This window comes from Notechis scutatus, chromosome 3 (genome assembly GCF_049901735.1).
Source record: "Notechis scutatus isolate UNSWTSFEM ecotype Mainland chromosome 3, rNotScu1.2, whole genome shotgun sequence".
Lineage (NCBI taxonomy): Eukaryota > Metazoa > Chordata > Lepidosauria > Squamata > Elapidae > Notechis > Notechis scutatus.
Genome location: NC_142011.1, coordinates 112,984,297 through 113,118,386, shown reverse-complemented (window position 1 = coordinate 113,118,386; position 134,090 = coordinate 112,984,297). Strand labels below are relative to the sequence as shown.

The following is a 134,090-nucleotide window of genomic DNA, read 5'->3' as shown; positions in this document are numbered from 1 at the left end:
GCCTGCCACTTTGAGATAGGCCTTGGGATAACTCCACAGGAAAAGCTCGCCACGAAAACCATGTCGTTTTTTGAATGTATTCCACCCGAGAACATGAAAATGAGCTTAATTTTGAAATCCGAGGTCAGATTCAAAAGTTATGTATACCTGTAAATTGAGTTCTTTCCTATACATTCAGTTCTTTCGCTACTTTGAGATAGCCTTGGGATAACTCCACAGGAAAAGCTTCGCCGACGAAAACCATGTCGTTTTTTGAATGTATTCCACCCAAGAACATGAAAATGAGCTTAATTTTGAAATCCGAGGTCAGATTCAAAAGTTATGTATTCCTATAAATTGAGTTCTTTCCTATACATTCAGTTCTTTCGCCACTTTGAGATAGGCCTTGGGATAACTCCACAGGAAAAGCTCGCCCACGAAAAAGCCATGTCGCTTTTTGAATGTATTCCACCCCGAGAACATGAAAATGAGCTTAATTTTGAAATCCGAGGTCAGATTCAAAAGTTATGTATTCCTATAAATTGAGTTCTTTCCTATACATTCAGTTCTTTCACCACTTTGAGATAGGCCTTGGGATAACTCCACAGGAAAAGCTCATACGAAAACCATGTCGTTTTTTGAATGTATTCCACCCAAGAACATGAAAATGAGCTTAATTTTGAAATCCGAGGTCAGATTCAAAAGTTATGTATTCCTATAAATTGAGTTCTTTCCTATACATTCAGTTCTTTCGCCACGTTGAGATAGGCCTTGGGATAACTCCAAAGGAAAAGCTCGCCCACCGAAAACCATGTCGTTTTTTGAATGTATTCCACCCCGAGGAACATGAAAATGAGCTTAATTTTGAAATCCGAGGTCAGATTCAAAAGTTATGTATACCTATAAATTGAGTTCTTTCCTATACATTCAGTTCTTTCTCCACTTTGAGATAGGCCTTGGGATAACTCCACAGGAAAAGCTCGCCCACGAAAACTATGTCTTTTTTTAATGTATTCCTCCCGAGGAACATGAAAATGAGCTTAATTTTGAAATCCGAGGTCAGATTCAAAAGTTATGTATATATGTATATAAATTGAGTTCTTTCCTATACATTCAGTTCTTTCGCCACTTTGAGATATGCCTTGGGATAACTCCACAGGAAAAGCTCGCCCACGAAAACCATATCGTTTTTTGAATGTATTCCACCCCGAGGAACATGAAAATGAGCTTAATTTTGAAATCCGAGGTCAGATTCAAACGTTATGTATACCTATAAATTGAGTTCTTTCCTATACATTCAGTTCTTTCGCCACTTTGAGATAGGCCTTGGGATAACTCCACAGGAAAAGCTCGCCCACGAAAACCATGTCGTTTTTTGAATGTATTCCACCCCGAAGAACATGAAAATGAGCTTAATTTTGAAATCCGAGGTCAGATTCAAAAGTTATGTATTCCTATAAATTCAGTTCTTTCCTATACATTCAGTTCTTTCGCCATTTTGAGATTTGCCTTTAACTCCACAGGAAAAGCTCGCCCACGAAAACCATGTTGTTTTTTGAATGTATTCCACCTCGAAGAACATGAAAATGAGCTTAATTTTGAAATCCGAGGTCAGATTCAAAAGTTATGTATTCCTATAAATTGAGTTCTTTCCTATACATTCAGTTCTTTCGCCATTTTGAGATATGCCTTTAACTCCACAGGAAAAGCTCGCCCACGAAAACCATGTTGTTTTTTTAATGTATTCCACCTCGAAGAACATGAAAATGAGCTTTATTTTGAAATCCGAGGTCAGATTCAAAAGTTATGTATTCCTATAAATTGAGTTCTTTCCTATACATTCAGTTCTTTCGCTATTTTGAGATATGCCTTTAACTCCACAGGAAAAGTTCGCCCACGAAAACCATGTTGTTTTTTGAATGTATTCCACCCCGAAGAACATGAAAATGAGCTTAATTTTGAAATCCAAGGTCAGATTCAAAAGTTATGTATTCCTATAAATTGAGTTCTTTCCTATGCATTCAGTTCTTTCGTCATTTTGAGATATGCCTTTAACTCCACAGGAAAAGCTCGCCCACGAAAACCATGTCGTTTTTTGAATGTATTCCACCCCGAACAACATGAAAATGAGCTTAATTTTGAAATCCGAGGTCAGATTCAAAAGTTATGTATTCCTATAAATTGAGTTCTTTCCTATACATTCAGTTCTTTCGCCATTTTGAGATATGCCTTGGGATAACTCCACAGGAAAAGCTCGCACGAAAAACCATGTCGCTTTTTGAATGTATTCCACCCCGAAGAACATGAAAATGAGCTTAATTTTGAAATCCGAGGTCAGATTCAAAAGTTATGTATTCGTATAAATTCAGTTCTTTCCTATACATTCAGTTCTTTCGCCATTTTGAGATTTGCCTTTAACTCCACAGGAAAAGCTCGCCCACGAAAACCATGTCGTTTTTTGAATGTATTCCACCCGAAGAACATGAAAATGAGCTTAATTTTGAAATCCGAGGTCAGATTCAAAAGTTATGTATTCCTATAAATTGAGTTCTTTCCTATACATTCAGTTCTTTCGCCATTTGAGATATGCCTTTAACTCCACAGGAAAAGCTCGCCACGAAAACCATGTCGTTTTTTGAATGTATTCCACCCCAAGAACATGAAAATGAGCTTAATTTTGAAATCCGAGGTCAGATTCAAAAGTTATGTATTCCTATAAATTGAGTTCTTTCCTATACATTCAGTTCTTTCGCCATTTTGAGATATGCCTTGGGATAACTCCACAGGAAAAGCTCGCTCCGAAAACCATGTCGTTTTTGAATGTATTCCACCCCGAAGAACATGAAAATGAGCTTAATTTTGAAATCCGAGGTCAGATTCAAAAGTTATGTATTCCTATAAATTGTGTTCTTTCCTATACATTGTTCTTTCGCCATTTTGAGATATGCCTTTAACTCCACAGGAAAAGCTCGCCCATGAAAACCATGTTGTTTTTTGAATGTATTCCACCTCGAAGAACATGAAAATGAGCTTAATTTTGAAATCCGAGGTCAGATTCAAATGTTATGTATTCATATAAATTGAGTTCTTTCCTATACATTCAGTTCTTTCGCCATTTTGAGATATGCCTTGGGATAACTCCACAGGAAAAGCTCGCCCACGAAAACCATGTCGTTTTTTGAATGTATTCCACCCGAAGAACATGAAAATGAGCTTAATTTTGAAATCCGAGGTCAGATTCAAAAGTTATGTATTCCTATAAATTGAGTTCTTTCCTATACATTCAGTTCTTTCGCCATTTTGAGATATGCCTTTAACTCCACAGGAAAAGCTCGCCCACGAAAACCATGTTGTTTTTTTAATGTATTCCACCTCGAAGAACATGAAAATGAGCTTAATTTTGAAATCCAAGGTCAGATTCAAAAGTTATGTATTCCTATAAATTGAGTTCTTTCCTATACATTCAGTTCTTTCGCTATTTTGAGATATGCCTTTAACTCCACAGGAAAAGCTCGCCCACGAAAACCATGTTGTTTTTTGAATGTATTCCACCCCGAAGAACATGAAAATGAGCTTAATTTTGAAATCCAAGGTCAGATTCAAAAGTTATGTATTCCCTATAAATTGAGTTCTTTCCTATACATTCAGTTCCTTCGTCATTTTGAGATATGCCTTTAACTCCACAGGAAAAGCTCGCCCACGAAAAGCATGTCGTTTTTTGAATGTATTCCACCCCGAAGAACATGAAAATGAGCTTAATTTTGAAATCCGAGGTCAGATTCAAAAGTTATGTATTCCTACAAATTGAGTTCTTTCCTATACATTCAGTTCTTTCACCATTTTGAGATATGCCTTGGGATAACTCCACAGGAAAAGCTCGCCCATGAAAACCATGTCGTTTTTTGAATGTATTCCACCCCAAGAACATGAAAATGAGCTTAATTTTGAAATCCGAGGTCAGATTCAAAAGTTATGTATTCCTATAAATTGAGTTCTTTCCTATACATTCAGTTCTTTCGCCATTTTGAGATATGCCTTGGGATAACTCCACAAGAAAAGCTCGCCCACGAAAAGCATGTCATTTTTTGAATGTATTCCACCCCGAAGAACATGAAAATGAGCTTAATTTTGAAATCCGAGGTCAGATTCAAAAGTTATGTATTCCTATAAATTGAGTTCTTTCCTATACATTCAGTTCTTTCGCCATTTTGAGATATGCCTTTAACTCCACAGGAAAAGCTCGCCCACGAAAAGCCTGTCGTTTTTTGAATGTGAGTATCAGCTCACTCTCTGACCCTCCCACGCCTCCTACATTGCTGCTCACGTTTCTCCCTACGATGCTGCTTAGGATCGAGCCAACACTCTTCCTCTTTACTCCCTGTCACGGGCTGCTCCGAAATGCCTTCCTCCTGATTAATCTCAGGCTGTTCCTCTCAGTTGTCTGATGGAACCTGAGGCATTATCAGGGAGGAAGGTCCTGGAGAGGAAGGCACTGCCAGAGAGGAAGGTCCTGGGGAGGAAGGCATTCCAAGTTCCTCCTCCTCATCTTCCAGGTCCTCTTCCTCTGACAGGATAGGCTTGGGAATCGGGGCCACAACAATATTACATTTGTCTAATATCGAATAATAGCTTTGACTATGATTACTATTCTTATAACTTTATATAACTTACAAAAATTTTGTTTTACTTTCTTAAGGATTATTTCCGTTAGGCTTTTTGTCTGACTTCTTAATTCTGTTTGTTAACCATTTATACCAATTGTTCCAAATTAATAATAATTCAGAGTCATCTTTTTCTTTCAGTTTCAGTGTTAACATGTTCATCTCAGCACTTTCCGTTATTTTATGTATTATTACCGTGTTCCACACAAAATAAGGCCAGGCCTTATTTTTTTTTTTGACCCCTGAAAAAATGGCTAGGCTGTCTTTTTGGGGGTGACTTAATTCCCCCCTCTTGCATCCTCGGTTGGGCGGGCAGTGACGGCTTGGATGTTGACCTCGGCGTTGGTGGGGCACTTCGTATCGGGAGGCCTTCTGCCACCATTGCTTTCCCTTCTCCCGTGCTACCACGACATTTAGAGCAATGCCATGGTGTTTGGTGCAGCCACGTTGCGGCCAGCCAGGGCTCCTCCCTGCAACCAGAGCCCGGCAGAGACACTCAGCTTCAGGCGCTCCTGTTGCCGCCTTCCCTTTGCCTTCGAAGGTAAAGCCAATCAACGCCCTATGACAAAGCCTCCCCTGCCCGAGAGGGCAGCCCAACCTCATGTGGGGAGGCGAATCTCCCGGGGCCACAGCGCAGGATTGGCCCACCCCAGGAGAAGCGCCCAGCCGCCATCCCTGCCTGGCGCCAGGCAGAGTGTGAAGAGCTTCGCCTGGGGTGCTCAGCGCAGCTGACAGGGGGGCCCTCCTACCCGGCAGCAGAGCTCTCGCCAAGGCAGCGAGTGCCTCCCTGCTGGACCCTCTGCTCATCCCGCCAGGGCCGCGCCAGAGCCGTGCGGGCTGGGCAGAGCCAGGAACGTGAGCCGCGGGTGCATGCCCGCCTGCCAAGCAAAAGAGCCGGGCCGACCTGAGCTTGGCTTCCTTCCCAAGTTCCTCCAGCGCGAACCCGAAGGGGCCACTGGGAGAAGCTGCCTGAGGCAGTGATAGCGCCCACCTGTCCACAGACAGGGAGGCGAGGTGATAGCAGCGCTGCTTCCCTGGCCAGCGGGTCTGGCGGAGAGCCCAAAGCTGCCCGTCCTTTCCACTCCTCGCCCAGCCCATCCCCATCCCCATGCATCTCCAAATGCGCCGGCAGCTCCAAACATTGCAGCGGCACGGGCATCGGGCAGAGGCACTGACTCGGTGGGGCTCAGCTCGGAGGACGCGGTGCAGGTCATTGCCTTGCCTCCCTGTTCACGGATGGGTGGGCACTATCCACCTGCCTCAGGTGGACTCTCCCGATGGCCCCTTCAGGTTCGGGCTGGAGGGACTTGGGAAGGAAGCCAAGCTCGGGGCGGTCCGGCTCTTTCGCTTGGCAGGTGGGCGCGTACCCGTGGCTCACTTTCCCGGCTCTGCCCAGCCCGCACGGCTCTGGTGTGGCCCTGGCAGGATGAGTGGAGGGCCTGGCGGGGAGGTGCTTGCTGCCTTGGCGAGAGCTCCGCTGCTGGGCAGGTGGGCCCTCCTGTCAGCTGTGCTGGGCACCCCAGGCGAAGCTCTTCGCGTTCTGCCCGGCGCCAGGCAGGGATGGCGGCTGAGTGCTTCTCCCAGGGTGGGCCAATCCTGCACTGCGGCCCCGGGAGATTCGCCTCCCCACGTGGGGTTGGGCTGCCCTCTCGGGCAGAGGAGGCTTTGTTGTACAAGTAGTAGGGCGTCGTTTTTTAAAGAATTGGCTTTGCCTTTGAAGGCGAAGGGAAGGCAGTGACAGAAGCGCCTGAAGCCGAGTGTCTCCGACAGGCTCTGGTTGCAGGGAGGAGCCCTGGCTGGCTGCGCTTGGCTGTGCCAAATGCCGTGGCATTGCTCTAAATGCCATGGCAGCATGGGGAGAAGGGGAAGCAATGGTGGAGGAAGGTCTCCTGATACGAAGTGCCCCACCAACGCCAAAGTCAACGCAGGCAGCACCATATCGGGGTATGCAACAAAAGTACTTCCTAACGGCAAGCCCCCCCCGCCATTCCCCCCCATTTCGCATGTTTAATATAGGCGTTAATTTGGGGGGAGGGGCTTAATTTGATTTTATGCTGATAAAACATGATGAGCCTTCCTATTGGTGGAGGCCATATTGTTGGAGAAACACGGTAGTTCTTCATTAGTATTTGGGGTTTTCCATACCTGCACAAAAGCTATTCTGACGGCTGTAGTAATGTGTAGCAATAAATATTTTACTTCTTTCGGTAATCTATTTTTGATGATTCCTAAGAGGAAGGTTTCCGGTCTGAGCTCAATCTGATACCCAGTAATCTCTTGTAACTAAGTTTTTATTTGGATCCAGTATGTCCTGGTCTCGGGGCATAACCACCACATGTGGTAAAATGTACCATCAACTTTTTTACACTTCCAACATTTGGGACTCATGTTGGGATAAATTTTTCCCAATCTCATTGGAGCTAAATACCATCTATAAAACATTTTGTACATATTTTCTTTGTATGCTGCGGATACCGTTAACTTATAATTTACGTTCCATATTTTCTCCCATTCCTGTAATTCTATAGTGTATCCAAAATTCTGTGCCCAAGCAATCATTGAACCTTTAATTATTTCCTCTTCCATTTTGAAATCTATAAAATATTTATATATTTTAGTTATAAATTTTTGTTCCGGTCCCATTAAAATTTTATCTAATTGATTCTGCCCTTTGTCAAAGCCAAAATCTTTTAAATCTTTTTTATATTTATTTTGGATTTGCAAATATGGCCACCAATCAATTATGATTCCATTTTCCTTTAGTTCTTGATTTGATTTTAATTTTCCTTGACTATCTAATAATTCCTCATAATTTAACATTTTCCTTAAGTCTAATCTATCTGGATGGATGATGGCTTCCATGGTTGACAGCATTGTGGGATTTCCATTACCTTTGATTTTTTTTTCCACGTTGTGATCAATTATTAGATCCCTTATTAGATGTTGATTGAAATAGGTATGTACGTTACTTTTGTTTTCTCACAGAAATGCATGTCAACCTATTAGGAGGTCATGTCCTTCTAATGTTAAGGTTCTCTGGTCCCTTAATTTGACCCAGTCCTTGATCCAATTCAACACTGCTGCCTGATAGAGCTCCCATTCTGGTAGCCGAAGACCGCCTCTGCTCCTGTTATCTTGTAATAGTTTCATTTTAATGCGTGGCCTCTTGCCCAACCAGACAAACTTAAAAGTCATTTTATTTAGTTCTATAAAGAAAGGTTTCCCTAATTTAATTCGAATCATTTGGAACAAATATATTAGTTTTGGTAAAGTATTCATTTTCAACGTTGCTATTCTTCCTAATAAAGACAGTTTCAATTTGGCCCATAATTCCAATTCTTTCCTAATTTGCTTAATCAATTTAATGTAATTGCCCTCTTTTAGTGATGAACATCTGGGTGATAGCCAAATTCCCAGGTATTTCACCTTTTTTACTATTTGCAGTCCCATTATGTTTTCTAATTCTACTTTGTTTTGTTGTACTTTGTTTTGTTGTACTAATTCTACTTAGTTTTGTTTTTATTTATTTTGAATCCTACCACTTCCCCAAATTTTTCTATTTGATGCAACAATATTGGTCCCGAATTCATTGGATCTTCTACTATAAATATCAAATCATTGGCAAATGCCTGAACTTCATATTCCTCACTTCTAATTTTAATTCCATGAATCTCTGGGTTTTGTCTGGTTGCAGCTAGCAACACTTCTAAAGACAAGATAAATAGCAGAGGTGATAGTGGATATCCTTGTCTTACTCCTTTTGCAAGTTCAAAATCTTCCGTGCGATCTTCATTTAATAATATACTCGCTTTTTGATTTGAATATATTTCTTGTAATGTTTTTTCTATATTGGTGCCAAAATTCAACTTTTTAATTTGATATAACATACATTTCCAATTGAGATTATCAAATGCTTTTTGCGCATCTAGGAAGATTAAGGCTGCCTGTTTTGCTGGGTGGGCTTCATAGTATTCAATCGAATTTAGTATTGTTCTAATATTATTTTTGATTTGTCTATTTGGCAGGAAACCATTCTGGTTTGTATGTATAAGTTCATTCAGAATTGGTTTCATTCTTTCTGCCAATATTGTCATAAATATCTTATAATCCGTATTTAGCAACGAGATTGGCCTATAGTTCGCAATTAGTTGTTGATCAGTGCCGTCTTTTGCAATTAAGGAGATGCATGGCTCAGACCAGGACCTTGGGAGTCTAACTTGCATAATGCCTCATTATATAGTTCCAGTAATATTGGTTCAAATATTTCAGATAAATTTTTATATAATTCGCCTGGTAAACCATCTGGACCTGGTGTTTTATTAATTTTTTGTTTTTGTATTGCTTTTTGTAGCTCTGTTAGTGTTATTTCTTTGTTGAGAATTTCTGTTTTCTTCAGAGATTGGGCTCACACCTTTTCCCTCCAAGTAATGTCTAATGTTTTCTTCTGTAACTTCTTCTTGCTTATAAAGCTCGCCAAAATATCTTTGCGCAATTCTCTTTTTCTCCTCCATCTGATAATACACTGTCCCTTCTTCATCCTTAAGTTGCTGGATTAATCTTTTCTCTTTCTCTATTTTTAATTTATGGGACAACCACTTTCCTGGCTTATTTGCTGATTCAAAAAAATAGCGTTTGAGAGTTTTTCAGTTGCATGCATTTTCCTCAATATCTATCAAATTTAATTCATGTCTAATCCTCCCTATTTCTTTTCTTAGCTTCCATATTTTTTGAATCTTTTTGGAGCTCATATTCAATTTTTTTAACCTTTTCTTGTAATTCGTTCTGTTTCTTCCATTTTCTTTGTTTTTCTTAGCCATATAGGCTATTGATATGCCTCTCATGAAGGCCTTTGTGGTGTCCCATAAATTTTGTAGACTAGTATGTTGTTTTAAATTAACTTTAAAAAATGTTTCTAATTCATCTTTAATTCTTTTAATATATTCCTTTTCTTTTGTTATTTGTGTATTTAGTATCTACTTTTCCTTTTATTCTGTCCTTTCCATGTGGTTTTTACGGGGCTATGGTTGGCCCATATATTTGGCATTATTTCTACTTCACTAATGTCTTTCTCAATTTCCCCATTCACCCACACCATATTGCTTCTGGACCAAGATTTTTGTGGACTAGAATAAAATGTAAATTTCTTCTCATTTGGATGCCTCTTCCTCCATATGTCTTCCAAATTGTTCTCTTGCGTAAAATCGAAAAAGGGTTTTGGTAGAATTCTCTTTTTCGTCTTCCTGGTCTCTTCCATACTAATGTAATCTTTTTTAACATCAACAATGGCATTGAAGTCACCTATCAAGCAAATATTTTCTTCACCTACACTAATTATTTTATCATATAGTCTCTTATAAAACTTCTTCTGGTTATCGTTAGGGGCATATATCCCCGCCAATAGTAATTGTTTTTGATGCAAATTAATTTGTATCATTAAAATTCTGCCTTGTTCATCTGCATATTTTTTTTTTGCATTTATCCCTTTTTTTTACATAAATTGCTACCCCCCTTTTCTTTTGATCTGCCAATGCTGTAAATAATACATCCAACTTGGGATATTCTAAATATTTTTTGTGTTGTTTTTGGATATGTACCTCCTGCAGGCATATAATGTTGACGTTTTGTTTAGTTAGTTTAGTTAATATTTGTTTCCTCTTGATCTGGGAGGTTAATCTGTTGATGTTGAGAGTAATTTAATCTCTTCTTCCATTGTTGATTCTGAGTCTACCTAAATCTTCTGTTGGTTCTTGCTTCTCTTTGGGGTCTTACTCTTAGTCCTTCTCTCCTTGGGTATTCTTTTCTTTGCCTCTCTCTTCTTGATCCGTTTCCTGTATTCCTTGTTGTTGGTCTTCTTGTTGGTCCTCCTTACTCTTGCTTTCTGACTCTTTGCTGCTCTCCTCTTCCTCTATTTCTATCAACATCATAAAATTCTTGTGCCTTTTCAATGCTGTCAATTTTTACTCTTCTTTCTTGCCATGTCACCAGCATTCCTTCGGGGACCAGCCATCGGAATCAGATGTTTCGTTTATTCAGGAATATCAACCAGAGATCTTTAGTCCTTTCTCAGCTCTCTTACCCGCCTCGGGATATGTTTCAAGGTCGTGATCGCTTTTTCTTTGTACACCATCGGCTCGTCCTTTGTGATTCTATATACAATATCTCTTACATTTTTTCTGGCAAACCTGATATGCACCTCTCTAGGCAGCTAGTTTCGTCTGGCGCAGTTTGTATGAATTTGAAAAACCTCATCTGATTCTTTCACTATTTCCTGTTCGTCCCTTTGCAATGCCTCTGCTATTAAGTGGGACATTATGGCTCCCAGATCTTCATCTTTGGATTCCAATACATTTTGGAACCTCAAATAGAATGCTGCATGTTCCATTTCGAGATGGATAATCGAATCCTCTAAATCACTGTTCATCTGTTACTTTTCTATCCATCCCTTCCAATCTCTTGCCTCTTTGCTCGTCTTTGATTTCTATATTCCTTATTTTTTGTTCATTCTTCTCCATTGTCTGTTGAATCGTTCCTTTCTTGTCATCCAGATTTTGGATCTTACCCTTCATTTCTCCCATTTCCATCTTCATCTCTGTGTGGTTGTTTACCATTGTCTCCTGCATTTTAAGCATCGTTTCCTGAATAGCTGTTAATGTTGCTTGCATCATCTGCATGTTAGCCGCATTGTTTGTTTTCTCTGTGTTCAGCATTCCTTCTATTGTTTTTTGGCCTGCTGGAGACACAATAGACGCTGATGAACCAGAAATCAGTTTTTTCCCTTTCAAGGTCATTGTTGTAGTACTGGTTATGTTCCTAACTTTGTTGTAGATATCTTCCCACTTTACCATTCACTATTTAACTTTCCTTTCATTATCAATTCTATTCAATAATTTCCCTTAAAATATATCTTTTCACCTCTCCAACTTATGATACTCTAAATTATTCAAAATTGATTCAATCTTCTATAAAGTCTAAAACTAACTGAATCACCAATATTAAAGAAGAGAAAGAAGAGAGAGAGCAAAAGGGATGGCAGAAAAGATAGTATCAAAATAAGAAAGAAAAGAAACTACTTAGAAAGTTAACAAGGGGTTCTAGAGAACTGGATAGAACCAGTAGAATCCCACCCCTGATGCCAGTGAAGCGAAGTATGCTAAAGATGACAGGGCTGACAATAAGCTTGAAATGTGTTGGAGCTGTCAAAAAAGCAAATGCAATCCTAGGCTGCCACAACAGGTGGATAGAATCAAGATCATGTGAAGAGTTAGTACCCCTTTATAATACCACACTTTGAATATTGCATTCAGTTTTGATTGCCGCAATATAAAAAAGATGTTGGTCTCATCTGGAAACATCTGGAAAGAGTGCAGAGAAGAGCAACAAAGATGATTAGAAGACTGTAGGCCAAAACATTTCAAGAATGATTGCAGGAATTGGGTATGCCTAGCCTATTGAAGAGAAGGGTTAGGGTGACATGATAGTAGTCTTCAAATATCTAAAGGACTGCCACAAAGAAGACAGGATCAACTTATTCTCCAAATCACCTAAAGTTAGGACAAGAAGCAATGGATGGAAACTAATCAAGAAGAGAACCAACATAGAAGTAAAAAGAAATTTTGTGACAATTGGAATAATTAATCACTGGAACAGCATGCCTTCAGAAGTTGTGGGTTATTGGATGCTTTTAAGGAGAGATTGGACAGCCCTTTGTCCGGAATGATATGTCTCCTGCTTGAGCAGGGGGGTGCACTAGGAGACCTCTAAGGTCCTTCCAAATCTGTTATTCTGCTCTGTAAATATTTCTTTACACCCAGCCATACAAAGCATAACCGCTAATGATTGATTGATAAGTATTATTTATTTTCCACATATATCTCACATTTCATAACAGGTACCAAATAATATCAGTAACAATTGTGTCAAACCATTGAAAAAATGAAGTATTGAAGTATGTCAACAAAATTGCTAAAAACAGTAAGCAAGAAAAATGCCTTTGCTCCTAGCACAATAATTAGCCATGATAACCACTCATTAAATGCCTAATTCCTTTTTATGGCTGCTTTGGAGTAGCAATGGAGTCAATATGCAATAACTAAAGCTGCTGATGCCAGAGAAATCCAGAACTGTAGCTGCCAACACACGAAGAATTACAATCCATCTAATCTTCCAGAGGACTACATCTTACTTCATAAAATAGAAGCTTTCCTTTTTTAACAATATGTAATTACTATGGCCATACTTATTTTCACAGGAGCAGTCAGTAGCTGAAGAAATCCAGAATTGTGTGCAGAGTACTAACCATATTAAAGGAAGTATGGAAAACTTCAGTCTCACTCACTTAAGTGTCATTCTCTTTTATGAAATGGATTGAATAGGACTGACTTCCTGTATTTGGTTGCCAAGCACCCCACACAACAAACTCTAGATCAGTAATATGGCTTTCCTTGTGTGTCATATAAATTAATAAATTTAGGGTTGGCATTTTCTTTGCTACAGTGAGAAGGACGCATGATGTGCTGAAGAAATCAAGACTTAACCTAGAGTTATGTTCAATCTAACCACTCCTTCATAAAATGCTGGTATTCCAGAGCTGAGGAGAGAGAGATTGAAAAGCTGTTAGTCTCCTAGTCCTGGAGAGGAAGCCTCCAGGTTGTGGAACATATTCTCATTACTGGAATCCATTAATTGGCCCACAAAGGCGTTAAAGCTCATCTGAGAAGATTTATGCTTCTCATTCTTGCTTTTTACATAATTTTGTTTTTATCTAAAAAGATAGTATTATCTAATCCTAAAGCTCAGTCTTTAATATATTGACTTCACGATGAGTGTCTTTAGCTGTTTACCTCTTTATACAAATAGCCTGATTATTGACAGCATAAACAGGTATCCTGCTCTTCTGTTCATATCATCTACTTTTGGTCTACATTGCTGTAATCAAACCATTAAACTCTAACCAAGGGCATTAGAATATGTTAAAACAGTACTGTGAATGCTTGAGGGTAGGAGACAACGTCTAATAGAAATGTTAACATCTCTTTTTTACATCATTCATTTCTAGGAGATGTCCCACCAGCCTAAATTAATTTATTCCATTAGCCGTGGAAGAAATGAATCCATTCATATCTCCAGAAAAAAAAGATGGAGAAAGAAAAATAGACACAACATTTAGTCCAAATCCTAAGCAGCAAAAGCAAAGACTACCAAATCATCATTGCCCAGATCATGGATTCCAGAATTCATCCCAAACCTCACTATTACTTTGGCAACCAACTCTGGCAAGTGCAGTGTACTTATGTACTCAAGTGGCATAGCACACAGGTTTTTCAATCATTTCTTCATATGCTCTGTTGCGGGACTCATTGGGAAATTTATTTGGAAATACTCGACAGTAACAAATAGAATTACTATCAAAAATGTCCTAAGTTCTTCATTTAAATGACTGTGGCAAGAAAAAGCTATTTTTACTCCATATAAATGGAGTATATATATTTGTATACTCCATATAAATAGCTTTAATCTTGTTATTGTGCAATAACAAGACTAAAGCTATTTATATGGAGTATATATGCATAGATACTAGACCTTAGCCACAAATGCTATTCTCAAAGAAAAGGGTACTCCAAGAACGGCATCCTCAGAGACTGAGTTCCAAAGGTACCTTAGTCTTACTGTTGGATTCTTTGGAGGATGGTGCAAAAGTTCATTTATAATGTTAGGATTAGGGAATGGATACATCATCCATTACTATTATGATGATGGTTGGTTGTACAGTCAGACATTTTTACTGGATTTGGTAATTTTCTCCACCTATCAAGTTCTTTCCAAGGACATGGAATAGGCAGATATGATTGTTTCATGGTGGTTAAAGGTATTGCAGCATGTAAGCTGTTCCAAGTACAGATATATTTTGCTATAATTGTGACTAATGGTGATTCTGTCAAAGTCAACGGTGTTCAAATGGTGCTTCAGATGTATTGAGAATGTGCCCATGGTACCTATTACTATGGGTAGTAACTTTGCTTTCTCTTGCCAGTTGTTCTACTTCTGTTTGCAGGTCTTTGTATATTGTGATTTTCTCCAATTTTTTGTCTTCTATTCTGCTGTCTTCAGGTATTGCAATTTTCACTATCCAGACATTTTTGAGTTTCTTATCAATAACTGTTAAGCCTAGTATGTTATCTGGCAGGTGCTTGTCTGTTTGAATTCTAAAGTCCCAGAACACTTTAGCTTCTTAATTTTCTATTATTTTGTCTATTTTGTGGCCCCAGCAATACTTGCTTGCAGGTAAATGGTATTTCTTGTAGATATTCCAATATACCATTATTACATTGTTTTTATTAGTGTAGCTACCATTGCCATTCTCTTGAGAACCAAGTCACCCACATGAGAAAAAAGCTTTACAACAGTAGAAACTGAAAACATAATAGCAATTCTACTTTACTAGGCCAAAATTTGTCTAATTACCATCTCATTTTCTACTAGAAGAAACTTTCAATACTTGAGAACAAGAGCTGTTCCATATTTAAAGATACATGGTCTTTGTATTTGGAGGCTTCATACAGCCTCCACCATGCCACCATGACTTGTATACAATGGCCATATGATTTGAAAAGAGGGTGGCACTGGACTTTCTTTTTGAATATGGAAGGGAAGATTGCAAGGCAAGTTTTCTTGTTTCAGGAAGAAGCCAACCTCACAATTTGTAATATATAAAATATAATAATAATGCACCCAAAACTTGATCTCAGTAGCCTGAAACAGTATCAAGTTGTTTGTCCTGAATAGCCATATAGGAATGAAGAGCTTCATTGTGCTGAAAAAACAGAATAGGGGCTGAGTCATCCAAACCTTTGTGTCTGATAAAATAATCTGGAAGCTGACTACCCATCCTCATGCCCACTGGTATTCTGGCATATGCAGAAAAAGCAAGAGTCCTTGAGTCTCTATGGAAATATGTAGGAATCAGACTCCAATAGGCTTATAAAGAAGAGTGGTGACATACTTCTTCTTGTAGCGATGAGTGGCACTAAGCACCATGACACCATCCTATGGGAGAAAACACAAGAGAGCAGTTAAATAAGTATAACACTTGACAGTAATTATTATAGAGGAAACAGATTAATCCACACAATTTTATTATCTGGGAAATATTTCATATGTGTGATTTCATTTTCTATCTTCCTCCAAAATTTTTAAAATAAAGTGAGTGGAGAATAATATATACAAGATGCCTCCTTCTAGGAAACCTGAGAGGAAACAATCATGCACCAATGATATGGCACCAATGCAAAACAACCCACAAGAGGGAGAGAAGCTAAAAGCCTCAGGCATTACTGGATTTTCACATTTTGGTTTCTTTACAAACATTTCCATCCTACTTGGAAATCTGAAATGTTGAACTGGACAAGAAGTCAATTTCTTCCATTCTTATGTAGAGCGAGTAGTGTACAGCAAGATGTACAGCAAGATGTGGTAGAGTACGATAAGAACAGACATTAGATTACCTTAATGGAGAGTGCATAGAGGTGGTTTAGCATCACATGGTTTGGCTCTGGTAAGAGGGCAGGGTCACACTGAAAGAAATACAGGACTCTCATCATGCAACTATTTCCTGTTCATTAATTATCTGTCAAAACACCATTTCAATCTGGACATTTATGCAAAATTATTTTACACACATATCACCACAGGTAGGCATAGACTATCTTGTTCCAAGATTCTGATTTGAGAATTTTGTGATCATGAAGTATCAGGGGGAAAGACAGGGGTGGAATTCTACCGGTTTGCACCAGTTCTACAGAACCAGTTGTTAACATCACCGGTAGTTCTAAGAACTGGTAAAATGGACCCCTGGCTGGCCCCGACCCTCTCAGCCGCTCCTACGCTCCAAAAACCAGGGTTTTTTTATGTATGGATTTTGTTTTTAAGAATGATAAAAACAGCAGACCTACTGAAAACCTGCATGCATACATAAATGGAAACAAAATGTTACATTGTTGTTATATATTGATACTTGCTTCTGCTTTGCTTTTTCCTAATAGGAAAAAGCACAGGAGAAAGAAACATCAAGATGAATAGTAAAATAATTTTATTTATGTATTTATTTATTTATTTAATATCTGTTTTGTTTTTATGATTAATAAAAACAAAAACAGATACTAAATAAATAAATAAATACATAAATAAAAAAGCAACTTACCAAAAATGAGGCAGGCAACTTCTCATTACGTTGTTGTTGTTATACATTATCTGTTTCTGCTTAAATCAATATATAGCAACATCAATGTAACAAAAACCTGCATGCATACATAAATGGATTTTTTTAAAAAAATAAAAAGTTTTTTTTAAAAAAACACAAACATAAACAAAACAAACATAAAACATAAACCATCTTCAGTTACATACAGTGTGTCGGTTGCTACAAATCACTTGTGCACAATCTCTGCAGTCTTTCCCTTCCAATTTGCATTAATCCTTATATCATAAATCCACTATATATATTTATATTATTACTATTATTATTTACTTAGTAGACTTTACTAATATTACATCATTTTATGCGAGTAAATCATCATTTTTACTTAATCTACTTTATAATGTTCATTTCATCATCACTAATCTATTCTATAACAATATATCCTTACTTTACCTTACCTCTGTAATTCTATTATACTTATATTATAAAGTATTATAAAATATTTAATAAATGAAAATTGTTTTGTTATACTGTTGTTACATATTGATACTTATGTTTCTGCTTTGCTTTTTCCTAATAGGAAACAAATATCAATAAGTACAGCAGTGTAACAGAAAAATTATTCAAATTCCTTTGTATTGGCTTATTTTTAATTTTGTTAATTATATCAACGTGCTTATAATTATCAAACTTCTGTATTTAATTCATATATAGCAATGATCATTTTCCACCTAATTTCTACATCTTATCTCTATCCATTTCTGCACATTGTAATTTTTTAATTTCATTTCATCTATGGGGATCTCTTCTTTTTTCCACTGTTGTGCAAACATAATTCTAGCCGCTGTTAACACGTGTAACATTAAATATGTATTTAATGTTTATTTATGTGGGTACCAACATATATGTTTCTGGTTTTAAAATTTAAATCTATATGTTGCTTTACCATTTTTGTTAACCTTGACACTACATCCTCTTGAATAGCTACACTAGCAGAGCCCAATACTGAATTCATATATTCCAGTTTTTTAAACTGAGGAATAAATTTCAGAAAAAGAATTCAGTATTGCTCTGTGAATATGCCTATCAATTCCATTCTTAATCTAACTTCTTAGATGATTTTGTACTATTATCTTTTTTTTTTTTGGTACTATATATATCTGCATATATATCTGAAGCTGTAAAAAGCTTCAGTACATTTTTAAGCTGCATTCTAAAAAGGTTAGGTGACCAAACATGGCTTCCCCTGGCTTCTCTCTCTCTGCTATAGAGAGAGCATTCCATTAGGGACTGTTGGTAAGTAGTCTTGGCTAGGAAAGATTTTTGTGCCACTACTGGCACAAAATAACAAACTCCCTTGGTTTGTTAATAGTATTTCCATTTTAAGTGTTTCTTTTTCAATTAATGAATTGTAATTATGAAAATATCAGCCATTCTTTTATATACACAGTGCAACATCTTTTTTATAGACTGTCATTTTCAAATCCACTTTCAGTTCCGTCTCAGTCTTGTCTGGTGAAACTTGTTCCTCTTCCATAACATCTTTTAAACACTAACACTAGATATAGTGTCAGGGACTCTTAAAAGTAATTGAATATTACTGATCTCCATTCCTCACCTGCTTTCTTCACTTGCCACTGCCTTCACCACTCAACTTACAACAATCGAGTCCAAACCTACATTGTTGAATTTTTTTTGCAGCATATTACCAAAATCAAAAGGCAAATGAGTTTGTCTGCTTTCTTCGGCAAGAAAACAAAAGGAGATCCCAAAAAGTCACAACTGCAACCATTGGAGTCTGAGGATAGTGGTGCCAGCACATCATCCACACCATAACCAGAGGAAAGAGCCAGCATATCATCCACATCTCAACCAGGGGAAAGAGCCAGCACATCATCCACACCGCAACCAGAGGAAAGAGCCAGCACATCATCCACATCGTGACCAAAGGAAAGAGCCAGCACATCATCAGGTACTGGAAGAACTGAATCAGACATTGAAAGGAACCTTCCTGACTGCTGGACACTGCAACAGTACAATAATTTTAGGGGAAAAATTTTTCCCAGAAAAAAATAGGTTGCAAGCATTGCAGAATATTTGAAATTTCGACCAAAGAAAAAGTGTCCATGGAGCTAAGGAGTGGAAGAATTACCAAATTGAACCATCAAGGAAAGAGTAAAGAAATACAACAAGCTTCCTTCAGAAAGAAATTGAAGGAACATTTCTCATCTAAGGCTCACAACATTTGTACAGAGAAGTTGAAGCAACGTGAGCAGGATGTCATAAGCAAAGGACTGGAGAAGATGACTGAGAAATATCTGGGTAGTACACGTAGAGTGTTTACTACAGTGTACAGTGTCAGCCTTCAAAATTTCTTTCCTTTGCTTTGCATCTTTTGGCTGTCATAAGTAACGGTGGGGGGGAGGGGTGAAATAGTTATGGGAAGCGAGCTGGAGGTTTGAGAGAATAAACTGTATAAGTTTTGGGGGGGGGGAAAGTTTCTTGTTTATGCTTCTTTCCTATGCTATGTGCAAGTGCACCTCTTTATCAAAATAGGCCCAGGTCAACGGATAGAAGCCTCATCACCACCTGAAGATGGCCACATGACATCACATATAAATTTTAATTGGATGGACAGTTTGAACTATTGTAGGTGGGACCGTTGCATCACTTTGTATATGTGATTTTCGCGCTCATTTCCTCAGATTCAGAATTCCTTTGATGCTACCACTTGATTTCCAGTAAAAGATATATTTTCTCTAATTAATGGAGTCTGTTTCTTTCTTGGATTTTGAATGGAGCACCAGCTGACATATAGTCTGGCACAAACGTGCAGAACATTTTCATATATAGAAGATTTGATTGAATTACAAATGAAAAATGGTTTCGATTTGGGAACAGGGTTGCATTCATGTAAAACTGCAGTTGCAATAGTAGATTTCATTGTAAAAGACATCAGGAAACATTTATTTAGCAAAATTATTGAGAAAACTCACAAAATCTGTTTGATAATTGACGAAGCCTCAACAATATCTTCCAAATTCTTATACTGTAATTAAAAGTTAAGGATCCAGCTTTCTCACCAACAATTTTCCTTGAACTAGTAGAATTACAGATACAGAGACGATATGTTGTTCGGTTATAGAAAGTTTGAATAAAGTTGGGTTTAATGAAAACTATCTGGAGAAACATTTAATTGGATTTTGCTCTGATGGAGCCAGTGTTATGCTTGGGAGAAAATCTGGGGTAAGCACTAAGATAGCCAAATAGTTTCCAAATATTATAATATGGCACTGTTTAAACCATCGCCTGCAACTTGTTTTAGATGATTCTATTAGGGAAATAAAGCAAATCAATCATTTTCAAATTTTTATTGATAAAATATATTCTATTTACCATCAATCGAATAAGAACCTAATTGAACTTAACAAAATTTCCAAACAACTTGAGATTGAAATTATAAAAATTGGTAGAGTTTTTGGACCAAGATGGGCTGCCTGTAGTTTAAGATCAACCCTAGTTGTGTGGCGGGCTTATCCAGAGCTACATCAGTTTTTCTGTTCAAATAAAAAATACTCCGGTATGGCTGCCTGTCTTGAAAACACATATTTTCTCACTGATTTGGCCTTGATGATTGATGTGCTAACTGAAATATCTCTTCTTTCTAATGCATTGCAAGTGAGAAATATAGATATTATAAAGGCTGAAAAACCTGTGATAAGATCAATTAGATCATTTGAAATGCTTATAGAGGAAAAGGGTGCATATGAAAAAAAGGTTGATGAATTAATTACTTCAGAAACCTTTAAAAATATAAATTTTATACAAAATAATCGATTTGTGGGACTTCCTCATGAAAAACTTATAGAAAGCATTGTAACTAATTTGAGGAAAAGATTGATGGATTGCGAACATTTAAAAACAGGCTGCCAATTCAAAGACACTGATCAATTAAAATTTCTAAATTATTTGGAGCCAGATTATTGGAACATTGAAGAAGTGGTGGTTCCATGGAGTGCAGCTGAAGAACAATTGGTTGCATTTGGTGAAATTTTCAATTATGAAATCAATATTAATGATTATCATGATTTCATAGAAAATGTACTAAAAGATACAATTCCATGCAGCATTAAAAAGGCTAGAGATATTATTAAAACTATTGCAGTCAGTTCAGCAGAGGCAGAAAGGGGCTTCTCGCAGATGAACATAATATGTTCAGAGGGCAGAAGTTGCCTTACAGTTTCCAATATTACAAACCTCCTGACCATCACTCTAATTACCTCTGCAAGAATGGGACCCTGTTCCTATAATAAAGAAGTGGTTACAGGCACATCACACAGCTGATGATGCTCGTGTTAAACACAAGAAAACTGTAACTCGGGACGATAATAGAAAAACAATTTGGCAGTACTTTAAATAAGTTTTATTGCTTTTTGTAAAGTTTTGTTATGTAATAGTTTTTGATTAATATTTTAAAATGTAACAATATAGTTTTGTGTACCTTTTTATTATTTAAGCATTAAAGGCATGACATAATAAACTACCTTTTGTTTTGGTATATCTTTTTTTAATACTGAGTCATTAGGGCAAAGAAGTGATGTTGACTTTGCCTCGCCCAGCCCTCTGCAGCCCTCCCCGTAGCTCCCCAGACCTCGCCCAGCCCTCCTCGTAGCTGCCCGGGCATTGCCTTGCCCTCCCCGTAGCTCCTTGTAGCTGCCTGGGCCTCGCCCTGCCCTCTCCAGGACTCCCCAAGCCTTGGAAACTGGCAAAAAACACTTTCTAAGCAACTGGCCATTAAGCGAGGACCTGTTCATTAAGCGAGGACCACTTACATTTGGTTTGCCAGTCACATGGCCACCTGGCCATGCCCACCCCAGTTACATGACCACCAAGCCACACCCACAAATTAGGCCACGCCCACAGATCCGGTTGTTAAGAAATTTGAATCCCACCCTGGGGAAACATGATTATTATAATTTTATTCTTATGATTAAATTTGTATTTCTCTTGATTCCCAATGACACCTGCCTACTCACAAGTAAAAATATTTTTTTAAAAAAATTACAATTAAAAACAAAAGTAGGAAATAAAAGATAGTAAGATGACAGAGCCAGACTTGAATGGAAAAAAAAAAGAATTCAAGGTGGCTTAACTCACCCTTGTCATAGGCCTGGGAGATAAACTACATCTTCTGGCCCTTTGAAAGACCAGTAGGATGGAGGCCATCCAGGTCACAAGGGGAAGATTCCAGAGGGCAGGCACTGTGACAGCGAAGGTGCGTTTCCAGGGTCTTGATAGATGGCAATGTTTAATTGAAGTAACCCGGAGCACCCACATTGAATTGGTAGAGCTGGTGGAGATAGGCATTTAGGAACTGGTACTCACGGAAATATTAGTATCCTTGTTAAGGATGACTTGAAGAAGATGTGGAGGAAGAATTGGTGGAGATTTAAATCGCTCTTCAGGCCGATATACATACATATCTTGGCCATAAATTCCAGGAGGGGAACCAGAAAGTTCTAAAGAAAATTAAACAGTATTGAGTTAAAGTAACCAGCTCATCATTTTTAATATTCATGCTAGAAATGGAAGAAAAGTCACCTCGATAGGAAGTCTCTGAACTTTCAAGGGAGTCAACTTTTAAAGCATCAAACACTTCAAAATCCGATTTTTTGACATGAAGCAAATTGTTTATTGTTCCCATCTGACTGGTCACTACAGGCTAAAAAAATAGAAGACAGAATTAAGAATTTATATAAACTCAAATATCTTCAACACAGAGATTTTGCTCACAAAACAAGAACTGTATAAAGGCTGTTCTGATCATGTTCACATTCTAGATCCAACTCCATAATGCTCAATCATTTACATTTCAGACTAGAGTAAAAGGGGGCATACCACCAGTTTTAATTCAGTTCAAATTCTGCTTTACCTGTGAACTCACTTTGGGAACTTTTGTCATTTTCTTCATACCCATGTTTCCCCGAAAATAAGACTGTCTTATTTTATTTTGGGCTCCAAAATAAGCACAAAATTATTTGGGGGGGGGGTCTTAATTTTTTTCCATATACAGGAGGCCCACCTCTTCTGCTTGCTTGCAGCAGGGCAGGAGGTTGCATGGTGGTGCCAGTGTCACCACGAGGGGCCCTTGCAGCCAGGCCATTCCTGCCTTGCCTCATGGCAGTGGTACTAGCAGCCCCGTCCAGCAGGATCCTGTGTGACTGCCAATCCAATTCTTCTGCTTGCTTGCGGCTGCAATAGAGCAGGAGGGCAAGTGACATGCTGGTGCTGTGGTCATGAGGCGAGGCAGGGAGAGCTGCCCAATGTGCCCTGCACAGGCTTACCTCAGGGCCCCTGCAGCCAGGCCATTCACACCCCAACACCTGCCTCACCATGCGGCTGCAGCACCAACACACCATTCAGCCTCCTGCTCTGTTGCAGCTGTGAGGAAGCAGAAGTGGGCTGGTGGCCACATTGACTACTAGTGCTGCTGCTGTGAAGTGTGGTGTCAGGGCATGGATGGCCTGGCTGCAGGGGCTTTGAGATAAGCCAGTGTGGGGTGCATGAGAGCTCCACCACCACCTTGCGTCACCTCATGGCCATGGCATCACAAGCAACCAGATGGAATGGGTAACTGATCGGCTGTGCAAGCTCTTAAATAGGGTTTATTTTGGGTGTAGAGCCTATATTAGGCATACACATAAAAACTTGCTAGGGCTTATTTTTGGGATAAGTCTTATTATGAACTGCTTTGCTTCTTTGCTTTTCAACCTGCCAATGAACTAGGGGAGGGAGATGGCATGTGGAGAATGTATGCAGAGATCATGAGAACTTGGACCCAGCAGAAAGAGATGGACCATTCTCATAACAAAAGACCAACTCATAATTGGACAATGTGATCAACCAGGGATGGGGAGAAGGAGAAGTGTTGTTTAACTGGGCAAGCATTTTCGCAGGAAACCAGAACTGGTTTTGTTTCTTCAGTACCAGCATGGTGTATTCAAAAAAGTTTTACTTTTGGGAATTCAATTCTCTCAAGAGTGTTTCCTTGGTTCCCGAAGGCCATTTGCAGCCTGGAATGCTGGCTTATTTAGATCTGCAAACAGCAGCAACAAATCAACCTTTGTTACTGTCAGACCTGCCCCAATCTGATCCCTTAGAAAAGAAAGACCGTCTCTAAATTTGTTAAAGCAGAGGGTTCTTTTTGGTGTTGGCTGCAGTAAACTCAGGCTAGCTCTGAATTTTCTTGCACTCACTAGATACAGAAAGGTTTGGCTGCAACCCATCCCTCCCCCCATGACCACTATGTTTCCAGCTAATCGGAACTTACCAAAATGCTTTGAGAATGCTAATGCAGGTAATCCACAAATTTTCTCAGGATGCCAGACCTCGTGATGCTAGTACAAACTGGATCCAGGCTGCTCTGTCTTTATCACCTACCATTCCCCCCTCTCTATTTCCCATCATGTACATACACAGTTTTATTGCCCTTCCATTCTCCCCCTTCCAGCCTTTAATGACAGAATGCCTGAGAGAATGCCTATACTGCATAGGCTTCCTTGTCCCAAACTGCCCATCTCCGCTACATCTCAATTAGGTTTTAAGAAGTGTAGGTTCATGGCTGTAGGACCCCTTGCTCATTTTCCTGCAGAAGCACTGCACCCACTGTGACATCATGGGCATCAGCCTGAATGACAAAGCTCTGGGTGTTTCAGCACTAGCTCCACTGCAAATAGGTGCTTAAGCTTTTCAAATGCAGCCAGGCACTCCATAGTCCATTTTTGTGGTTGGCTGGGCTTGGATTTTCCCTCCCCTTTTGTCTTTAGAAGATTATCTGGGCAAACAAGGGAATGAACTGGCAGTAAAAGTTTGCAAATCCCAGGAAGCTTTGTAGTTGCTTCTGGGTGTGGGAAGGAGCCCACTTTAGCACTGCCTGCACCTTTTGCTTTTCTATCTTCTGCCATGGCCCTCACAGGTGAATGTCACTCCCATCGGTTACTCTTCCCACTCTTTCTTTTTTCCGACCCACCAAGGAAAGGATCTGGGTGAGTTGTCCTCTCCCAGCCACTTGGATAAATCCAGCCCTCCAGGAGGGGTTTTTGAGAGGCTTCCTGGTCACTTCCTTGAGCTGACTTCATTTGCACGATCCTCATGGTTGAAGTGTTTTCCACTCTGGGTTGACCACAACTGCAGAGCTAGGTTAATGTTAGATTGCCCCAATCTGATCCCTTAGGAAAGAAAGACACTTGACTCCATTTGGTTAAAACAAAGTGCTCTTTTACTTTAAGGTGTTAGCTGCAGTAAAATGAGACTAGCTCTGAATTTTCCCATGCTCACAAAATACAGAAAGGTTTGCCCGCAGCCCATACCATTCCTCACAACCAGTCTGTTTCCAGCCAATATGTTTTGAGAATGCTAACATGTTTGGAGTAATCTCTAGATTTTCTCAGGGTGCCTGGCCTTGGGATGCTGATACAAAACTGGATCTGGGCTGCTCTCGTATTTATCATCTGTCATTCCTCCTCTCTATTTCCCATCATGTACACACACAGCTTTATTGCCTTTCCATCCTCTCCCTGCTTCAGCCTTTGATGGCAGGATGCCTGTGAGGTTCCAAGCCTTACTTCATCCATACTCATGCTCTGCAGGGCATCTCAATCATCAGGGTGAAGACAAATAGAAGAAAACAGAATTACCTCAGAGGGATCATGAACCCACTGGCCATCCACAAAAAACTTGTACTGGTGTTCACCTTCAGGAAGATCCAGAATAGCAACAAAGTCATTATTGCTGAAAGAAGATAGCGATCCACAATGAGAAACACAGCATATATATATATATATATATGTATATATATGTGAACTGTGAGGACAATTATGCAGCGAAGCACCCGCCTCTTTAAGTTATAGGTGCTTTCAAGAAAGGTTTGGGTGGCATTTTTTCCAAGATGGAATGAGGATTACTGCAATGGGCAGGCAGTTCAATTAGATGACCTCCAAGATTTCTTCTAATCCTATGGAGCTGATTTAACAGGACTGCTCAAGAAATAATCGTTAAAGAGAAAAAGTAATCAATCTCTTTAGAATGAGACATGAACAGGTCAAAGTCAGTCTGGCCATTCTGGATAAAGGAGGTGTAGATGAGACTGAAAGGTGTCCCTCACTTGGGGATGCTCTAATCTGTTTAGCCAATGGCCTATCAGCATTGACCTAGAAATCTCCCAGATGGCCGAGGAGTGCATCTTAACCATCTGAACATCTTCAACCAGAAGGAAGTATGTCCAGACAGTCTTAATCTAAATGGGAGGACTAACATATCCATCACAAAACTTTTTGCCTCATTTTAAGCCGCTTCCCATACTTGTACCTCTTTCTCAAATAGTATCAAATAGAGAGTTTGATGGATTTGGGAGCAGGAGAGAGCAGATTTTCAGAAAACCAGCATTCATCCTTAATTGCTAAACCTTTACACTTCAGACTTGACTTTTAAAACTAGACTGTCACTCTGTCAACATTTCAAAAATGGGATTCTTCTGGACAATAGATGATGTTCATCAGTTTCTCCTTCTATAAGTCATGCCGTATTTTTTATTTCTTCATAAAGCAGCATCTTTTTAAAAAGAAAAGGAGTCACATAAGAAAGTTTCAAATGTTACTGCTTAGTAAAAATGATAACACTGTAGAAAATAATTTGAAACTTGGTGTCCATGTTTTTCTTGATTGGGTACTCCACTGTGTCAACTTCAAACTGAAGCACACAATGGCACAAGTGCAATAAGGTAAAAAGTACTGATTTGGATGTTGAAATATTCAGAGAGACATTTCATTTGCTAAATTTCAAATTGTTTCTGGATTTGAAGATAATTTCCCCCTCATTTAGTGAAGTTTGAAAGAGCAGACTAAATCACTGCAACATCTATCACTGTTATACTGCATTCTCTATTTAATTCTGAATCTAGAATGCTGTCAAAGTGCCAATCTATAGAGGCATTTCATTTTTTAGAAAGAATCTGGTGAATATTCTTTTGCTTGTGGAATGGCAATAGCAATAGCACTTAGACTTATATAGCACTTCAGTGCTTTACAGCCCTCTCTAAGCGGTTTACAGACTCAGCATATTGCCCCCAACAATCTGAATCCCCATTTTACCAATCTTGGAAGGATGGAAGGCTGAGTCAACCTTCAGCCAGTGAGAATCTGGGAAGACACCTGTTTTCTGGCTGTAAGGATTTGCTATCAGGGACACTAAGATGTTTGAAAGGGGGAGAGAATGAAAAAAACTACAGTTGGTCTATTGAGACAAAATCAGACAAAACGTTCCACACTTTTCACATATCATTAGTTTTAGAGCCAGAAAATTAAGCTGGAGCTTACAAGTACTGCTATGTACTGGTCTATTTATGTACTGCTGTATTGTAAGCAGCAGTCATGCCTTATAGGGAAATGGGCAGCATAAAAGTATAATAAATGAAATGAAATAAAATGAAATCGACAAGTCAGAGTGAAAGACACTGAGTTCCTTTGTGGTGGATAATATAAGTTGTATTTGACTTCATGGAACCTAGTACTATCCTGTAAACAGTGGTAGGATTCAAATTTTTTTACTACCAGTTCTGTGGGTGTGGCTTGGTGGGTGTGGTGTGACTTGGTGGGCATGGCAGGGGAAGGATACTGTAAAATCTCCATTCCGATCCCACTCCAGGGGAAGGATACTGTAAAATCTCCATTCCCACCCCACTCTAGGGGAAGGATACTGCAAAAGCTCCATTCTCACCCCACTCCAGGGGAAGGATACTGTAAAATCTCCATTCCCTCCCCACTCCTTGGGGAAGGTTACTGCAAAATCCCCATACCCTCCCCACTCCTGGGAAGTTTACTGCAAAATCTTATACCCTCCCTATCCCACTAACCTGCTTTCCAGCTCCTTTCTCCTGTGCAGGGCAACAAAAGAAGACTCAGCCGATCAGCTGGGACTTGGGAGGCAGTTAATAGATGGGGGCGGGCCCAGTCAGAGGTGGTATTTGTCGATTCTCTGAACTACTCAAAATTTCCGCTACTGGTTCTCCAGAACTGGTCAGAACCTGCTGAATACCACATCTGCCTGTAAGCCAACAGAAAACTATCTATTTTCCACTTATTCTCAACAAAAATACTCTTATCCTGACCTGATCTGAAGTTAAGATGAAATAGATTAAAACCAGGGGTGGGATTCAAAAACCAAGGGTGGGATTCAAAAACCAGCAACTGGTTCACTACCCGGTTGCTGGGCCATGGTGGGTGTGGCCTACTGGAACTTCCTGTTTCCAGCTTCCAATGGGCCTCCAGAGCCCAGGGGAGGCCATTTTCACTCTCCCAGGTTTTTCCAGAAGCCTCTCCTGGGCCTCTGGGAGAGCGAAAATGGCCTTCCCCAGGCTCTGGAGGCCCAATTGAAGCTGGAAATAGGCCCGTTTCACGACTTCCAGTTTTTCTGAGACGGACGTCTTTTGCCCTCCCAAGGGTCTGGAGGCCTCTCCTGGGCCTCTGAGAGGGCAAAAACGGCCTCCCCTGGGTTCAGGAGGCCCTCCTGAAGACAGAAACAGGGCCGTCCAGACTTCCAGAAAGCCCATTTTTCCTCCTCCCAGAGCCTCCGCGCAGACCCTGCACTTATTTCCTTCAAAAATGGGCCATGTGGAGACTCCTGGGAGGGGTGGGTGGGGCCAGCTGGTTGGTTGAAATACCAGTTCGGCGAACTATCCAAACATCTGGTTCTCCTGAATCGGTCCAAACCAGTAGAATCCCATCCCTGGGTACTACTGGTTCTTACCTATTTGCTAGAACATTGTTAATTTTCTAAGCAGTTTGGAGAACTGGTTGTTGGAAGAAATCTCCTTTTGTTTTTCCCCACTTTACAAGGCTAATCCTGTAAGGAAGGCAGGAAGGAAACATTCTGGTGTTGTTTCTAGCCTAATCTTTATTTCCCTGCTTACAGAAACTGCCTCTCCATTAACTCTTATTACATTCTTGGCGGTACGCCTAGACTTCCTATTGCCTAAGCTCTGGAGGTTTTTTTTTCCTTTGGTGATACGTTGCTGGGGCTTGACTTTCTTAAAGGGGAAAGCTTTTTACACTGCTGTTGGGAGGAAATATTCCCCTTGAAATACTTCCAGCCAGGATGCAATGATCATCACTTTGAAGAAATAATTGAATAACGAAGCAGAGCTGCCGGAAAGGAGCTTTTAATGACAAGGAACCAAGATGAGTGACATTCAGTAAGGTTTCTTGGCTAGCTAGAAAGATTGACATTCAAATGTGAGTTTTGGTCTAAAACTGATTTTTGGTGACGTTTAATTCTGTGCTTGGTGACGTTTAATCTTGTGTTTATTGATGGGATAATTTTCCCTATTCAGCTTTGTTTGGAAGGAAAAAGGTTAATCTCTGTTCTTGAAAAGAAACTGGATTGAGAAATCTGGCTAGTTCCTGTGTCTATTTGTTTTGTTAATTGGTTTAACAAGCGACAGCTACTGTTGTGATTTAATTATTTGTATTGTGTTTGAATTTTTTTCCTGCCTCATGGTTTCTTTTTCTATCTGGGGAGGGGGGTCTTCCTTCACTGCTTTAGTGGTTCCTGGCACTGTCCTTTTGAGGTGTACTTCCAAGGGGCAGGATGCAAGCTTGGCACTGATTTTTTACTGCCTTTCTGGGTGGCATGTGATCTTTCCTTAAACCTGGATGATTTCCTTAGGATAACTTGTGAGGTGAGTGAGACCAGCTGGCATCTTTAAGTGGTACAAATGAATCTAAGGATTGCTTCTCCTGGGTGTGTTCTTTCTGGAGAGCTTAAATGACTTCTCTGCTAAAGGGTTTTACTTTATGAGCAAGAGTTGGCTGCTGATAGTTATCATTGCATTTTACCTATTTTAATTCCTCAGGGTGCTTTGGCACCCTGCCTGATTTGTTACTCCAGCTTGCAGGTATTTTTAATCTAATGATTGTTATTTAGGGCAGCTTTTTGCAAGCAAAGAACCTTTTTGTATTTTTGTACAAGTAATCCTTGATTTACAACAGTTCATTTAATGACCATTTAAAGTTACAATGGCACTGAAAAAAGTGACTTAAGACCGTTTTTTGCACACAACTGTTGCAGCATCTCCACGATCACGAGAGGCCAGGCGAGGAGAAGAGCCCCTTGATGTGACAGATGTCGAGCTGGCGATGCCCACCCAGTCACATGACCACCCAGTCATGCCTACCCAGCTGGTCATTAGGGCAGAGAACCAGTTGTTAAATTATTTGAATCCCACCACTGATTAAAACTTTATTTCAGTATTTTTTTTAGAAAAGAGATTGATATATAATTAATGTTCATTATTTGCTGCTTTATAAACTAGCCCAGTCTGGTTCCTGTAAGATTCTTGGAACTGACAATGAGTTAACAGTATACAAAGTGATTTAAGCATTTTTTTTATATAGACATGTTTTCATTCAGATCCAGAAGGCTTGGATCTGCTATCATTAAAATAAATGTTATTTTACAGATGTTAAGGAATCCTCTACTTCTGATATCTGATTCATTTCAGAATTTCTACATGAAAACAGCATATTTTAGCCTTAGTTGGGCTTAAAATATTTAACCAATGCTTCTTCCCCTGTGTAGAATAAGAGTCAATGCTCCCCCTCCATAAATAATATTGAGCAAAGTTTTTTTTAAAGAATCACACATCACCCTGTTTCACCTCTTAATGAGAGGAATCTTAGTGCTCCAATTGTTGAAAGAGCCTGAGATGAAAACTTCTTTGCCTCCATCTGTCCAGCGGATGACTGTGGGACGAGCCTGCTGGGATGGTTTAACTGACTCATCCAAGTCATGGTGCCACGATACAAACTCTTTTTCTCCAAGAAGCTGCAGAAAGAAGGAAAGTTATATCTTGTCCAAGTCTTCCTGAAAATTGAAATCTTATTTCCTAGATTTAGGAATAATCAAATGATGAATGAGCACCTTTCCAATTTATTTTAAGCATTATAAAGGAGAGAAATCGATAGAATTACTTAAGGGCCATAAAATGGCCAATTATGTCATAAATTAATGTTTAAAAAATCGTAAAAAAGCATCATCCAAATACTGTACCTTAGATTCATGGGTGCTGAAGATGTTGGGGTCATCAGTGCTGCCAACCATGATCTTGTGTGAATGATCTTTGGCATGGTGGACGGCTCCCTCTGAGCGGTGAATCTTGGAACTGTGGCGCTCACCTGACATCCTTTCACTTGTAGTGTTCCCCATGGCTCCACTGCAAGAAGGTAGCAAAAGAAAAGAATTAGGGCCAATAACAATTTCACAGACATAATGTAGTCCTCTATTTCCAAAGAAGCTAGAGAGGAGTGCTGCATTTTCTTACAGGTGGTGGGTAGACAATAAGCTACTTCAGCCATGAGAAAGAATGCGAAAGAAATGCAGCAATCAACAGACTTCCAAAATCAATAGCAGAATTGAAACATTCATAACAATATTAAAGTCACTGAACAGGAAGCTGACTATTAAGTATCCCTGTTTGCTCCAAGTATCCAAATTAAAATATTCCAGAAAGATGTCTAGATTCTCCTTTAAGACACTATATGAAGAGAAGTCCACTATCTCCCAGGATAACTGGTTCTACTGACAAACTGGTCTTACCATTGAGAAATTTTTCTAACATAGGTTGGAAGTCCATTCTTCCAATTCATTCAAGATATTTGAAGAACCCTATCATACCCATCATCACTCATCTCATCTCTAGTTTCTTCCTTCTCTCTTCATAAGACATAGTTTCTTGATTATATTGGTTGTCCTGCTGTTCAACCTATTGTAAAGGTTCCAACTAACGAACCCAAATAAATAAGAACTCTGAGGTCAAGCACTTCCTCAAAGAACTTCTTTATTGGGTAAATCATATCGGCATACTTCAAAGGAAAGCCAACTCTAACTTTCCCTGTGGTTGCAGTATAGTTAAAACCAGTAATGACCCCTTTTCCCAGTATCATTAATCACGTTGGCCAATTAGGTTAATTGGTGGGCTTCTTGTATATTCAACTCATCCTTCCTCCATCGCCCAGGAGATGACCTTTATTTTCCCAAGAAAGATCTATGTTGAATCTAGAAACACATTTCAGTCTCCTTCCCCACTTCCATGCTGTGTGGCAACGTTGAATCAGGAAAATGGCTTCTGTCAGGTTCAGTTCGGAGTTAACAGTTGGCTCCCCTTTGTGTGTGAGGAAACCTGGAAGGTATTGACACAGTTTAATCTTGCTCTATTCACCTCTCCCCTCCCCAAGCAGTTCATTTGGCTTCTGGGGATTCTTTTCATGGAATTTCCTAACCAATCTCTCTGCCTTCATGTCCTTACTTTTCACCCAGGTAGCTTCTGACAAAGGATAACCTTTCCATTGTGCTAGGTATTGGAGTCTTCCCTTATGGATTATAGAGTCTAAAATTCTTTTCACCTCATAATGGGTTTCCCCTTCCACTACAATCAGGCAAGCAGCTCGACTGGCTGGATGCTGATTTTGTTACTGGCTTCAATAAACTACTGTGGAAAACCAAATGCACTTTACCTAACAGGCAGGGAAGCTGTGACCAGGTTATTTGTATGATGAGGAAAGATCCTATAAATTTAGGACCCAGTTTCTTTCTTGGCAGCTTTAAATTTTAAATATTTGGTAGAGAGATAAACTTTCTCTCTGATGTGGAACAGCCTCTGGGGGGAACCTTCTTTTAAGCCTGTTGCTTTTGTGTTTCACTGGCTTTAGCTAGGACTCACTTCACATTTCCCCAAGTGTTCTGTAGTGAGTCCACCCATTCTGTTAAGCTCACTGAGGAGGGGAATTCCTGGGGAAGTTCTGGCATGAGAACAAACTCTACTCCCATAGCTACCTTAAAGGGAGTAAGAACTGTACTGCTATGTACGGCATTATTATAGGCCACTTCGCAAAAGGCAATAGGTCTGCCCAATTTGTTTGTTGATAATTAAATGTAGCACTTCAATACTGCTCTATCATTGCATTAGCTCGTTCTGCTGCCCCATTTGTACTCAGATGAAAAGTTGAGCTAAGCCCCTGGGAGGACCTAATTAGCCTCACAAACTCCCTCCAAAATTTGGCCATAAATTGGAGTCCCTCCCCCCCCGGGTTGGATATGATTCTCCTTAGAATTCCATGTAGTCAGCAGGTATGATTCAGGAACAGTTTGGCTAGTTTCTGCACTGATGGAAGTTCGGAGCAGGATACAAAATGAGCCTGTTTGGAAAAAAGGTCAATTACTGTCCTCGCTGTTTCCCCCATCTCCAGTAATACTATGAAGTCCATTGTGATCTCCTCCCAGGGTTTGGATGGCTCAGCCACTTGTTGCAACAGTCCAGGAGGCTTCCCAGGCCATTTCTTCATGGCTGCACAAGTGGCACAGCTTTTCATTAGCTTTCAATGTCCTTTTTCATCCCCAGCCATCAGAACTGTCTCCTGGTGAAATGCCATGACTTTAGGAACCCAAAGTGGCTGGCTTGTTTAGCATTGTGATTCTTTTGAAGCACTTGAATCTAGAGGGTACTGGGGATGTATAATTTGGACCCCTTTCCTGCCATTTAATCTCTGAGGGTTAGGAGCTGACTGTTGTCCCTCAGCCTAAGGATCAGACCTTTAAGTTTCTGTGTAAACTCCCCCCCGCCCCGGCTTCCCTGACCTTCTCTGAAACTGTCATCTCGTCATCTTGTGCTGCCTTTTGTGTGAGGGGAATGATGGTGTTGATCACTTTCTCTCTCGGTTGCTCTTGTATTGATGCTGTCAGGACAAAGTGTTGGCTAGGAAAATCCCCGCTCCAAATGTACTTTAGGGAGAAGTCAAAGTGGTTAAAATACTGCACCCATCTGACTTGTTTGGGAGAAAGTTTCTGAGGGGTCCTAAGTGCCTCCAAATTCCTATGACCAGTCAAGACTTCAAATGGCACTTTACTCCCCTCAACAAAGTGACATGTTATCAGGGCCCATCAGACAGTGAACTCTTTTTCCCAAACTGCTCATCGTCTCTCAGGGTAGGTCAGCTTCCTGGAGGTGTATGCACCGGATTGTAGCTTCCCCTCCTGGCTTTTCTGGAGGAGCACTGCCTCCACGGCTACATCACTGCCATCCACCTGGATGACGAACGGTTCTTTGGGGTTCGGATGCTTAAGGACTGGTTCCTTTGCGAACAGCCACCTGAGCATCTCAAATGCCCTCTGGCATTCCATAGTCCATTCCAGTGGCTGACTGGGTCACAGCTTTGGTCCCCTTTTTCCAGTTTTCAGTAGCTCAGTGATCGGCAGGGCTATTTTGTTGAATGAGGGGATGAATTTCAAGTAGAAGTTTGCAAACTTGAAAGCTCTGCAGCTGTTGGTGGGTCTAAGGGGGTTGCCATTTCTATCCTCTCACTTGATACTCAATACCCTAGGTAATCTAGGTGGATGTTGTGAAACTCACACTTTGACAGCTTTGCATAGAGGTTTGCTGCAAGGAATATTTTGAGTACCTGGTGGACTAACTGGACATTTTCTTCTCCATAGAGCCGCTCGGAGCATCCAGAGTGGGAGGTGCTTCAGACTCCTCTCTCACAGGCTGAGCTTGAATTGAGGAATGCTCCTCCTCCTCCACGTGACTCCACGTAGCATTCCCCAGTTTTTACTCAGCCTCGTGAGAGACAGGCTGTTGTTAGAGCAAGCTCCTTGGCCGACTCAGGATTTCCTATTTCTTTCTCAAGATAAGGTTTGAATTATCTTTCTTTTAGCCCCTGCGCATTTGGTGGTAACCCAGGGGAGCGTTTTCTCTTGCCCCTAGGGGGAAAAAAGCGGGCGGGCTTGCAGCGCCTTTGCGCTAACCCCCCCATCCTTGATCTAATTGTTCTCCTGCCGCTTTCCACGCCGCCTTCGTTAGCGGCTCGATCTCTTGCGCTTTAAAGTGCCGCTGGTTTCCCCCCCCCCACGAACGCCGATCGCTCAGGAAGAGCCAAATCTCTCCTGCGCGGCCCCCCTCGGCACGCTGAGCTCACCGGAGGAGCATAATTCCGTCCCGACACTTGCTCAGCTCACGGCCACCATTTTGGGCGCTGCCTCGTGGTCGGGCGCCATCTTGTTTCTCGCTGTTTCTGCTGCGGTCGATCTAGCCCTCAACAGGCCCCATCAGCAGGTCAAGAGCACTGTTTATAATATCGAATAACTGTTAATACCTGGCTTTGGTCTTTTATATTGTTGGCCCTTCCCGCAGCCTCACTCGGGGCGAAGTACAGCAGCACCCCCCTCCAGTTTTCGCCTGGAGGCCTTATCCCTTCTGGCCTCAGGCGTTCATTCGGCTAATTGGATAATTGGATAATCATTAATCATTAATCAGCTTTTCTCCTTCTAATTCTTGCTATCCACCTTCCACTGTTGCCCTCTTCCTTTGGGCCAAGATCCAAGTTATACCAGTTCAACTTATATAGTTCTGTTATAAAAAAATAAAAATAAAAAATAAAATAAAATAAAAATATATATATTCCAAAAAAAAAACAAAAAAACCCCAAAACAAATATATATATATATATATATATCTATCTATATATCTATATCTATATCTATATCTATATCTATATATATATATATATATATATATATATGGTGTTCGGTTGGTTCGGTGTATTTTCCCACGTCATTGTAGTTCTTTTAAAGCGTTGTTGTAGCAACGTTTCAGCAGAATCTCATCTGCCATCATCAGGCTTCTGTATTGTGTCCGTCTGTGGGTCAGACTTTTACAGTGGTTTCAGATTTAAATTTGGGGCAGCCTATTGCTGTGCCAGAATGGTTTTTTCTTCATCCTGATTGGTTGGGAGTCTTGGTCTGTGTTTATTGGTCTCGGAGTTTGCTGTGTTCTGCTTGATGGGTGTTTCTGATATCTTCTGTCTGTTTTTGGCTCTTTTTGTATCTTGATTGGCTGGCAGGCATTGTGTTACTTTAATGGAGGTCTTTAGTGCAGCTTGGCTTCGGGTAAATGGACGGCTATCATTAGTTAGGAAGCTGGGTTTCATCTGGGTGCCTGGTTGGGGTGTGTTTGAGCTGGAGGTATCAGGGGGATCTGTTTGTGCCCAGGTGTTTGCCTGGCTTGTGGTGTGGAGATTTTTTTGTTTGTGAGTGCAGGCTTCCAAATGATTGACAGCCTGGTGGAATCATCTCTTCTGTTCATGCTTTCTGGTCTTTTTTCAATCTCTATGGCTTCTCTGATGACTCTGTGGCTAGGGTTTTCCATAGTGGCCAGGGTTTTGGTGCCATTGAAGTTGATGCTATGACCTGTAGCTTCCATGTGTTGGACTAGTGAGGAAGTGTGTTCCAGCTTTTTGACTGCATTTTTGTGTTCATCCAGGCGGGTACTTATTCTTCTATTGGTCTGTCCAATGTATGTGGCCGGGCATGATGCACAGGGGACTTCGTATATCGCCTTGGTTTTCCAGGTCAATTTTATCTTTGGGGTTGCTAAGGATGGCTGCTATTTTTCTGTCTGTTTTCTGTCTGTTAGAAGAATGTTCAAGGAGGCGTCCAGAATCTTCGGCCAACTGGTAGTGGACCTTTTCGCATCCCCGCTCAACGCACAACTTCCAAGATTCTTCTCGAGGTACCCTTCCCGCGGGTCAGAGAGCCACAACGCGCTACGTTGCCCTGGCCACCAGGGCTCCTATCGCATTCCCCCACTAGCCCTAGTTCCCAGAGTGATCCAGAAACTAATCCACGAGAAGGCGGAACTGCTTCTGGTGGCCCCCTACTGGCCCAGGCGCCCGTGGTTTGCGGACCTCTGCAATCTATCAGTAGCGCCCCCCTGGAGAATTCCCCCGGACAGGATCTCCCTCTCCCAGGGGCCCCTTCTGCATCCGGATCCCCAATGGCTCCAGTTAGCCGTCTGGAGGTTGAGCAGAACCGCCTAAGGAAAGAGAATTTCTCTAGTCAAGTGATTGACACCATTCTAGCCACTAGGCAGCCCTCAACCACCCGGATCTACGATGCCACTTGGAATAGCTTCTGCAAGTGGTGTCATAAATCCCAAGTTAACCCATTCAAATCTTGCTCAAATCTTGGAATTCCTCCAAGAGGGACTGCATAAAGGACTTTCCCCTAACACCCTGAGGCGACAGGTTGCAGCCCTGACAACTGTTATCTCTTGTGACAATTTTGGCTCCCTCTCCCACCACCCTTGCATTAGGGCATTCCTCAGAGGAGCCACTAACTTATGCCCCCCAACTGTTCACCGATACCCTACCTGGGACCTCAATAAGGTCCTTACTTCATTCACTAAGCACCCCTTTGAACCTTTGAGGGAGTCCTCCCTCCAGTTTTTAACATTCAAGGTTGTGTTCCTGGTGGCCATTACATCGGCCCGGCGAATATCGGAAATCGCAGCCTTATCAGTTAGAAAGGACCTCTGCGTTTTTCACGCCGACCGGGTGGTTCTTCGACCCGACCCCACCTTCCTGCCCAAGGTCAACTCAGCCTTCCACAGGGCACAGGAACTAATTCTCCCAAACTTTTTCCCCAGACCCTCGCGGGACAGGGAAATACTTTGGCACACCCTGGACGTGAGATGGGCCCTGCGCATCTACATTAAGCGCACTCAACCCTTTAGGAGGTCTGAATCCCTATTCCTCTCCTTTCAGCCCAAGACATTGGGTCACAAAGTATCCCCTTCAACCATCGGTCGCTGGATCAGAGCAACTATCTCCAGATCTTACCTGTCACAAGCTCTGCCAGTACCCAGTGGAATAACAGCACATTCCACCAGGAGCACGGCTACTTCGGCAGCTTGGGCCACCCAGGCTCCAATCACTGATATATGCCGGGCCACCACCTGGGCTTCCCCGTCTCCCTTCATTAGGCATTACAAGATCGACATATTTGCCTCAGCGGAGGCCTCGTTTGGCAGACGAGTCCTACAGAGGGTCCTCAATGACCCGGAGGGGCTTCCGACCCAGACAGAGTCCCTCCCGTAGGACTGCCAAGCTTTGGTATGTCCCACTCTGGATGCTCCGAGCGGCTCTATGGAGAATGGGTGTTGGTTCTTACTTGACACGCCCCTTCTCGGCGAGCCGCGAGGAGCATCCAACCCCACCCTAATTTCTCCGTCTGGTGGGGAATCTTGTTTCGGCCAATGATCCATTAGTTGGTTAGGATGAGAACACGGCTTTTTCTTCTCGTCCTCACAAAACTGGGGAACGCTACGTGGAGTCACGTGGAGGAGGAGCAGCATTCCTCAATTCAAGCTCAGTCTGTGAGAGAGGAGTCTGAAGCACCTCCCACTCTGGATGCTCCTCCCGGCTCGCTGAGAAGGGGCATGTCAGGTAAGAACCAACGCCCATTCCATTGTTTTGGTGAAAATGAAAATGTCATCTAAGTATACTACTTGTACTTGATCATGTAGTCCTCCATTAATCAACTGCACGAACACAGCCAGAGCCCCTTGGAGGCCAAATGGCATTGCTTTGAACTGCCTAGGGGCAGTTGAAGGTGGTGTTCCATTCATCCCCTTCTTTGATTCATACTCTGTATTATGTCTCCCTTAGGTCTAATTTGGTGAAGATCTTTCCTTTCATAAGTGAGCTAGCATGTCCTTTATTAGGATACACATTTTCCACGCATATGGTGTTAATCCCCCTAAAATACACTCATAATCTCATAGTTCCATCTTTCTTCTCCTTAAACAGTACTGGGGCTGTTATGTGGGACTTGGTGGGCTGGATGAACCCACTAGCTAGATTTTTGCCGATATACTCCCTCAATTCCTTCATCTCTTTTGGGGTCATGGAGTACATTTTGGGTTTGGGGAGCTTTACTCCTGGCAGAATCTCGATAGCACAGTCAGTAGGGCGGTAGGAGGCACATTGCACTCCTTTTTGTTGAATACTTCTGCCAGGTCATGGTACTCCCTAGGGATAAGTTGGACCTTCAGCCACTTGCTCTTTGAAGATGGGGGCTTGCTGGGTGGTCCCTCCCCAGGGACTATGTTGGAGGGGGGAAGGTCCCCCTCCTAATTTCATCTTCCTCCATCCCCCTTCCCACCAGATCATTGGGCCCCACTTATCATGCCAGGAAAGCCCTAGGTTCACTATCTTTGTCATCATCGTTGGGACTATTATAAAGTGGATAATCTCCCAATGCTGACCCATGTATAGTCGGACTGGTTCAGTCAGGTGCATTGCAGGGGATCCTATTAGTGATCCATCAACCTGTTCAAACCTTATGGCTTGGGGTAACTTGCATGCTCAAACCCCCAGTCTTAGCACTGTCAGTAGGCTGATTAGGCATTGGATGTAGCCTGAGTCTATTAAAGCATGACTGGCTGGTACAGTCACAGACGCGACTGGGTTGGGAGTAGCCACTGTCTCTCCCTGCATCCATCTTTGGCACCATGATTTTCATGGGCATTGCAAAGGGGCGGATGGCTTAATTTACCATCAGATTGTGCTCGCCTTCTTCCTCACTATCATAGGGCGCAGATTATTGGCCTCTTTCAGTTGGAGTTCTCTTCCTTGCTTGAGGGAGAAGAGACCTCTACGGCTTAGTTTAACTTCTCCCTAGCCTTCCTCTGTGGCTTCCTTGGCTTGGCTGCACCCGATGACTTGCTCCTTTGCTGAGGTGTAGGTGCTAGGCACTCAGCTGCTTGGTGGCCCTGCTGGCCTCACCTGAAGCATTTAATGGGCATTTGGCCTGAGGCAGGAGGGATCTCCACACTGTGGGTGCGACCAGCTGCCGCCCAAACTGGCATCTCTCCTGGCTTTTCTTCAGTTTCACCTCAGAAGTTCCCTTCTTGCAATGTGTTAGCTCAAGGTCCAGCACAACTGCCATTCAGTAGCATTCCTGGGTTCAATCAAGGGCTCCTCGATAGACACCAGCCTGGAGCAGCTCACAATCAAGCCCCTCTTTAAACTTGTAAACCAGTTTTTTTTTAGCTTTCTGGCCACTCTGCAGAATTCTCAGATACATTCCTTTGTCAGTCTATCCCTTTGCTTCACATCTTGGATCTTCATCTCAGCCTATAGGGCCTGGGATTCATCCCCAAATCTGGCTCTCAGCTCTCCCAGGAAAGCATCAATGCTCCCCAGTTTTGGTGTGTCATCATTGTGGAGTTTGGTCACCCACTCTATGGTTTCCCCCTCCAGGTTTGCCTCAGGTCCACACTCTGGATCTCCATATGGTCGAATCTCATTCTTAGCTACTCGACTGATGGGCTGTAGAAATAGGTACCTTCATTCCCTCTGGTCATCCCACTCTGCTGTCCTCTTCACTCTCCATCCTGAGAGCAGGTCGGTCAGCAACCAGGAGGACCTCATGGGGAATTCTGCTTCAGTGGCCTTTGGAATCCTTCTGTGAACTGGCCCACCTTCTGCCTGGTAGGAGACAGTGGTAAGGTCATCCTCTCAGACCACCATCCGCTCCATCCAGAGCTTTGGTCTGGTGCCCTGAGCAGAGGATCTGTTCCCCACCTGACTGGTTGGTGCTACAGTCACAGACGTGACTGGGTTGGAACTAGCCGCTGTCTCTCCTTTCTTCTCCATCTATAAATCTTCCTTGAGTCTTCTGTTTTCCCAGAGCAGCTGGGCCGGTGGCCGGGACTCAGGATCCTGGAGGCTGGCCCTTATCCAGGGCATGTTAAAAGAAGAGTTGGCTTAATGTAAAGGTTCCAACTAATGAACCCAAGCAAATCAGAACACTGAGGTTAAGCACTTTCTCAGAGAAATTCTTTATTGGGTAAATCATATTGTCACACTTCGAAGGAATGCCAACTCTGATTTTTACCTGTCTCTCATGCTCCTACACAGACAACAATCACATATGATGTGAACCAGGTCTTCTACCTCTGCCGCTCCACAAATGCAGAGACGTCCATTGTAGGGTAAAATGGAATCTCCCATATCTGACCATTGTGTCAAGCTGTTCGAAACTTGCTTGCATAAATATCTTCCTAAGATCTTTTAGCAGTTGTAACTTCAAATAGCTGTCTATTCGAAAAGTAAGTTTGTATTAGCTCAGCCATTTCAAGTTATCCACCTTATTAAGGATAGCTATATCATTTTGTGTTTCTGTACCCTTAATTTTTTGGGCAGCTCTTTTTTTAAATTGTTCTCATGTTATGCAAGAGACAGGAAGGCCACAGCTTCTTACAAAATTTGTTAGTTTGGTGATCCAGGAGATTTGTGATTATGATTTTATTTGTCCTAGTAGTCATAACTTGGGGAGTCTATCATGTCTCCATTTCATTGACTTTGTGCCAGTAGTTATACGCTCTACTTTTGCATAATGCATGAATAGCATGAATTCCCAATTCAGCTCTAACTGTGGCAGCAGATGTTCTTAGATCTACACCCAAAATACATCTCAAATGCTGGGACTGTTTTTGTTCAAGTACTATAGTTGAGTAACCTTAGCTTTATATACTTTAATTAATAGGCTAGGGACCCTGGGTAACTCTTTAATTTAAGCAGTAAATTCAAATGAGCTTTTGCTTCGTACTCTGTTGATGATGGCAAGCCCAAGATCTGGTCCTGGAAAAAATTACGCCTAAATATACAAAGGTGTTAACCTATTCAATTGGTTCACCATCTAATTACCATTTATGTCTCTAATGATGTTTTCCAAACACCATGGTTTTTGATTTAGATTTACTAATGGTTAGGGAGTTATCCTGGCAATAGGAGCTGAATCTTCTTAATAGCCTACATAATCCTACTTGTGAATATGATAATAAAATCATATCATCAGCACAGAGCAAACTGTTACAATATGTATTTAGGATCATCAGCATATACCTAGCACATATTTTTGCTACAAAGTCAATCAGTCTGATGGGCCTATAATTACTAGGATCCTTTTTATATCTTTTTTTATCATTGGGGACAACTATTGCCATCTTCTACCCATCTGGTATATGGCAGGTTTTGTTTATATGTGTAAACAAAATATACCTACCAATACTGGACCCCACCAATCAGGAAATTTCTTAAATAATTCTGCTGGTAAAAAATCCTCTATTGCTCTAATCTTTTAATGATGGATTGTATCAGGAAGCGAAGCCAAGAAATCTCTGTTGGCTCATTGGAATATACCCTACAGTGTAAGAGTTGGGATTGAGAAATCAAAATCACCCTCCTGTTATGCCACCTGCCCCTGTTCAGAGGGGTGTTAACAACTTGGAGTAAGATGCTGTGTCTCTACAAGACCAACTTCTCCACCGCATCCTCTCTGCCCTGAGGCCCCCAGTCCACACAGGCTGGCTAAACATCATGGGTAAGCTTTGGAATGTGAGCTTTGCTGTTTACTTATTGATATGTTTTCCCATTTAGAGACATTAGTTCTTTAGTCCCTCCATTTGCTTTTAGGAGCTGGTCAAATATGGCAGAGACTGTTTGTGCTATTAGTGATAATTTTTGGTGACCAAATCCAAGTTTCCTTTAAAATTTTCCTAATATTATTCTTGTCCCCCCCTGCCATACTACTATAGCTGGCATTCCCTCCTCCACAAAGAAGCAATCATCCTCTTCCCAATCCAGTAAGGGGCTAGGTTTGTTTTCTTGAAAACCTCCAGCGATGGGGCGCCTACAACTCTGGGAGTAATCTCTTCCACTAATTGTTCTTATTGTCAGTTCCAGGTTGGATTTCTTTTCAATGAACTTCCACCCATTGCTTCTTGTCCTACCCTCAGGTCATGTAACCTCTAATGATCCTCTTCATTAGGCTAGGCATAGATTATCTCCTTAACTATTCATTTAGCCTCCAGACTCATCTTTGTTGGTCTTTTCTGCACTTTCTAGGATCTCAACATTTTTTTATTGACCAGAATTGGATATAGTATTCGAGATGTGGCCTCACTAGTGCAGTATTAAGAGGTATTATCACTTCTCATGATCTTAATGCTATCCCTCTATTGATCAACATTTTGCATCAACAATTTGGCAGTTGTAGCACACTGTTGGCTTATCCCACTAGGACATCCAGATCCCTCTCATAGTTATTACTGTTGACCTAGGTACTGACTATTCTATAACTTTACATTTGGTTTTTCCTGCCAAAGTGCAGGATATTTTCTCACCACCAAGCTGCATCTTGTTAGCTAGGGGCCAATGCTCAAGTCTGTCAAGATTTTTCTGATTCTTGAGTCTATCTTGCAAAGTGGTAGCAATTCCCCCCAGCTTTCTGTCATCTGCTAATTTGATGAGCACTTCTTCTACCCCCTCATCTAACTCATTTATGAAGATGTTGAAGAACATTGGTCTCAAGACAGAACTTTGAGATGCACTGCATGTTCCCTCCATGTAGATAGTTCCATTGAACACCACACACTGAGTGCAGTTGGTCAGCCAACTGTGAATCCATCTGTCTATCCTATACGGTTCGATCTTATCTAGAAGTAGGCTATGATCTACTTTGTCAAATACCTTAATGAAGTTTAAGTAAACTACTGTATGTCAGCAACATACAGTATTGTACAAATCATTTGTTAATTTAGTCACTTTTATCAAACAAGGCAATAAGGTTTGTTTGGCACAGGGTTTTTTTTAACAAATTTTTGTTGACTTCTATTAATCACCTTATTCATTTCTAGCTACTTGCAAATCTGCCTATGTTTTTTTCCTAGGATTTTCCCACATATTGATGTCAAGCAGATTAGTTTGTAGCTTCCTGCACCCTTTTCCCCTTTTTTGAAAACTGGAACATACAGGTGAAACTCGAAAAATTAGAATATCGTGCAAAAGTTCATTTATTTCAGAAATGCAACTTAAAAGGTGAAACTAATATATGAGATAGACTCATTACATGCAAAGCAAGATAGTTCAAGCCGTGATGTGTCATAATTGTGATGATTATGGCTTACAGCTCATGAAAACCCCAAATCCACAATCTCAGAAAATTAGAATATTACATGCAATCAATAAAACAAGGATTGTACATAGAACAATATCGGACATCTGTAAAGTATAAGCATGCATATGTACTCAGTACTTGGTTTGGGACCCTTTTGCAGCAATTACTGCCTCAATGTGGCGTGGCATGGAAGCTATCAGCCTGTGGCACTGCTGAGGTGTTATAGAAGACTAAGATGCTTCAATAGCGGCCTTCAGCTCTTCTGCATTGTTCGGTCTCATGTCTCTCATCTTTCTCTTGGCAATGCCCCATAGATTCTCTATGGGGTTCAGGTCAGGCGAGTTTGCTGGCCAATCAAGCACAGTAATCCCACAGTCATTGAACCAGGTTTTGGTGCTTTTGGCAGTGTGGGCAGGTGCCAAGTCCTGCTGGAAAATGAAGTCAGCATCCCCATAAAGCTCATCTGCGGAAGGAAGCATGAAGTGCTCCAAAATCTCCTAGTAGATGGCTGTGTTGACCCTGGACTTAATGAAGCACAGTGGACCAACACCAGCAGATGACATGACTCTCCAAATCAACACAGACTGTGGAAACTTCACACTGGACTTCAAGCATCTTGCAGTGTGTGCCTCTCCATTCTTCCTTCCAGACTCTGGGTCCTTGATTTCCAAATGAGATGCAAAAATTGCTCTCATCAGAAAAGAGGAGTTTGGACCACTGAGCAACAGACCAGTTCTGTTTTTCTTTAGCCCAGGTAAGACGCTTCTGATGTTGTTTGTTGTTGAGGAGTGGCTTGACAAGAGGAATACGATATTTGAAGCCCATGTGTGTGGTGGCTCTTGATGCACTGACTCCAGCCTCTGTCCGCTCCTTGTGAAAGTTCCCAACACTTTTGAATGGCCGTTTCCTGACAATCCTCTCCAGGCTGCAGTCATCCCTGCTGCTTGTGCACCTTTTTCTTCCACACTTTTCCCTTCCACGTAACTTTCTGTTAATGTGCCTTGATACTTTGGGAACATTCAACTTCTTTTGCAATTACCTTTTGAGGCTTTTCCTCCTTGTGGAGGGTGTCAATGATGGTTTTCTGCACAACTGTCAGGTCAGCAGTCTTTCCCATGATTGTGATTCCTACTGAACCAGACTGAGAGACCATTTAAAGGCCCAGGAACCCTTTGCAGGTGTTATGGCTTAATTAACTGATTAGAGTGGGACACTTTGAGCCTAGAATATTGAACCTGTTCACAATATTCTAATTTTCTGAGATTGTGGATTTGGGGTTTTCATGAGCTGTAAGCCATAATCATCTCAATTATGACACATCACGGCTTGAACTATCTTGCTTTGCATGTAATGAGTCTATCTCATATATTAGGTTCACTTTTTAAGTTGCACTACTGAAATAAATGAACTTTTGCACGATATTCTAATTTTTCAAGTTTCACCTGTAATTTCTTTCCCAATCTTCTGGCAGCTTACTCGTACTCCAGGAGCTCTGAAATATTTTGTTCAGTGATTCCAAGATCACTGTCAACTTTGAATTGAACCTGGCAGAAGCTATTTTTCTATTCCTTAGTTGCCACCCAGAGGGGGGACGGGACAGGGCGATGAAATATGTTGTCAGACAAAACATAGAACTTTCTCATGAGACTCAAGGTCATCTCTACAGGTGGTGGATAGAGACTGGGAAGAGTGCCTGGAGAGCCCACCAATTAACTAATTGGCCAACATGACCTGTGACTTTTGGGCTGTTATTTCCTCTATTAATTATTCTGAAACCACAGGAAACATTTAGAGTTGGTTTTCCATTTGATCATGCCGATATGATGTACCCAATAAAGACGTTCTTAGAGAAAGACCTCAGCCTCAGAATTCTGATTTGCTTGGGTTTGTTAGTTGGATCATGACATTAAACCAACTCTCCTAAACTTTGCTCTGCAAAAGGAGCAACCTTCCAGGGTCCTGAACCCCAGCCACCTACCGGGCGACTCTGGAAGGAAAGAGAACAGTCAGGGAAGATTAAAGATGGAGAAGGGGGAGACTGCTGCCAATCCTGGCACAGCTCCAGTTGGTGGAGTGCAACTGGCAAGTCAGGCTGGAGAGAGAATCCCCCTCCCAGCAACCAAATTGAAGGTCTGCACAGAGAAGACTCAGAGGCCACTGGTAAAGGAGAAGCCCTGGCTGCTGAGGACCTCTATCAAGCAGAGGAGAACTCTTGACACAGGAGGACCCTGAAATCCAGTGAAACTCAGGTGCTAGCCACTCCTCTTCTGAGATGAAAAATGAAGAGAATGGCTGAATGGGATGAGCAGAGGGAATGGAGATACCCCCAGCCCATCAGTTGAGCAACTGAGAGAGAGATTCAACCATATGGAAATCCAGGGAGTGGAGCTGATGCACAGAGCTGCTGATGGAGACCAGGTGGCCCGGGTGGCTCAGCCACCTCGTTTGCCAGAGCCCAAATCCAGCTGCAGAAACCCAAGCAGCTAGCTTGTCCTCCCAATCAGCAGTGGCAGCAAGTCTGGACACAAGGAGGAGCCTCCAGTGGCAGCAGCGAGCCCAGCTGGCCAGCCTTGGGTTCCCCCTGGATGGCCCAGCTACCAACCATTGCCTTATTACCCGGGTTGGTTGCCCAGCCTGCAAACACCTCCCTCTCCACCTCCGATAGACCCTCTGCCAATGAAAGCCATGTTTGATAAGGACCCAGAAAACTGGCATTTTTCCTCAACCAGGTATGGGCTCACCTAGACCACTATGCTCTAGCCTACCTGTCAAAGGCTGTGATAGTGAACATCATGACCGCTAATCTCAAGGGGGAAGTCACAGATTAGGTGATAAAACTCCAGGATCAGTGGAGGGCGGAGCTGGCATCGCAGCGGTACAGCGTGCGATCTTGAAGCTCCAAGATCGCCACTGATATCTCCCTTGCAGGACGGTCCCACTGGACCTAAACCGTCCTGTAGAGATGGTGACTGAGGAGGGCACATTCTGTTGATCCCAGGGACATCGCAAAATCCCTGGTAGATCCAGGAGAAGCCCTTTTTTCCCATGGCGGAGAGGCAGCCATTAAAGCTGCTGAAGCTGGGACACCTCCAGAATGGAAGGTGGAAAGAAACGTGTGTCAGTTTGGTGAGATAAATTTCTACTTACTATTTTCTGGAGAGAACACCCTAAAAGACTAAAAGTAAAATTTAAAAGTGAAGATAAAAGTGGTCAAGTGGCGAAATTAAGCACAAATTAAACCTGAAGGTTTTTCTTCTTTTTATTGGAACTTGGATTTTTGTAAAAGATTTTTCAATTTTTAAACTGGACTGGTCTTTCCTTTTTAACTTTTATTTTTTTCAAATAACTCCTTGGACAAGATTTTTTTCCCCTCTTCTTTTTTATTTATTCCTGGCTTAAATATTAGAGGGGAAGGGAAAGGGAAGGGAAATAAGTAACACTGCCACTGGGAGGCTTGGATACATTGTTTTTCTTTCTTTCTTGTTGATACATTTGGTGTTATATTCAAGGATTCTGCGTTTTTCACTGAAAAGATAGTGGGAAGAGCATGTAGATTGTTTATGCAGGTGCTCTTCTGTGGAACTACTGATAGCTGGAGTCTGGAGTTGAAATTGAAAGAAAGAAGTTTGAAGTGACCTTGAAAAGAGAACTGGAAATTTTGTTTTTTGATTTAGTAAAGAATCTCGAATACTTAGTGGCAGTGCTTTGCTTACTGACAGAACTGCATTTTATCCCTCCCTTTTTTTTTTACTTCCCCTCCAGTTGGATTTTTATATTTGGACTTTAGACTTTTAATGCAGGAATAAGATTACATTCTTTCTCCCTCCCTCCTCTTTTTGCTCTACCTTTTTAGCAAGGGAAATACAGATTTCTGTCTTTTTTTTAAAAAAAAATATTTTTCATCCTTTCTCCATTTTATATTTTTTTCTTTTTCTCTTTTTCTTTTACATAATTGGAACCTATTGGATTAAGGTACTCAAGTGCCTGAAGATTTTTTCCCTTCCCTTTTTTATTTTTTTATTTTTTGCTTTTACTTTTTATTGGAGTGGCAGTTGTCTGCTCTTGCTTTTTCTTCTCATTTTTCCTATTAAGTATTGTAAGATGAGCAGATACCAGCCTCAGCTTCTTCAATCCCGACTTCTTCCTCCTCACCATTCGGAGGACAACGATCAATACAGGTGATGTTGCAACAGGAGAAGGAGAAGGAAGTGACACTGCAGATGCAAGGAATTCAAAAGATACAAACAAAAACAGATAATATTGAAAAGAGAACAGAAAATATTGAAAAGAGAATGGAGAATATCGAGCAAAGAACAGAAAAGACAGATGAGAAAATTGAAAATATCCAACAGATGATGATGCAATATGAGGACAGAATTAAGAAAATTGAAGAACAAGACGTACAAAAAGATAAGAAGATTGGATATATGGATACCCGACTGAGTGAAGTTGAAACAGACAAGAGCAGATCACTGGGATCACTGGGATGGGAAATTTATAGGACAGAATTCTATCTTAGATTCCAAAATATAGAAGAACAGGGTGAAAACCTTGCTGAAATGATGACAGAAATCTCGGCAGAAGCATTAGAGATAACTAAAGAGAAGATGATGGATGTAATGGACGTGGTTTTTCGTGTCTACACAAGATATGCAATGAGAAATAAACTACCAAGAGAAGTTCATATCAGATTTACTAAGAAAATAATAAAATCACAAATACTGCAGGTGGCAAGTGAGAAAACACTAAAGTACAAAGATAAAGAAACAGTGGTACTGAAACAGGTTCCGAGAAGAATGAGAGAGAAAAGAAGAGAATATTTATTTTTGACTAAAGAGTTACTCAAGAGAGGAATAAATTACAGATGGCTGATACCAGAAGGTCTCATGTTTACCTGTCAGGAACAAAGACACAGAATTGATACAGTTGAAAAAGCTGAGTTATTCTATCTGGAATATTTCACAGGAAAGGAGGAAGATACAAGAAAAGAAGAGTCGTTAATTGAATTTCAAGAGGAATGTACAGCAGTAATTGAAAAAGAAGAAGGAGCCATAGGTGGTGTACCCAGAGAGCAACGTGAACCAAGATCTACTAGAGCAGTGATCCCCAACCTTTTTGACGCCATGGCCCGGTACCGGCATCAGCTGGGCGCCGCGGCCCGGTACTGGCATCAACTGGGCGCCGCCATCTTTTTGACGAAAAAGTGCTTCCGGTGACCTCACCGGAAGCACTTTTTCGTCAAAAGATGCGGCCAAGCGCTCGGTGAGCTTTTCGGGTAGAAATGGCTTTCTACCCGGAAAAGCTCACCGAAGCGCTACGCCATCTTTTTGACGAAAAAGTGCTTCCGGTGAGCTTTCTACCCAGAAAAGCTCACCGGAAGCACTTTTTTACCAAAAAAAGATGGCGGCGTCCAGCAACCAGCGGCCCGGTAAGACTTGTTCCGCGGACCGGTACCGGTCCGTGGACCGGCGGTTGGGGACCCCTGTACTAGAGCAACAAATCCTTCTTATAAAATCTAAAATGGATGAGAGAAAACTGATTACAATTAATATAAATGGACTGAATTCACTTACTAAAAGAAGAAAAATATTTCATAAATTAGAGAAATTAAAATTTGATATAATCTGCTGATAAGAAGTACATATTAAAAAACAATACAAACACTTATTGAAACAACAAAAATTAGGGAAATTATTTACAGCGTTGACACTGTAAAAAGAGAGGAGTGGTATTATACATTAGAGACACAATCCCTGCGGAACAAATATATACAGATGATGATGGAAGGATTTTGATGGTGGAGATAATGGACAATAATCTAAAGACACTTTTAATAGCAATCTATGCTCCAAATGATAATCAAGAAGATTTTTACAGGAAATTACATATGAAAATAATTGAACTGGACTATGCTAATAAGTGTCTGATGGGAGATCTTAATGGAATAATAAATGACAAATTGGATTATAAAACACAGAAAGCAGCAAAGAAAACTAGAAAGACATTGCCAAAATCCTTCTTTCGAATGGTAGATGAGATAAACCTAAAAGATGCATGGAGAGAGAGATGCAGAAAATAAACAATATACTTTATACAATATACTTCAAATAGACATGCATCATGGTCCAGAATAGATATGATATGGATGTCAACAGAATTGCTCTCTAACATACAAGACATTGAAATAGAAACAAGTACCTGGGCAGATCATAATCCAATAACAGTTGTATGGAAAGGACAAAAAAGAAGATCTAGATGGACTCTAAATAATACAATATTAAAGGAAAAAGATTTTAAACAGAAAATTGAGAGAGAATTGACTTTCTTTTTTAAAGAAAACACAAAAGACGATACATCATTACAGAACCTCTGGGACACGACGAAGGCTTATACAAGAGGCTTGATAATGGACTACACAAAACATAAAATAGAGAAAAACTTTTAAAACATTGGAAATGACTACAAGAGGCTAGAAAAAGAGCTACAGAAATTTCCACAAAGAAAGACATTAAAATTAAAATGGACATAACTAAACATAAAATGGGGCTAATGGAAAAAGAGGAAATAGCACAAAAAATTAAAAATGCAAAGAACTATTTTGTAGATGCAAATAAACCAGGCAGATGGCTAGCATATAAATTGAGAAAGGAAAGAGACTCAAGAGGGATAAATCAATTGATAAACGAACAAGGACACGTATGCTATGGAAATGCAGAGAAGAAAAAAATTATTCAAGATTATTATGGAAAATTGTACCATCAAGAGAATGTTCAGGAAGAAAGAATTCAATAGTACCTACAGGAAGCAAATCTGCCCCAGATACCCAAAGATATTGAAATAATGTTAGAAAGTAAAATAACAATGATGGAATTAACAGAAACTTTAAAAAAGCAAAATATTGGGAAAGGTCCGGATGGTTTGCCAGCGGAATTTTACAAGACATTTCAGGAAACATTGAATCTCCACTTATTAGAAGTTATGAATGAAGTTATGACAAGGAAGAGAATACCCAAAACATGGTCAGAAGCACATATTACACTTGTACTGAAGGAGGACACAGACCCACAGCAAGTTAAAAATTACAGACCTATATCCCTATTAAACTCAGATTATAAAATTTTTGCTTCAATTCTGGCAGAAAGACTGAAAAGATACTTAAACAATTTTATTCATTCTGATCAAAATGGATTTCTGCCGAAGAGACAAATTAAAGACAATATGAGAATAATTTTAGACACACTGGAATACTATGAGACACATCCCGAAAAACAAATGGCTTTGATGTTTTTAGATGCACAAAAAGCCTTTGATAATGTGAATTGGCATTTTATGCTGCTACAATTGGAACAAATGGGCTTTGGCAAAAAATTTACCCAAGCCATAGAAACAATATATTGTAAACAAACTGCAAAGGTTATGATAAATGGAGAGCTAACAGACTTTATAGATATAAGAAAAGGGACTAGACAAGGCTGTCCACTGTCGCCTCTGTTGTTTGTGTTAACACTGGAAGTGCTGAATAGGAACATCAGAGAAGAAAAAGAAATAAAAGGAATGAAAATTAAAAAAAGAAAAGTATAAATTGCAAGCTTTTGCAGATGACCTGGTATTCATATTAGAGGATCCATTGGAGTCAGCACCTAAACTGATAGAAAAGATAGAAGAATATGGGAAAGTAGCAGGTCTGAAAATAAAGATAAAACAAAGATTTTAACAAAGAACATATTAGCAAGATGAAAGAAAGAATTGGAAGAAGTTTTGGGGATCCAGGTCACAAATAAGATTAAGTATTCAGGGATACACATAATACCAAGATGTAGCACACTTAAGGAGGACAATTATTTTAAACTCAAACAACAGATTGCGACAGATTTGACAAAATGGGAAAATTTACAATTATCATTGATTGGGAGAATATCTACAATTAAGATTAATGTATTGCCTAGAATCTTATATTTATTCCAGACAATTCCAATTAGACCAGGAAAAAGAATTTTTTGAAGATCTAAATAAAATAGTGCTAAAATACATTTGGCAGGGGAAGAAAGCGAGAATAAAACTTAAACTGTTACAAGATGCAAGAATAAGAGGAGGATTTGTTTTGCCCAATTGGGAATTATATTACCAGTTTGATGTGGGTAAAGGAATGGATAACACTAAGGAATACTAGACTTTTGAATTTAGAAGGACATGACTTGCTGTTAGGGTGGCATGCCTTCCTGTGGTATAAGGGAACTAAAACACAGGGGTATTTTAGAAGACATTATATTAGAGAAGCATTGTTTTTAAACTGGGAGAAGAGAAAAAAAGCAATATTATCTAAAAATTCCACTATGGTTATCTACTATTGAAGCTTTTTTTTATCCAATAATATATAAAAAGGAACAAACAGTTAAATATGGTGAGATATTGAATGAAAAGGGTGAACTTAAATCTATGCAAGCGTTGGAAGAACAAGGTATAAAAATGATTTGGTTTTCATATTTGCAAATACAATCTAGATTTGATAAAGATATTAAAACAGAAGGTATCTATGATAAGTTGACTGACTTAGATAAAATTTTGACAGTTACTAATGAAATAGTAATTAAAAAACTTTATGGACATTTGCTGGAGTTTAAATTAGAGGAAGAACAAGTTAAAGAAACGATTGCTTGGGGGAAAAATTTTGGATATGGGATTGACCTAGATAAATGGCAAAAACTGTGGTCTCAAATTATAAAATAACAATGTCAACTGCATATAAAGAAAATTTGTATAAGATGTTTTACAGGTGGCACTTACCCCTGACGAGAATTGCGAGAATGTTCAAGAATAAATCAGATAAATGTTGGAAATGTCATCAGATACCTGGTTCATATTACTATATGTGGTGGACATGCTCGGATGCAAAAAGATACTGGACTATAATCCACACATTTTTGGAAAAAATGATAAAACAACACATAAGCTTTAACCCTGAGATGTTTTTATTGGGAATTATACCGGAAATATACAGCAAAGAATTAAAATATTTGATTGTAAATGTTTTAACAGCAGCTAAAATTGTATTGCTAAGAATTGGAAAAATGAAAAAATACCTATGCAGGAGGAAATTATTAAGAAAATCATGGACTGTGCTGAAATGAGTAAATTGACATTTGAAATCAGAGAACAAGAAGACAAACAATTTCATATGATATGGGATTTATTTTATCAATGGTTAGATAAAAAGACATGGTAAAGAAATAGATTAGGAAGCTTTACAATAAAAAGTTAATAGATTGATATAGAATACAATATAAAATATGTAACCATTGGATGAATGTATAAGATTAAATTATAATGAAATTTAGAACATCTCGCATAGAATGATGGAAAAATAGTTTAGTCGAATGATTAATGATTGATAATACATAAGCACATGTTAGATTGATAAGGTGAGAATTTATGCAACTTGTGAGTAATGGCAAAAAAAAAAGGATAGCACAAAAGATTGTAACCAACTGACACACTTTATGTATATAATTGAAAGATGGTTTTATGTTTTTATGTCTTGTTTGTATGTTTGCTGTAAAAAATAAAAACTTTATATATATATATAAAGATCAGAATGCAGGATCAGAATGCACCCGAGTTCCTGGGTTTGCTGAGTCCCAAGCCCTGCAGGCTGAGGCAGAGATTCAGGACCTGAAGCAGAAAGACTGACTGATGAAAGAATTCATTCAGGAGTTCCACAGAGTTGCTTGCAAGCTGAGGCAGTGGCTGGAGTAGCTACTGGTCTACTGTCAACTCATAAAACATTTTCTATACATGTTTTATAGTTGCCAACAGAAAGAGGGGAGGTAGTTTCAAAGAGCAGGCAGCAGTGTGGAATTGAAAGTACATTCCATTCATATTTTCTTCAGAGACTGAAGCTTCTGCCGTGCAAAAATCTAATTGGAGAGCATGATTGATGACTCTTGGCTATGGACGTGTTTTGTTGGAGAATATGAATTATGATACACCCAGAGGGGTGGGGGGAAAAGCAGGGTCAAGGGTGACAGTGAATGGGCATTGGTTCTTACCTGACACGCCATTTCTCTTCGAGCTGCGAGGAGCATCCAAATAGTGGGTGGTGCTTCAGTCTTCTGCTCTTGTAGGCTGAGCTAATTCTTGAGGAACGCTCCTCCCTCCGTCACGTGCCTCCATTGGAGCGTTCCCCCAGTTTATGCGAGAACGAGAGGAAACAGGAATCCGTGTTCTCATCTGACTAGACTTAAAGGTTCATTGGCCGAAACAAGACCCCACCAGACGGTGAAAGAAAAAGGGAGGGGCTGGATGCTCCTCGCAGCTCGAAGAGAAATGGCGTGTCAGGTAAGAACCAACGCCCATTCTCCTTAGAGCTGCTCGGAGCATCCAGATAGTGGGACATACCAAAGCTGGGCCTGTCCTACGGGAGGGGCGCCGTCTGGTCTGCAGTCCCCTCGGGTTCCCTGAGAACCCTCTGGAGAACCCTCCTACCGAAGGAAGCCTCAGCTGAGGTGTATCTGTCAATTCTGTAATGCCTAATAAAGGGTGACGGGGAGGCCCATGTCGCTGCCCGGCAAATGTCGATTATTGGGGCCTGGGTAGCCCAGGCAGCTGACGTAGTCACGCTCCTGGTGGAGTGAGCCGTGATACCCCTGGGCACCTGGAGGGCCTGAGCCTGATATGCCTTGGCGATGGCCGCCCTTATCCAACGACCTATGGTGGTTGGAGGAGCTTTGAGCCCCTGTGATTTTGGTTGGAACGATACAAACAGGGCCTCAGACTTGCGGAAGGTCTCAGTACGTTTAATGTAAATCCGCAAGGCACGTCTGACGTCCAGAGTGTGCCAGAGTCTCTCCCTTTCATGAGTTGGCCTGGGGCAAAAGTTGGGGAGTATAAATTCTTGAGCCCTATGGAAGACCGAATTAATCTTGGAGGGGTCAAGCCAGAGGACCACTCGGTCGGGGTGGAAGACGCAAAGGTCTTTCCTAACAGACAGAGCAGTGATCTCTGAAATCCTACGGGCTGACGTGATCGCTACTAGGAAAACTACTTTGTAGGATAGAAACTGAAGCGAAACCTCTCTTAAGGGTTCGAAAGGTGGCTTTGTGGAGGGAGGTAAGGACCCTGTTGAGGTCCCAGGTCGGGTATCCGTGAAGGGCCGGGGGACGCAAATTTGTGGCCCCCTTCAGAAAGGCTCGAATACAGGGATGGTGAGAGAGGGAACTGCCTTCTCCACCGGAGATGACTGTAGACAAGGCGGCTACCTGCCGTCTTAACGTGTTGGGGGACAGCCCTTTACTGAGACCCTCCTGAAGGAAATCAAGCACTTGGGCAATGGAGGGGTTAGTTGGGTCAATAAGAAGCTTGACACACCATTTACGAAAAATGGTCCAGGTGGCGTCGTAAATCCTTGTAGTTGAGGGTCGCCTGGCTGCTAAAATGGTATCGATGACTTTGTTTGAGAGGTTTTCCCTCTTCAAACGTTCCTGCTCAACCTCCAGACGGCTAGTTGAAGCCACTGGGGGTTCGGGTGGAGGAGGGGACCTTGGGACAGGGAGATTTTTTCTGCTGGGATCCTCCGGGGGTGGCTACTGATAGGCTGCGGAGGTCTGCGAACCAAGGGCGACGGGGCCAATAAGGTGCTACCAGAATCAGTTCCGCTCTCTCTTGTAGGACCTTCTGAAGGACTATGGGCACCAGCGCCAGAGGAGGGAAGGCATAAAGGAGGCCCGGGGGCCATGGACACCGGAGAGTGTTGTGGTCCTCCGCCCCTGGGGATGGGAATCTTGAAAAGAACCTTGGAAGGTGGGTATTGAGGGGGGAGGCAAACAGGTCTACCACTGGTGGCCCGAAGATGGATGTCGCCTCCCTGAATAGAGCTGGGTGGAGGCGCCACTCCAACTGGTCTATGGTGGACCTGCTCAACCAGTCTGCTCGGGTGTTGGAGGTGCCCGAGATGTGGTCCGCCCTGAGAGAAAGTAGGTGAGACTCCGCCCACCGACAGAGGCGCTCGGCCTCCCTCATTAGGCGGAATGATTGAGTGCCCCCCTGCTTGTTGATATGGGCTTTGGCCGTGATGTTGTCAGTGAGGATGAGAACGTGGCAGCCGCCTACCTGGGGGAGGAAACTGCGGAGGGCCAGATGGACGGCTCGAAGCTCCAACCAGTTTATGTTGCATAGTTTCTCCGTCGCTGACCATCTGCCCTGTGCTGTAAGGGACTGGAGATGAGCGCCCCATCCGGACAGACTGGCGTCTGTGGTGACGGTGACTCTTGGGGGCTCCCTGAGGGGGCAGCCCTTGTTGATAGACGCTCTGCTCCACCAAAGGAGGGAGGTGAGCACCCTTGTTGAAACCCGGACCTTGCGCTTTGAGTTGCTTGATCCGGATCTTTGGAACGGAAGCAGGAACCACTGGAGGCATCTGGAGTGGAAACGGGCCCAGGGAATAATGGAAAGACAAGATATCATTTTTCCCAGTAACTGGGAAAGTTCCAGAAGGGAGACCCTCTTAAGGCGTCTGATACTTGTTACAGATTTTTGGATACTGAGGATTCTCTCCTCAGATAAAAACACCTTTCCCCTGACAGTGTTGATCACCGTCCCCAGGTGGGTTATCCTGGTGGAGGGGGATAATTGACTTTTCTTCCAATTGATGAGGAACCCGTGATCCTGGAGGGAGGATAGGGTAGTCTGGGTATCCCTCATTGCCTGATCCCTGGAAGTGGAAAGGATGAGAATATCGTCCAAGTAGCAGTGGAGGCGCACCGGGACGGTTCTGAGGTGTGCAGCTAAAGCGGCCAGAAGCTTGGTGAAAGTTCTGGGTGCTGAGGCCAACCCGAATGGGAGAGCCACATATTGGAAGTGAAGGTTATTGTAGCAGAAACGGAGGAATTTGTAATGGGAGGGTCGGATTGGGATGTGTAGATATGCTTCGGAGAGGTCAATGGATGACAACCAGTCTCCTTGCCTAACCCCAGTAGGATGGATTGCAGCGTGTTCATTTTGAACTTGCGGTATACGAGATGGCGGTTAAGCTGCTTTAAATCCAAAATTGGTCTCCATCCCCCTGAGTGTTTGGGTACCACAAATAAGTGGGAGTAAAAACCCTGTCCTCTCTGAGACAGAGGAACGGGTTGAATGGCCTGTATATCAAGTAGGTGCTGAATTGCTGAGTCCATGAGGCTGCGCTTGGTGTAGTCCTTGGATAGGGAGCATGGCAAGAAAAAATCAGGGGGAGGAGACTGCAATTCGAGGGCAAGGCCAAACCTGATAGTGTCCCTGACCCAGGCGTCGGAGGTTGAGGAGTCCCACTGGTTGGCGAAGGTCTTGAAACGCCCGCCAATCGGAATCGAATCAGGTGGCTTATCTGGATTGCCGGAACGGCCTGTTGCCCGCGCCCCGAAAGGGCCTTTTGAAGCCCCCGCCCCTCCTATGCCTGTCAGAGGAGTCGGTCCTGTCCTGAGTCTGACCCGAGCCAAAGGGAGGGGCCCTCTGGTACCTGGGAGGAAAGGGGGCTTGGAAATAGGGGCGAAAGGGCGCTCTCCGAAAGGTCTGCAGGGATCTTGGCTCTGACTTGCGGGTGAGGGATGGAAGGAATTTTTTCTTGTTCCTTCCTTCTACTAAAAGGGGATCCAGAGATGGTCCAAACAATTTGGTTCCCACGAGGGGAGCGGAAGCCAATTTAACCTTGTTCTTGAGGTCTGCCTGCCAGTGTTTTAGCCAGAGCAGACGACGGACAGAGACATGGGAGGAGATGGCACGGGTGGAGAATTTGACCGAGTGGTAGGTAGCATCGGCCGAGAACTCGGCCGCGGCCGTAATCTTGGCTATGTCCTGATGGGCTCGGACATTGGAGGCTGGGACATGTTGCTTAAGCCGGCGAAGCCAGCGAATGGATGACCTGATGAAGAATGAGGCGGCCGTGGCCGACCTGATTGCCCAAGCGTCTGACTGGTGGGCATGGCGTAAAGCCAGCTCCGATCGTTTCTCCTCCGGTCTTAGGGCCTCTAGGGGGTCGCTGAGGGAGGAGGAAGAGGCCAGGCCCACTATGGGCTCATCAACCTCCGGAGTGCCCAATAGGTTGGAAAGCTCTGGGTCTGAATTGAAGAATCTTTTATCATGAGCTGAGGGGGCGGGAGGGGCCGCCGAGGAGGCAAGTTGCTTGGACACCAGGTCAAGGAAGATGGGGGGGTTGGTATGACCTCGGCTTCAACGACAGGCTGCTGAAAAATGGAATCCTCTGGACCTTCCGGGGTGGGAAGAGGGGGGTCAGAGGGGATCTGAGTCTTTAGGCCCGAAATGTTTCTGGCCTTGAACAGGAGGGATTTGAATAGTTGGGGCTTAAAAAGCCCCACAAAGGCGGGTTGGTCGGGAGCGAGGCCCTCGTCCTCTGACATCTCTGCCTCTGATGGTTCTATGTCGTAAGGGGGTTCGTTATATTGAAGGGACCCCAAATCAAAGTCCTCCTCCTCCTCCCTGTAAGGATCTAGTTCCCCTACCGCCTCCTCCTCCTCCTCCCTGACTGAGGGGGAACCCTCCCCCTGATGGGGTACCTGATCCTGTGGCGGTTCCGATCTGAGTGGGAGTGATCTTACTGAATGAGACTCGGATTCGGTGGCCAGTGGTGGTAGACCAGGCCTGCCCATCTGTTGGAGCCCTTCCGCAATCCCTTGGCGGATAGCCTGCTCCATCCAGGATCTCAGTTGCTCCGGAGCCACCTGGATGAGAGGTTCTTCCTGGCGTAGGCCAGCGGCCGTGGGTGTGAAGGTAGCCTCTGGAACTCGTCTGGCCGGTGTTGCAGGAGCCTGGTGACCCTGAGAGGGCGAGCTGCGCCTGGATAGGGAGGAATGAGCTACAGGAGGCGGGGGTTGAGAAGAGGTAGAAGGAGGTAGTATGGGAGGCACTGAGCCTGCCTGCCTGGTGCGTTTATCGATCTCTTTTTCCAGCGCCTTATGGCGTCTTAAGGCGTCCCTCTGGGAAGCTTTGGAGGGCTCCTTAGTCTGCCTGCGCAGATAGTGGGTCTTTGATTTGGCCTTCAAGGAAGAGCCAGTGGAGGGATTGCCTTCTGCCATTTTTTGATAATTGAGTAAGAAAAAAGGACCAATAAGTGGCAGTTGGCGCGCCTAGGGGTTGACCTACAACAAGGCCGGGTGCCCTTGGAAATCTTATACGCCCCCCCCGCTTATTTATATATTTATTTGTTTAATTATATATGCATCTAATATATGTATATGTATATGTATATGTATATGTATGTATGTATGTATATATTATTCTTGTTCTTAGTATTATTATTGTTGTTGTTGATATATATCTATGAGAGCTTCCTCTGTCTTTTAAATTCCTCTAGTCTTATATCTGTTATAAATGATTCTTTAGAAAAAACTCTCTGTCCAAAGGTGATGAGAGGAAGAGGAAGCTGGTCCAAACAACCAAGGAACGCCACGGGCCCTAAGGCAAAAGCAGGACCTAACCAGACTACCTTCCCAGGCAGCACTGGGTGGGAGTGGTGGGAGTCAAACCGCGCCAGCTAAGGCAGGCCGCGGAAGAAGCCAACAAGGGAGGCAGAGAAACTGGCCTCCAACGAAAAAACCAGGCAAAATGTCTATAATAGCAATCTGAGCAGGCCAGCCGGTCCTGCTGCCTGATTCTGAGCATGCTGCAGCGATCTGAAAGATAAGGGTAATTCAAAATGGCGCCTGGCCATGAGGCGGCGCTAAAAATGGTGTCCGCCTGCTACGTGGGCTTACAGGCTCCAGCAGCGGCGAGAAAACAGCTCTCCAGGGCAAGGCAAAGGTCCCCAGGGGGAAGGCAGGCAAGGAGAGCCTGCAACCTTCGGACAGAGAAGGAAAACGGCGTTCGGGTGGGGGGGGGGGAAACGGAGCGGAACGAAGCAGGCAATAAAAATAAACAGAGAAAAACCAGCAGAAGGCAATGGAGAAAGGATGGGGGAGGTAGCCTGGAAAACTGGCTAGCCTTCTCCCTGGCCCCCCCGGGGCTAAAGGCTCCCAGGGGAATTTAGGATCCCCAACAACTACTGCGCAGGGCTAAGGAATTAACGAAAACTTAAATACAACCTGAGAGGAGAAAACAATCCAAATACTGCAGTCTTGAAGCGGCCAAGAGAGGAGAAAAAACAAACACTGCCTACTCTGCTAGAGGCTGAGCATAAACTGGGGGGAACGCTCCAATGGAGGCACGTGACGGAGGGAGGAGCGTTCCTCAAGAATTAGCTCAGCCTACAAGAGCAGAAGACTGAAGCACCACCCACTATCTGGATGCTCCTCGCAGCTCTAAGGAGAATTACGTGTCTCAGAGTTGGCTGTGCCCGGGTCATGCTGACATGTTGACTTCCAATAAATCCTTTGACATTTTGGGAATTTGGCTTGAGACTAATGATTTAATTGGGTAACTGCTGGAATCCTGAAACTACTACTTCAAGGAAAGTCTAGACTGAGAGCTGCTCCAAGTCTATTTTTACCAGAGAGTCTCAATCGGATCCATGAATGGTATCGGATGGCTATAGCACTGGATCTCGAGCTGAAACATTGTGGGAAGTGCAGCATTGCTGAGCAGAAACCAAAGCGGCGCCAATTTGGGCGTTGACCCAACACCACCCTGACCACTGACTCACCCCGCTCCAGGTAGACCAAACATAATGGTGAATTAACCCAGAAGCTCAAGGCCGAGTTACAGGTTGGGTATAACAAACAACTGATTCTCAGGGAGGGGTTAGCATAGAAGGGTCCCAAATTGTACATCCCCAGAACTCTCTGGGTCCAAGTCCTACAGAGAAGTCATGACACCAAGCAAGCTGGCCACTTTGGGTTTTTAACAATGTGGCACCTAGCTAGGAGGCAGTTTTGGTAACTGGAAATGAGGAAGGACATTGAGAGCTATGTAAAAAGCTGTGCTATATGTACAGCAATGAAGGCCAGGGAGGACTTCCGGATGAAGTTGTGGTGAGATCGGATGTGAGGAGCGGGTCTCTGTGCTCCCACGCTGAGTTGTTCCCATTGGAGGACTCAGAAAGGAGCTATAGCCACCCTGTGAAGAGGGGTGCCCTGTAGGTCGTGGAAAGCACCAACTCTCCTGACTGACCCAGGGTTTCTTCCCTCTCATCCATGATGAGGAGAAGAGCAGCCATCATGGCTGCCATAAAGCTGGGACAGCTGAGGTAACAAAGAAATGTGCAGGAGTGATGTAGATAAACAGTAACTGGAGCTGAGTGAGAAGATTTTTTTTAAATTTAGACCCAAACTTTAAAGAAAAAAAAGAAAGAGGAAAATCCAGGAAAAGAGACTCTTAGAACTATTTCTTAAAGCAGCGAACAACCATAGAGAGAAAAATCCTAGACCTGAAAGAAAGGAACTAAGGGGAGAAAAGGTGAAGACCTTTTAAAAAATAGAAAATTGAATTTTTAAACCGGGTGGGCATTGTTTTGGAAAGGCATTATAAAATGCTGGAACTACCTATTTGAATCTATTTGAATAACTGACTTTGCTTCCATAAATTAAAGTAAATTTGGATCAATCAATTTATCAGATTTGAAACCTAAGCTGAGGGTGCCATCTACTAGTGAATGGGATATACCATACTTCTACAAGTTTAGAAAAATTTCTGATAAGAGAAATAAACAAAATTCATTTGGAGGACTGTGGTGATACTCACTGTCCTATAACTATCTACTTTGTGATTACTGGAGACTCTATTGTGAAAATAAGGAAGACTCTTAAATAAAGTAAAGTGACTCCTTTTTTGTCAAGTTTTATATAACATATACATATCAATACGTGAACAGTGTGACACCTGGGTGCAATACATATTGGTACAAATAAAAATAATATGATTACTCATGATTATTACACTTATCTAGCTTATATATTTCTAATAATAGTACACATTTATAGTAGATTATAATATTTCATTATTTCATATTGTTTAAACATACCTGATACTACCACCATTCAATTTCTGAACCTCCCTCTTGTTGTTACATTTATATTTAATATAATAATATAATATAATATAATATAAAAATGTGTATACTGTTATTCCCTTTTTCTCTTATTTCTTTCTCTATTCTAATCCATTACAACTTTCACTTGCTTTAATACTTTAATTCATATTCATATTTCCCTAATTTAATTCTTCACATCTATCAAATTTCTATTAAAATGTCATCCTTCATTATTTTATTATTCAATGTTTCAATATTCAATTCTGATACCAATCACAATATAAATTATATTAAAATATATTCTGTCATTATTTTGTTATGCTCACTATTTGACTTTATTATTTCACTGCTGATCATACTATTATTTAAGTATATTTAACAGTATCATCGTTCAATCTCTAATTTTCCCTTTTTAAATACTTAATTCTTATTCATATGTCCCATATTCTGTTCTTCACATCTATCTTAAAATATTGTTGTCACGTTCCAAGTAATGCAATTATCATAAAACAAACTCAGAGGCATTGCAATTTCTCAAAGAACCATTTTATTTAATTACACATCTTGGCACGAACTGATGAAAGCCAGTACTGAAAATTTCCCAGGCTTCCACGTCACTATAGCTAGAATTTTCTCATTTTTCCAAAACAATATGTCACATTGTCCAACCAGGAGATGAAATAGTTTCCTGGCAACTTCACTCCTCCTTCCTCTGGCCGAGCAGCAGTTGGAATGCAGCTGATTCATTGCCCAGCTATGCTGTTTTGACTGGAGCTTCAACCACCTCAGTTCTCCCCCCACTCCATTTCTCAAGTGTGTCAAAATGAATTCATACGATTCCATCACCAAACTAAATTCAAGCTTGACAGGATGCCCCCCAAACTGGAGGAACGTTCTTGCAAGACATAAAGCATAAAGACAATCACTCATGCCACTAATCTCCCCTTCCCCCACCGGGAAGTCCCTTTGGCTTCTGAGGGTACTTGTCATGGAATTGTTTTATCAACCTATCTGCATTTACCTTCCAACTTTTAACCCAGGTTGCTTCAGAGAGGGGATATCCCTTCCAATGTATCAAATATTCCAATTGCCCCCCCTGTACCCTCGAGTCCAGGATCCTTTTTATTTCAAAGTGCGTTTGAACCTCAATCACCAACAGTTTGGGGGGAGCCCAATCCACTGGTCCAATTTGTGAATTTACCACCAGTTTCAATAGACTACTGTGGAATACCGGATGTATTTTCCCTAGTAACCTAGGAAGCTGAGGTTATACTTTAACTGGGTTAATCACTTTAATAATAGAAATGGCCCATATATTTAGGACCAAGCTTTTTTGAGGCCAATTTTAATTTCAGGTACTTTGTGGACAAGTACACCTTGTTTCCCACCCTACATTCTGGTTGAGGAGATCCATGTTTGTCAGCCTTTTTATAGGCTTCTGCTGCTTCACTCAGGGCCTGGTAGGTATTTTCCAATGTTTTTTTCAGTGACTCCATCCACTCTGTTAGCGACATGGAGGAGGGTGGCTCTCTAAGGAGCTTAGGCATGGGAACAAACTCTACACCGCTGGTCACTTGGAAAGAGGACAGATTGGTACTACTGTGCACTGTGTTGTTATATGCTACCTCAGCAAATGAAAACACCTCTGCCCAGTCTGATTGTTAATTTACATAACACCTTAAGTATTGCTCTACCATGGTGTTAATCCTATCTGTGGCCCCATTAGTACTCGCATGAAATGCTGAGCTAAGCCCCTGTGAGTACCTAATGGCTCTCATGAATTCCCTCCAGAATTTAGCAGTAAATTGAACCCCCACCCCCGATCAGAGATTACTCTACAGGGGGACTCCATGCAACTTTATCAACTATGCTTGATAAATAGGTTAGTCAGTTTTCACTCTGAAAAACAAATGGTGCTGATCATTTTAGACGCACAGAAAGCATTTGACAATGTAAATTGGCAAATTATGATACAACAGCTAGATTGTATGGACTTTGGTGAGAAGTTCATAAACATGATTAAGGCAATTTATTCCAAACAAATGGCAAAAGTGATAGAGAATGTGTCAGCCCCCATCCATCTTTCTTCAGATTTGGGGCTGCCAGAAGGGTAACCATGGGAATGAAAGTAAAGAAAGGAGGATAGCCACAACATTCTTTCACCAGACCCCAAGGCCGAGTCGTGGATTGGACCCAACTTGGCGGGAGTTCAGAATGGAAGTGGATTGGAAAGTGTGACTTGAGGGTCATCAGTAAGGGGGCTGGGTGTGAGTTTAATATAGCAGGGGAAATACGGGAATTCAGATTCGGGTTTTCCCAGATATGCCAATATGACTTCTCTAATAAATTCTTACTTGGATGGACTTTATCTCTGAGTGCTGAATTAAAATGGAGAGTTTGGTTGAAACACTGACATTAGCCTGAATCCCCTAACAAAGAAAATTACAACAGTTTGTGCTTACATGGTACCGCTGCACAGGGTCCTGAGCTTAGAAATGCTCTCTACACGCATCGGGAGCATAAAGACCCAGGGAAGATGGAACAAGAACCAGAGACTGGTGAAGGGGCCACTGGACCCATGCAGGAAGAAATCTGCTGTTACCCTTTGGAAGCAGAAGCGGCCATAGCAGAGGCCATGAAGGCTGAGAACTGGAGTGGAGTGAGACCCAAAGAATCAATCCTTTGGCAAACCCTGCCAACAGAATCAATGGTGTTCTCCTGCTATTAGGAGCACAGTGACCACCAGGAACCGAAGCTGCCAATAAGTGGAGACCACTGCGATTCCTAGAAGCTGGTGGTTCAAGGAAATTTCTGGGACCATACATTTTCTGGCGCCCGAACGTGGAGCTCGAAGGCATCGTTCATCGAGATGGCTGTGTTCAGCTCCTCACAAGCGGAACTCCTTGAAGTTCAGTGGCCTTCACTATGGCAAATGGAAGAAACCAGCTGGGACCAGAGGCAAAGTCTAGAGCACTCCTGGAAAATTTTATCCAGTGACTTTGATCTGGTCATTTGCTGGTAGGCTCCAATTCTGCCTACCCTGAACACCCTAAGCATTATCCCACTGCTCTGAGAACAAGCTACAGGTTGCTAAATAAAGAAAAAGTGGAGATTTAAAGGGACAAAACCTCCCCAGGCCTGGAAATGTGTGTGTGAATGTGTCTGTGTGTAATCATTTCCAAACCTGGAGGATGAGACCCTCTAATAACAGCACACAAAATTATTTAGAAAATGGAGCTCATTGGCTTGTGAAAAAGCTCCCAGAAAATAATTGTAAATAATGATTGATTTGCTTTAACCATTTTTTTCTGCTTAGTTGAAACATTGAGCTTTTGCCTGAGAAAGGCGGGGCAACCTGCTTCTGCAGCTTTGCCTTTCACTGTTTTGCATCTGTTTCATATGCATATAGAAAGCTCTGCTGATCTGAATACAATTTTGATTTGATTTGATTTTTTTCTCCTGGAAGTTTTTGAGATCATGATTTTTCTCAGCGCTTCTGCAAACAAAATAACCTTAGATGGCTAGGGCTGGCAGTTTGCCTAGAAACTGTATCTTTGCAGCTGGCTCAGCTCCCAGTTACAATGGAGCTAAGCTGAGCTCAGCAAGGGAATCAAAAGTCAAACCAGGCACACTCTGTATATGCTCTTAATCCATATTTTGCTCAAAGCAGAGATTTGACACTAAAGTTTGACTCAAATATATTTTAGAACATTGACTCAAAATACCTCATTTAGATTGTTTGTTTTATTTTTGAAGTTCTTCTTACCACCCTCTTTTATGTCTGTGTGCCTTATGGATGCTTAGGAGTCAAGATGCTTCATCCTATGGCATTCACTGTTTGTTTGTTAGCAACAAAAGTTGTTGTCCTTTTAGGAATTGTTACAGAGATGAGTAAGAGATTACAATATGTAAAAAGAGAGAGAAAATTTCTAGCATTGCCTGGATATTGTAGGTTGAATAAAGACTTGTACGCAAAACCAAAAGCCTAGCGTTACATGTATAAGGGAATGGCTTTTGAGGATTTTAACACAGAAGTGGGAAGGAAAAAGACAGCCAGTGGCATTTTTGTCTAAAATGCTAGATCCTATCTGTCAAGGTTAAAAGGAGTCTTATAGGGAGGATTGGGTCTTGAACATTATTGTGTTGGGATAGTTGCATGAAAGTAATAGAAGGAAAAGACGGACCTTTGGTCTAGCTAGCTAGAAAGTTAAGTTGGTCTGCACAGACTTGTGTTGATTTGGATGGCAATGGTAGGAGGAATGTTTAATGTTATGAGAAGGAGTTAGAGAAAGTGGGAGCAATAGAAATTGGAGAATGGAAATGGCTATTGCCTGATGGAAGGTAAATATTGATTTTGGAAGTACTACATCATCAGGGTTCTCATTGGGGGACTAAGGTATGATGTGATTTGTTTTGGAAACTTATGAATACAGTATCTAAATAAATATGTGACTTGTATAGTATGTAAAAGAGTTAGTAAAGAAAAGGGAGGGAAACATTTAGCGTGAGACCATTTCAATGCATTCAAATTGATTTTATTGAACTCCCTCAAGTGGGTAGATTTAATTATTTATTGATGATAGTGGATCACTTGACTGGATGGGTTGAGGCTTATCCAACCATGAGAGCCGCTACAGCAGTAATCACCAAAATTATACTGGAACAAATAATACCTAGATATGGGATAGTAGAAACTATAGACAGCAACTCATTTTTCTGCAAAAGTACTTCAATCAATCATGGAGTGTGGGAATTCAGTGGGAATGTCACATTCCATGGAATGCAAATTCAACTATGCTATGGACCAAATGTTTACCCTTGGCCTTGCTCAGAATTCGAACCTGTCCAAAAAGGGACACTTTACCTTATTAAATGTTTGAATTACCACATTGGGAAATTCCACAATACGAAAGTAAAGATATATATATTTTGTAAAGAACTGTATACTTGTCCTCTCTTCTTATCTTACCTCAGAAACAAAGGACTACTAGCTCAAACCCTACCTCCCAAATTTGCTGTCCATAAGTTCCAGCACATCCTGCATGTCCTGAACACCAACATTGATGGGTGGCGCAAGATCGCCTTCGCCATCAAGGGATGGGCAGACGCTATGCTCACATGGTGCTGCAGAAAGCAGACATCGACCTGACCAAGCAAGCTGGGGAGCTCACAGAAGATGAGGTCGAGTGGGTCACCACCACAAGATCCCTGACTGGTTCCTCAACAGGCAGAAGGACTGCAAGGATGGCAAGTATAGGCAGGTCTTGCCCAATGGGCTGGACAACAAGCTGTGCAAGGATTTGGAGTGCCTGAAGATCAGGGCCCATCAGGGCCAGCACCACTTCCAGGGCCTCCGTGTCCGTGGCCAGCACACCAAGACTACTGGGAACCACAGCAGAACTGTGGGCGTCTCCAAGATCCCAGAGAAAATTCCAGCCTGGTGATTGGATCCTGATAAAAAGCTGATGTGAGGAAAAACTTAGCCAAGCCTGGGTCAGGTCCTGCCAAGTTCTGCTTACCACTGAAACAGCAGTCCGAACAAAGACAAAGGGCGGACCCACTACAAGCATGTAAAAGGACCAGTTGATGAACTTAAAGAGTGGAAAGTGGTTCCTGGAGAAGACCAGCTGAGAATAAACATTATCAAAAACTAATGTGGTCATGGTGGTATGAATGGGTTTTGTTTGTGATTTCTTTTTCTCATTGCAGGAGTACAACTTTTTGATTTTTCCTGCCTGAATGGTGGCCTATGTTATTCCATCTGAAGATCCTAAGTGAAGCTGTGGAACTTTGCACCCTACAGGATGTGTTGGTTCTGTGATTGTAACTGTATCATTGAATGGTTTTTTTTTGAAAAATTTATTTGGGTTTTCACAAAAACAAAATACAAATAAAACATCTTTTTTGAAAATAGCATGGTCCCAGTTTATCACTTCTTCATACAGACACAAAACTCAATTTCATGCTCATTTTATATTCTATTCCATATCTTATTACCGTTTTATATTTTCTACATAATTTTTCCCCTTTTAATTTTCTCAACTTTGTTTTAATTATCTCAATTCAAATCATTATATTTATACTTTTGTCTGTCCTGTTTCAATTTCACATTATCTTTTCTTATTAAGCAAATTTTTCCCTGTAGTTAAAGTATGACACCTTTATATCCTTTAATTTTATCCATTCAAACTCTTATTTAAGCTTCAATGTATAGCTTTAAGATTATAGCATTCAATATAACACATAACTTCCAATCGAATTCTGCTTGGTACATTCTTAAAATAGACACTATATTCTTAAAAAAAATTATTATATATATATGTAAATAAAACACATTCCATTCCAATTCAATTCTATCATTAATATGCATTAAAATCTTAACATCTTTAACATTTCTTTTCAATTGAATATCATACTTCCTTGGGAACACTTATAAACTTTCCATAGTTAATTCTTTTCTTTCCATATTTCTCACTTATATTTTTATAAATCATTACTAATAATTAAAAATGTTCCCTTTTTAATTCTCTCAATCATTTTAATTCATTTATTTATTAACAAACATCCCACTGCATTACAATAAATATTTTATCCATCATCATATTTTCTAAAGTTATTTCTATTTGTAATATAACAAAGCTATCTTATGTACCCTTGCAGAATCCCTTTTACAATTAAATTTTCACCCATTATCTCTAAACAAACTTATGGTTACAATCCTTATATCTTTTCCCTGTTTCTCCATTTCTTGTTTCTGTCTTTTACAACTTATTTTCCTTGCCTTCTTCCCCCTCTTCTTCTCCCTCCCCTTTTTACCCCCTCATCTCTCTACTTCTAACTCTCTCATCTGTAATCCCCTCTTCTGTTGCTTTCTAATATTATACTTATCTTTCAAATTGTTCTTCTTCTTTTTGGTTGTTTTTTCTAATCTTAAACCTTTCACTCTCTTTTCCCCCTTTTCTTTTTTCCTCCCACTTAAAATTATTTGATCATTAAAGATGGCTTCTTCTTTGTCCCAATCTTCTTGTTCTGCAAGCGTTTCTTGTTGCTTCTCATAGTTCCAGATCTCCATTTCTAAGAATTGAAACACGAAACCAAAAGAATTTCTCCCTTCTTGTGCATCTTCTTTCCATTTTTAAAGTTTCATTTTCAGTTCTTCTAAGAGTGATACCATTTTAAAAACTTTTAAACAACCACCCGGTTAATTTTAGTCATCTAGATGCAAAAACCAAAAATCACCAAGTAATCCAAATAATCCAAGGCTGTTTCTACTTGCTTCTTTTTTCCACTTTCTCTTCCTGGGGTTCTATTATTTTGTTACCAAGTTTCCATTAAAATGTATCTTTGAGGAATCTTGTTAAAATTTCACTGTAAGTTCCTTTTAATTACAGTTCCATTCCTTAATTCCAGGCAGTCTCCTCCATTTTTCCAGATCCTGCCCTTCTATTCTTTTTTTTCTCCTTTCCAGTTTTTAAAAACTTTTAAATGTCCAGAAATCTTTATTATCCCTTTGACTTTTATTTTCAGCTTAGATGCCTATTAATGTCAAAGTGGATTTTTTTTCAGTTTCTTGCTTAAGTCTCTTAGCTGTCAGCATAAGGAAGGGAAGAAAAAAAACCTAATCCTTTCCTTCTCTCTCTCCTTCGCAGCTTCAAAATCTTCTTTGGGAACAATGTTGTTAAGTTTAAATTCCAGGGTACCTTATTTGTTGCTTTTGCTGTTTGACCTGGTCAACCAAAACTTTCTCTTCTTATCTTCCTCCTGCACATTCTTTTCCGGTTGAATTCTTCTTTGTGGTGGCCATTTCTGACTACCGCTACAACTGCCTTCGGGAAAGGGAGTAATGGCCAGCTGGGGAGGAGAGATGCGGCTCTCTTCAACCCTGCAGGCAGTCTCCCCCCTCTTCACCACCTCTATGGGGTGGCTTAGCCCTGAAACCAGCCGGCTCAGGGCGCTCCAGCGGCGAGCACAGATCGAAGCCTCGGAGAGATGAGGCTTCGGTCTGTCACCGAAGAAGCTCAAACCGGAAGACCTGTATCATTGAATGTTGTTGTTGTTAACATTGTTGTGGTTGTGGACCAGCATGCACTTGTGAAGAACTTGTGATATAGTAATAGTAGAACAGTGGGTAGACTAAATGTGTAAAAATTGGGGCACTTAACCTGATCAACCTGTCTTGGACACAGTAGTTTTAGGAGATAGTGCTATCGTAATTCCTGAAGATATAGGAGGTTTCGATTTGATGCAATGGTTATAATTTTCTTATGGGTAGAACTAATAGGGGGAGAATATAATGGAATGATTAATCTGAAAAAACCATACATTACAAACAAAGGTCTTTTCTTTGCTTAATGTAACCTTTCAGTTTGGAATTAACCTGACAAAACCTAGTAACTCATTTGAAAATGCACCTAGACTGGGTGGGTTATGGACGGATGTGGGTAATTAAATTCTTAACTGGCATGCTACAGATGGCTTATATGGGATATGTGGAAAGTTTGCCTATGTGCAATTGCCTAGCCATTAGTATGGAGCATGTGTATGTGTGGTTAATAGACTTATAAGGTTACAACTTGTGCTTGAAATAATAGCTAATGAAACTGCTACTGTTTTAACTTTAATGGCTAAATGGCAGTTTAGTTTAAAACAGCTATATAAATGTCAGTATAGACTTGCTTTACACTTTTTGTCAGCAACAGAAGGAGGTATGTGTTGAAAATTTTATCTCACAAATTGTTGTTTACAGAGAGATGGTCCAGAAAAAGTTAGGGAGGAGATTGCTACAAGGGTGGGGAAAACTTCCCACATCCCAGTACAGACTTGGACTGGGGCAGTTGACTTCAACTGGTTTGGCAGTATCTTCTCTCACTGGAAATGGATTGGGTTTCTAGTGTTTTTAGCCCTTGGAGATCTCCTTCTCCTCCCATCCCTCTGATCCAGCATATGGTTACCTCTCCCATCACTGGGAGAGCCTCCTCAGTGTCCATTGACCCGCTCCTCCACCCCTCCTCCCGTTAGACCAGCAAAACACATGGTCCTTAAATGCCCCCCTAGCCCACCATTGACAGGAAGCAACCTGTCATTAAAAAGGGAGGAAAATGAAAGGACATATTGACATGAATCAATCTAACCTTTGCTCTTTGGTTTTGTTAAAGAAGTTGCTTGTACTAAGGATGGGAATCATTTGTTAGGAACAGAATTGTATCCTTTTCTATCTGGTTTCTTGCCTCTGCAATTTGCTTCAGAGCTAGACACATCCTTGGAGACAATTCCCAAGAACATCCTGTTCCATAGATAAGGTGGGGCTGCCTAGGAGCACGAACACACAAGGACAACGGATACTATGTAAAATAACAAAGTATGGACAGAGCACGGACAAAGAATGCTCCATGCATAAGGAAGGGGAGGGCATGAGCAAGACATTGCCCACATTAATAATGAACATTTGTCTCTGATTGGATAAACTTGGTTTCTATCAGCGTAAAATGTATATAATACTCTGAGCCATTCTTGCAGGATGTGACTATTCCTTACATGCATTTTGTCTTTATGTTTTGGACATAGTATTCACCCAGACTTTTTGCTTTGGCCAAAGAATAAAAAAAGCTGTTATTTTTGCAAGCTTCATCTCGAGTCTCACTCTTTGGCATCTCTGTGGCTCAGGGAAACTTCTGGGACCTTACAGTAGCATATAACAATGCAGTGCACAATAGCACCGGTCTGTCACCTTTCCAGGTGACCAGCAGTTTGTTCCTATGCCTGAGCTCCCTAGAGAGCCACCCTCCTCCATGTCGCTAACAGAGTAGATAGTGTCATTGAAAAAAGCATGGCAAAATACCAAACAGCCCTGAGTAAAGCAGCGGAGTCATATAAAAAGCAGGCTGATAAACACCATGCTCCTCAACCAGGGTTTAAGGTGTATTTGTCCACAAAATACTTGAAATTAAAATTGGCCTCAAGAAATCTTGGTCCTAAATATATGGGCTCATTCCATATAGTTAAAGTTATTAACCTAGTTATAGTACAACTTCAACTTCCCAGGTTATTCGGGAAAATACATCCGGTATTTCACAGTAGTCTGTTGAAACAGGTAGTAAGTTCACAAGTCACACCAGTGGATCGGCTTCCCCCCAAACCGCTGGTGATTGAGGGTCAAACCCACTATGAAATAAAAAAGATCCTGCACTTGAGAGTACAGAGAGGCCAGTTAGAATATCTGATACAGTAGAAAAGATATCCCCATGCTGAAACAACCTGGGTTAAAAGTTAAAAGGTAAATGCGGATAGGTTGATAAAACAATTCCATGACAAGTACCTTCAGAAGCTGAAGGGGCCTCCCAGTGAGGGGAGGGGAGGTTAGTGGCATAAGTGATTGCCTTATGCTTTATGTCTTGCAGGAACGTTCCTCCAGTTGGAGGGGGGCATCCTGTCAAGCCTGAATTTAGTTTGCTGGTGGAATTGCATTAATTCAGTTTGACATAGTTGAGAATGGAAAGGGGGGAGAACTGAGGTGAAGCTCCAGTCAAAACAACATAGCTGGGCAATGAGTCAGCTGCATTCCAATTGCTGTTTGGCCAGAGGAAGGAGGAGCGGAGTTGCCAGGAAACTATTTCATCTCCTAGTTGGACAACATGACATATTGTTTTGGGGAAAAAAGATAAGTTTAACTATAGTGACGTGGAAGCCCGGGAAACTTTCAGTATTGGCTTCCACCAGTTCGTGCCAAGATGTACAATTAAATAAAATAGTTCTTTGAGGAACAGAAATGCCTCTGAGTTCATTTTATAATGTTTGTATTTCTTGGAACCTGACATATAGGTCTTCACAGAAGCTGATATATGATGTTACAGTATCTGTGACCTTATCTAGGTCTGTAGAGGTATCTTCAAAAACATTCCAACTAGTGCAGTCAAGGCAAGCCTGTAGCTTCAGCTTTGCCTTATCAGTCCAAGTCCTCACTGATTTAATTGTTGGTTTCGTAGTTTTAAGTCTTTGTAGGCAGGTACAAGGTGAATCATGCAGTGATCAGAGTGACCCACAGCTGCTCATGGTAAAGACCTATAAGTATCTTTTAATGTTGTGTAGCAATGGTCTAAAGTATTTTTTGCCTCTGGTGGGACAATTGACATGCTGGAAATATTTTGGGAGCTCTTTCCTTAAATTTGCTTGATTCAAATCTCCTAAAATAATGGGAAGGGAATCTGGGTGTTTGGCTTCAGCCTCCATAATTTGATCAGTTGATATGTAAAGACTCTAAATTTTCATCACAGAATTTATATATTATAGTTATATCCTGAGACCAACTGTTGTTGATATATAAACATAATCCTCCACCTTCCTTTTACCTGATGTCTCTTCAATTCTGTCTGAACTAAATATCTGAAATCCTGGGATATTTATGCTGTTGTTATGAATTAAGCCAGGTTTCAAGCAGAGAACTGCTGAGTTGTAGAAATCAGAATTGCATCTATTTAGGAGTTCCGGTTTGTCAGGCTTCGGAGGCAGCAGGAATTTGCGTTTGTGCACGATCCCTGCTGCACTCGCTGCTGGAGTGCCTTCGATCCAATTGGATTGGGAGGCTATAGTTATCCTGTAGGGATAACTGAAGAGAGGGGAGATCCGGGCAGGGGTCTGGGGATATCGCACCCCCCTTCCCCAGCTGGCTTAACTCCCTTTTCCAAAGGTGGTGGAGCGGCGGTCAGCAATGGCCGCCACAAAGAACCTCTCGGCCGGACAAGTTTTGTGCAGGAGGAAGTGAAGAAAGAGAAGGCTTTTGGCTGAACCGGGACGACAATCAACATCTGAATACCCTGGAACTTTGGCTCTTTAAGTGATATATTGTTTCCCAGAAGATCGTTAAGCTGCGGTGGAAAGTAAAAGGGAAAGTTTTTTTTTTCTCCTCACTCTCCTTCCCTACGGAGACAGCAGATGGAAATCGGAAATACCCGCTTTGGCAGCAGAAGGTACTAACTTTGAAAATTAAAGCCAAGGGGACATTAGATTTCTAAACACTGACATTTAAAAATTAAAATCTTTTTGCTTTAAGTGGGAAGGAAGAGAGGTAAATGATTTATACCAACGTTTGTTGAAGGAGATTGCTTGGAGTTTTATAAGATCAGAGATTAAATTGCAATAAAACTTCCAAAAAATACCTTGGAATTGTGTAATTGAATTCTACCTCAGGAAGAGAAAGTAGAAGAAAGTGCTAAATGAAACAGACTGTGCTGATTGTGCTGACTTTGATTGCTTGATGACTTTGGGACTTTTGTGAACTATCTTTTGAAAGACATTTGGATTGTTTAAAAAATTTTTCACAATGGTATCTGTTGAAGAACTGAAAATGCAATTTGAAAAATTAAGAGAGGAGGAAGAAGAAGGCAAGGGCTCCTTTGGATCTATCCTTCGCTTCTTAGAAATGGCGATTTCTACTTACCAGGAAATGCAACAAGAAAAAGGCTGGGATGATGAAGAAGAAGCCATCTTTAATGGACATATGATTTTAAATGAGAAAGAAAAGGGTAAAAAGGAAAAGAAAATGGAGAATTTAAGTTCTAAAAAAACAACCAAGAAAGGGAAAAATAAGGTGAAAAATTGATATAATGTCAGAAAGCAACAGAAAAGAGGAATACAACAGAGAGGGGAGACTAAAAGGCTGGAGATTGAGAGAGGGGTGGGTAAAAAGGCTAGATTTGACAAAGAAGGAAGGGGAAAAGTGAAGGGAAAGTAAAGGCTTAAAACAAGATGCTAATAAACAGGCTTTTTTCAGAGATAAAGGGTAAAACATAATCTAAAAAGAGATTCTGCAAAAGTACACAAGATTTGTATTGTAGTATTTGTATTTGAAATATGTGTTAATAGAATATTGTAGGGAATGTGTAAAATGTCTAAGATTTAATTAATAGAGTTTAATTAATTAATTTGTTATGGAACATTATTTTTAATATACTATAAGATCATTATGTTTTATATTTTAAAATATTATGTAGAATGTACTAAGCAGAATCAGAATAGAAACTATGTATTATTTTAAGTGTTAAATTTGGGGGAAAGATAGAAAGGTGTCATACTTCAACTAGTGATTACAGGAAAAAGTTTGTGTTAAAGAGAAAAGATAGATAATTGAAAAAGAACGGACAAAAGATACAAGTATAATGATTTAAATTGAGATTAAATAAATAAAATAGAATTAAGAGAGTGAACAGAGGGGAGAAGACATATGGAAAATATAGAATGTTAAATAAGATATGAAATAGTATATAAGATGAGCATGAATTTGATTTATGTCTGTATAAAAAGTTATAACCCGGGGTTAAGCCGCTTTCTAAAAAGAAGTTTTATGTTTTTATGTTATGTATTTTGTTTGCTTATGTTTGTTTATCGAGGATTAATGATGTTGGATAAGAACATATGAAATAGTAATAATATGAAATATAGTAATATGAAATACATGAAAGTATAAGTTTAATGAATAAAATTGAACAGAAATAAAAGAAGAAACATTGAGAAGTTGGAAAAGAGTAATAAGATATGAAGTTGAATATATAAGATGCATATTAAATTGTGTGTGGAAATGGGCGTTGGTCCTTACCTGACACGCCATTTCTCTTCGAGCCGTGAGGATCATCCAGAGAGTGGGAGGTGCTTCAGTCTGCGTCGTTGAAGGCTGAGCTTGATTACTGAGGAACGCTCCGCCCTCCATCACGTGGCTCCCTTGCATTCCCCAGTTTACGCGAAGACGAGAGTGAAGAGAAGATCGTGCTCTCATCTTACTATGTTAAGAAGGTTCATTGGCCGAAACAAGACCCCGCCAGATGGTGAAATAAAAAGGGTGGGGCTGGATGATCCTCACAGCTCGAAGAGAAATGGCGTGTCAGGTAAGGACCAACGCCCATTCTCCTTAGAGCCATTCGGATCATCCAGAGAGTGGGACATACCAAAGCTTGGCTGTCCTACGGGAGGGACTCCGTCTGGTTCGGGAGTCTCTGTGGTTCTTTGAGGACTCATTGGAGGACTCGTCTACCAAACGAAGCCTCCGCCAAGGCAAATATGTCAATCTTATAATGCCTAATGAAGGGAGATGGGGAGGCCCAGGTGGCCGCCCGACAAATGTCAGCAATTGCAGCTTGGGTGGCCCAAGCTGCCGAGGTGGCTGCACTTCTGGTGGAGTGCGCTGTAATACCGCTGGGTACCGGCAGAGTCTGAGACAAATAAGCTTTGGAAATAGTAGCTCTGATCCAGCGGCCGATGGTTGAAGGGGACACTTTGTGGCCTAATGATTTGGGTTGGAAGGAAAGGAATAGGGATTCGGACCTCCTGAAGGGCCGGGTACGCTTAATATAAATGCGGAGGGCCCGCCTCACGTCCAGGGTGTGCCAAAGCTTCTCCCTTTCCCGCGAGGGATTAGGGCAGAAGTTCGGAAGAGTGAGTTCCTGTGCCCTGTGGAAGGCTGAATTGATCTTGGGCAAAAAGGAGGGGTCCGGCCGGAGAACCACCCGATCGGCATGGAAGATACAAAGATCCTTCCTCACCGACAAGGCTGCTATCTCCGATATTCGGCGAGCTGAAGTAATAGCTACCAGGAATACGACTTTGAATGTTAGAAACTGGAGTGTGGATTCCCTGAGCGGCTCAAAGGGGTGTTTAGTAAGGGCCACAAGGACCTTATTGAGGTCCCAGGTGGGGTATCTGTGAACTGTTGGGGGACACAAGTTAGTGGCTCCCCTGAGGAATGCCCTAATGCGAGGGTGGAGGGAAAGGGACCCCAGATTGTCACAAGCAATGACAGTTGAAAGGGCTGCGACCTGACGCCTCAGGGTGTTCGGAGAAAGACCTTTCCTCAGACCCTCTTGGAGAAATTCCAACACTTGAGCGATGGAGGGTGACAGAGGGTTGACCTGGGAGCTATGGCACCACTTGCAGAAACTATTCCAAGTGGCATTGTATATTCGGGTTGTTGAGGGCCGCCTGGCGGCCAAAATAGTATCAATAACCTGGTCAGAAAACTGTTCCTTTTTTAGACGTTCCCGCTCAACTTCCAAACGGCTAACTGGAGCCACTGAGGATCTGGGTGTTGGAGGGGCCCCTGAGAGAGGGAGATCCTGTTCGGGGGGATTCTCCAGGGAGGGGCCACAGATAAGTTGCAGAGGTCCGCAAACCATGGGCGTCTGGCCCAGTAGGGCGCCACAAGAAGCAGTTCTGCTTTCTCGGAGATGAGCTTCTGGATGACCCTGGGAACTAGGGCTAATGGGGGAAATGCATATAGAAGCCCTGTGGGCCAGGGGCAACGGAGGGCGTTGTAGTTCTCGGCCCCGTGGGAGGGGAACTTCGAAAAAACCTTGGGAGTTGTGTGTTGAGGGAGGATGCGAAGAGGTCTACTGACGGAAGACCGAACCTCGTGGTCACCTCCCTGAACAGTGATGGGTGGCTGCGCCACTCGGACTGGTCCACTGAGGTCCTGCTGAGCCAGTCCGCCTGGGTGTTTGAGTCCCCTGATATGTGTTCGGCTTTGAGGGAGAGGAGATTGCGCTCCGCCCAACGGCAGAGGCGCTCGGCCTCTCTCATCAGGCGTATGGACTGGGTGCCCCCTTGTCGATTGATGTGCGCCTTGGCGGTGACGTTGTCCATGAGTATCAGGACGTGTCGCCCGCGTACCTGAGGGAGGAAGTAGCGCAGGGCCAGGTGGATGGCGTGGAGTTCCAACCAGTTTATACTGCATTCCCGTTCTGCCTGCGACCATCTGCCCTGTGCCGAGAGCGAGTGGATGTGAGCGCCCCATCCGGACAGGCTGGCATCTGTGGTGAGGGTGAGACGTTGGGGCTCCCTGAAGTAATGTCCCTTGTTGATGGCGGGACTGGTCCACCAGAGGAGAGATGTGAGGACCCTTGAAGGCACCTTGACCCTGGCCTTTGAATTGCTTCTGCCGGACCTTTGGAACGGGAGCAGGAACCACTGTAGGGATCTAGTGTGCAAATGGGCCCAGGGAATAATGGAGATACATGAGACCATTTTACCCAGTAACTTAGACAATTCTAAAAGTGTTACCTTTCTTGATCGTCTGATATGTCTGACGGAGTCCCGGATGCTAAGGAATCTTTCCGAGGAAAGGAAGACCTTTCCTTGGACTGAGTCAATGACGGACCCCAAGTGGTTGATCCTTGTAGATGGTGACAATTGACTCTTCTGCCGGTTTACTAGGAACCCATGGTCTTGGAGGGCAGAGAGAGTAGCTCTGATATCCTTCTCTGCTTGGAGTCTGGAGTGGGACAGGATGAGGATGTCATCCAGGTAACAATGGAGACGAACCGGGAGGTTCCTGAGATGGGCCGCTAGAGCCGCAAGGACCTTGGTGAAGGTTCTCGGGGTGGAGGCCAACCCAAAGGGAAGGGCCACATACTGGAAGTGACAACGGTTGTAACAGAACCTGAGGAATTTGGAATGGGAGGGCCGGATTGGGATGTGAAGATACGCTTCTGAAAGGTCTATTGAAGATAGCCAATCTCCCTGCCTGACGCCCAGTAGGATGGACTGTAAGGTGTGCATCTTGAACCTGCGGTGGATCAGGTAACGGTTAAGGCGCTTCAGGTCTAGAATAGCCCTCCATCCACCTGAGGATTTGGGAACCACGAAAAGGTGGGAATAAAAACCTTGCCCTCGTTGGGATGGGGGGACGGGTTGGATAGGTTGTATGTGGAGGAGATGCTGGATAGCCGCCTCCATCAGGGTGCGTTGGTGGAATCCCTTGAGGGGAGATGCCATAAAGAAAGCAGGGGGGCGCGCTGAAATTCCAGGGCAAGACCAAATCTAATGGTGTCCCGGACCCAGGCATCGGAAGTGGAGAGGTCCCATCGGTCGGCGAAATGCTTGAGGCGTCCGCCGATGGGGAGGGGGGGACGGGATCTATCTGGGGCGCCAGAAGGGCTTCCCTCCTGAGCTCCTGAAGGGACGCCTGTAGCTGCCGCCCCTCCTACTTCTGTCACCCAGATCGGCTCGATCCTGGAGCTGGAATGGTCAGAAGGAGGGGGGTCTCGAAAACCTGGGCGGGAAGGGTGACTGGTAGAGGGGTCGGGAGACACCCCTTCGAAAGGGCTGAGGGGCTCTTGGCTCTGACCTCCGAAAAAGAGGGGGGAGGTACTTTTTCTTGCTCCGGGTTTCGGCTAGCAATGGTTCCAGGGCCGTGCCAAATAGTTTGTCCCCCTTGATTGGAGCAGTGGCCAACTTAACCTTGTTTTTTACGTCCGCCTGCCAGTGTTTGAGCCAGAGCAGGCGGCGGGCTGTAACGTGGGAGGTTATTGCCCGGGTGGAAAACTTAACCGCATGGTAGGTGGCATCGGCTGAGAACTCCGCTGCGGCCGTCAGTTTGGCGATGTCCTCGTGGGCCCTTGTGTTAGAGGGGGGGACATGCTGTTTCAGTTGGCGGAGCCACCGGATCGAGGACCTGGTGAAGAAGGAGGCGGCCGTGGCCGCTCTAATGGCCCAGGCGTCGGCCTGGTGCGCCCGACGTAAGGCTAGTTCGGACCTCTTGTCCTCGGGTTTCAGGGCCTCCAGGGGATCGCTAGGGGAGGAGGAGGATGCTAAGCCCACTATGGGCTCATCTACCTCGAGGGTGTCAAGGAGGTTGCAGAAGCTTGAGTCGAGGTTGAAGAACCTCTTGTCTTGGCTGGATGGGGCAGGGGGGGCCCTTGTAGAGTCCAGCTGGTTTGCAACTAGGTCATGGAGGATGGGGGGAGCAGGAATAAGCTCCGCTTCCACAACGGGCTGCCTAAAGATAGCGTCCTCTTGCCCCTCCGTCGGAGAAGGGAGGGCCGAGGGAGGCTGTACAGCGAAGCCGGATGTGTTCTTCGCCTTAAAGAGGAGCGATTTAAACATGTGTGGCTTGAACAAGCCCACAAAGGTGGGTTGATCAGGGGTGAGACCCTCATCATCAGACATGTCCCCTTCCAAGGGGTCTATCTCCGATAGGGGCTCCCCGTGGTGAGTAGACCCCAATTCAAATTCCTCCTCCTCCCTGAACTGACCCAGGTCCTCTATGGCCTCCTCCAGTTCCCCTTCTGGAAGAGGGCTGTCCCTCTGTAAAGGTACCTGACCGTGAGGATGGTCCGATGTAGGAGAGGACCTGACTGATAATGACTCGTGTCTGGGCGCCATCGAGGAGGGACCGGGCCTGCCCATCTGTTGGAGGCCCTCTGCAATCCCCTGGCGGATAGCCCATTCCATCCATGCCTGCATTTGCGCAGGGATCTCGATTGTGGCGGGCTCCTCCTGGCGCAGACCAGCGGCCGTGGGTGTGAATGTAGCTTCAGGCGGTCGTCTGGTTGTTGATCCGGGGGCGTGATGCCCCAGTGATGGGCTGCGCCTGGAGAGGGAAGAACAATCTGGCGGAGGAGGGGGGGTCTGGAGGTAGAAGGAATGGAGGGTGGGAGGGCTGGAGGCACAGGTTGTGACTCTCTAGATCGCCTGTCAAATTCTTTCTCCAGAGCCTTATGGCGTCTTAGGGCGTCTCTTTGAGAGGCCTTGGAAGTTTCCTTAGATGTTTCTTTAGCCTGTCTGCGCAAGTGGTAGGACTTGGATCTGGCCTTCAAAGAAGGGCCTCTAGCTGAATTTTCATCTGCCATTTTAGAAGTAAGGACTGAATATAAAGTTCTAAGGCGGTTGGCTCGACCTACGACCAAAGGCCGGGTGTCCTGAGCTGGCCCGCGCCCCCTTTTGGAATTTAGATGTGTAAAATCTAGGATATTATAAGGTTATGAGCCTTAAGATATATAGACGTCTCTGCGTATAATTATAATATATATATAGTTCCAATAGTATGGAATGTATGATTGACCAATATTATTTTATTATTATATTGACCAATATATTTATATATTTATATATTTATATTTATATATTTATATATATATATATATATATATATATATATATATATATATATATATATATATATATATATATATATATATATATATAACATACATACATACATATACATACATACATACATACATATATGGCCTTCAGCTTTGTTCGGTATTTTCCCATGTCATATATGTATGTCATATAAATACCCGAACAAAGCTGAAGGCCATACATGTAAGTACCCGCGAAAACTTAAGAAAACAAATATATATATATATATATTTATATATATATATATATGTATGTATGTATGTATAAATATAAATAGTAATTGTTTACTTATCTATTATTTATTAAAATTATTATTACTATTATTATTATTATTGTTATTTAATTTTTATTTATACTGTTATTTTATTTTTTGTAACAATTATCTAAGAGAGCTGGAGCTGCGTTCCCAGGAGGGAGTGACTCCAGATGGTGGTGTTGATTCAAATCCAACGTTCCAAATGAACGCCTGAACAAATACAGAAATGAGGCCTTTAGCAGCTGGAGCTCCCAGACAACAAACCGGGAGGGATAGGCTGCTAGTCTTTGCCCTGGGCGCTGCTGCGGAAAGCCAACAACTGCTCAAAATTAAAAAGCTCTCACTGACTGGGAGGTCTGTGAAGAGAGCTAATTCCCTCACAGCCGCAATAAGGCCAAGCAAAAAATTGCGCCCGGGCACGTGGCGGCGGCCAAAATGGCGGCCGCCCACGCTCTGCTTATAAACGCTCGCTCCGAGTGACAGAAAGGCTTCTCTGGCAGTTTAGGGGCCGAAAGAAGCAGCCAAGCAGGATTCGCCCCTTCCTGGGGCGATTGGCGTTCTCAGTGGGGGGGATCACCAGCTGCGCTTTATCAGCGCGATCAGAAAAGCCGCTGCGGAGGCGGCGCGAAGAAGCGGCAGGAACGGAGCCAAATGGGGGGGGTTGGAGCCGGAGTGCGAAAACGCTTGCTCTTAATCCCCCCTGGGGGCGAAGAACGCGCTCCCCTCCTACCAAAAACCACCCCCAAATGCGCAGAGGCTAAGGAAGAGCAACAAAAGAAAGGCAAACCTGAGAAATTTAAAGAAATCTTGAATCGGCCAAGGAATTATCCAGAGAGTGGAAATACACAGCCTAATTTCACGAAGGCTGAGCGTAAACTGGGGAACGCAAGGGAGCCACGTGATGGAGGGCGGAGCGTTCCTCAGTAATCAAGCTCAGCCTTCAACAACGCAGACTGAAGCACCTCCCACTCTCTGGATGATCCGAACGGCTCTAAGGAGAACGTGATAATTTAGAATTATGTTGTACTTAAATGAGATGTTTTATTTGTTTTGTTAAGCAGTTTTTAGAAAAGATGTTCTATGTTCTTATGTTTTATGTTTTGTTTGTCTGTGTATTGTCTTTGAAAATTAATAAAGTTTGTTAAAAAAAATTGCATCTATTTAAAAGGAGTATTTCATCCATCTTGTTAGCAAGTGAGCGTAAATTACTCAGAAAGATTGAAGGGATAGGGTTCCCCTCATTCCTTAGTCTATTCAAAATTCCTGCTCTTTTACCTCGTCTCCTTTTTTGGTGCTGCCGCTTCTTTCGTTTGTTGTAATCCATAGCACCAGGGAATTTGTTAGAATCGTTTGCAAAGAGTGAGGAATCAGAAAGCTGCTCCTTAAAGAAACATTGCCCAATTCTTAGCAGATGGTCTCATGAGTATGAAATCCATAGTGAATTGCAGAGAATAAGAAACAATAAACCATTAGAGAGCATTTCACTGAGGCAGCCATCGGTGGTGCCATCTTGGGGAAAAAGAAAAATGGTTGAAGGATAACCTCAATCTGACGGTGTGGGATGGTTTAGCCTGGAAGGGTCCCAAATTGTACGTCCTTGCCAGCCTAAGACTGAAACAGCCACAACTTGAGGCTGGCTGGACACTGAGTTCCTAAAAACACTCCACTTGACATGGCGTCAAGTCTGGTGCCCAAAGATGAAAGCCGATGTAGAAGATTATGTCAAAAGCTGCTCCACTTGTGTGGCAATGAAAATATGACCTGGGAAACTGTCAGGGCTGCTCAACCTGTAGCTTATCCCAGCTGTCCCTTTGAGGAAATAGCGATGGACTTTCTGGTAGAAAGTGGGGGGAATACAGTTATCTGGACAGTGGTTGACCTCTTCTGTAAGCAAGCACATTTTACTGCTGGTCCTGTATTACCTTCAGCCAAGAAACTGGCGAAAATGTTCATCAATCAGATTTACAGATTACATGGAGTGCCACGGCGAATCATCTCAGATTGAGGAGTGCAGTTCACTGCAAAGTACTGGCGGGAGTTCCTATGGTGGGGTCTTCACAAGGGTAGAGTTCGGCTTTTTATCCAAGCACGAATGGGGCTGCGGAATGAACCAACACAATGGTGGAACCTGAAGTGTTACGTGGATTACCAGCAAGATAATTGGGCCGAGCTGATGACACTTGCTGAGGTGGCTTATAATAATGCAGTCCATAGTAGCACTGGCTTAACCCCATTCCAGATTACCAGTGGAATGGACTTTGTGCCAATGGCTGAACTGCCTAGAGCCTCCCACCTCGATGTCCTTGACTGAATGGATGAACTCTTTACAGAAGGAGTGGGAGAATATCAAGTGCGCTCTTGCCCAGGCAGCTGAGTAATACAAACTTCAAGCAGACAAACACTGATCAGGGGGGAGGTTCAAAAATTATCAACCTGGTGGTTAGAAAACAACCTGCACCTGAACATCAGCAAGACAAAGGAGATGGTGTTAAGACTTCCGGAAGGAGAGGAACCTGCCACACTTTACATCAAGGGGAGCTGCATGGAGAGAGCTGTTCTGACCTAGGGTTCTTTAGAAAGTATAAAACACAATCTTAGTCCCGGCAAAACCTCTTTTATTTCCACGGCTGTGAATTACATTCATTCACAGCCTGCAAGTCTTCACAAACAGACTTTCAGGGGATGTTTATAAACACCCATCTTATCGCACTTGGAATGCTGCCAGATAATTATTTGCCAAACGCAGGGCAAGGCAAAACTTGACACAGAGTCAAACAGAACTTTTCAAAGCTTGAATCGACCAGATGAATTGCTTCCTGCAAAAGCTCATGCCCCTTCACTCCTCTTTTATGTCCTATGGGAGGGGCCAATCATCTCTGAGGTGCAGCCTTACTCCTGAGTTGACCCTGTTTTCTCAATTGTTCTTGTCTTTTGATAGCCCTGCGCATGTGCAAGATGGGAACCGATTCCAAAAACTCTCCCACCTCACTGCTGTCTGAGTCTGAAGGCAGCTGATGACTGCCAGCCTGCCCTGGCTCCATCCCTGCCTCCGATGCAGAGCCCTCGTTCGAGCCCTCATCAGCCTCCAAGACTGGCCCAGGTTCCTCCCCAATCTCCTCGCAATTGTCTGACTCTGCTGCCAGCTCCGTCAGCCACCGCCGGGCCACAATAAGAGTTTTCTCCTTTAAATTCCTGGGAGTTTACCTCAGTGAAGATCTCACCTGGAAAATCAACACAACCCAGGTGGCCAGAAAGGCCCAACAGAGACTCCACTTCCTCAGGGTCTTGCAAAAAAACAAAGTGGAACTACAACTGATGACCTCCTTTTACTGGTCCACAATAGAAAGCTTCCTTACTCACTGCATTACAGTATGGTATGCCAGCTTGACAGCCACAGATAGAAAGACATCACAGAGGGCGGTGAGCACAGCACAATACATTGTGGGCTGTCCCCTGATACCACTAGACAACATCACTAGGGCTTGTTGCCTTAGAAGAGTGAGGAAAATCCTCAGGGACGACACACCTGGTCAGCACTTCTTTATCTTCCTACCATTGGGAAGGAGATATAGAAGCATAGGCAGCTGCACAAACAGGCTGAAGAACAGTTTTTATCCGTGGGCTGTCAGACTCCTGAATGGAAAATAACCTTACAGCAACATAGTACGATTGGCTTGTGGGGCCGGCGTGACATGCAATAAATTCATATGATGCAATAGGATTGTGTATTTGTTAGTAGGATTCACTGGGCTAGGGATTTTCTGTCTTCACTGAGAGTTGTATTGTGTTGGGGGGGTACACGAAGGGAAACTCAGCCAATCTCATTGTACACATGTTGTACTCTGACAATAAAGGTTTGAAATTTAGATCACCTTTCAAAGTGGGCAATAGGGTCTATCTATCGACCAAATATCTTAGGCTGAAATTGCCCAGAAAGAAGCTAGGTCCTAAATTCTTAAGCCCATTCCCTATAGTGAAAGTTATCAACCCAGTAACTGTTGTGGTTAGCGGGCAGCATGTGCAGATGGCTGAGGAGAGTGAGGACTCTGATGAAGGGCCAAGACCATTAGGGAGTAGACTGCTGCCTTTAGAGATTGTGGGCGCTGGCAGCAGTGATGAGGAGACATGCACAAAGGATTGCTCAGAGGAAAGAACAATTACAGCAGCACAGGCGACTTGGCAGTAAGGCTGCAAGGTAATGGCCCCTCCCTCAAGAGGATAAAAGCCAGGTTTGGAAAAGCGTTCTTTGCAGACAGCAAAGAAGCTCTTAAGCTCAACTGGTGGACATCTTAGTTCGTGAATCTTGTAAATTAGTTCTTATCTCTGGGTTTTTGGCAGCCTTGACAAACAACTTGGCAAGGCTCTTTCTTGTTGGAGCTAATTGTTGGAAAGCAGCCTTTTATCTGTAAAGGAACAGCATTCATGATTAAACCTTGAAAGGTGGGGGCTGCTGCCTGTCTGTGTTTGCTCTCTGGGAACCCGGTTGGGTCAGAACAGTAATTGCAGTCGAGTCTCCCTTGCTTGCTTGGGAAAGTGCATCCAGTTTTCCATAGTAGCCTACTAAAGCTGGCTGTTACTTCCCAAGTCAGACCCAGCTGTTCAGACCCAGGCTTAGCAGAACCAAGAAACAGACTCATTGTCCCAAAAAAACTCCTTTTATTTAGTTACTGTAGATTCATGGCATTCACACACAGCAAAATCCCAGCAATAATACTTCTAAGGTTTAAGTGCAAGAACAGACCTTATCAGTCCCTGGATAATTGCCAGGCAGAGAGCTTCCAGTCGCAAAGCTGTAAATTAATTCCTGGCAAGGAGTCTCCAAGGCACGAACCACGATAAGCAAATCTTCATAATAAGTGAACTAATTGTCTCCTGCAACCACCACTCCCCCTTTGCTTCTATTTATTCCCCAGACAGGAGCCATTCAGCATCCATGTGTACCTTTCTTTCAGAGTTGGCCCCTGTTCCTTAGTTGTTCTCCTCTCCTGACAGCTCTGTGGAACAGGCGCCAGCTGTTCTTCCCCACTTATCTCTGACTCTGAAGGCAACTGGGAAATGTCGGACAGCCCTGGCCCTATCTCTGCTTCTGATGCAGAGCATCCATTAGAGCCTTCCCCAGACTCCAGGACTGGTCCAAGTTCCTCCCCAACCTCCTCACTGTCTGAGTCTGCCACCCGTTCATTACGAGATAAAGAAGATTATTGACTCTAGATTACATAGAGGAAGCTTACAATATTTAATTCAGTGGAAGGGGTACCCTTTGTCTGAAGCCACTTGGGTAAAAAGTTGGGATGTAAAAGCAGATAGTTTAGTAAAGCAATTTCATGAAAAATTTCCTGATAAGCCAAAGGGGCCCCCTGGGGGAGGAAGAGGTGATTAGTTGCAGTATTTCTAACCCCGTCACTTGTTTCATTTCAGGACATTATCATTGCTTGAGGGGAGGCAGCCTGTCATCCCCCATCCATCTTTCTTTGAATTTGGGGCTGCCACAAGGGAGAAAGGGAACCATGGGAATGAAAGTAAAGTGATAAGGGAGGATAGTCACAACAACATTATTTCACCAGAGCCCAAGGTCAAGTCTCTAGAGTTTGGAGGGGAATGACTGGACTTTGCAGGAGTTCAGAATGGAGGTGGATTGGAGAGTGTGACTTGAGGGTCATCAGTAAGGGGGCTGGGTGTGAATTTAATATAGCAGGGGAAAATGCAGGAATTCAGATTCGGGTTTTCCAGATGTGCCAATATGAATAAATTCTTACTTTGTCTCCAAGTGCTGAATTGAACTGGAGAGTTTGATTGGAACACTGACAGAATGAGGACTCGACGGAGAATTTTAATTTATTTAAATTAATTTAAATAAATTAAAATTCTCCGTCGAGTCCCCATTCTTAAATTAATTTAAATAAGAGAATTTTGTAAAGGCACATGATAAGGATGTTTGCTGTCCCCATTATTATTTATATTAACATTGGAAGTATTAGATAGAAGTATTAGACAAGACTCAGAAATAAAAGGTATGGAAATAAAAAGAAAACTATAAACTACAAGCATTTGCAGATGACCTGGTATTTATCCTAGAACCACCATTGGAAACTGGCCCTAAGCTAATGAAAAAAAATAGAAGAATATGGAGAAGTTCTAGGACTGAAAATAAACGAAGAGAAAACTAAAATACTAGTTAGGCAGTCAAGAAAGTTAAATATTTGGGAGCATATTTAACAGCAAGATGTGCAACAATTAAAGAAGATAACTAAACAAGGTTAATACAACAAATTAAATTGGACTTGGAGAACTGGAAAACCTTACAACTGTCAATGGTAGGAAGAATAGCAACTATAAAAATGAATATCATGCCGAAGGCTCTTTTCTTGTTCCAAACGATCCCTATAAAACTAGAGAGAAAAAATACTTTGATAAGCTAAATACAATAATCTTGAAATATGTTTGGCAAGGAAAAAGAGCAAGAATACAACTGAAAATGCTGCAAGAATTTAAAAATAATGGGGGCTTTAGATTGCTGGATTGGGAGCTTTATTACCAGGCTTCCACACTAACAGATAAAAGAATGGATAAATCTAAGATGTAGAAGACTACTATTGCTGGAGGGACTGGGATGGCATGCCTTTTTATGCTATGAAAAGAATCCTACTGAATTATTTTCCTGTGTGCTGGTTGGATTGCTGCAAACTCTAACAGGTTATGGGCCCAGAGCACACAGTAAGACTGAACTGTAATTAAGCTGAAGAACAGCCTGTGTAAAAAAAAAAGAGAGAGAGAGAGAGAACAAGGCTGAGAAAGCTTGCAGGATGGCTTTTGATTTCCAGGAGAGATCTCTGCCCCAATTGGAACAGAAGAATTATATTGTTTGGGCTGCAGAGCAGAGAGAGAAAAGCAACAGACAAGATGTCTGCACATTCCAAAGCAACAGAAAGGATGCCTACAAAGTCCAGAGAAAGAGCAAAGAACAGATTACAGCCCAGCAAAGATTTTCTACAAAGAAAGAAACAGAAGACAGAAAGGCGGTGTTTCTTATGTGGTGATAAGAATCCTTTGAAGAAAGACTGTTTGCAAGGAAGACAACAAATGGTCAAGTTGCTGCTGCAAAAGTTAGCTATTGTAATAGCAGAGACAAATGGTTAATAGACAGTGGGGCTAGTCAAACAATTGTTAATAATTCAACATTATTTTTCAGAATGGATCCAGCTGGAGGTGATGCAGTGGCCTTGGCAAATGGCCAGAAGGCTAAAGTCACAGGAAAAGGTGGTGTGCTGATATCATGTCTAAAGGAAAAGTGTAGTAACATATTATGTGTGCATGAAATGGAGCATAATTTACTGAGTGTCTCAAGTTTAGACAAACAAGGTTTTGAGACATTTGTAAATGGGAGAGGTCTCATAAAAAGAAATGGGAGTGTATGAGCACGGGGCATATAACAAGATAATCTTTATGTGTTGCAGGGACAAAAGGTTCAATGTGCCCAAACATTTGGAAATGTGGCACAACATGATTCATGTATTCATCTCTTGCACAGAAAGCTTGACCAGAGTTTTGCAAAAGATGCAACAGTTTGCAGAAGTTTTAAACTTAAAGGGATGTAAAGCCTTCTTAGACTGTGCAGTATGTAAATCATCAAAGTCCAATGCATTCCTAGTAAACAAGAGTAGCGCAAGGCAGACAACAAGAGCTCTAGAGCTGGTACATCCAGATTTGGTTGGGCCAATGCCAACCAAAGGAGCAAAGTATGCATTAGTCATGTACAGCAGATTTGGTTTCTGCTATTTACTAAAAAGTAAAATAGAGGTGCTCCAGAAACTTAAACAATGGGTAAGCTTTGTAGAAAAGAAATATAAACAATAGGCATGTCAGCTGCAAACTGACAGAGGTTCAAAATTCATGTCAGCAAGTTTTCAACAGTGGTTGGGACAGTTAGGAATAAAACACAGACACACTAATCCATACACAACAGCTGAGAATGGTATAGCTGAGGGGCAGAATGGAGTCTTACAAATAATGAAGGACTCATTACTGGAGGGTTCTTGCCTGAGGTCATGTTGGGGTGAAGCCGTGTTGACTGCTAATTATTTAATCAATTGGCTGTGGAGTTCATCTATTAATGATACTCCATATACAGTATTATATGGGAGAAAGCCATCTCTCATTCAAGGGTGTTTGGAACAATGCATGGGTGTATATTCCAAAAGCAATCATGAGAAAAGGTCAACCAAAGGCTAGAAGCTCAGGTTTATGGGGTATGAGTCTGGCTCAAAGAGCTATCGCTATAGCAATGGGAGCAAAAGAATAGTGATTTCCAGGTCTGCTAGCTTTGAAGAGCAAAATTGGAACAAAATTGATGCCAATTTTTAGAATGATCCACTTAGTGACAATGATCCACTTAGTGATCATAACTCACTTAGTGACAGTGACAGTGTTCAGGGAGGAGAAGCTAAAAAAGAACAAGGAGCCTGGTGAGATGATGACTCAGAGGATTGAAACACAGGAGCAGTCAATGCCACGCAGGTCAGAGCAATAGAACAAGGGAATTCCACCTGACAGGTATTCTGCTAGTGAAGTTAAAGTGTGTAATGTATGGTATGAGCCAAGGAACTATAAGGAAGTATTGGCATTACCTAAAATTGAACAAATGAAGTAGAAAGAAGCCATGGATAAAGAAATGAAATCCATGGGTGAAAATAAATTGTTCCCATCTATAACTTTGCCACAGGGTTGCAAAGCTGTAGGATGTAAATAGGTGTACAAAAAGAAAGTACTACCCAACAATGAGGTACAATATAAGGCAAGTTTAGTGGCACAAGGTTTTTCACAAAGGAAAAATGTGCACTATGATGAGATATTCACACCTACAGTAAAGAGTGAAAGCATAAGGTTGGCACTAGCGTTGGCAGCAGCACGTGACCATAAAATTTGGCATTTTGATATAACTACAGCATTCCTCAATGCAGAATTAAAGGAAGAAATTTACATGGTTCAAGCATTAGGATATGAAAATAAAAAGCCTAACACGGTGTATAAATTGAACAAGGCCATTTATGAGCTGAAGCAGTCAGCCAGGAATTGGAATATCTGCTTAGATACGGCATTGAAGGGTCTTGGGTTCAAGAGTTGCAAGGTTGATTGGTTGCATATATACTGTAAAGTTACAAGGTGGGGATTGTCAATTATTAGCATTTGTGGATGATCTTGTTTCATTGCAAAAGATGTGTCACAGGTAAAAGAATTTGCTAATCAATTTGGAGAAGTTTGAAAAATTTAGGTGAAATACAAAATTATCTTGGTGTAGAGATACAAAAAACTGAAAAAGGTGGTTATGTTCTCAGTCAAAGAAAAATTGAACAGCTGTTGGAGAGATATAACATGAAAGATTGTAATTCTGCTCCAACACCTATGAGCACAGATTTTCGTAACAATTTAGGTGAGGACAAAAGTGAAGCCTGTAATCAAGAGATATATCAGTCAGCAATAGGGAGCCTGTTATATCTGTCACAATGGTCCAGACCAGATATAGCTTGTGCAGTAAGCATCTTAAGTTGCTTTACTGCTGCACAATTGCATTGGAATGGTGTAAAAAAGGATTCTCAAGTATTTGAAGGGAACTGTGAATTTGAGTCTTCAAATACAGATCTTTGAAGAATTAAAGTTGAAATGTTATGTTGATATTGATTATGCCAATAATGTAAAGAAACAAAAAGTCTGGGGTTGTGGTATTATTTGGAAGGGCTTTAATTGGTTGGAAGTCCGGAAAACAAACAACTGTAGCCATTTCTACTGTGGAGGAAGAATTTATTACTCTATTTGAACTTTGTTCAGAGGTAACTTGGTACGTGCAGCTGTTATAGGATTTAAATGTAAAGGTAAATAAAGCTGTAACAGTGTTTGAAAATAATGCTTCTTGCATTAAAATGGCAACAGCTGACAGAGTAAAAAATAGAAGCAAGCATGTAGATATTAAATATTGTAATGTAAGATAAGCCATCAAATGTAAATTAATTAGCTTGTTCTTCAGAGGACAATCTGGCAGATATAATGACCAAGCCATTGGGTAGAGTGCACCATGGGAAGAATATTAAGTTATTCGGTTTTTGTCTATTCCAGTCATAAAGGGAGGAATGTCAGTATATAAGAATTTAAGAACTGAGAGGCGTGCTGACGTTGGTACGATACGATGTGCTCTCCATAGGGCTCTATGGAGATTCGCCGAACTGCTTCTGCCAGAGAGTCCTGATGAACCTAATCCATCCTGGAGGGGTAGTGAAGAAGAGAGGACTCTCCATAGATCACAAGGAGATTGTTAACTCCTTGTTTGATCCAGAGGAAAGCTCTCACATCTGGCAGGAAAAGATAGCCATTGCGTCCTGGACCTAAGTTGTGACAGACTGACTGGAGAAGAATGAGTGAAGACTGAGAAGGAACAATTTGGCAACAGGGTGAGAATTTTCCAACTTCTGTTGAGGAATTTGCTCCATTTAAAACTGGTCCGAGTGACAGCGGGATTGTAAAAGAAGGGGGTGGATTTATTTACCTGCCACCCCCTAAGAATAGTGGCAACAAACACAAAGTCAAAAACAGATCTGGATAAACAATTTGAACTTTTTGAAATATTCAAGAGAAATAAAGTTAAAAGAAGAAAACTGGACTGGCCAATCTAATGGAATTATTAATTGGAGTTTTACTCTAAAACTTTTTTTAATACAAATTGGACTCTGGAACTCCTAATAAGGGAAAGATTTGGCTTAAGCTAAAAGAAATTAAAGGAGAGGAGCAGAAGAGGAAATAGTGCAACAGTGACATCTGCTTGCTGGAAAAAAATCAATATAGTGAAAATCAAGGAAAGAAAGGGAAAGTGTTGAATGACCTTGTGGTTTATTGAAAGAACATTGTTGTAAGACACAGATAAATTGGCTACATCTGGAGACTTTACAGAGAAAATTGCAGAGAAAGAGAGTGGAAACAGTATAAGTTTTAAGCATATAAAGCTCTCTATTTGGATATGGATTTTATAAACTGAGTAACTGAAACTGGAAAAGAACAGAAATTGTTTATAATGCAACTGAAGATTTATTATTCTTCTGCTGTACTTTTTGGTGATTATAATTTGTTTGGTATAAGCCTGATGTTTGGCGGGCCTCTGTGGATTATAATACATTAAAAAAGTAAACAACCTTTTTGAAGAGAATTTAGGACTATAGATATTTTGGCTTTGTGAAACGCACACCAATTCAAAATAGATGAAATACTCAATTCCCACATACAAAGAAATAACGTGCAGTACTTAGTGCGCTGGAAAGGATACCCAGAAACAGACGCATCCTGGGTACATCGTGTGGATATGTGTGCAGGTAGACTATTACGACGCTTCCATACTAAATACCCTGATAAACCTGGGTCCATGTTGAAACATTTGTCTATACATAACTTACTGTTGTGTTATTTTGCAGAATAGATCCTGGTAGAGGGGGCCGCCTGTCATGACTCCAATATGACTCCTATGCTGGTTCCGTGGAGCCGCGACAACGGAGTCCATGGTCTTACCATGCGGTGGTCTTGCAGCTGCTGAGGGATTGGCGTGCTTGCCATACTTGGACTAATCCCCTCTGTGGCTGCGATGTCCGATGAACTTAATCGGTGTTTTCCCTATAGTGCAGGCAGGTGAGTGCAGATGGATGCAGCTAGATGACATCAGTTGCCAACAAAATGCTGGCAGTGGAACGTATCTTATTGCACAGAACGAGACTCTCCGGGAAAGTGTCAGGTGCTGTGAGTGATGGATGGTGTTGGTGACGGGGATATGGGTGTTAATGACAGTTAGTACATAACCTGTATATTTCATAGTGAACAATAACATGACAAGAACGTACACAGGTGCGATAGATATTCCGGATAGTTGTGCTCATTGTCTTCATTGGATGCCTTAATTATGTGATTAGTTAATGTATGACATGTATAAATACATCTCTGGCTGCAGATGAAGCCAGAGCTGACTTTAAACTATTATGCTTCATTGTTACCTAATGTTTTGGAACGGAAAAAGAATAAAAGCTTACTACTTGTTCAGCGTGAATAGTCTTTTTCATCACTAAATCCAGAAGAACAGCTGAGAGTAGAATTGGGACAGAAAATTGGCAGTATAAGTTCTTGGGCTCTATGAAACCTCGAATTGATCTTGGGGATGTAAGAGGGGTCTAATCTCAAAACAACTCTATCTAGGTAGAAACTACACAGATCTTCTGTGACTGAAAGAGCAGCCATCTCAGAGATTCTTCTAGCCAAAGTGATGGCTACTAGAAAGGCTACCTTAAGTGATAGTAGATGTAAACTGATGGATCTGAGAGGCTCAAATAGATCACTCATTAATGCCCTTCACACTTTAAAGAGATCCCAAGTGGGGAACCTATGGACCACAGGTGGTCTAAGGTTTGAAGCTCCTTTTAGGAACCGACAGATAGTTTGTTAAAGAGACAAGGATCCCTTCCTATGAATATACAAGACAACAGAGAGGGCGGCCACCTGTCTATGTAGGTTGATAGCCAAGAGTCCTTGGTCAAGCCCTTCCTTTAGAAATTCCAATAAGTTGCCTACTGAGGCAGAAAAGGGAATGATCCCGATCTTACTGCACCACTGACAGGAAACCCTCCATGTGGCTTCATAAATGCAGTTAGTGGAGGGACTCCTAGCAGTTAGTGGAGGGTCTCCTAGCTGCTAGTATAGAGTGGAAGACTTTTTCTGATATGTTTTGTTTCCTCAGAGCACTCCATTCAACCGCCATGCGGTCAGTTGGAACCACTGAGGCTCTGGATGAATTATCTCCCCTTGGTGTAATGAAACTTTGTGAGGAGGAATCCTCCATGGCTGGGCAATTTGAGAGATTCACCAGGTCCGCAAACCAGGGATGTCTGGGCCAGTAAGAGCCAGAAATATGACCTCCTCCTCCAGTACCTTTCTGATGACCGCTGGTAGAAGAGGAACAGGAGGGAAGGCATACAGGAGACCTTGAGGCCGCCTGCTTCTGAGGGCACTGGTCCCTTCAGCCCCGTGTCACGAAGCTGGTGAAAAACCTGGGGAGTCTGGCATTGTTTGGAGACACGAACAAGTCCACAACCGATAGTCCGAACCATCCTGAAATAAAAGAGGGGGAATACTCCATTCTGAGGGGTCAATTCTGGCCCTGCTAAGCCAGTCCGCTTGTACATTTTCTACCCCAGAAATATGTTCCGCTCTGATGGATAAGAGGTTCCTCTCTGCCCAAAGACCCAGACATTCTGCTTCCAACATTAAAGCCCTGGATCTGGTGCTACCCTGCCTGTTAATACGTGCCTTAGTGGTGACATTACGTCAAAATCAGGACATGTGCATTCTGTATAGTGCTTCTGAATTTCTTGAGAGCCCATCTTACCTCTCTCAACTCTAACCAATTGATATTTTTTCCTTTCACCAAAACAGACCACTGGCCTTGAGCCAATTGTGGCTGCAAGTGAGTCCCCCAGCTGAGGAGACTGGCATCGGTGATGACCAGGCGAGGCGGCTCTTTGAATAAAGGACCTGCATTTATTGCCTGGGAGGACCACCATAGCAATGACTGCTTGACTGATGTGGGGACTATGACATTAAATGCCAAATGGCTCTTGCCTGCCTTTTGGTAGGGCAAGAGGAACCACTGTAACTTTTTAGAAAGCAACCTAGCCCAAGGCACGATGGATATGCAAGAGATCATCTTGCCTAAGAGTTAGAAGAGAAGGGCCAAAGGAGTTATCCGCCCTTGTGATCTCCCCCACAAGTTTTTGAAGACTATCTTTGTGCTCCTGTGAAAGGAACACCTTACAAGACACAGTGTTAATGTTTGCTCCAAGATGTAATAAACATCTGGTTGGTATGAAATGGCTCATCTTGTCATTAATTGAGAAACCATGGTCTTGCAAAAGGGAAACTGTCACCTGGAGGTCCTTCAAGGCCCATTCCTGTGAGGATGATTGAATTAAGATATCATCCAGGTAACACTGCACCCTTACCGGGAAGGTTCTCAAGCAAGCTGCCGATGCAGTCAGAATCTTAGTGAATACCCAAGGGGCAAAAGATAAACCAAAGGGCATAGCCCTATATTGAAAGTAATACCCAGCATAGCTGAAGCGTAGAAACCTGCTGGCAAATCCTGATAAGCCTCTGTACGATCAATTGAGGTGAGGAAGTCACCTTCCCTGACACTTTCCAGAATAGATTTAGTGAATGCATCCTGAAACGTTTGTAACACAAATATTGAGCCTTTTCAGGTCAAAAATAGCTCACCATCCCCCATCCCCCCGCCCCCGAGGCTTTAGGAATAACAGACAGGAGTAGAATCCCTTACCCTGCTGACTCAATGGAACTGACTGGATGGCTTGAATATCCAGCAAGTGTTGAATAGCTTGTTCCATGAGTTTTCTATGGGATGCCTCCCTGAAAACAGGGCAAGGCACATAGAACCAGGGGGGTTGAGACCTGAATTCTAAGAAAAGGCCATATCTGAAGGTAATTAGGGCCCAAGCGTTGAATGTTGTAGCCTCCCATTGGGCAACAAAACTGGATAATAGACCCCCAATGGGAGAACTACTACCCCAATTAACAGAAGTTACGAAGAAGCAACTTCCTTCCCACGAAAGGGCTACTTGCCTGAGTATTGAGGCCTATCTCTGGTCGCTCTTTCCTGTGGGCATTCCTGGCAATTAAAAGCCTGCCTCTGTGGTCCTTGAGCCCCGATACTGCCCTCTGCTCTGAATGATGACCAATGGGAATATGGAACTGCCCTGAAACTTGACTGCCTTGTCAGAGATGGAAGGAACTTCTTGTCTTTGGTCTCTACAAGATGGGAACCTAAGACTTCCCCAAACAATTTGTCCCCCATTATAGGGGCACCTTCCATTTGTGCTGGCCACCAGCCTGCCAGTTTTTCAGCAAGACCTTCTAAGAGCAGCCATTGAAGTGGCAATGGTTTTGGTTGCAAATCTGGTGCTATTTAAGGTGGCATCTGCTGTAAATTCAGCCGCTGCTACTAGCTTAAGGATGTCCTGATGGACCGGGACATCTGCAGCAGGAATCCTGTCCTGTAGTTAGTGAAGCCAATGTAAGGAGGCCCTCATGAAGAATGATGCAGCTGATGCAGCTTTGACTGCCCATGCAAGCCACCTGGTGCGTATGCTGGAGGGACTGCTCAATTATTTTATCCTCCACCTTCAAGGCTTCTTCTGGATCTGCAGGGTTCGATGAAGTCGATACCAAGGCTGCAACCAGACTGTCCACTGATGGCACTTGCAACGAGCTGGTGAGTTCAGGACCCATACTGAAGTAGTGGCATTAGTTAGCTGACAACATGGCCACTGTGCCCAGAGAATCCAGTTGTTTTTTTATGACATTTAAAAATAATCTAGGGGCCAGTACCTTTTCAGGGTATACAGTTGGTTCAGCAAAGAATTGGTCTGGAAATGTTATTATATCTCCCTCTATGACCCCAACATCTGCCTCTGGCCCCAATTGAGCCATCTTCCTAGCCCTAAACAGTAATGCCCGGAACTTATGGGATTCAAAGAAACCAGGAAAAGCTGGTCTTAGAAGGCCCATGTCTTCAGCAGTAGAGATGTCAGATTCTCTTGTCTACTTCTAGGGCCCTAGATGGGAGGCTATGTAGGGTTGGGTCAGGAGAAGCCCTATTCCTCAAGGACTGTCTACTCCTGGAAAAAATGGAAGGATTCGGCTCTGAATATTCAGACACCACAGATTCAGGTCTTCTCATTGCTTGGAGATTTTCCACAATTCCCTGTCTAATGGCCATGTGAGTAGGTAATTCCTGCTCTGCCTTCTCAGGGTCACGTAGGCCTGCAACCATGGGGTTTTAACTTTTAAGTTGTCTCCACTCCTGGTCTAGACCTCTTAGGAGTGGGCTCCCAGGAATCCTCTTGGAAGGTCGTGAGAGAATCCCTTTCATAATCCTGCCTCCTTCTAGAAACTGAAGGTTAGCTGATGCAGATGACTTATCAGAAGACCAGGCCTCAATTTGTAACAATGGAGGTTGAGCGGAAGGAGCTGACTTATCCGGGGGTGGTGACCTTAGGCTCTTCCCCCCAGCAGCATGCAGGCCTTTTAACCTGCTACTCTGCCCTGGAGATCTTTTTAGGTTCAGGAGCCTTTTTCTTTTGCCTGCCCCTAGATCTGTCCTTGGATGTAGAGGGGCTATGGTCACCTTCTTTCTCTGTATCCGCCATTTTAGCTGGTGGGTTAGAGGCTGAGGAACTGCCCGAGGGAATACTGGTTCCTGGTAGGGGAGGGGATGGGGAGTATAATCTCTTATCAGACCCTTGTCAGATCCGTATATCTGCCATTCTTCAATGGAAGAAGAAGGGGGGGGAAGTTGGTACAAGTAATCCTTTTTGATGTAACCTGAATATATTAAATCTTATATTGAATCTGTATAACTTGTACATGATATACAATTGGAGGACTGAAGCCAGATGTCTAGAAACTTGTCACCTCTTGGAGAGATAGCAAGAGGAGAATGGACCATAAAAATTCCAGCTCTGGAAGATACTCCCTGGGAACCTCTTCTAAGATACATTCACAGAAAAGGGGAGGGGGGAATTAACATGTTGGTTCTTTGTTTGACTAAATCCACATCTAAATAAGGGGAGGGGTTCTAACTCCCTTTATCTATTACTGTATGCCTGGAAGCATCTTAGATTCTGCTTTGACTAGTGCTGGGGTTCACTCCCTTTCAATAAAGAATTCCTTTTTAAGTGCCTAGCTTTCAGAAGTTCATTCTTTTTCGGTTGAAGGGGAAAAGTCCACTGCTTACATCCTTTGGGCCTCATCTGGATTAAAATTGTTCCTCTTACCTCCTAACCAGCAAAGCAGGCCTTGAAGGCTTATTGCTGGGCTACAGCCATGCCCTGCCGGTCACCACAATCACAGGACCTGCGTTCAGATCTTTTGGAGCACCACACATTACCTCAGTGCTGTAACTGGACTCCCAGCGCTGGCAACATAGTCAACTGTTGCACCCCCAGCTGTGCCTCAGGTTGTCTCTTGATTAGCAGTAAATGCTTCCTCTGGCCTACCCACTCTCTCTGAACTCTCGGAACCACAGAAACGAAAAGAAAGGAAATTGTTGGACTGCTTTAGGTGTGCTCTTTAAGCAGGGTATTGTGGAGTATTGTATTGTTTGATTATTATTGATTGCTTGAATACTGATTGGCTGTCTATGTTAAATAATTACTTGAAATATCCTATTAGCTAAAATTATTAAAATGGCAAGCAATACAAATTTAAGTAAAGCAGGGAGAAAAATGCAACATCTGCACCATCAGCAGGAGCTTCAGCAGCAGCATTGAGCCCCACAAGCCAAAGCTCTATTGATGTCATGTTGCAGAATGAGAAATTTAATAATTTTCAATCAGAGATTAAAACCATGTTTCAACTACTACAAGAAGCCATGGCCAAGAACCATGATGATTTGGCAGATAGGATGCATAAGATGAAACAAAAGATGGAGGATTAAATAGATAACATTGAGCAAATAATAACAAAAAATGAACAACTGATTCAGAAAATGGAAGAGAAAACAGAGCAAATAGATAAAAAAGAAGACAACATGGATCACAGGCTGATTAAGGTAGATAAGGATCATGAGCGATCTATAATTACGCTGGAGATGGATAGAGCTGAATATTTCCTGAGATTACAAAATATTGAGGAGGAAAAAGGAGACCTCACTGAAACAATGGCAGAACTGTTGGCAGATGCATTGGACAAGAGTAAACAGGAAGTCCTCTCTAAAATGGGTGAAATATTTAGAATATATATAACTTATGCGAGAAGGAATAAACTTCACAGAGAGGTACATGTGAGATTTACAAAGAAAGCAGTAAGAGCAGAAATACTTCAAAGAGCAAGAGACACATCACTGAAATACAAAGGGAGACAAATAGCAGTTTTGAAACAAATACCCAGAAAATTAAGAGATATATGGAAACAGTATCAATTTTGACAAGAGAACTAATAAAACATGATGTAAATTTTAAATGGCTAATAGCAGAGGGAATATTGGTGACTTGGATGGAAAAAAGACATAGATTGGATATAGTAGATAAAGGATAACAATTCTATTACCAGTACTTTACATCATATGAGGAAGAAGAGAAAAGGGAAGAAATAGATGGCAAAAAACAAGAGGAAGTGACAGCAGAGGAAAATACGCAACAGGATGAAATTGAAGCAGATCAAAAAGAGAGAAGGGAAGGAAAAGGAGCAAGACAGAAAGAAATAAGATCGACTAGAACAACAAAACCTATTTACAAGTAAACAATGGAAGAAGAGATAAAACTATTATCAATTAACATAAATGGACTGAACCGATCGATAAAAAAGAAAAGGATTAGAAAAATTAAAATTAGATCTAATTTGTCTCCAAGAGGTATACATTAAAAAACAATATAGTAAACTACTAGAATACCCCAAAATTGGAAAACGATATTTTTCATTAGTGCAGCAAAAGAAAGGGCTGGGTGGTTTTATATATTAAAGAAACAATAAATGCTAGACAAATTTTTGCAGATGAAGATAGGAGAATATTGATGGAGGTAACAATGAACCAAAAACAGATATTGTTAATAGCGATATATGCTCCTAATAACAAACGAGATGAGTTTTATGGGAAACTTCATAAGAAAATTATAGAATTGGAATATGAAAATATTTGTATGGTAGGAGACTTTCAACACAATTGTAGATATAGAACTTAACTATAAGGGTAGTAAAAAAAGTTAGAAAAACACTCCCCAAATCTTTTTTTAAAATAACAGAAGAAATAGAAATTCATGATGTGTGGAGAGAAGTGCACCCCCAAAAAAATCAGTATTCATTCTATTCAGATAGGCATAAATACTGGTCTAGAATAGATATGGCATGGATGTCTTTAGAATTGAAAATATGTGTACAACAGATAGAAATAGAACCCAATATTTGGGCAGATCACACTCCGATAAAACTTGTATGGAAAGGACAAAAAAGAAAAATTGAGATGGACTTTGAATCAAGCAATATTGCAAGATAAAGAATTTATACAAAATATAGAAAAAGAACTGGACTGTTTTTTTAAAATGAGAACAGGAAAGAAGAGACTTCCTTGCAAACTGTATGAGATACTGCTAAAGCATATACCCGAGGACTAATTATAACTTACATGGGGAAGAAAAATAATAATAAGAAACAAAATAAGTCTAGACTAGAGGAAGAACACAAAAGATAGAATCAGAATTACAGAAAGAACCATGAAAAAAAGAAATTAAAAAAATCAAATAGATTTGATGAAACACAAAATGAATTTATTGGAAAAAGATGGAACTGGCACAAAAAATTAAAAATGCAAAACATTTTTTTTTTGAAAATGCAAATAAATCAGGAAGATGGTTGGCATATAAATTGAAAAAAGAGAGGGGGAAAAGATACATTGATTAATAGATCAGAAAGGGACCCTTTATTAGCAGAATGAGGATAAAAAATAATAAGAATATTATGGGAAACTGTATGACCAGGAGAAAGTATCAGAAGATAAAATACAACAATATTTGGAACAATCTGAACTTCCGAAAGTACTTGAAACAGTTAAGAGTAGGGGTTTGAAACCTTTAACTCTCAAAGAGCCATTTGTACCGGTTTCCCACAGGAAAAAACTGGGAGCCACAAAACTTGGGAAGGCGTGGCTAACTCAATGTCACTCACTGCCACCCAGTCACAAAGCCCTTCTATGTCTCTCTCCCCCTCCCACTCTCTCTCCCTCTTCTCTCTGTATCTCCCTCTCCCTCTCTGTATGTGTCTCTCTCTCCCTCTTTTCCCCTCTCCCTCCTCTCCCCCCCTCTCCTCTCCCCCTCTGTATCTCTCTCCCTTTCCCTATCTTCCCCTCTGTGTGTGTGTCTCTCTCTCTCTCACCTCTAAGCCAAGCCTAGGCCCAACCAACAAGCTCTCCTTGGGGCTCTTCGCTACTCCTTTTATTTCTTCCTTTTGGAAATCTGGGCTGGCTGAGGAATGAGCACCAGCCATGGTGGAGGTTTCCCTTCAGGCGACCCTCCTCCTCCCTCTCCTTCTCCTCTCACAACCCCCTGGCTGGCTGTGGTGGGGCTGGAAGGGTGCACACACACGGGGACACTCTCCTCAAGTAAGTGCCAGGCTCAACCAAAGCGCAGCAAAGGTGCGTGTGGGGCAGTGGTCTCTTGCCTTGGGCAGAGGATTGGACTAGAAGACCTGTATGATCTCTTTCAGCCTTATGATTCTATGATTCTGGATTTAAATGGGATGGACATTGCATGGTGACCACAAATGCAGATACAATCTTGATATGAGAAAGATGCTAAAATGTATGGTTTTAATAAAGAATTAACAGAATTGGACCAGATACTAACTGGAATAGATGAAAAATTGATAAAAGAAAATATAGTTTAATACCCAATAAATAACAATATATTTTCTTTATCAATTTTTCATCTGTTCCAGGAAACAATGATTGTTTGGACTAAATTTTTTGGATATGCAATAGAACTAGATAAATGGCAGAAACTGTGGGATAGAAATGTTAAACTTACTATGTCAACTGCATCCAAAGAAAATCTGTATAAAATGATGGCATTTTGCACCAACAAGATTAGTGAAAATGTATAAGGATAAATCTACTAAATGTTGGAATTATTTTATCAATGGCTAAACAATAAAAACAGAAGTTAGAAAGAAAGGGACATAAAAAGGATAAATGTTAAAATGGAAATTTGTTAAAACGGACGAACAAAATATTGTCATTACAGTATTAATGTTATTGTGATACATGTTATTGTAAAACTCTGATTATGATTGCCTAAGAATAATTGTACCCAGACAAAGAGTTTGATTGAAATGGAATTTGTATATATTATACCAATAAAACAAATAAAACTTAAAAAAAAAGAATTTATGAAATGGAATAGCCATAACAAGTCAGCCAATGGGAACCGTTTGGTGACTGAGACACAGGATTTGTTGTGAGACATGTCAGGCAGCTCGGAGCCTGGGCGTGGCTTAGCTTAACTGTTCTGTGTTTGTTTGCCCTTACTCCTTGCTTCTAGTTCTAGTCCTTGCTTCTACTTCTTGTCTTCTTGTACTTGCTACTTCTTCTACCACGTTGCAAGAGCTGCATGGGTGTTGTATACATACCGTATTTGCCGGCGTATAAGACGACTGGGCGTATAAGACGACCCCCCAACATTTCCACTCAAAATATAGAGTTTGTTATATACTCGCCGTATAAGACTACCCCCTCTTCCACACACCTTCCACTTTTGCACTTTTTTTTTTTTGACGCACTTTTCTGCTTTGGACAATTTTGAAATGAGCTAATCCAATTTTGAACCAAGAATATGCAAATAGCTATGGAGTTTAGAAATGAGTTTTAAAAATATTTTTCATTGCTTACCATTAAGCGTAAAATATGTTGTAAATAAAATGAGAACACAGGAAACGTTCTCTTCTCAATACAGCTGATCTCTCTCTCTCTCTCACACACACACACCAAAAACCCGGACACTGAAAAGGCTGCCAAGGAACAGTATATTCAATGCCTTCTCTTTAATCAAGAAACAAGGAATTCCTTAGAATCTTTTTTTTTCCCCAAGTGGCCCTCTTTAAAAAAAAAAAATGGAGGTAACACTTTCATTCAAAAAGTCTTCCAGTATCTGGAGTCGCTCAGACATATTGAAGTGAGGCAGGAGAGTAAGTGAAATTAGAAATGATCCAGCTACCGCTTTCTTCCCTCCCGCCCGAAGGCCATTATCTCCACGTCAAAACGAACGAGGGGAGGCAAAGAAGCCAAACATGCTAAAAAGGATCTCTTTATTTTCCTACACAAGGTCACACCTACTTTTCCGCATTCAAAGGACAACCTCTCCTCACCACCACCACACACACACACACACCCCAATACCCGCAAACAATGTTCTGGGCATTAATCACCATTGCTACATTAACCTGGTAAATTTATACCCTGCCTCCCCCAGTGTTGCTTTGACGGCAGGATTTCACACAGCGGGGCGCTCGCTCTCTTCTCCGCTCTCCCACCGTTCGCACATGTTGGAAGCACCGTAAAACCTGATAACCCACCCGGGGGCTCCCCCATCCTTAACCTACAGCCGCCCGCATGCAAAACCTGCGTGCAAAAAGAAAAAAAGAAAAGAAAAGTACGCCGCACGTGAGGATCTTCGAATCCTCTCCTCCCCACACCGCTAAGGAAGGAAGAGGGGGAAAGGTTGCGCAGCGCGTGGCGAGTGACACCCGCCACACACACACACACACACACACCGCTCCCCCCCCAGCCTCCCTCCCGGCTGCAACTCAAGCTCGAAGTGGGAGTCGGAGTCCTCCCGGCGTATAAGACAACCCCACCACTTGGAGGCATGTTTTTCAGGGCAAAAAAGTCGTCTTATACGCCGGCAAATACGGTACATGCATCATGTTTTATATTATTGTATATAAAGAAGTTTCTTCTATAAATGAATCCTGCTGAATTGTTTACTTGTGTGCTGGCTGGATAGCTACAAACTCTGACACTCTTGACCATTAGAGATGAGCTGGCCTCAAAAGGGACTAAACTATATGTCCTTAATAGTCTGTGGATGCAGGTTCTACAAAGGAGCCATGATGCCAGGTAGGCAGGGCACTTTGGGTTCCTGAAAACCCTGCACCTCATTAGGAGTCAGTTTGGTGGTCCCTGAGGTCCAAAAGGTTGGCGAACCCTGTATTAGATCAATAAGCTATATCCTTGATTTTCACAATACTTTACTGAAAAACTACACTGGCACAGAAGAAGTGACACCAGCTCTGAATTTCCTGCACAAACACAAGCTTACTTATTTCTCCCTTTCCCTCTGGGCCACCCACAACTGTGTCCACCAATCACTTCTGTTCATTTTGTTATGAAAAAACAGCTAGCCATGCTCAGTGTCCTTGGAAACTTCCAGAGATGCCTCAGTTGCCAAGATACCATTCCCCCACCTTTGCATTCCATTCCACCACTGCCTCCTTTTGTCAAGTTGTGAACAGAGAAAATGTAGGTGAATCCATTATATATCCAGGTATGCATATACTAAAATATATTACTTAGTTAATAACATGTAATTATACTAAACCTCTAGTATCTCTGTTAACAATTATATAAGAAACATGTCTAAAAAAAGATTTGACCCTTTTCCTATGCTAAATTAACCTTATGGGAAAACTAAATTTTAAAAATTGGGGAAAATATGATATGGAAACATTAGTCAGAACTGGAGATACTGACTTTGGATCAATTGATAAATGACGAAGATGAATTTCTAACACGTTAAGAGACAATTATCCTCTACCAGATGTAACCCAATGACAACATATAGTTATAATATTTGTTAATAACATCATTTGGACTAGCATTATTCTTAGATTCTGAGACAACTAAGATACTAGAACAACTTCTTAAATCTTTTGACACTAAAAAGATTGATCTCTATACTTACCAATAAATATTATATGGAAATTCTAAGAAATGAATGGAATAAAGAATTAAAGATTTCTATATTTCCATTTGAGACAGTTGAGTCATGTGATCTCAATTTCTATTTATTACCTCGGACAAAATTCTTGGGAATCCGTTCTTGATCAGACAAAGCTGGGCTTTTCTTGTCCTAACTCTATTTGTGGAAGAAAGCCAAAATGCACCTTTAACTGCAGAATTTCTCTAAAACGATTTTTAAAGAATGATACAAAAATGATCAACTCCTGCGACCTTCCGAAGAATGCAAGATGTACAAACCAACTACAGTCGCTAGCCTCAATGGCAGAAGGTAATGAACTTGGTGGGATTTAAGAGGCGCTCTCCTCAGGGATTCAATATAGAGCTCACGCGTACTTTTGGTGTCTTATACATATCAGCATCACTCAAGTGAGCGACGGGCAATCGGCGCTAGATTCTCAGATTGACGTCACTTTGGGACGTGACGCCGGGAGAACACGCAAACAGCTTTTTCGAGCTTGTCGCGGAGAACTGCCTTTCTCTACACTAAAACAGGCCGCCTCAGGCTTGATTTTCACCCATGAAATTGATAAATGACGAAGATGAATTTCTAACACGTTAAGAATTTGTAGAATTTTTACCTTTGTTTCTTCCTTGTGCTCGCTGGTTCCTTCCCCTGGAGGGCGCTATCCAAAGAGGTCACCTGAAGAATTAGTCCCGACCCACTCCTGTTTATTCACAGTCGCCTGTTATCAAAATGGCCAAAAATAGAAATCGAAGGGCGGCGCATGCTCAAAGCGCTAGTCTTTTTTTTTCTCCACTGCGCCGGACAAAGTACGCCCAAAGGGGGATGAGGACAATGGGGAAAGGATGCTGGGAGCTGTTGCGCTTCCTCTTACTAATAGAAATCTCTCCGAGAAAGGAATCTCTCGCCCAGGAAGAAGGAAGGTTGCAATTTAATGTCCTGATTTTTTCAGATACAATCGGGTAAACCTGGGCAAAAGGTAAGTATGGTGTAAGGCTGAAGATTGGGAATACAAAGCTGACGGTAAGAAGCATCTTTCGGTAGCGAATTCTGGCATGGAAATTCTTTGTAAAAAGGCACAGCTGAACGAAACTAATGATTCAGTAAAGCAACCAGCCGTTCCTCTTTTTCTGCCTAATGCGTAGAGCACGAAACAGAAAAGCAGGCCATTTCTCTGGATCCTGCACAGAGTAGGGGGGTTGGACTAGACCTCAATGTTTCTTCCAACTTGATGATTCTACAATATCTCTGCAGCTGCATAAATGTAGGGATTAAAACTACTCATACTAAAATCCAATTAATATTTGAACATAGAATTATGCCATCACCAAGCATACTAATTACAGGTAGTCCTCAATTTACAATCACAAGAACTAGAATTATCATTGCTAAGCAAGGCAATCAAGTGAATCACATTCGATTTTACAACCTTTTGGACACAGTTAAGTGAATCACCTACATGAATAACATAGCCATTAAGCAAATCTGGCTTCTGCTAATGGCTGCTGTGTCAGAAACTAGCTGGAAAGGTCACAAATAGGGATCACATAACCCTGGAATTCTGCAACCAGTTGCAAAGTGCCCAAAGTTTGATCACATGACTGGGAATACTGTGATGATCATAAGTGCAAGAACCAGTTGTAAATTGGTTTGACTGCTGTACATGGTGTTTGAACAGTTGCTAAATAAATGGTTGTAAGTCAAGGACTATCTGTACTACTAGAACACAGTCTGATATAATGTTTTGACAGAATAAGGATGACTGGTTAGCAGTGCAAAATGTAGGTGTGTCACAAATAACTAGTCCTTTAACTTCTTTTGTTATAATTTGTTAGAAACAGGAATTTTGGTTGTTAGTAATGAATTGTTACTGTCAAAAGAAAATCGGTATAATTATCCTGAAAATGAGGCACATTCATAGAATCTAGATATGAATAAATTGACTGTTCCACAAATTGCTATTTAATACAGGTAGCCTTTGACCTAAGACTACAATTGAGCTCAAATTTTCTGTTGCTAAGTAAGACACTTGTTAAATGAATTGCATCCCACTTTACGACATTTTTTGCCATAGTTGTTAAGTAACTCAGGTTGTTAAACACATCTGGCATTGCTTGTCTGAAGCCAGCTGGGAAGGTTACAAATGATGATCATATGATCCCAGAATACTGCAACTGTTTTAAATACACACGTTACCAATGGGAATGCTGCAACGGTCATAAATTTAAAAGAAACTGTCAAAACTCACTTTTTCAGAGCTGTTCTAACTTTGAACAGTTAGTAAATGAATGGTTGTAAATTGAGGGCTACCTGTACTTGTTCGTTACTGAACACAATTTTATTCTCTAAAACTTTTGGATAGTAGAAATAAATCAGTCAATATTATCAGATTTAAAAATCAGAATAACCAGATTCAGTAGAAATTAAAGAAAAGAAATGCACTGCATTTAAACAGCTTTATTAACATCAGTGTGCAAAATACGGTATTCACATATACGCACCCTATGTTAGCTTCCTGTAGATTAGAAAACAGAGCAGGGTGAATGATCTTTAGTAGAACCTATACTATCTATGCCAGAGTCTCATTGTTTTCTGAAGCCAATTGTTTCTATACTGTTTTTAAAATACAGTTGCTACTTATATAAACGAATACAATATAACTGTTAGAAATAGAATGGGTTCAAATGCCACATGATTAAAAAGTTGATGTAAAAAGTATGAGGTCCCTTTTGAATTTTTTGAATTGCAGATTTGAAAAGGTATAGTTAAACATTCTTTTCCCTAGGATATATCCATACAGAACTAAATAAGAATGCAAGAAGAGTATTCCGTACACTTCTAATAGGAAAAACCTATGCTAAATTTCTCCCACAGCAATGATTCTGAATGGGCCAATTCAAGATTTGATTGATTTGATCTGAATAATTGGACTTGTATCCCACTGCAATCAAACATTTATTTTTGGATATACCGTGCTTCTCATAAAATAAGGCCGGGTCTTTTTTTTTTTTTTTGAGCCCTGAAAAATGGCTAGGATGTCTTTTCAGGGGTGACTTAATTTCTTCCCCCACACGCACCCCACCCTAGAGCGCCCCATGCGCACTCACCTCTCCACAAGGCTGTTTCTATCAGCCGGCTGATAGAAGCGGCTGGTAACTCTGCCTTTGGGGAGCTTTCATCGGCCGATAAAAACAGGTTCGTGGCAAGGGGAGTGCGCGTGGGTGCTCACCCTGAGGCTGCTTCTAAAAGCCGATAGAAGCGGCTGGTGACTCTGCCTTTGGGGAGCTTCCATCAGCCGATAGAAATGGCTTCGTGGCAAGGGGAGTGCACGTGGGCGCTCGCCCCGAGGCCGCTTCTACTGGCTGATAGAAGTGGCTGGTGATTCTGCCTTCGGGGAGCTTCTACTGGCCAATGTTCTATCAGTAGTAGATTGGGGTATTCTAGCCTAGGCTACCTGCAGGGCGCTCCTAAAGGCAAGTTTTCTCCCTCCCCTTCCCCCCCATTTCTCTTCACCTCATGTAGTTTTAATGAACGATGTGAGAAATGGCGGGGAAACGCATGGATTAAATAGGCTTAAATTTTGGGGGCAGGGCTTAATTTCCCCTCATGCCTAGAAATCATGCTGGGCCTTCTTATTGGTGGTGGCCGTATTCTTGGAGAAACACGGTACAATATAACAATTTTAAAAATCTGTGGTAAGACTCTAATCCATACGATATAAACCCCAATGAAAAGATGAAACAAATAAAAAACATGAATATATTAATGACTTTTAGTAGCTTATTACTGATATTCTGCAGAAAGAATAATTCCCTTTTTTACTTCTTAACAAATATACTGCAAACTCTGGCCTTTCTTTCTGTATTTTAAGTAGTTAAACTTCTAGGCACTTTTAGAAACAAATAGAAAGGAATGTCCTAATCTAGTCTTAAACATTAATTCTCTGCTTAAAAGAAATATGGTATATATTATATAATATTATAATGCAGTGTTTCTTCATCATTATTATAATCTAAGACCAGTATAAAATAAATTTAAAACAACTGAAGTATAATGCAATGTACTCTTATTATCTAAAAATGGAGCATCAGAGAAAATAGCACTTAGCACAAAATCCCACTCAGTTTGTCCATTTACTGTGATGAGGATTCCCTACCCCAACCTTCTTCAAGTGGTTCATCAATAATGTGATTAGAATTGAGGTAGCATGTTGAAGGAAATGCTAACTGGTGGGCATCTTTTTTTCTTATTTAGATCACAAAGGTTATTACTGAGGTGCTGTTATTACCATATTGTGCCAAAATTTAAAAAGGAGATGGGGGTAGAATCTACCTTATCTGCTCCATAAATTTTGCTAAATATGATTAGCAAACTTTATGCCTATACTTGAATAACTAATTACAAGATTGGCTACAGAAAGAAGCAATACAGATAGTCCTCAACTTATACTTATTTAGTTAATGACTATTCAAAGTTACAATGGCAGTGAAAAAGGTTATTTATGACCATCTTTCACACTTATGACTGTTGCAGCAGTCCTATGGTCACATGATCAAAATTCAGACTCTTGGCAACTGACTCATATTTATGATTGCTGCAGTGTCCCAGGTCATGTGATCCTTTTTATGATCTTATGACAAGCAAAGTCAATGGTACTAAGTTAACAACTGTAATGATTCACTTAACAACTGAAGCAAGAAAGATTGTAAAATGGGGCAAAATTCCCTTAACAAATATCTCGCTCAACAACAGAAATTTGGGGCTCAATTGTGGTTATAAATCGAGTACTATCTGTACTGGGCAATAAGCAGGCTGGTTTTCATCTCAATCATCCCAACATATAAATAACAAGAAAAAAATTAAGGAAACAGTTGGTCCACTAAAGAGAGAAGATGCCAAGGAAGTAACAGGCAACAGAGAGAAAGCAGAACTGCTTAACTCATTATTTGCATTGGTCTTCATGCAAAAAGGAACTATAGCCCAACCTACCAAAAACATAACTGTAAAAGACAGACTAAAAACAAATGTTAAAATAAGCAAAAAAAAAAAAATAGTAAGAGAATACCTGTCTGATCTTGATGAATACAAATCAGTGGGACCTGAAGGATTACATCCCAGAGTTCTAAAGGAGCTGGCAGATTTCATCTCCCAACCACTGTACCACATCTTTCAAAAATCCTGGAGCACCAGGGAACTACCAGAGGACTGGAAAAGAGTTGATGTGGTTCCCATCTTCCAAAAAGGAAAGAAAACAAACCCAGGAAACTACAGACCAATCAGCCTAACATCAATATCCAGGAAGATACCAGAAAAGATAATAAAATAATAGATCTGCCAACATCTACACGAGTAAAGTTATAACTAGTAGCCAGCATGGGCTTGTTAAAAACAGATCATACCAAACCAATTTTATTTCATTCTTCAACATAGTGACTAAATTAGTAGACCAGCAAAATACTGTGGACATAATAGACTTCAGCAAGGCATTCAACAAAGTAGATCACAATCCACTTCTTGGTAAGCTAGAAAAAAAGTGGGATAGATAGCATCACCACCAGATAAATTCATAACTGGCTGACAAACCGTACTCAATGAGTAGTCCTTAATGGGTCTATGTGTCAGATCCGTGTATCTGCCATTCTTCAATGGAAGAAGGGAGGTGGGGTGAAGTTTGTACAAGTAATCCTTTTTGATGTAACCTGAATATATTAAATCTTATATTGATTCTGTATAACTTGCACATGATATACAACTGGAGGACTGGAGCCAGATGTCCAGAAACTTGTCACCTCTTGAAGAGATAACAAGATGAGAAGGGACCATAAAAATTCCAGCTCTGGAAGATACCCCTGGGAACTCTTCTAAGATATGTTCCCAGAGAAGGGGTGGGGGGAATTAACATGTGTGTCAGCCTTCAAGATCTTTTCTACTTTTCTATTGCTTTTTACTGCTTTGCATCTTTCGGCTGCCATGAGTAACGGGGGAAGGAGGGGTTGCATCTTGTCGGAAGAGAACTGGAGGTGTTACATTCTTGTCTTGTATAAATGAGGAGTTGGGGGGGGGAGTATAAATTCCTGCTCTTAAGTTTCTATTTCCTTGCCTAGTTTTCTTTCCTTTACGCAGCTGCGAAGTTCTATCAAAATATGTCAAGGTCAACGGACAGAGGCCTCATCACCACCTGAAGATGCCCACATGATCATATTCAGAACTTTTAATTGGAAGAGTCTTTTGGACTTTGGGGGGTGGGAACAATTCCATCCCTTTGTATATGTGATCTGCGCGCCAAATTCCTTAGATTCAGAATTCTACCTGTAGCTTCCACTTTGAATTTCAGTAAAAGAAAAAACTTTGCTCTAATCAATGGAGTCTGAGTATTTCTTTCTTGGATTTTGAATGGAGCACAGACTGACAATGTGGTTCTTTGTTTGACTAAATCCACATCTAAATAAGGGGAGGGATTCTAACTCCCTTTATCTATTACTGTATGCCTGGAAACATCTTAGACTCTGGTTTGACTAGTGCTGGGATTCACTCCCTTTCAATAAAGGATTCCTTTTGAAATATCCAGCTTTCAGAAGTTCATTCTTCTTGGTTGAAGGGAAAAACTCCAGTGCTTACACTATGTCTACATGGAGAGAAGTAAGCAGTGGGGTACCACAAGGTTTTGTCTTAGGCTAAGTACCCTTCAATATCTTCTTAAATGACTTAGATGAGGGAACAGAAGGGGAACTTGCCAAATGTTCAGATGATACGGTTGTAATGACGAGGCAGTCGAATTGTTTGATCATGAACAACTGAATCATGATCTTTATTGGAGTATAGTCTTGCATTTATATACATTTTTAGTTATCCTCCATCATTGGTTAACTTTGGTTACTGCTTAACTTTCATTACTGTTCAGCACAGTAATCCATACAATTAATTAACTAGTTAAAGTCTAACATATGTCTACTTCCCCTAATTCTCCTTTATCCATAGATTAGTGACTTTGTTTACCTGAGTTGTATTTGCTTGGAAACATTCTTTATCTGAGGTTTGCCATCCGAGATTGGAACATTCCTGCAATTACAACTCTACATATCCTTGTTTTTTTATTTTAAATGGAGGATTAAGAGAGGGGGAAGTGGGACGAAACAATGCGAATAAATTTGGAATACATTGAATAAAACAACAGGTTGCAATTAGTACAATAATAATAATTATAGCATAAAAGAAAAACTGTCTGAGCCAAGACCAATCAGGGAGCCAATTGGTTAGCCACTCAAAAGGTGAGTAATGAGCATGGATATTATTTTGAATGTATGATTGTAAATTGGCAAGCTCATCCTCAATAGTTTTATTCAAAGAATGAAAATGCACAGCACATCCATGGCGTCCAACTAATGTACAGAACCCTCCCCGACGGGCTAAAAGATAGTCTATGGCAAAACGCTGCTGTAAGACATCTTGATTTAAGTCTTCTATTTCATGCTGCAAATCACGAATAATAGCAGCGGTAGCATTGATGGATTTTTCAAGTCTGCAGGTGAGACCAAGAATAGATCGTCTATTTTCTTGAGCAATTATGCCAGGATAAGAGCCTAGAGTAAGGACTCCTGTAACGGCCCCTGCCAATACACGGCCAATTGTAGAACCAGAAGACAATTGTGTGTCAATAATGACTTCATCATTATATGTAGGCCCCAGAGAGGAACGCCGCTGTCGAGTTGATGGGAGCGTACCTATTTGAACAGGTAGAGTAAAATAACCTATAGTTGCACATTGATAATTCTGAGGATGAACATTAGTGGCATATTTATCAAAAAAGAACCACATATTAGGATCCTTAAGCTGCCAACCAGCACATATAGATTCTGTATTAGATTGATCAGAGGCATTAAAAATAGGAAAATTGTCAGGATACATATCAGGAGCTATATTAATTCCATGCAAAGAAGAATTAAAGGTACCTGACAACCAATAGTAGTCAGAACAATAACTATAATTCCCTAGCTTTTTTAATATGTGCTGAGCAGCATCATAATCAGACCAATTATGAAGCCAAGTGTGTTTAGCGTGACAACAGAAACAGACCCCTTGTAAATTGACTAACTTTCAAGTAACGCCAACGGACAGAATTCAATTGCATAAGGGGTGTAGAAAATAGCCAGGAGTGTGAAATAGATTGTAGTTGTGAGACAATCAATGTAGAAGACATGATCAAGTTAGGGGTAAAAGAAATTTGACGAAATGCCATTGGGGGCTCATAGTATAAAGTAATATTTGTGCCATGGGTCATAAACATATATTGGGCATGATGAACCCACAAATTAGGGTTAAGACGAACCACAGAAGTGCCATTTTGAGCAGAAACACAAGAAAATACAAAATAAAATGGTAACAGAGTTAGTAGTAATAATAGCAAAAACAGCAGCAACAAGATTTTCAGGAGTCTGAGGTAATGAGGCCTGCTGCAGTTGTTGTTGAGCTTGATATGTAGTAGATTTAACCTGGCCCCAAGTGATGGGTTGCGGGCGCATCAACCTTGGAAGACGGACTTCCGTGTTGAGATGAAGATTGAAATCCGGAATCGGGTAGTGAAGGCCCTGATGCCATGCCATGATACGGACGAACACAGCGTGCTGGAACCCACACTGCTTGTCGAGTAGAAGGATCTTTCATGGCAGTGTAACCACGACCCCAGGTGATCAGCGGTGTAGGGCCTTTCCAGGTTGGATCTGGAGCTTGGCGATACTTTACCAAAGGCCTTGCTAAAGATTCAGTAGTTCAAAAATGCAAATTAACAGGTGAGTCTGCAAGAGAATCTAAAAAGGTTAAATAATTCCAAGTATATAATGCTACAGCAATGAGATTTTGAATCTTTCGCAGATGGTAAGGGCCATACTCAGTTTATAATTGTTTCTGAAGCAATGCCTTAAAAGTATGATGAGCTCACTCAACTATAGCTTGGCCCTGAGAGTTGTAAGGAATTCTGTGCACTAAAGTAATATTCCATTTCTGACAAAAGGTTTGAAATTCCTTATTAATATAAGCGGGGCCATTGTCAGTTTTAAACTGAGAAGGCTGACCCATTACAGCAAAAGTGGATAGGCAATGAGAAATAACATCTGAAGTACGTTCATGTTTTGAAGCAGTAACCCAAAGGAAGTGTGAATGAGTGTCAATAGACGTATGAAGATAACAGTATGGCTTAAAGGTTGAAAATTGAGTTACATCCATTTGCCAAATTTGATTAGCTTGGATTCCTCGTGGGTTGACACCTACTGGAAAGGGAACTGCCAGTTGCTGACAAGCTGGACAAGCAAGGACAATATCCCGGGCTTGAGATAATGAAATTTTAAATTGCTTTGCAAGCGATTTGGCATTTTGATGAAAATAAGAATGACTAGCAACAGGATCAGCAAACAAAGACGCAACATCCTTTAAGGATTCATCTGCCTTCCGATTTCCTTCAGTCAAGGCATTAGTAAAGGGAGTATGACTTCGAATGTGTTCTACATACAAAGAATACAAGCGAGTTTCCAAACTATTCTTTAAAGATAAAAACAAGGATAACAAATTCTTATCCAAAGAGAGAGCACAATAAGAAAAGGGAAGAGATTGCATAGCTAAATACACATATTGAGTATCAACGATCAAGTTAATAGGTTGGTCATTGAACAATCGTAAAGCTAAAATCACAGCAGCCAGCTCAGCACGTTGAGCTGAAGTCTGCGTGGCAGTAAATTTAGAATACCATTGTTGTTGAATCTGCCACACAACCACACCCCTTGTAGGTGGTCCATTGGTAAAGACTGTAAGAGCTTTAGAAATAGGATTTCACACAAAAATGGAAGAAAAGGCCGGATTTAAAGTAGTAGTAACCACTATTCTAGGATCCTTGGGTAAAGAATATAACAAGTTTCCCACATATTGAGAAAAGGCTATCTGATATGATTCTGAAATCATCATCAAATGCTCATGTTCAACTTTTGTATGAGTGAAAGCTATGCTAATGAGATCCTGTCCTGTAAGATGTAAGGCTCGTTTACGACCTTTAATAATCAAATCCTCTAATGCTGATTGATAAGGATAAATGTTTCTAGGTGGAGTAGCTGACAAATTAATCCATTCATGAATGTTGACCACTTGCGGGGATGCATTAGAATAAAGAAATCCCGTGGGTAAGGGTGTAGTGGGAAGAATAGCTAAGCAAAGTCCTATTGTTAAGGATGTTATCCTGTCCACATATCGATGCTTAAACTTATTCAATATTTCTTGAAGTCATGTTCTTTGAGGGTCAGTTAATACAACTAGATCTCCTAGTGATTGTGCTCCCTTCAAAGACTGAAATAAGGGCAACATATCACCAGTTGTAATGTAGAAGAATGGGCGTGCCCAATTAATAATGCCAAGTAATTTTTGCCATTGTACTAATGTATATGATTTCTGTACTTGTAATTCAGGAAGAATTGGAATGGAGGAATTGTGCAACATTCTATGTTTCCCATTTTTCTTTTTTATAACAAAAACAGGAGTATTCCAAGGACTAGTAGAAGGTTCTATATGACCAGCAGCCAATTGTTCTTGAACCAATTGTTGTAAAGCAGTGAGTTTTTCCCTTGATAATGGCCATTGTTCCACCCAAACCGGTGTAGAACAGAGCCATTTAAGAGGAAGAGCCATCATCAAGAATCAAATGGGCATTAAGAAGAGAAAGGATATCACAGCCCCAAATATTAGTATGAATATCTAGAATGTATGGTTGTAGGAAAAAGGACTTACCAGCAGATGTTGTAACATTAATTTCTTGAACACTCTGCCAAGCAGCTGTAGAACCTCCTATTCCCCACAATGAAGAAACTGTCATTTTTGGCCACTGTACTGACCACTGTAAAGAGGAGATGACAGTAACATCGGCTCCAGTATCCAATAACCCTTGAAATGGTTGTTTATTAAGGAAGAGCGTTAACAAAGGATGAGAGGAGTTTAGCTGATGAAGTAAGCCTACAGATAAAGAAGTTGATCCAAATCCTGCATCCCCACGATTACCTATACCAGGAGATGGAATTTCATATGGAAGAAGAAGCAATTGAGCAACAGAAGAATTACAAGGAAGAACTTGAGGAAGATTCACCCAAATCTGTATCATGAGGATACCAGTGTAATCTGAATCTATTACCCCAGGCACAACAAAATAGCCCTTTTTGTGTGTAGAAGAACGGGGCAAAATTAAGGCAACTAGTCCCGAAGGAAGAGGACCTTTAAATTGAGATGGAACTATTTTAACTTCCATGGGAAATTTAAACTCAATTTCCTCTTGAGTGATTAAATCGATCCCAGCGCTACCGGCTGTGGCTGGGGAGGAGTGAGAGAGACTGCTGGAGGAGTCAGAGTGATGGGAAAGGCACGCTTTGGATTCTGGGTGGGTGCCACACCCATTGGCAAGTTTCCCGACTGAAACCGACATTGATTGGCCCAATGAAATCCCTTTTTACAAATAGGGCACTTCTTAGAAGGACGATTCTGAGGCATAGAAGGTGTAGAACAACAGTCCTTCTGAAAGTGGCCAGGCTTCTTACACTTAAAAGAGTTACCAATTGGTTGCTGTCCTTTCTGAATAGCAGCTGCTATCATATGCATTTTATAAGTTTGTGATCCAATATCCTGGCAGACTCACAGCATATCTGCCAGAGTGTAATGAGCAGTAGCCTTTAACAGCTGTAAAGCTCTTTTACAATCTGCATTAGCATTTTCAATAGCTAACTGGCGAAGAAGTTCACCAGCAGCTTCCTGATGATCAAACTGCTGTCTAATTGCTTTGGACAGATGCTCAACAAAGTCAGCCTAGGGCTCATTGGCATTCTGTCAAATGTTTGAAAAATTTGCTCTAGGTTCTCCAGCTTGGGGTACCTTAAGAAAAGCACAAAAGGCACATTCAGAAACAATAGTTAACGTAGCCGGAGGAAGAACAACTTGAGTAGGAATTGTACCAAATGGTCCAGAATCAAATAGCTGCTCAACTGTATATGCTCCTCCTCCTCCTAAAGCAGCAGCTTGAGCATGTCTCATATATCCACTCTCCCAAACCACATATTGCATGGATGTTAAAATCATGCGAAATATTTGCTTCCAATCTTCAGGGATCATTGTATAACCATTTTTTAGTCCTTCTACAAGTCCTCTTGTAAAATTACCACTAATCCCATAGTCTGTAACTGCCTTTTTTAACTCTCTTAAGATCTGATAAGGCAGACCCTCCCATTCTGCTACTTTCAGTCCAAGCTGTGGCCCCTGACCAGGACGATATTGTACTGGACAAACAGACAGTAATTCGGCAAGTTCTGTTCCTGAGACAGAGGCATCCCTTTTATAAGTCTCTACCATTTTCTGAAAAGAAAGATTGAACAATAGTCAGGAGGCTTTTGCCCTGTATCTGCAGGAGCTGAGGGAATTGAAGACATATATTCAGGTGAAGAAGGGGGACAAATGACAGCAGTATAACGTGAAGGTGGAGGTGTTAAAAGAGAAAGTTGATTGTGACCAAATGTTTCAATTGCATGCCTACATAAATGCCACACATGCAAAACTTCTATTTTTGCTCGAGGTTCAGTATGCAATGTTTTCCCAATACATTCCCAATCAGTTAATTTTAAAGACCCCTTTTCTGGGTACCATAGGCACTGAGCTGCAATCTCCTGGACCAGCCTTAAGAGATTTCTCTGTGGTACCTCACTATTATTTTTCTTCAACAAATAGCCTAATTCATCTACATGCTTCCTTTGTTCCTCAGAAAGTGAAGACCCCATACTTACAGAAACCAAAAGGTTGAAGAAACCACAAAGGGTTGAAGGTGCACCAAATCCTTGCCGGACGAAGTAAGAGGGTCCCTGTTCGCGCGCCACTTGTTGTAATGACGAGGCAGTCTAGTTGTTTGATCATGAACAACTGAATCATGATGATCTTTATTGGAGTCTAGTCTTGCATTTATACACATTTTTAATTATCCTCCATCATTGGTTAACTTTGGTTACTGCTTAACTTTCGTTACTGTTTAGCATAGTAATCCATACAATTATCTCTAGTTAAAGTCTAACATATGTTTACTTCCTCTAATCTTCCTTTAGATTAGTGACTTTGTTTACCTGAGTTGCATTTGCTTGGAAACATTCTTTATCTGAGGTTTGCCATCCGAGATTGGAACATTCCTGCAATTATAACTCTACATGATACTAAGCTGGCAGGAATAGCTAACACCCTAGAAGATAGGCTCAAGATCCAGATGAATCTTGACAGACTTGAGCACTCCACCCTATCTAACAAAATGAAATTCAATGTAGAGAAAAGTCTTACACTTAGGCAAGAAAAACCAAAAGTACACATATAGACTGTGTGAAACCAGGCTTTATAGCAGTAACTGTGAGAGGGATCTTGGAGTCTTAATATTAAATATGTTAAATATGAGCCAGAAGTCTGCAGTTGCAACCAAAAAAGCCAATGCAATCCTAAATTGCATTAATAGAGGAATACAATCAAGATCAAGAGTGGCACTAATACCACTCTATTGTGATATGTAGAATTATACATGTGAAAATATAAATCAATGGTAATGCCATTTTTAACCTTTGTGTTAACCTAAGATAATTTACTGGAAAATTATGTAAGAATTTTCTATTTTGTATAAAGATTATATATTTGGCAGGTTACATTGACCAGTGTCATGTTAATGATAGAGTTTACTGGAACTGGAAATAGGTAAACAGCACAAGGAAACAGATGTTATGCTACAATAACAGGTATTGCGTAGGGAGATATGCAGCTTGGATAGATTGTGAACCCAGGAAAGGGGCAGAGACTGTATCTTTGAACCCCAGCCCTCCTGGGGAAAATGTTTTCTGCCCATGGGCAGAATTCCCTTTTGCAAAAGCTTCATAAAGCTCTTATATATTGTTCACGTGTCTCCAATATTCAGTTGTCTGAATATCTGAATGGATGATTTTTATCACAATTGGCTCTGAACCAGGACTCGAAGACATTCACCTTGCCACTGGTAGAGGAGAGTTGTCTGTAGACCAGGGGGCGCCCACGCTGATTTCAGCGGCTGGTATGGAGAAGGCTCCTTCTCCAGTGGTGGATTGTGGATTTGCTCTTCAAATGTGTTGCTGGAGACCCTGAACAAGGAGCTGCCCAAGCCCAAGCAGAGAGAGACCAGGCACCAGTGCCCAGGTGAGTACTAGTACATAAGGAGGTACTTGGTTAAGTCTCACTGGGTGGTCTATCCCTCCTTGAATAATTGATAGTAATGTGTGCATAATTGCATCTTCCTTTTGGAAATGCAGAGTGGTTTCTGTTAAAGGAAACAGTTAAAAGAGGAAGTAAAAGTCTTGGGTGGAATATGGGGCCCCAAAACGGAATGTTTGTTAAGGATCCTGAAAAAGAAATTCCTTCTAGTCCCCCTCTTCCCCTCTGGGGAATTTATGTCAGTAGAAGGAAGTGACAATGCTTAGAGACAGGTAGTGTCAGGTGGTGCTCCATTCAAAATCCAAGAAAGAAACACTTAGACTCCATTAATTAGAGAAAAGATATCTTTTACTGGAAATCAAGTGGTAGCATCAAAGGAATTCTGAATCTGAGGAATTGTGCATGAAAACCACATATACAAAGTGATGGCAACGTTCCCACCCCCAATAGTTCAAACTGTCCATCCAATTAAAGTTGTATTTAATGTCATGTGGGCATCTTCAGGTGGTGATGCAGGGATCTGTCTGTTGACCTTGGCCTATTTTGATAAAAAATTGCCTGTGCATAGCACAGCAAAGAAGCATAAACAAGAAAGTTTTTCCCCAACTTATACAGTTCATCTCTAAACCTCCAGTATATTTCGCACACCCACAAAGCCCAATTATTTTATCCCTCCCCCTGTTACTATGGCAGCCGAAAGATGCAAAGCAAAGGAAAGAAATCTTGAAGGCTGACATTCGGCCCTCCTGCAATAAAGGCATTAGCCCTATAAAGGAAAGAGAATACAAGATAAAAGAATAATATACATGTTACAAGTGTTACAAAATTTTAAGGTTTGTCAGGATATTTCGCACGAAATGCCTGTATGAGCCTAGGGGCTCAAACATCCCTTTCATTTACCCATTCTGACTGGGAAGGAGGGAAGTGTTTCCAAACAGCTGAATACTGGAGTCGACCTCTTTGTCTCCTTGAATCCCAAATTTCTTTAACTTCAAAATGTTGTTCACCCTCAATCAAAAGAGGAACTTGGGGGGGGGGGGTTCGACCTGAGGAGGTCTCAGGTCAGAGGCATGTTCAGGTTTCAACAAACTAATATGAAAAACAGGGTGAATCCGTCTAAGGGTTTTAGGTAATTGCAGTTGGACTGCCACAGGATTCACAATTCATTCAATTGGGCAAGGTCCAACATATTTGGGCCCCATTTTTTTAGACTTTTGTGTGGTTTGCAAATATCTAGTGGACAAGAAAACCTTGTCCCCCACTTGATATTGTTTTTGTGGGGCTCTCTTTTTATCTGCGTGTTTCTTATGAGCTTGATGAGCATTATCCAATGCTTTATGGGTAACCGGCTAGGTAAGCTGGAGTTGGGTTATCCATTCATTCAATGACTGAACATTGGATTTCTTCTGTGGAAGCTCAGTAATGGGTACAAAGTCTTACCCTGAAGCAACTTTAAATGGGGTAAAACCAGTACGACTATGAACCGAATTGTTGTATGCCACCTCAGTAAATGGTAATAAGTCTGACCAATCAGCTTGTTGATAATTTATATAACATTTAAGCTTCTTTTTCCCAAATGGCCCATCTTCTTTCTGTCTCGGTTAGTTTATGGGAGGTGTATGCACACGGTTGCAAAATTCCCATCTTGTTTGCTTGTAGCACTGCCCCCACTGCTACATCACTTGCATCGGCTTGAATTACAAAAGGGGCATCCATGTTCAGGTGCTTTAGCACTGGCTCAGCTGCAAAAAGTCATTTCAGCTTCTCAAAAGTGGCTTGACACTCCATGGACCACTCTAGTGGTCAATTGGGCTTCGGTTTCACCTCCCCCTTGGTTTTTAGGAGGTTTGTAATAGGCAGTACAATCTTCGTGAAGACCAGGATAAACTGACAGTAAAAATTAGCAAATACCAGGAAACTTTGCAATTGCTTTCTGGTGCGGGGAGGGGCCCATTACAAAACGGCGCAAACTTTCCCTGGATCCATTTCTATGCCATCAAGTGATATGCGGTAGCCTAAATAGTCAATTTTCTTTTGATGGAACTCACACTTGGATAACTTCACGTACAGTTCAGCAGCTCGAAGTTTTTTCAAAACTGATCGTACTAATTTGACATGCTCATCGAGAATCTTGGTGTAGATAAGGATATCATCAAGATAAACCAGTACCCCTTTGTATAAATTGTTAGGAATCTGTCCACCAATTAGTTGAGTTGGCAATATATAAACCAACAATGTATGTTTGTAGCTTTAAGACAAAATCACTGCGGCTTCCGGTTTTGCGCGGCTTCAGTAGCGGCAGGAATTCGCGCCTCTGCGATCCCTGCCGCTTTGTGCCAAGGTGCCCCCGATCTAAATAGGTCTGGGGGCTATGGCTGCCTTATAGAGGCAGCCGAAGAGAGAGGGGATCCGGACAGAGGTTTGGGGGTAACGCAGACCCCCTTTCCAGCCGGAATAACCCCTTTTTCCTGAGGTGGTGGAGCGGCGGTCAGTAATGGCCGCCTCAAAGAAGCCAGCAGCCGGGTAAGATTTGTGCTGGAGGAAGAGGGAAGAGCTGTGGAAGTTGCTTCTGACTGGGATAAAGTTAAGAGAGAGAGTTCCTGTAACCTCGAAGGCTGCTAAGGATACTTTGTTTCTAGAAAGAGATACAAGCGGCGAACATTTTAAAAGAGTAAGTTTTTTCTTCTTGCCTTTCACTCTCCTCCCTAACGTGACAGCAGTGGAACCATAAGAGAAATCTGGGAATCTGTTCTGGAGGTAAATGAATATTGAAGGAGCAAGGATTTCTGAATATTCAAAGGGGGAAAAAAAAAGAAGATTTTTTTTTTTGGCTGTGAGTGGGAAGGGAGAGGAAAAAAAAATTGGAGCAACCTGAAAATAAGGAGAAGACTGCCTAAAACTTTAAAGAGTTAATTTTAAAGAGTTATTAAACAGCAATAAGACTTCCTAAAGATATATTTTAAAGAGAACTTTGTGATCAAACTTTATCCCAAAAAGAGAAAGTGGAAAAAGAGAAAGTATTAAAAAGAATCAGTTGATTGGACTGTTTGATGACTTTGGATTTTATGAGAATTATCTCAGACTAAAAGCACTTGGGTGGTTGTTTTGAAAATTTCTCTGTACAATGGCATCAGTTGTGGATGAACTAGAACTTATACATCAAAAATATGAAAGAGAAAAGCAAGAAGGGAAAGATGTTTTTGGCACTCTTTTTCAGTTTATAGAAATGGCGGTCTGTGCTTATGTAAAATCGTATGAGCAGGATAAAGAAGAAGCCATTTTTGAAGAACATGTGACTTTGGTTGGGGAAGAAAAGAAGGAGAAAAAGGAGAAGAAGACTTTAAGACCTGGGAAAACAATCCAAAAAGAGAAGAATAAGGTGAAAAGAGGATATCGTGTTAGGAAACAACAGAAAGAGGGAAAACAGGATAAAAGGGAGGTGGAGAGACAAGGGGGTAAAGAGAATAAGGAGAAGAAGAAGCAAGGGAGAAAGGAAGGGATGAGAAGCTTTAATGGTGGGGAGCAAAATGCAAAAAAACAAAAGTTTTTTAGAGATAATGGATAGATTTTATTGAAAAAGGGATTCTAGAAAGGTACATAAGATTGCATTTTTATATTTGTATTTAGAAATAATTATAGAAGATTGGAAATAATATGTAATTTAAAATGTGATAAATATTTAGTATAATTTAGTGAAATTTTTGTTAAAAGAGGGGAGTACTTTAATGAAATAATGATTTAAGATCGGTGATGTGGGGGGGGGGGGAATAATTTTGGAAAGTATAAGAAGTGTTCCCATAATGGTATGATAATTAATTGAAATGTGTAAAATGTCTAAAGATATAAATGATTGTTAACACCAATGATTAGGCTATGTTATAATAGTGAAACTATTCGTGAAATGAGAGGTTTGAAGAAGGAGAGGGGAACATGTAATGTAATAATGATTCATAATATGTGATGTGGGGGATGGAATTAATATGGCAAATAGGTGCTCCCATAGAAATATGTGACCTAATTGATAAGAAATGTGCTAGATGTTTAAGATATGAATAAATATTAATATTAATGAATAGATTTGTATTGGTTTTGATGATATTGTATAATGTCAGAATGTACCAGACAGAATCCCAACGTAAGTTATGTACTTTAAATCAAGTATTATAAATATAGGGGAAAGAGACATAGGCGTCATACTCCAATCAGTGTACAGGAGAAGGTTTTTCTTTTTTTTTCTTTTAAGAAGAAAGATAAACGGATAGTTGGAAATAGAACAGACAAAGAATAAATATGATTTGAATTGAGAGGAGATAAATAAAATAAAATTGAGAAAATTTAAAAGAAAGGAGAAGCTATATAGAAAAATGAAAATGTAATAAGATAGGGAATGGTATGTAAAATGAATATGAATTTGAATGTGTGTCTGTACCAAGAGTTTTGACCCGGGATTAAGCAACTTTCAGAAAAGAGATTTTTTATGTTTTTATGTCTTGAATTTTTGTATGCTTTGTATGTCTTTAAAAATTAATAAAAATTTGTTCAAAAAAAAAAAAAAAGACAAAATCACTGCATTGATTTATACTATATTCTGATTGGTTGATTATATTGCAAATTACCATAAGAGGGAGCTAGAGATCATAGTGTGCTCTCTCTGACATTCTGTCTCTCTGACATTCTGTCTCTCTGACATTCTGTTGCTATCTAAGGTTCTCTGTTGTATTTATGCTGTGCTTATACTTTGATACTTTTGTTTACTGGAAATGACAAAGGCAACTGGTTAGAAGACTTTGTAATTGGATATTCTTTGCACTGTAAAATGTATATGACCTGGACCGTTTATTGGACTGTGTTATTTCTTAAAGTAAACTTTAACTCAATTTAGTGTATCTGTGTGTGGCTGAATAATTATTCATAACTACTCTCATAAATGTTTCCATGTGCATATCCTTGTTACTCAAGGGCTATTCTGTACATATAACATAAATGTTCATGCAAAACCTCATTTATCATTTGCATGAATACAGCAGGAGCCCACTGTAGGCCAAATGGGAGAATGTTGAATTGGAAACATCCCATTGGGCAATTAAAAGCAGTTTTCCATTCATCTCCATCCTTGATTCGAACTCGGTAGTAAGCCTCTCTCAAATCGAGTTTCGTAAAATTTTTCCCTTTGGCTAGATGGGTCAACATGTCATCAAGGGGAGGGGGTACACGTTCTCCACCAAAATTGCATTTAAATTTCTATAGTCAACACACAAACGAAGTGAGCCATCTTCTCGTGGAATAATACTGGGGCCGCTACTCGAGGCCTAGCAGGTTGGATGAACCCTCGTTCAAGGTTTTTATCAATAAATGACTGCAGTTCTAGCTCCTGCAGTGTCATTGAGTACAGTTTAGGTTTTGGAAGTTTCACTCCTGTTAAAATTTCAATACTGCAATTTGTTGGATGATGGTGGGGGGAGCTTATCCGATGCCTTTTCACTAAACCAGGGGTCGCCAACCTTTCGGACCTCAGGGACCACCAAACTCATAATTTTAAATCCCAGGGACCACTAACCAGTTCTGTGGGCATGGCCTAATTTGTGGGTGTGGCTTGGTGGTCATGTGACTGGCTGGACATGGCTTGTATGTAAATATTATAAATATTTATGTAAATATTGAATTTTTTATAAAAAAAGAGCAACTTTTATCCAAAATCGGGCAAAACAGGCAGGCAGATTGAGTTGCTCACAGAATCACAGATTCATTCAGAAATCTATCTGCCATTGGCTAGCTCAGTCTGTCACATAAAATTTGCTTGACAGCAAACCTTCAGTCCTAAGGGAGGTTCAGCTGTGCTTAAAAGCAGAGCCAAACTCTATAAAGACTAGCTAGAAAGCAAGAAATCCAACCATTTCCTGCTTCCTAGCTAATCTAAATCTGGCACAGCAGAACAGATGATGGTTGGAAAAAGGAAAAATAGCAATTTAGCAGGCAAGTTTGCTGGGTAAGGAGTGGGTGGGTGGGAGGGTTCCCATGGGCCATGTGGGCGGTGCAGCATTGTGTTTCAGCACAGCCTGGGTTAATTGCTTTGGGGGGGTGCTCTGGGGAGGGGATTTCTCTGCAGCCCACCTAAATTTTCTCACGGCCCACCAGTTGGAGACTGCTGAACTAAACACCTCCTTTAAATCCCAATATTGTTCAGGGATTTTCTCCCCCCCCCAAGTTCTCACTGCCCATGGATGCCAGCTCTGTGGAATCCTGGGAGTTCGGCTGAGACTGCCCCTTCCCTTCTGGGGGTTGGTCAGTATGTATGCATAACAATCCCCTTCTCCAATCCACTTGCAGGTTCCACTTCCGGAGCCAGGGCAAGCCTAGTAGTGGAGCGCTCCATCCCGGGGCAACAATAAGACACCAAGTCTCTCTATGCCTCCTCATTGTCATTTTGACTGGTTCCATTATGAAATACGCAGGGCCGCCCCCAGCTACTGATCCATTCAGTTAGCAAAATGCTATGGGAGTTTTTAAAGTCCTTAGCCTTAAACCCAACTTCTCCACGACTTCTGAGCTGATCACGCACCTTGTGCACCCAAAGTCTAACAAGGCGAACATTTCTCCTCGAGCTTCCGACATGGGTACCCTTAATCTCATTGGGCCCTTGTTTGGACTTACCAGAGGGTCATCTTCAGATTCAGATTCACTCACCAGAAGAGGTCAGAGTTCCCAGCTCCTCCTCCACTTTAAGTGCTGTTTCGCATGGCTTGACTGGAGTTTTTTCAGGTTTTCTTCCTCCAACTGGCACCCCCTTTGGCTCCAGCTTAGCACGGCAGTCTGCAGCCCGGTGACCTTCCTTCTCACATCAGAAGCATGTGGTGGTCTTGGGCTTTACTGCTGATCCTCCCTTTTGAGGCTTTGGGGCTTCTCGGGGGCTGGTTCAGGGGACTTGCTCTATCCAAGGCCACCCCTGAATTTGTTTCAGGTCAGATTGATCTCCACTTCTGCTGCCAACAAATTCCAGAGTTGCAGATCACTGGGGTCCTTTCTGGCGATGTAGCTTTGAAAAACATCTTCATTCAACCCATCTTTAAAAGCTTCTATCAGGGTCCCCTGGGACCAGCCTTGAATATGACATGCCAGCTCTCTAAATTCCTGGGTGTATTCCCCTGCAGCATCTAGCAGCAGGGAAGCTGGTCTTGCAGTAGTTCCCAAATCCTCTTGATTTCTGGCTAGATTAGACATTGTTTTCAGACTCCCTCGGAAGAAAAGTATTAATTCTCTAGGTGGGCTGGTAAACTGAGATTCAGAATAATGTCAGGTAGTGCTCCATTCAAAATCCAAGAAAGAAACACTTAGACTCCATTAATTAGAGAAAAGATATCTTTTACTGGAAATCAATGGAATTCTGAATCTGAGGAATTGCACACGAAAACCACATATACAAAGTGATGGCAACCTTCCCACCCACAATAGTTCAAACTGTCCATCAAATTAAAGTTGTATTTAATGTCATGTTGGCATCTTCAGGTAGTGATGCAGGCATCTGACCTTGGCCTATTTTGATAAAGAGTTGCATCTGCGCATAGCACAGCAAAGAAGCATAAACAAGAAAGTTTTTCCCCAACTTATACAGTCCATCTCTAAACCTCCAGTACATTTTCCACACCCACAAAGCCCAATTATTTTATCCCTCCCCCCATTACTATGGCAGCCAAAAGATGCAAAGCAAAGGAAAAAAAATCTTGAAGGCTGACAGGTAGTAAAACTCCTGTGATTAATGAAAATTAAGAACACTGGGTGTGGCTTTGAGTAAATGTGAGACATTCATGAAAACAATTAGGAAGTGAGGTTAATCACTGCTGTTATGTGTGATAGGAAGAGAAGAAACTACAGTGATATCTCGAAATAAATCTTGAGGATTTATCATTCCTAAAAAAGTGGTTTATTTTTCTTCCCTCCCGGGGTTTAGCAGGTAGTAAAAAGGTAAAAGCCTGTCTAAATGGGAAGACGTAGATAATTTGCCTTTGATTAATGTGTTGTGATTTCTGTTAAACATTCCTAGATATATGTCTATAATAATAGTATGAAGTGAATGGGATTGAAATGATTGTGATATGTTTAGACTGCCGGCAAATGTTGTATAGGTAAACTTTTTGGCTTGAATTTGGAGCTGTGGAAAATGGGTAGTGGTTAGGGCCCAAAATCACATTCCCACTGATTGAAGAACGAGTTGTGGATGCTCATAATGGTATGTTTGCATGAAAGTGTCTATGTGTAATTATTTCCAAACCTTATGGGAGGATGGTACACAAATTGTTGTTTTAAGAAAATTGAGCTTATTGGCTTGTGAAAAGCTCCCTGAAATAATTATAATGATTATTTTAAATAGAAAAATTGAATGTGATATTGGTTCACAAGAAAAGTCTGATTGCTGTACAAATTTGAGTGTGTGATAAGCTCTGAGGCTCATAAGAAAAAGAGTTCCTGAGACCTTTGTGCTGACAACCCAGAGAGAGAGAGTTCCTTTTGTATAAAAGCTGCAAGGTTTCAATATTGTTGTTGTTAAGACAAATGTTGTATATAAATACCCCATGGTGGGAAAGATATTTATGAGGAATATGTGTGATTTACTAAAGCTAGAGAGAGAGAGAGGGAGAAATGGGGAAAAGTATTTTCTTAAGAGGAATGGAGAGAGGAGGGGAGACTTTTGTGTAGTTGAAATATTCCCCCCCACCCCCCCCCTTCTGTCAGTTGATTTTTATCACACTATAAAGCCTTAGTAAGACCACACCTAGAATGCTACATCCAATTTTGGTCACCACACTATAAAAAAAGAGTTAAAATTCTAGAAAAAGTGCAACCAGGATGATTGGGGGACTGGAGACTAAAACATGAAGAATGGTTACAGGAATTGGGCATGGCTAGTCTAATGAAGAGAAGGACCAGGGGAGACATGATAGCAGTGTTCTAACATTTGAGGGGCTGCCGCACAGTGGAAGGGGTCAAGCTATTTTCCAAGGCACCTGAAGGCCAGACAAGGAATAATGGATGGAAACTGATCAAGGAGAGATTCAACCTAGACATAAGGAGAAATTATCTGACAGTGAGAACAATCAACCAATGGAACAGCTTGCCTTCAGAAGTTGTGGGAGCTTCATCACTGGAGGCTTTCAAGAAGAGATTGGACTGCCATTTGTCAGAAATGGTGTAGGGTCTCCTGCTTGGGTGTGGGGTTGGACCAGATGACCTACAAGATCCCTTCCAACTCTGTTAATTTAATCTAATTCTACATGAGACTGAGGTCTAGGCTTACACATCTTACATAAAAATCTAGCTGTAACAACAGGCTTATATTTGTTACAATGTTTATAGGCCTTCAGCTTTTGATGCAATTTCAGGAAAAAATTATTTGGGAGATATCGAGTAATAGAAACATGGACTGGTATCTCTCATGTTCAATTAGGTTAGAATTAGATGTGATCCTCAAATTCAATCCCTGTTCAAAATGAAGCTAGATAAGGTTTTATTTTAGCCCCCACTTTATTTAATATAAAATTCCTTTGCAGCTGGGTTATCTAGTCTGAGTTTGCATCTTTACTGTTCCTCAAAACTGAGGGTGTATGTGTATATTGTAACCAAGATTATATACAGATACGACTTTCTCTTCCTTAAACCCTGTAGGACTTAGACAAGCTCTCAAAGCTTTAAAAAGTTTTATAATCCATTATTACTGTGAGCGTTGCCTGAGAAAACCCCAAAAGAATTAAATGAACTATTGAGAGAAAAGAAACAGAGAAAATTAAGCATTTCAAATATCTGAGCACCATACAGGTGCCTGGAAGATGCGTAGTGATAACTGTACTTGTTTGCTAGCACAAACAAGTACAACAGCCATTATAAAGTTTATCTGGACAAAGGATAGGTAGTTATCAGCCTTAGCACGGTAAAACAGATAAGAAACACAATCATATGAGCTAATTTGGATTTACTATAAAGATATAGTGTTAAGTTCTGAGCATGGGCGCAAGGAACGGAGACGAGGCTGTGAACAGTGAACTTCAACTCTTTATTAATGATCAGGAACAGAGCAAAAACCCTGGGCAGCAACAGCTCTTTTATAGGGCTGGCTGCTGTCCCATTAACCAATGATTTCTGTTGAAACGTTTAAATTGTACCCAATGAGAGACGTTCCGCTAATAGCCAATCAGATTGCTCCGTAAGGACCAATCCCAGCTTGCTATTCACGGACCAATCAAAAGTGCAGGATTACGAGCCTGCTTTTCTATTAAGGTTATTAAACTTTATTAAATACGTTTATGTTAGTTCATAACACCCCTCCCCCCCAGCTTTCCTTTGAGGGATGTGGTGATGTAGTCGCGTAGATATGCAGGTCATTTCACCTGCCTGTTTGATTTTCGCTGTTCCACCGGTTTCTGTCTGCAGTCTGATTCCGGTGGAACGCTTTCAAGTCTTTCTGGTACGGTTGGTTCCGTTTCGGTACGGGAGGACTCGGCGCGGCTGCCATTGTTGTTATCCCAGTCCCCAAGAGTTACTTCCGGGTTCCGTGGGCTTGCCTCCCTCGTGGTATTTCCCCGCAGCGAAGCTACCCCGCTCCCTGATTCTTCTTCAGTTGGCGTGCTTCGTGGGGTTGGATGCTGGGTTTCCCTGATTACATCATTATCTATTCTGTTTTCGGGCCCCTCGATATCCCCTCCCCTCTCAGTTTGCGAATAAGGGAAGTCGCGGGAAATGGGTGGCAATCTGGAGCGAAGCTGATCTATATGGCGTTTCCAAGTTCTCCCGTCATTAGTCTGTAGGCGGTAGGATCTGGGGCCGGTGGGTTGGGTAATGGTGGCAGGGACCCACAATGGGTCGCCGGAGAAATTTTTAGCAAACACCAAGTTGCCTACCTTGAATTCGCGGCACTTCCCGCTAGACCCAAAGGGTTTTTCTGGTGAATAAGAAGGATGTAGACGGTCGAGGTGGGAGCGAAGTTTTCGTCCCATTAACAGTTCGGCAGCCGTTTTATTCATGACGCTGTGTGGGGTGATGTGTTGAAGAAGCAGGATCCAGTTCAGCTTGTCGGCGATGTCTCCAGAATCCATTTTTTGTAGTGTTTTTTTGACGAATTGTACCATTCGCTCCGCCCTTCCATTGGCCGCAGGGTGTGCCGGCGAGGTTAGCGCATGGCGGATGCCCCGGTCTGCTAGGTACTGTTCAAAAAGCAGAGCAGTGAACTGGGGCCCGTTATCCAAAACTAAAACGTCTGGTAGTCCATGCGTTGCGAACAATTTGTTCAGTTTGTTAATGACTGACTCAGTTGTGGTTGTCTTCATTTTATGTATTTCTAGCCAGTTGGAATAGGCATCTACTGTTAGTAGAAAAGTGTGTCCTTTGGTGGGTCCCGCAAAATCAATGTGGATGCGGGACCACGGACCCCGAGGGGTTTCCCACTCGGTTGGCGTCGCTTTAGGTGGGGCATTGCTGACGTCTTGGCACTTCCGGCACGTGGTTACCCAGGCTTCGATTTGTTTGTTGATGCCCGGCCACCACGCGTAGCTCCGTGCGAGCGCCTTCATACGCACAATGCCCGGATGTCCATCATGCAGTACTTCTAAAACTGTTTGTTGTAGCCTCTCTGGGACAACGACTCTATCTCCCCAGAGAATGCAGCCCTTCTGGGAGAAAAATTCTGTCTGCCGGTTTTTGAACGGCACGAAGTTGTCGTGGAGTTGGTCGAGTGGCCATCCTTGTTCGACCCAGCTGAGAACTCATGCTAAGACAGGATCCCGCTTAGTCTCGATGGCGATGTCTCTTGCCGTGAGCGGCGGCGAGTGTAGCGTTTCAATTTGAAGTGTTGTGAGGGTTGGAGCTGGGTCGTTGATGGCTTCCGGAAGTGGGGAACAGCTTAAAGCGTCAGCGTGGGGAATGGCTTTCCCCGGGCGATGTTGCAGTAGATAATTGTAGGCAGCTAGGAACTCTGACCAGCGAGTCATTCTTGGCGATAATATATAGGGGGTTGGTTTGTCTCCCGCTATAATACCAAGCAATGGCTTGTGATCCGTAATTATAGTAAATGGTCGTCCATACACGTATTCATGAAAACGCTTTACAGATGATACAACAGCAAGAGCCTCTTTATCTAGTTGGCTATAGTTCCTTTCGGCCCTTGATAATGTACGTGAGAAAAACGCAATAGGTGCTTCATTTCCGTTTGGTAATACATGACTTAAAACTGCTCCTACTCCAAACAGTGAAGCGTCACATGTAATAGTCAAAGGTAAAGTCTCATTATACTGCATTAATACAGCGTCGGAAGTTAGTAAGTCTTTCACTTGTCAGAAAGCGCGTTCCTCTCGATGTCCCCAGACCCAGGTTGCTCCTTTGTCGAGAAGTCTGTGTAGGGGCTCAGCTACGGTCGCCTTCTGGGACAAAAAGATGTTGTAAAAGTTAATGAGCCCCAGGAAGGCTTGGAGGTCTGTTCTATTCTTAGGTGTCGGGGCTTTTTTTATTGCTTTTAGCTTGTTATCAGAGGGATGGATTCCTTGACTATCGAGAAGGTATCCAAGGAACTCCACCCTTTCAGTACACAGTTGACATTTATTTTTTTTAACCTTGAGGCCAGCGTCTTTGAATTTTTGGAGAACCATTCTTAGACACCTTTCTAAAACTTCTCTATTCGGGGTGGCAATTAACACATCATCAAAATATGGCACGACTCCTTTTATGCCTTGTAAAAGTCTCTCCATCAGGCTTTGAAAAATTCCCGGGGCTACACTCACTCCGAATTGGAGTCTATTGCACTTAAAGGCACCTCTGTGCGTAACGATAGTTTGTGCTTCCGCAGTTTCCGCATCTACGGGTAACTGTTGGTATGCCTGCGCTAGATCCAATTTAGTGAATATTTTCCCGCCACCCAGGGAGTGGAGAAGATGTTGAACCACCAGCACCGGGTAAGCACTCTGTTGAAGTGCGTGGTTCAAAGTGGCCCGGTAATCCCCACAAATTCTTAACGACCCATCCAGTTTGATGGGTGTTACTATTGAGGTTTCCCAATGGGCATGGTCGGTTGGTTCTAAAACACCCTGGGCTATTAATTTATCGAGCTGCTTGTCGATTTTTGGTTTGAGTGCAAACGGCACCCGACGAGGCTTAAGGCGGATGGGAGTTACTTCGGGATTAAGGCTAAACGATATTGGGGTCCCCTTGTACTTGCCTAGCTCTTCTGAAAAAATGTCCTGGAATTCTTGGACTAGAGACTCCTCCCAGTTGTCGCTCTCGGCTCGGTGAACGCCGGCTACCTCTATCCTGAGCGGGGTGAACCATTGTAGGCCTAACAAACTAGGCCGGTCGCGATCGACGACGGTCAGTGGTAGTGATGCAGTACGATTTTTGAAGAAGACTTGGACTAGGCTGGAGCCGATGACTGGAATTCTGTTGCCCTGGTAATCTTTGAGTATGATTCTTTGGGGGCTGAGATCCTGGTGACGGATGGAAGGGATTAGCTGTTTGAGGGTCTTCCAAGAAACCATCGAGAGGGACGACCCTGAGTCGACTTCCATCATGCAAGGTTGGTTCTCGATGGTGACCCTTACTCGGATCTTTCTTGCATCTAAGGATGAAGCGTGGCCGATGGTAATGGTTTGGTGTGTCTCTTCTCGTCTCGTTGAAGTGGCAGGTGCTTTATTTCTGTAGGAGTGGTTGTTCCATTGGTGGTTCAGGTGATCTCGGCTCACAGGATGATTTCCTGTGGTCTGGCGGTAGTTATTCTCCCTCTGGATTGAGCTGGGTCCTTGCTTGCTTCTACAGACCTTTGCGATGTGGCCTCTTTTCCCACAGGAATGGCAGAGCGCGTCGAGGAATTTGCAATCTGATCGCGGGTGGTTTGCCCCGCAACCAGCGCATTGGCGTGGTAATCTTTGGGTTCGTTGGTCGTGTTGGTCGCGTTCGGACCGGAGCCGGTTGACCTCTTCTTCTTCACTATCTGATGTGGATTCGAGGTCCTCATGGTGTGCCGTCATTAAGGGCCTCTCTGGACGAGGCGAGGTATCATTCGCGAGTTTACGGAGCGGTGCGTTGGTGCGACGCATTCGGGCGGCCGACTTCCTGGTTGCTTCTGCTGCAGTAGCGTCTGTGATGGCATCGGCAAGATCGATGTCCCCCTTTGCCATGATCTTGCTCTGCACCGTGTCGTCATCTAATCCCAGAACTATGCGGTCTCGCAAAGCTTCCTCAAGGTTTGAAAACCCACAGAGGCCACCCAGGTTCCGGAGGTCAGCGATGAAATCTGCAATGCTCTCGCCTTTCCGCTGGTCCCACTGGTAAAATTCGGGTCTTCGAACCAGTGTTGGCACGGCGGGTGCATAGTGGGCTCGTAGGATGGGCGCGAGGGTGTCCCAATCCATTGACTTCACCTCAGCCGGTTTGGCAAGTGCTTTCGCCATCTTAAAAACGGCAGGCCCACAATGGGTTAGAAATATTGCTTGCTTCTTGCCGGTCGTAGCGTCTTTTAAGTTGTTGGTCTCCAGAAACATCTGGAACCGATCCATATACGAGTCCCAGTCTTCGTTAGCCGGGTCAAATGGAGCGGGTGGTATGGCACCGCCGGACATCTTGCCGTTGTTGGTGCTTCTTCAGCCACGTGCTCTGTTCGTTGCTCTGTAGTGCTCAGTCAGCTCTGATGTCTCCGCATCCCATCCTCGTCGCCAGTGTTAAGTTCTGAGCATGGGCGCAAGGAACGGAGACGAGGCTGTGAACAGTGAACTTCAACTCTTTATTAATGATCAGGAACAGAGCAAAAACCCTGGGCAGCAACAGCTCTTTTATAGGGCTGGCTGCTGTCCCATTAACCAATGACTTCCGTTGAAACGTTTAAATTGTACCCAATGAGAGACATTCCGCTAATAGCCAATCAGATTGCTCCGTAAGGACCAATCCCAGCTTGCTATTCACGGACCAATCAAAAGTGCAGGATTACGAGCCTGCTTTTCTATTAAGGTTGTTAAACTTTATTAAATACGTTTATGTTAGTTCATAACATATAGTATCACAATTCTGTAAGTCTGAAAGTACATTTCTCTCCACCTCTTTTATAGCTGAAGAAGCTGGGAGGCAGAGGTAGTATTCAGCCGATTTGAACTAGTTCAGGCAAACAGATATTGGAAATTTTAACTAGTTCTGAGAACCGGCAAATACCACCTCTGGCTGGCCCCACCCCAGCCTGCCCGGTTGTCGCTTGCCCCGCCCGCCCTGCCCAGTCACTTACCCAGTGCTAACCTGCCTTTGCCTGCCATTGCTGCCTGTTTTCTGCTCTGTCCCTGATCTCCCTGGGTGAGTGAGCCTGCAAGCAAGCCCCAGTCGACTTCTGGCCTGGCCTAGGCTGCCACTGTCATGGCAAGCCCCAGTCGAGTCGACTCCCAGCCTTGCCTACCTGCCGCTGCCGCTGCCAGCCCCAGTTGACTGCCAACTCCCAGGCTGCTGCGCTGCTCCCCCCACTGTCCCCAGGCTTGCCTGGATTGCTTCTGCGGCCGTTCCATGGCTC

General features: G+C 41.9%; 2 protein-coding genes and 1 pseudogene across 4 annotated transcripts; 2 read left to right on the top strand and 1 right to left on the bottom strand.

The window, feature by feature from the left end:
• Positions 1–12,476: 12,476 nt before the first annotated feature.
• Positions 12,477–105,104, bottom strand: LOC113421446 (5'-AMP-activated protein kinase subunit beta-2). Of its 3 annotated transcripts, XM_087962518.1 has the most exons (9): positions 104,970–105,095; positions 104,443–104,506; positions 30,937–31,099; positions 30,545–30,711; positions 25,530–25,623; positions 22,435–22,555; positions 22,219–22,352; positions 16,142–16,210; positions 12,477–15,683 (listed from the first exon to the last, which is right to left on the bottom strand). In XM_087962518.1, exons 3-9 carry the CDS (start codon positions 31,090–31,092, stop codon positions 15,600–15,602), a joined length of 825 nt encoding a protein of 274 aa, XP_087818644.1. In that variant the 5' UTR covers positions 31,093–31,099; positions 104,443–104,506; positions 104,970–105,095; the 3' UTR covers positions 12,477–15,599. The 3 variants fall into 3 exon arrangements, with proteins under 3 accessions (XP_087818644.1, XP_026537614.1, XP_087818646.1); XM_026681829.2 differs by lacking the exon at positions 104,443–104,506 and having other exon boundaries at positions 104,970–105,104; XM_087962520.1 differs by lacking the exons at positions 104,443–104,506; positions 104,970–105,095 and adding an exon at positions 35,034–35,277.
• Positions 18,960–21,259, top strand: LOC148131350 (E3 SUMO-protein ligase KIAA1586 pseudogene; annotated as a pseudogene).
• Positions 64,167–67,112, top strand: LOC113421460 (small ribosomal subunit protein uS13). Its single transcript, XM_026681846.2, is given in 4 exon segments — positions 64,167–64,289; positions 66,657–66,720; positions 66,723–66,827; positions 66,830–67,112. Coding segments are annotated over 4 exon segments (537 nt in total). The 3' UTR covers positions 67,075–67,112.
• Positions 105,105–134,090: the final 28,986 nt, after the last annotated feature.

Bases quoted from the DNA above. Each gene is read 5' to 3' on its own strand.
- LOC113421446 (XM_026681829.2), bottom strand. From the start codon at position 31,092: ATGGGGAACACTACAAGTGAAAGGATGTCAGGTGAGCGCCACAGTTCC. The intron at 30,712-30,936 runs GTACAGTATTTG...TTCTTTCTGCAG, and splicing joins TCAGCACCCATGAATCTAAG to CTTCTTGGAGAAAAAGAGTT. The intron at 16,211-22,218 runs GTGAGTACCAGT...TATTTCTTTCAG, and splicing joins ACAAGGATACTAATATTTCC to TGTGACCCTGCCCTCTTACC.